Genomic DNA, 144,179 nt, shown 5'->3' with positions numbered 1-144,179 from the left:
AGGAGACCTAGGGTTTCTTCTATTCCATTCTGTAATGTTTTCAGAGTGTCTGCTTTGACTTCGAGGTCTTTGATCCATTTGGAGTTGATTCTGGTGCAAGGTGATATATAAGTATCTAGCTTTAGTTTTCTACAATAGTAACCAATTTTTCCAGCACCTTTTACTGAAGAGTCTGTCTTTCTTCCATTCTATTTTTTTAGCTCCCTTATCGACGATTAGATGGCTATAGTTCTGTAGGTTCATTTCTGGGTTTTCATTTCTATTCCATTGGTCCTGTGGTCTGTTCTTGTACCAGTACCAAGCTGTTTTGATTACTATGGCTTTGTAGTAGAGTTTGAAATTTGGTATCAATAATCCTCCAGCACTGTTCTTTCTGTTAAGGGTCGTTTTTGCTATTTGGGGTCTTTTATTGTTCTATATGAATTTTTGGATTGCCTCTTCTATTTCCTTGAAGAATGAGGTTGGAATATTGATAGGTATTGCATTGAATTTGTAGATAGCCTTAGGAAGTATTGTCATTTTCACGATGTTGATCCTTTCAATCCAGGAGCATGGGTGTTTTTCTTGCTGTTGTTTTTAATGTATTTATAATGTACCATATTATTTTTTATTTCTTTTGAATGTTCTTCCTCCATGATATAACCCATTTTCACTGTATTTGATTCCAGTGCCCTGAATCTTATATCTATATTTTTTCTAATTTGGGGAGGGGAAGAGAAATAACAAAATGCTAAAATAAGGATACAGGTTGACCCATTGTAACAATGAGATGTACAAGACACTATGTTGAAAACTAACTTTACAACTTGGGGGGGTAGTGAGGAGTTGGGGAGGTGAGGAGGGAAGGGATGGTAGGGGAAAACAAAGAGGACGTAACAATGCTCGATAGGAAATGTACTTATTACCTTACTTATGTAACTGTAACCCTCTCTACAGTATCTTTACAATAAAAATGTATACAAAAATAATAATTTTTAAATGGAGCTATTCATCACATTTTAGACTGACATCTTACATAGTTATTTGTATAGTGTATACATTTTCTCTACTTGCATTAAATGCAGTTGAAATTTTTTCAACTGAACTATTAAAAATAACCATTTCATAGCTGGGCGCTGGTGGCTCACGCCTGTAATCCTAGCTACTCAGGAGGCTGAGATCTGAGGATCGCGGTTCAAAGCCAGCCCGGGCAGGAGAGACCGTGAGACTCCTATCTCCAATAAACCACCAGAAAACCGGAAGTGGCGCTGTAGCTCAAGTGGTAGAGCGCTCGCCTTGAGCTGAAGAGCTGAGGGACAGCTCCCAGGCCCAGAGTTCAAGCCCCACGACCGACAAAAAAAAAAAAAAATAAAAAATAAAAAAAAAAATAACCATTTCTTATATTTTTGCTATTTTACATTATATTTTATTAACTCTTCTGGCATAGAACTATTTATCCACCACTCACAATATTTCCTTTGCATAGATTTCTATGAACAGAATTAAGAAAACAAATACCAGGAATATCCTTACAAGATTTTCATAAAATTTTACCCTGGAAACCTGTACCAAGGTTGATGGGTTGATTTTTACTACTACTTTTTCAAGTATTTAAAGTATTTCAAGTTATGTTGTTCTCCCTATCAATCATAAACTAAAAAGAAACTATTCATATTAAGAATAATTTAAAAGAATTACTTCATTGTTTGCTTGAGGTTCTCAACATTTTCCTGCTGTTTCTTCAATAAAATTAGCCTATTTTTCTACTTGGTCCTAGTGTTTTCACACTCATTTGGGAAATCACCATTCAGTTAACCTTTTGTTGTTGTTTTTGTCAATTGTAGGGCTTGAGCTTCAGGCCTGGGCACTATCCCTGAGGTCTTTTGCTCAAGGCTAGAGCTCTACCACTTTGAGCCACAGTGCCACTTCCAGTTTTCATCTGGTTAATTGGAGATAAGAGTCTCATAGACTTTCCTACCAGGGCTGGCATTGAATCACAATCCATAAATCTCAGCCTCCTGAGTAGCTAGGATTATAGGCATGAGCCACCAGCGCCTGGCTCAGTTAACCTTCCATTTTATATGTGCAGTGTCATCTTTTAGGACCTTATTTCCTGTGTAGAAAATCTGATAGGTTGGGATACAACCCCTTCAGTTTCATACGCTTAATTTTAAGTCGGTATTAGTTGTTTTAGTTTCTATTCTGTTTTGACTGAAGAAATTATTTTATTTCATAGTATAAACAACTTTGTTTTTTAAATTTTGAAATAGTTGTGCAAAGGGGTTTCAATTCCACAAATCAGTTAGTAAGTACAATGTGTTTCGAATAATGCCACCCCTTTCATTGTTCACCCCCATCTTACGCAACCTCACCCACCCCCTCAAGTGACATGGCTCCATGTTGCTATTTTCCATTTTAAAGACTGTTGGCTGAAATATATTCCAATATACGTCATAAAACCTAGATTTGGGTTTGTACTTAAAAAATTAGTTAACCAAGTTACCAGCCCAGGTAGTTTTATATCATGAAACTCAAGGTATTTTTGTATCTATAATTTTAATTTATTTCTTCTATCTACCCTGCTCTCAACTTCCATCCCTCCCTCTCTCCCTTCTTCCCAGTGTGTGTGTGTGTGTGTGTGTGTGTGTGTGTGTGTCTGTCTGTCTGTCTGTCTGTCTGTCTGTCTGTATATGAATCAGGGCATTGTGCATGGCAGACAAAGTCTCTACTTCTGAGCCATACTTCCAGACGTTAAAACTCAGTTGGAATAATTAAGACTACAAAGTTCTAGAACACATATATAAAAAGGAAAAGAGAATTTCATTTCTTCTGCTTTTACATCACTCATGTTTAAGTACAATATGGCTGTTGATCTTATATGCTTTATGTTTTTATATGCTTCTATAATTAAATAAGCACCACACAGATTTTATTTTTCCTCAGTATTGGCAAACTTTCCTTTTTTCCTACTGTTAACTTCTTCTTGGCCAGTGTTGCCAATTATAATATGGATTACTTATGGCTGGATGTGTCTAGAAGGGTATTTATATCTATGCACAGCTAATTCTAGTCAGAGATCTAATGTCAACATAAAGTATCAGCATATATCCTATCCCTTGCCTCTCTTCACCAGTTCAGGTCCTGTTTCTGGGAGTGAAAATACAGCTCCTTTTTGTTCTGCAGTGACAATTCAAGTGAGATAACAGAGTGTTCAATTAGCTGAGCTAATGGAGCAGCTCCCGCCAGTTAAGCAGCAAGAATGGTTGTGAGGCTTTCATGCTTCCTGCTCAATTTCAGTTTTTCTGATAACATTTTTAACTGCCTGGAGAATTCTCTTTATTCAAAGGCGTTTTTTCCCATATCTTATTAGTGGGGTGATATTCCAGTTAACTCCCAAAGATGTCAACTTTGTTGGCATACAGAGGAACAGTTAAGTCTTCTACACAGTGCATTTTTCAGTCCATCTTACCTCTTCTATCTTTGCATTTACCCAGTTACGAGATGGCTGGCTGCCAATAGTTCTTCCCATAGTTTTCTTAAAATCTGCTGTCTTCCTGGAACGGAAGCTTTCAAAAGTGTGGGAGAGAGAAGTTGAATTGTCACTTTCCTGAAATATGCAGTGTTGACAGCAAGTGTGGTAATTAGAAGAAAATAAGGAATGTGGATGTAGCAGTGGTGCTAGTGCTTAGAATCCAGTCTTTTAACTCTGCTAATGCTGAAGAGAGCTGCAGTATAGAAGATGGAGCAACACTGAATTTGTTCTTGAAAGATTTGGTCTCTGATTTGGGCTCCGTCACTGAACTAGCAAGGTTCAGACTTTCTTCAATATTAGGATTTAGTTTCCTTGCCCTTATTTTGTATGACTAGTATGAGTAAATGGAGATATTTCACATCTAAATATGTGAAAGTGTTTTGTAAGCCCAAAGTGCTGTACGAAATGTGAGAATGTGTTATTATTGTTATTTTGATGTGTGAACAATAAAGAAGGGAGAGAATTTTAGTTGTGGACCTCTGGGGAGGCTTGTGGATTGCCTGGAAGGAGGTTGAGAAAGACAAAACAGATGGCTGGTCACCCTAGAGAATGAGGCCTAGTCTGCCCTTCAGAGCCTATTGAAATAGGTACCAGGAAATGTGATTTTCTATCTGTGTGGCAAAGTCTTTAGGAATTTGAATTTTTAATATTAGGTTCATACATCTATGTGTTTATCAATCTATGTTATTAATATACATTTTGTGCTATATACATTACATACATAATATACTATGGTAAGATACACAGTTGTACTGATGGAAAAGATAAAGTTTCTACTTTGAAGAGTACAAAACGTAACATTATGTATATGTGTTTGTATATCTGTAAAACTTATATATGTTGTTAAAAATGTAAATACAATCTTGCATGAACCCTAGATAACCAACAAAGAACATGTTCTATAAAACAGCTGTGGAAACTGCAGTACAAAGGTTTGTATTTTTATTTTTTGATTAGTAAAAATAATCTAAAAGCAACTGATAACTAACTGGACACTGTAATTCCAGTTTCTCAGGAGGCTGAGATCTGATGATCATGGTTCAAAGACAGCCCAGGAAGGTCTGAAAACTAGAAAACCAGAAGTGGTTCTATGGCTCAAAGTGATAGAGTGCCAGCCTTGAGCAAATGAGCTCAGAAAGAGTGTCCATGCTCTGAGTTCAAGGTCCACAACAGACAAAAAAAAAAAAAGAAAGGAAAAAAAAAGGGAGGAACTGATACCTTAAGGATGGAAGAGTTTTATACTTTAATTCATTAGGAAAATTCTCTAATTCCATACATTATCAGAACGAATTACCAGTAGGAACTCAGTAAATACATATCAACATTTATATCCATGAAATTGATAATGACAATAGTAACACATTTGCTGTTTTCAAAACACTTCCTCACATGACCGCTTAAAGGACCCTCAAATTTAAAGGTGGTTCTTTTCCATTTTGAGAAATTCCTCACCTTTCTCTTTTTTCAGGCTCTTTAATTTTACTCTAAGATGGCCCCTAAGGGGAGAACAACAAGGGAAGGGGTAACAATGCTCGACAAGTTATGTACTCATGGTCTTATTTATGTAACTGTAACCCCTCTTTACAGCAGTTTTACAATAAGATAAAATTTATAAAATACAAATCATGCAAATAAAAATGCAACTTTATCTAAAATACACATAGGACTATCTATCTGTATTATATTATCATATTGAACATGTTTATGTACAAAACAATTTATTTGAAAAGAAAATTTTAAAAATAAGATGGTCATTAAGAACTTGTCTGAGAAGTCATTGACCTAGTTAAACTTTTATTAGGTCAGAATCAATCCGCCAACAATTGTATGTTTTTATTTGAGAAGGCAATAATGTATACTATGTTCAAAAGTACAGAGGTTTCTGTGAAATTCCCACAGAATAGCACAAAAAGGAAAATGGGAAAAATATTTTTTCATCATTCAAAACTAGCTGAGTCAGTCATAAACATCATATCAGGATGAATGGAGTGCCAATGCACACATGGCTTCATTGTACCTTTTTCTTAATTTAAATTTTATTGTAAAGGTGATATACACAGGGGTTACAGTTATGTAAGTCAGGTAATGAGTACAGTTCTTTTGAACAGTGTTACCTCCTCCCTCATTTTCTCCCACTTTTCCCTCTCCTGACCCCTTCCCCACCAAGATGTAAAGTTCATTTACAACATAATGTCTAGTGACTATCACTGCTGCATTGGTTCACCTTTTGTCCCACAATTTCTGCTATTCCCCTTTCTTTCCCCAAACCAGATAAACTAATATACAAGATAAGGGTACAGAAATAAAAAAAAGTGACAACAGGGAAAAAACCAAAGGAGAAAACAGAAAGAAAAAAGAAATAACTGTAAACAGTATACTATATGAACTTCTTTTTTATATTTCTTGGAGTTCATTTCAGGAAGCATCATTTAATATGGTCATATGCACATAGCTATTGAGCCATTGTGAATCTCTCCTAAGAATATCCTCCTTTGTTCTCAGTGTGTGAATGCTTAGAGTGCTGTTTAATTGATCAAGTCCAAGTTTACTTGTAGATTTATAAACATATTCTAGTCATTACAAATGAGGGAAACTATGAAACCTATGTTTCTTTGGGTCTGGCTTACTTTATTAATATAATTTTTCCAAGTCTTACCATTGTTTTATAAATGGTACAATTATCATTCTTTCTGATGCAAGCATAGAATTCCATTGTGTTTATGTACCTCACATCCACTGAGGAACATCTTAATTGATTCCATATCTTACCTATGATAAATAATGTTGTAGTGAACATGGTTGTTCTGGTAACATTAGTGAGGGCTGGTTTGTGATCACAGGAGTGAACCTCCATACTTCTGCTTTCCAGAGTGGTTGAACTCATTTATACTCCCACCAACAGCATAGCAGTGTTCTCTTATGGCCACATCCCTGCCAGCATCTGTTATTATTTGTTTTCTTGATAATTACTATTCTAACTAGGGGTGAGTTGGAATCTCAATGTTGTTTGATTTACATTTCTTTTTTTTTTTGTTCAAAAAATGTTGAACATTTATTCATGTGTCTATTAGCTATTCTTATTTCTTCTTTGGAGAAGTCTCTGTTTAAGCCTTTAGCCTACTTATTGATGGGGTTGTTTCTTTAAGGATTTTTTTTGGGGGGGCTTAGTTATTTTATCCCTAAGTATATTTAGATATGAGGCCCTTGTCTGATGCATAGCTAGCAAAGATCTTTTCCCATTCTGTAGGCTTTCTATTTATCTTGCTAACTATGTCCTTTGCCATGCAGAAACTTTTCAGTTTGATGCAATCTCATTTAGACAGTCTTTCTCTGACATGTGTTTATCAACCTGTGCTGAGGAGCCCTAGTGTTTCCCCTGTCCCTTCCTGTAATATTATCAAGGTATCTTTTCTTACACTCAGATCTTTTATCCATTTTGAATTTATTCTGGTGTGGGATAATATATAAGGATCTGCCTTTGGTTTTCTGCACATGTATAGTCAATTCTGTCAGCCTCATCTTTCTTCCATCCTGTTTTTGGCTCCTTATCAAAGATTAAATGGCTATAGATCTGTGGGTTCATTTCTAGGTCTTCAATTCTATTCCAGTGGTCCTCAGGCCTGTTCTTATGCCAATACCAAACTCTTTTGATTATTATGACTTTGTAATAGAGTTTGAAGTTTGGTATTGATATTCTTCCAGGTAAGGATTGGTTTTGCTATTTGGAGCCTATTATTATTCCATAGGAATTTTGGATTGATTCTTCTACTTTGTAGAAGAAAGTTGTTGGGATTTTGTTGGGCACTGCATTGATTTGTAGATAGCTTTGGGCAGTATTGCCATTTTTGTGATGTTAAACCTCTCAGTCCTGGAGCATGGGAGTTATTTCTACTTTTTAAAATCTGCTTTAATTTCCTTTTTCAGGTTTTTAAAGTTTTTATTACAGAGGTCATTCACATCTTTGATTTAGTTAATTCCTAGGTATTTTATTATTTTTTGAGGCTATCACAAAAGGAGTTGCTTTCCTGATTTCTGACTTGCTCTTTTCATTGTTGGCATACAGAAAGGCTATTGATTATAAAAATCAATTTAATACCCTGCTACTTTGCCAAAGTTACTGATCAGCTCAAATAACTTGGGAGAGGAGTCTATGGGTTTTTAAAATACAGGATCATCACATCTGCAAAGAAGGAGGGTTTTACTTCTTTCTCTATTTGGATCCCCTTTGTGTTTGTCTCTTGGCATATCATTCTAGCTTGGAATTCCAATACTATATTTAAAAGGAGTACAGAGAGAGGACATCCTTATCTTGTTCCCAATTTTAGAGGAAATGTTGTTAACCATTAAGTATAATGCTGGCTGTAGGTTTGTCATATTATATTTATTATATTGAGGAATGTTTCACGGATTTCTAGCTTTTCTAGAGCTTTTATCATAAAGGGGTGTTGGATCTTGTGAAATTGTTTTTCTGCATCTATTGAGATGATCAGGTGCTCCTGTTGATGTGTTGCATTACATTAATTGACTTGCATTTTTTGAACCAGCTTTGCATCCTTTGAGTGAATCTCATTTGGTTATAGTGTATGATTTTTTTTTTTTGATTAGTTGTTGAAGTTGCTTGGCCAGGAGTTTGTACCTTTGTTTCTATTCCTAAATAAAATGAAGAGAAATGTCAACCAGCATCTATTATAACATAAGTAAATAACCTTGACAGACATTTATGAGAAATATATACAACTGTCAGATAAATATGAAAAATGTTGACGATCATGAAACATCAAACATATGCACTTAAGACGACACTGAGATGCTACACCAGCTAAACTCTAAAATCACTGATTATGCTAAGTATTGAGAGGACAGTGGAGGCAAAGGAAATAAAATGGGTGAAACAAATTTAGATGTGCCGGTTTCTTAAATACCGACACATTCATCTAATCTAAAATAATATTACAAGAGAAGCAGAACACATATTCTCGCACAAACTGTATGATTTTGACAAAAGGTTTATTTGTTAAAACTCTAACCTGAAACCACTCAAATACCTTTATGCAGATAAATGGATTCCACTGTCTTTCTTCATACTTTAGCAAGGACAGTCCCCATTGCTAGCAGTAAATATTAGTGATAAGTGAAGACTATTCTGATGTGAGATAATAGCAACACCCTCTGAATGGAAAAAAGCCACATCTCCAATGTCTATATTAAATATTTTTATACTAATTATGATCTATGTCTGGCTCCAAGTATCACCCATGGCCTATGAAATTATGGGCACCAGATCATATGATCTTCATAGAGATTTTGCTGGTTCTTTTAGATCCTGGTTAGACCGCCCCCCCTCCTCATACAAAATATAGAGCCAATGGGCTACAAAGTAGAATCCAAAACCTGCAGACTCCTACTAGAAGGTTTGAAAACTGATACACATGAAGTAAAAGTGGACTATTTTTATATGATATGGTTTCTATTGGTGCACTCCAAGGTGGGGACCCAGTAAAAAATATTCATCCTTTCATACAAGCAAAGCACAATTCTGGATTCACTTTATCCAAAGCAGTAACTTGAATATCACTAAGTACTAAGCCTTAATTAATACACAAATCATAGTGATGTGAGGCATATAGTTGTCAGTTGGTGACAGAGTGGCAAGAAACATTAACTACAACTATCTCTCTGGTCCAAACGAGGTCAAACCTATACTTAGTGACAAACAGGAATGAATTCTCCCCTAAAGGCTTAGAGTGTTCATGATTTTCTGTAAAGAACACAGACCTAACTCTCTTGTCTTAGTACATTTGGGTGACCAATGCCCATTGTACATACAAGGGGCAGAGGAAAAATAGCTTCCACTAGAGAAACTGACATTGATAAAATTCAAAGCTCTTACACAGATTAGAATGTGCAGAGCAGCTCTTGTAAGCCATACCTATCTATGCCTAAACTCAGGGAAAATAACACCTATCCATATGTTTGCAAATGTAAAAATCAACTTTACAAGATGGCACTGTAATAAAGGCCCTCTTGTGTCAATACATCAAAAAGACTTGCATTTCTCAATATCCAAGTGAAGGCTTTCTGGTGATGGGTGGCATTAGACCTTGGAATGAAGAATTTCTCATATGTGTAGACTTGTGGGTAGGATGGATCTTCAGAGTATGACATTTTAAGCACTGAAAGATGCTACTACCCTGGCTAAGATTTGTTACACTTGGTGCAACACAGAGCTCTCTGCAGCATATACCTGTTATTTTGGGAAGACATAGACTTTCCACTAAAGGACTTCTCACATTGGCAATTCTCAGGCGTTTCTACAGTATGAGTTACACAGAGATGAATAAATTTGGAGTGTTGACTAAAAGGCTTTCCATCCTACAAGCCTTTCTTCCTGCCAGTGCTGGTATATAATGAGAGTACACTTGATCTCCAAGGATTCTTTGCACTATTTGATCCTGTGCTTTTCTTTGATGGAAGCTCTTTATTAGTGATTCAATTTCCTTCCTTGTTATTGGAAATTGAAGATGACACAAATAAGTGGAGCAGTATTCGGTTTTAGTGGAATGTAAGAATGAATACTGTTAGAATATCCATACTACCCAACTTCAATGCAATCATATGAGGTGACTGTACAGCTTAATGCTTGAGTATGGTTTATGACATCATATTCTTTTGTGTGTGTATAAAACCTGTTTATCCCCATGTTAAATATTGTTAAATTTTCATTTTAATATGTAAATAATAGTTGCACCCACATTGTAGGATTATTTTGGGGATTAAATGAAACAATCTATATGCAGCATGGCATTGTTGTGTAGTCAGTAAATGATAACTGGTGTTGTCATTGTGATTTCTTCTTCCATAATGTAATTTCATTTTGTTATGACTATAGTGGAATTTTTTACAGTAAGAATGCCACTAAGATCAAGTCCTAAAAGTAACTCAATCTATTTTGGTCCTTAAAATGTTTACTTCATCTTCTTGAACCTACATTTTCTTTCTAAAAACTGGGGATTGTCCCAGAGAGTGACACTACACAGCTGTGGGGCTCTTTTTGACATTTGCCTTGTCTTCTCACCAGGTTTTAGTATCCTACAATACTTGAAAATTGAAGACCATTCACAACACAGAACTTTGTAGAACTCAATGTCATACCTGTGTTTCCAAGAAATTAATCAGCCACATATGACAGTACAAAGGATTTGATTGTGTATTAGGAACATTTTAAGTCCAGAAAGTATTAGTCTTTAAGCTGACAACAAGTTCAGTTGATGTTAAAAAAGAAGTCTGGAGAGTTAGTGGAACGTTATTATAGAGCTCTTCTTTCTGATCAGAACCCGTGTGGAGTCTGGGTCTAGTTTGGGGTAAAAACTAATCATCCAAGGACAGTGAAGCTACTATCATCTGGCTGGAGGAGGAGTGTGGGACACTAGGATGGTAAAGGTCTGAGAATATTATTGTTTGGAGAACTGAAGGAAGTTAGAGTAGGTCAGTCTGGGAAAATGAGTCACTCAAGGGTCTAGAGGAAGAAAGACTAGGAGTATTCTTCAACACTGAAGTATTTGTTTTCAGCCAAGACCTTAGATATAGCCAATATGGTACAATGAAAGAGAACCATGGCCAAAGGTGAATGAACTAGGATAAAAGCAAATTCCCTCAATTCAACAATGTAATTCTTTTAAAAAAACCCACACAACTAAAGCTCTTTAAATGGCCTTTATTTTTTGGAAGAGTACTAAGTAATTTGTGATTATAGGTGCCTAGAGGTTAAAATTAAATTTGTATTTTAAAAACATATCCTAAGCAAAAATAGCCTGGGTTTACTGATAGAAATATAAATTTCCAGACTTGCCCCCAGAGTTCTGATTCAATAGGTCAGGGAAAAGTCATAGATACATGTAATTTTTATCCAGCACAACATGAAATTTTTATGAGTAAAAAAGTAGTATGGCCTTCACTCTTCATTGGCTAGGGAATGTAGTAAGACAATTTTAAACTTAGAGAAGTCTTATTTCTATCATGTTAAAATTAATTTTAATTTTTTGGTAGTTTCCTTATATAGTGAGTGATTAGCTTTCAAGATGATCATTGTGGCAGCAACATTTTTTAAATTTCATTTTATTGTAAAGATGCTGTACAGAGGGGTTACAGTTACATAAGTAAGGCAATGAGTACATTTCTTCTCTGCCTCCCTCACTCCTCCCCCTCACCCCCGCCGGAAGTTGTAAAGTTCATTTGCAATATACTGTCTTGTGGGTATCACTGTTGCAATGGGTCATCCTGTGTCCTTATTTCAGCATTTTTTTATTCCCCTTCTCTTCCCTAAATTAGACAAATGTTTATACAAGATGCAGGATAACAAAATCAAGTACAGGACAATAATATTTTAAGGAAGACATTAATGCATAACATATAATCCAGTAGTATAGGAGTGTTTCATTTTGAGATGTAAAAATATTTTTAGGAAGCTTAGAAAATATTTAACTACCGGCATTCAAGTTTTAAAAGATAAGGATATTAAAAAAAATCTTATTGGTGGTACTGTAGTTTAAATGCAGTGCTTCTTATTACTTTGGTAGGTGCTCTGCCAATTGAGCTATGCCCCCAATCATTTTATGCTTTAGTTATATTTTGGGTACTGTCATGCGTTTTTGCTGAGGGCTAGCCTATGATTATGATTCTCCTATCTGTGCCTCTGTGCAGCTGAGATTACAGGCGTGTACCACCACACCTATCCCAGATATTGATATTTTCATTTTTAAACAAAATATACCTAAATATCATTGTATAGAGATAAACATATAGTTTATTAGTTAATATGAAGAAAAATTTATGGCTGTTTCTCAACATTGGAAAAATATACTTGTTTGCAGAATATAACCTGTTAAAGTTTGAGTGAATTATGAATCCTAGCTTCTGTATTTTTTAATATGATCTAGAATGATTTATATTATTTTAGGTATTTCAGGCTGTGGAAATAAAGGATGTTAGCAGAAATCTCCACTTTTAAGTGAATATTAGGGACCTATGCACTTCTGAAGTTGTGTCCATTTATTTCTGTAGTAATTGAACAGATGTGGGGTTATGTGAGAAAATTTTATTTTGCAAAATGTTGAATTAAACTAAGAAATCATCCAGTAATTTCTCTTGCTTATCACTAGCAAAAGTAATTTATTGGCATACATAAACTTTCACTTTCATTTTGCTTCCTGAGGGAAGAAAATGAAAATTTAGAAATATGAAATCTCACCTGCATTTATTCTGGAGGAAAGTGAGAGCGAGGAGATTCCCATAATGGCCTTTAAGAGGAGTACTGGGGTTTTTGAGGTAGCAGCCTTGAAGCAGCTTAGAATGATTGCTACAAGAGGACAAGATGAGGCTTTTATGCGAGGTAATTGATTATATAGCTGGTGGCAACTAACAGTTGCTGGCCTCCTTCTTTGTTTATCCCTAAGTTAGGAATGGAATTCTATGCTTCCATCAGAAAGAATGACATTGCCCCAATTGTTAGGAAATGGAAAGACTTGGAAAAACTTATATTAAGTGAAGTGAGCCAGGCCCAAGGAAACATAGGTCCCATGATTTCCCTTATTTGCAATAACTAGTATATGTCTCAGACAAGCAGAAATGGTCATGGGTTTTAAACTCAGGGCCTAGGTACTTTCCCTGAGTCTCTCTATGCTCAAGATTAGAGCTCTACTACTTGAGCCACAGTGCCACCTCTGGCTTTTTCTGTTTATGTGGTACTGAGGAATCGAACCCAAGGCTTTATGTATGCTAGGCAAGCACTCTACCACTGAGCCATATTCCAAGCCCCAGGAATCTTTTAATCTTAACTTTTCTGCCTAACTTAATGATTATATCTTTAAAAATAAATGCTTGGGGTTTAATATATGGTTTTTTATATATATATGAAGAGACTTATGACAAATTTATGTTCCTTCTAGCTATGTTTTATTTCTGCTACAAAAATTAACTGGGTGACATGTGTGGGAGGAGAATGAATCTATATTGTAACTACTTGTGTAACTGTACAATCTATTTGTATCTTCTTTTCTCATATAGTGAAATATATGTATGGGATTAGAAAAAAGGTCTTTATTATTTAAGATACTTCAGTTGTTAACAGTCAAGCCATCATTCTAGCTGATTTCAATTTACCCTATCTGTACAGACCATAAACTTTATATGACATTCATGAAGAAATCGTTAGAAAGAACCTTGTGATATTCTAGGACAACTAGGCTATTGCAAACTATTTTAAATAATATTTAGAATGTTTTAATGTTCAAATAAAGAAAGCGTAGATTGGTCAAACAATTTAATATGAAGGGTATCCAGAGGATTCAGATGTTTGAAATAATATGAACATCACTGAAACAGCATTGAGAGACTATTGTCAAAATCATCATTATTATCTTGACAATATGATATCTGTTAGAAGATATACCCAGCAGTTGAAGCAGATATCATGATGGTATATAACTTTCTCAGTTTTGGGGATCCATCCTAGTAAATTTTTTCTGAATGTATACATTTCTTGCTCTTACCTCCAAATTCTAAATAATGAACACATTCATCTCCAAGAAGAACTTTAGAAAGGATCATTTTGAAGAACCATTATTACATTTACCCTAGCTTACCAGTGTTAATAAAAGCACATCAAAGTTTTTTTTATAAAATGAAAAAAATTGACAACCTGAAGATTTTTCAATATTCTGAAATCTTTAATCTTTATGTGTAGATTCATATGCTATGAAGGAGGATGATTTTTATTGAATTTATATTAGGTTCAAGCTAAAAATGTATTGGGTTTATTGGGCTGTTTCATACTGCTATTTTAGGTATTTGCATGTATAATAGACAATATTAATTGACCCTGAAATGGTGTTTTCATTTCTGCTGCATTGCTTTCTCCATTTTATGAATTTAAACATAGTGACAGAAAAGTTAGTTATCTTTTTTTATATTTTCAAGCTAGAATGAAGAGAATCGTTACTGAGAATTCCTATTTTTTTCTTTATATCAAAATATCTGAGTCCACTTTTTTCTCTACAAAAACTGTATTTAAAACTAAATCAAGCTATATTTCTTGAGATTATAGCGGTTTTTGTCTTTGTTATCTTTTTATTTCAGTACTTTTTTTTTTTTTTACTAACTCCTTTGGCTTCTTTTCTAGTATATTTTATTGTAGTTACTTCCTCAGACTGGAAGTTGGAAAAAAATCCATTTTCTCAAAATGTAGTTTTGATGGGTCTGTTTCTCAGGGATAGAAATTGGAGGGACTGAGGATCTCCATTACTGTGTTTATGGCTACTTTATGTTATTAGAGAATGACTATGCTTTGTAAAGTAGAGTTTCTATTCTCCTTTGAAATGTGTGCTACAGAAAGCACTATTATTATTGCTATTATTATTGTCCAATACTAATATGGAGGAAATTAGATGGAGGAAAAAATAAGCAGAAAAGGCTCTGTTTCTTTGTAATGTTAGAAGATCTCTGTTTCCAGTTGCCGGGTTTTAATTTACTAAGGTCTGCTCATTTGCCTTTGGCTTGAGGAGAAAAAAAATCTCAGGAAGATTTTACAAACAGTTTTGATGCTATAAAAGTGGCACCTTAGCTGAGGTGGTTAGTTAAAGGGAAAATAGGAATATGCCATTAGGAGCATCTATAATGAAGCATTTTGATGAGGTTTTTATATATGACAGTTGATGATTGAACCGGTGAGTAAAAAAATAGAAAACTTGAGATAACTTTACATTCTAATATGTCAACCTTTGGGGGAATGATAGCTCTCAGTCAAATTCTAGTCAAATGTTGCTTCAGTAACTTGGAAACATCTTAAATTTCAGCAAAGGGGTGAATATCTCTGAAGATGACCTATTTAAAACATATTCAGTGTATACAATCTAAATGGGATAGAGTAAGGGGGACCAAGTTACTTCTCAGAATGAAACAAAAAGAGGGCTGTCTAAACCCCACAGAGAACTAGCTGTAAAGCAGTCTTTTTCCTAATACATTTTATTGGCCATGTCCATGAATCATACTTAGTGACTAGGAATACTCTGAAAGCAAGGAAAACATATAAATTTCCAGTCAAAGCACTGTAACCCCTCTGTACAGCATCTTTACAATAAAACAAAATTTTAAAACAAACAAACAAACAAAAGACAGTATACCCTAATGCATAATATGCAAAAAAAATTTTTTTTCCAGTCAAAGCATCTGGTCAGGATTCTCATCACAAAATTACATACTCATGGTAAAATGACCCCCGGGTCGTTCATTGCAGTGACTCAAAGTTCATTTGCTTCCTTTGGTCTGTTGGCTATGCTGGGACTGTCTTATTATTGATCTTTTAAAAATATCTATTCAGTCAGGAAGCAGGATCTTTCCTGATTAAAAATAGAATAAATTCATATTGCACTTTACCCTTTTAGAAGAAAGACACTTGCCAAATAAAGCTACAAAACAAACTTCCAATGAGGCTTGTGCAGCTAGAAAGGAAGCATCCTGTTAAAGGTGAAGCTTCTGTTTTAAAGTATATGTTGATTATGCTTCCTTTTCCATACTCACTAAATATGCCTTCTATCTATGTTGAAAATACAATAAGGGCAAGGACAAGACATTTAAAAATACATTATCTTTTCTTTTTCTAAGTATTTTATATACAGCTGTTATAAACATATTAAGCCTGTTATAGATACTTAAATATATATTTCAAAATATATGTACTAGTGTATATTATAGATTGAAAATACACATTACAAAGATAGCATTAATTGATTTCATGTGGTATTTCCAAAGTTGACCTTATGGGTCTTTCTCTACTTGAAAAAATCTTGTCTGTCTCAGTGATCTCTGGTCTGTAAGTAGCTCTACTTTCCTCAGACTATCTGCGTTTCTGGTATGGTATATTTTTTGGCATCAGACATCTTAAATTAAACATCTCATAACCATTTCAAGCTAAAGTTTCCAAATTTAAGTGTTTTTTTTTCAACAGATTGGTAAAATACATTATTTATAGCACTTCACTCACAGTTTTTGACCAATAAATATTCATTGACCCAGATTATTATCTTTGGAGCAAGTGAGTTGATGTACTGTACCTTCAAGAATTAAAGATATAGCTGGGTGCTGGTGGCTCATGTCTAATCCCAGCTACTCAAGAGGCTGAAATCTGAGGATCATGGTTCAAAGCCAGCCCGGGCAGAAAAGTCTGTAACTCTTATCTCTAAAAAACCACCAGAAAACTGGAAGTGGTGCTATGGGCTCAAGTGGTAGAGCACTAGCCTTGAGTTGAAATGCTAAGGGAGAGTACCCAAGCTCAGGGTTCAAGACCCACAACTGAGAAAAAGAAAGAAAGAAAGAATTAAAGATACAGTGGCTTAGATGTGACGTTATTCCTAGCATCATTCTGGTAGGTGGCATAGTGACCCACTCTATTCTGTTTCTACATGAATCATCTTAGATGGAAGGACTTTGATGACTCTGTCTCTTTCCCATGCATTGCTGGCCCAGCAACTTTTCAAGAGTTAAATGAACAAAAAACGCAAGTCAGGTCATTAGGTAGCTACCAGAGTCTGAGTCTAGAAGAAATGGACATGCTATATGTTAATTGGATAAAACAGCAGCCATGTAACATTTTTGATTTTGAAAAATGTGCAAATCAAGGGATATTATAAAAGCATGAAAAATAAGCTACTCTGAGGAATTCCTCTGAGAAAAGCACTACTTAAAACCATAGGGAACTGTAATGTGTTGGAGTAATAGAAGTTAAAACTATGGTTTTACGAAGTATTCTTAGGATAGGCACTTAACTTTTCCTTGTTTCCTTATTTCCTTGTTTCCTTATTTCATTTAGAATATTCATTCAATCAAATGTTTCAGGGGAAATTTATAGAATGATTGATAGCTATTGGCAACAATAGAATATATAACAGATAAGGAAGACTAGAACACATTTTTTCTTTTTCTATTAAAAACATATCTTATTGAAGGAATTGATCTATAAAATATTTGTTGTTGTTTTGAAATAATATGTCCTAATTAATATAAAATTCAAGGAAAAAAGACAATAGGAAAGAAACTTCACTAAACAGTGCATGCTCCTGCCATGTGTTTTAGCACTTGTGATTTTTGGTGTTTATCGAAACAAACTGAAAATTTGTAGCCACGCAAAAACTTATACTGGATATGGTATGGCTTTGGCAGCTTTGTTCAGAATTACGAAAACTTAAGTAACAACTTAAGTAACAACTAAAATATATTTCAGTTAGCTGAAGTAAATGAATTCTTGTATATCCAGACAAGTGAGGGTTAATTGGTCATAAGAAGAAATGACCTATCAGACTATGAGAAGATGTAGGAAAACCTCAAATACCCATTACAAAATGAGATCAGCTAATCTGAGATAGCCACTTACTCTAAGATTTCAACAATGTAACATATGGGACAAACAAAACTACAGAGAAAAAATACAAGTAGTTACCAGGAAGACAGGTGTAAGGGAGGGTTTAATAGTTCAATCAGAGGATTTGTAGGGTATTGAACTATTATTAAGGATAATTAATAAAATTAATATGAAGTCCTCAGTTTTAGAGAATGAATACACTGAACATATTTCTAAATATTCCTGAATATAATATTCTACTTGGAAAGAGACTGTGGTGTTTGAGCTTGAAAAAGAACATAGTGTTAAAAGGAATGAAGATTGGATCAATACTTGATGAATTCAACTGGATGTCTATAATATGTTAGGCATTGATTTAGATATTGCAAAAACAGTAGAGAATTAAGACAAAAATCTCTACACTTATGGGTTTTTAAATTTTATATTAATAGAGAATAATTGGCATATAATATAGATTACATATACAAAAATTTAAAACCAAAAAGATGGATAAGATTAAAATTTTAAAATTCAGATAAAAGGAAAATCTTGGAGATATTTATTGATGTAGAAAAGATTTTTAAAAAACATCTTTAAGTAGTTGTACAAAAGGTTTCATTTCAACATGTCAGTTTATGAATAAAAGGCATCTCAATCAGTGTCACCAAAAAGAGAGTTTTAAATTATAATCATGTCATTTTAGCCAACTATGTGTATATGAACTACAGCTGAGGATGGGAGATTCTAAGAGAGTAAAGAAAAGAGGCAGGAAAATCCAAGATTACACCAGATGTGAATTACAAGAGATTTAGGGACAGAGTATGCCTTGGGCAGTAATAAGATGGCAGGATTGCCCTACCTGGAGGCTAAGAAGAAGGAGTTGATATGCTGATTTAGACAAACATAGCCTGTGGCAAAATGGAGTATAGCTGGGTTTTCTAAAACAAATATAAATCAGGAAATAAAAACTCTAACATGCCAAATGTGAAGTTAAGAAATAGCCTGGGTGTCAGGAAATCCTGTGAGGAAATTCTTGCCTGATTCTCTTACTGGTTTTGCTTATCCTGTTAGGGTTGGGAGAGTTGACTAGGGTCACCTGTGGGCAAAATGGAATAAACAACCAAAATGGCTGTTGACAAGTTGAATTCCTACAGAGTAAACATTAGCAACTTATTACTAAACTGTGTCAACATTTTCAAAATCAAAAATGGAGAGGATGGATAATTATAAAGCATCAGATAATTCTAAATGGCGGCATGAAGGGAAACATGATGAGTGAGTTTAAAATCTATCTACCAGCAGTAGGCATTAAAATCACCACGATTATATAGCTCTGAAGTTTAAACATATTGAATAAATGTATGAAAAACTATAAAGTGATTCACCTTGGGTTCACTTTTAGATTTTTTTAAAGGATGTCATCATAATTCAATTAAATCATTTTATTGCACTTAGGCCTAATTTATGGTGAACCACTAAATACATAATAAGTGAGACTGAAAGTTTTATTGAATGTTTTTGGCTGTGGTGGTTTGCAATAAAATTTGCCAAAAAGCAAGAATGGAGCATTTGACATTTTGAGTATGGAAAATCAACAGTATACTTAAATGACAATCACACTGTTTTGAACACCTTCATTAAAAGAGGGAAATTCTGATGTTACAAATATCTGCTTCAGGGGCTGGGAAGGTGGCTCAGTGGTAGAGCGCTTGCCTTGCATGCCTGAGGCCCTGGGTTTGATTCCTCAGCACCACATAAGCAAAAAAAAAAAGCTGGAAGTGGTGTTGTGGCTCAAGTGGTAGAGCGCTAGCCTTGAGCTGAAGAGCTGAGGGACAGTGCCCAGGCCCAGAGTTCAGGCCCCATGACTGGACCCCCCCCCCCAAAAAAAAAAATCTGCTTCAAAAACTAGTCTTACATGAGTGATTTCAATATAAATTTAAGACTTTCAGAAGTAATGTTTTGCAGTATATTTAGAAATAGAGGATATTTTACTTACTATTTATTACATATGCATAGAAAATACTCATTTTAATATTTTATTTAGTAGGCATTACCATGACCCATTAAAGTTTAAAAATACAAAGTAACCTTTCATTGTATATAATTTCATAGCTAGTATGAATGAAAATGCTATTATTTGGACTCTAGAATATCTAGCTTCAAAGATCATATTCCTCAAAACAATGCTGAGCAACTATTTTCATGTATTATAAATTAAAAATGATAAAATATATAGAATGTTCATTTAAAAATAGATGTTCAGTTGGGTGCTGGTGGCTCACGCATCAACCTAGCTACACAGGAGGCTGAGATCTGAGGATTACAGTTGAAAGCCAGCCCAGGCAGATAAGTCCATGAGACTCTTATCTCCAATAAACCACCAGAAAACCAGAAGTGGTGCTGTGGCTCAAGTGGTAGAGCACTAGCCTTGAGCTGAAGAGCTGAGGAGCAGTGCCCAGGCCATACGTTCAAGCCCACAACTGACATACAAAAAAAATTTTAAACAGAAGACCTAAAATATATAATTATCAGAAGGTTTGACTGAAGAGTAGAAGAAATAACATAGGATGTCAGAGAGTATAATTGGTTGTTAATTTAGGGTTTCTGAAAGACATAGAAAGTATTATTATCTATTTAGAAGGAAACATTTCTGAGTGTCTCTTATGCAATTATGTTTAATATATTTGGTTAATTTATTAAATTTTGAATTATAAGCCCGCTATTTGTAAAAGCGGTATAAATGATGCTAATGAGAAAGATCTGTATCACTGTTGGTACTTCATACTTGTACAGAAATAAAATTATCAGTGCCTTGATGACAAAACAAACATAAACAATATCTTAACATATTGGTGTATGAAAATTGAATGGTAAACAGCATTAAACTGTGATCATAGGAAAGGCATCTAGTAGAATATTTGAGGTTTAAATGAATACAGAATTTAGGATAAATTTTATTTAGCCTGGAAATAATAGCTTAGAAGGGTTCATTGCTATAAAAGCCAAAAATATTCATCTGACATATTGCATCTGGGGCTTGTTGCTATTTTGTATAGGCAGTTAAACAGAAATGTTTCCAAGTTTGAGAGAAGATTGATGGAAATGGGTAAATGAGTTAAGTTGTAGATTAAATATAATATATTCAGGGAAGGATCTTAGGAATACTTTTATTGCTCAAGAAAAGATTTATAGAGGGCTGGGAACAGACGAGGGCAGATCCATCAAAGCACATTATCAGCAGAGGATTCTCAACATGGCAGGTAAGATTAGGAAAGGACACACCGAAAGTTAAAGAAGAGATTTGGAAGAATAACAGAGGAGTAGATTTATATGGTAACTTCCATAGAAGTAATGACTTTGAAGTACCTTTAAAAAAGGAAGATAGCACATCAACTGTTTTCCATATACTTTATTTTAAATTATATTTTTATTATCTTTAAGGAGTTAGAAAGCAGTTGCCATTCAACAAATCGGTTGGTATGATACATTTAAAGTAGCCAGAAGCCTGGGGATAGAAAACGGTGAAGGAGAAAGTAACCTCTTTTCCATGCAAAGGGAGGTATGTCAGATTTATAGACAATGTGGTATAAATATTCTAGGTTAAACCATGGAAATAACTTACAAATGAACTGGAAATGGAGGGTTTATAAAATTGTTATTGTAAAGGTGATGTATAGTGGGGTTACAGTTCCGTAAGTCAGGTAATGAGTACATTTCTTTTTGAACAATGTCACCTCTTGTCTCCCATTTCCCCAGTTTTTTCTCTCCCAACTTCCTGCCCACCCCCCACCAAGTTGTATAGTTCATTGTCAACATAGTGTCTAGTAAGTATCATTGCTGCGTTTGTTCACCTTTTGTCCCATTTCTGTGCTCCCCTTCTTTTCCCTTCCCCATAGACTTACAACAAGAAAAAAAAGTACACAAAACAAAAACAGTGACAAAGGAGAAATAAAACAAAAACCCCCAAACTCTCTTGTTTCTGTTTCTTGGAATTAATGTCAGTAAACATGATTTTATTTGTTCATATGCACATAGTTACTGAGCCTTTGTTATTCTCTCTTAGGAATGTTGAAAACAAATTTGACCACTTAGGCAGGGGCTGGGTGGGAAGGAGGTGGGGGAGGGAAGGGATGGTAGGAGAAAAACAAAGGAGGAGATAACAATGCTTAAGAGGAAATGTACTCATTACCTTACTCATGGAACTATAACCCCTCTGTACAGTACTTTTACAATAAAAACATATCTATCCATATAGATATGTTTTCTACATTCTCCTACATACTTTCCATTCTCCCCAGCTCACTGCTTCATTCTAGATCTTTCTCCTTGGCCCAACCTTATCCTCTTTTGATTTATATTTTTTTAAGTTTATTTAATTTTTTACTTTGTTTAAGTAATTAAACAAAGGGATTTCAACACAACATGTCAGCTTGTGAATACAATGCATCTTTTTTAAACACATATATTTTATTTTATTGCAACAGTGATGTACAGAGGTGTTCTAGTTTCACAAGTCAGGTAATGAGTACATTTCTTTTTGAATAGTGTCATCCCTTCCTTGCTCTCTCCCACTTTTTTTCCTCCTGTTCCCACCCACAAGTTGTATAGTTCATCTTCAACATAATATCTAGTGATCTAGTTATCACTCTTTGTCTCAGCATTTCTGTATCTCTTCTAAACCTCCTAAAGGTGGATAAACTAACAAGACAGCAACAAAGAAAGAAAAATAACTCTTGTGACTAAATAAGTATCTATCAAGGACTGATATAATATTTTTGAGTGTAGTTAAAAACATTGTGTAGCAGGTTATTAATTAATTTATTAATTAACTGATCAATTAATTCACCAAAATCCCTGTGCCAGTCCTCTTTCCTTCCTTCTGCCCTTGGAGACACTGTTCTACTTTGTGACCCTAGGGTTTTTTGTTTATTTGTTTGTTTTCTGGGTCCAGTTGTGGGCCTGAACTCGGGGCCTGGGTGCTATCCCTCAGCGCTTCACCTCAAGGCTAGCACTCTAGCACTTGAGCCACAGCACCACTTCTGGCATTTTTTTCTTTTTGCTTACATGGTGCTGAGGAATCCAACCCAGAGCCTCATGCATGCAAGGCAAGTGTTCTACCACTGAGCCACCTTCCCAGCCCAGACCCTAGGGTTTTACTATTTTAGATATCCCATTTGTCTTTCCGTGATTGGCTCATTTCACTTAACATACTGTCTTCAAAGTTCATCTTTATCTCACAAATGGAAGTAAAACCTTCCTTGTGAGGCTTAATAATATCCAATTATATGTAAATGCCATATTTTATTTATCAGTTCTGTCAAGAGGTGTTCAGATTCTTTTTCAGTAATCTTGGCTATTATGTGCCATATTCCAACAGACATGGAAGTATTCAATAAATACTCAGAAATGGGATTGCAGGAAGTGTTCTTTCTAGAAGTGAAATAAATCTATTTTGAGCATCTTTTCTTGAAACTTTTGCCAACTACTGTGCAATTTGCAACTTCAGAACAGCCTTAAGCATCAAGATTGCTCTGCTGTCTCTCCCAGATCTGTACACGCTACCATCCTGTGAGCGCAGACAATAAACAGTTCAGGAAGTTTGGAATTTATGGGCAGAGATTCAGTACCCTGAAGCTGACTCTAAAGGACCAAGGCATTGCATCAGTACAGTAATCATTTAACTAAGGGTTATCTTTCCTCCTGTCATTTGTTTTGTTTTATTTTTGCAGTATCAGAGTTAGAACTCCGGGATTTGCACTTGCAAGAGAGGTGCTCTAAGGCTTGAATTCTGCCTCCAGCCCTCTTTACTCTGGTCTACCACAGTCCTCCTGATTTCTACCTGCAAGGTAGCTAAGATTGTGGATGTGAACCAAGGAGCCTCAGTTCATCATTTAAAAAAAAATACATATCGTTTGTCTATTGTCCATGTTCCAATCTCTGAAATATTGTCTGGTGTTTCTTTGCTAGTGATACTGGCATGTGAAGAATTCTATGAGGAGTTCATATAAGATTGTTGGCTTATGCCAAGGATGACATAAGAGTACATAATTGGGCCAATGAAAAAGTTGTGTCATGTTAAGACCCTCAAGGATTTCTTTTTACTGTGAAAATACTGTACAGAGGGGTTACAAGTACATGGGCAAGATAATGAGTACATTTCTTATCAAATATTGTAGCCTCCTCCTTTGTTTCCCCTTCACATCCCTTCCCATCCTCCACCCCACCACCCCACCCAATCCCCCCCCCCCCACCAAAGTTGTAAAGGACGTAACTACTTGTACATCTCATTGTTGCAATGAGTACACCTGTATCCCTATTTAAACGATTTGTTTTTTTCCCTTCCCCTCCACAAATTATACTGACATCACATACAGTGAAAACAGAGGTTATACCATGGGGGAGGGACATACAAAGCAACAAAGAGATAATCTTATAAATGTGTTAGAAACAATCCCATGAAAGAAAAAAAACATTTGAATACATATCGTAGGGTTCATTTCCCTGACATCAATTTTCTGACCTTTTCTGCTTGACCCAGACATATACTAGTTATTGCAAATAAGGGAAACCATGGGACCTATGTTTCTTTGGGGCTGGCTTACTTCACTTAATATAATATATTCCAAGTCTTTCCATTTCCTAACAAATGGGGCAATGTCATCCTTTCTGATGGAGGCATGGAATTCCATTGTGCATATATACCACATTTTCTTGATCCATTCATCTACTGAGGGACATCTGGGTTGGTTCCATATCTTAGCTATGGTAAATAAGGCTGCAATAAACATAGTTGTGCTGGTAGCTTTAGTGTGGTCTTGTTTGTGATCATTTGGGTAAATGCCCCAAAGTGGGATTGCTGGATCATAGGAGAGCTCTATGTGGAGTCTTTTGAGGAACCTCCATACTGCTTTCCAAAGTGGTTGAACAAGTTTACACTCCCACCAACAATGCAGTGAGGTTCCCTTCTGTCCACATCCCCTCCAGCATCTGTTGTTATTAGTGTTCTTGATTATAGCCATTCTAACTGGGGTAAGGTGGTATCTCAATGTTGTTTTGATTTGCATTTCTGTTATGGCTTGAGAGGTTGAGCAATTCTTCATGTGTCTATTGGCCATCTTTCGTTCCTCTTCAGAAGTTTCTCTTTAAGTCTTTAGCCCACTTATTTATTGGGCAGTTGTTTCTTTGAAGATTTGTTATGGGGGGATTTAAGTTTTTGAGTTCCACTTATATTTTAGATATGAAACCCTTGTCCATTGTATGGCTAGTGAAGATCTCCGAATCCATGGGCTTTCTATTGATTTTGCTAGCTATGTCCTTTGCCATGCAGAAGCTCTGCAATTTCATGCAATCCCATTTGTCCAACCTTTCTTTGATTTGTTGTGTTTCTGGGTCTCTATTAAGAAAATTTTGGCCTGTGCCAAGGAGACCTAGGGTTTCTCCTATTCCATCCTGTAATGTTTTCAGAGTGTCTGCTTTGACTCTGAGGTCTTTGATCCATTTGGAGTTGATTCTGGTGCAGTGTGATATATAAGGATCTAGCTTTAGTTTTCTACAAGTGATTAACCAATTTTGCCAGCACCATTTATGAAGAGGCTGTCTTTCTTCCATTTTATTTTTTTAGTTCCCTTATCGATGGCTATAGGTCTGTAGGTTCACTTTTGGGTTTTCAATTCTATTCCATTGGTCCTGGGGTCTGTTCTTGTCGCAGTTCCAATCTGTCTTGATTACTATGGCTTTGTAATAGAGTTTGAAATTTGGTATTGATATTCCTCCAGCACTGTTCTTTCCTCTGAGGAGCGTTTTTGCTATTCGGGGTCTTTTATTGTTCCATATGAATTTTTGGATTGCCTCTTCTATTTCCTTGAAGAATGAGCTTGGAATATTGATAGGTATCACATTGAATTTGTAGATAGCCTTGGGAAGTATTGCCATTTTCACGATGTTGATCTTTCCAATCCAGGAGCATGGGAGTTTTTGCCACTTTCTAAGTTCTATTTTGATTTCCTTTTTAAGTTTTTAAAGTTTTTGTCATAGAGGTCTTTCACTTCTTTGGTTAAGTTAATTCCTAGGTATTTTATTTTTTTGTGGGGCTATTAGGAATGGAATTGCTTTCCTAATTTCAACCCCACTTTTCTCATTGTTGGCATATAGAAAAGCCATTAATTTTTGAGGGTTAATTTTATACCCTGCTAGTTTTCCAAAGTTTTGAATCAGCTTGAGTAATTTGGGATTGGAGTCTGTGGGATTCTTTAAATACAAGATCATGTCAACTGCAAAGAGGGAGAGTTTTACTTCTTCTTTCCCTATCTGAATCCCCTTTATGTTTGCATCTTGTCTTATTGCTGTAGCTAGGCATTCTAATACTAGATTGAAGAGAAGTGGCCAGAGCAGACATCCTTGTCTCATTCCTGAGTTAAGAGGAAATGGCTTTAGTTTTTCACCATTAAGTATAATGCTGGCTGTAGGTTTGTCATATACAGCCTTTATTGTATTGAGGAATGTTCCATGGATTCCTAATTTTTCCAGACCTTCATCATAAAGGGGTGTTGGATCTTGTCAAACGCTTTTTCTTCATCGATTGAGATAACCATGTGGTTCTTATCCTTGCTCCTGTTGATGTGATGAATATATTAATTGATTTGCATATATTGAACGAGCTTTGCATCCCTAAAATGAATCCTGTTTGATCGTGGTGTATGATTTTTTGGATGAATTGTTGAAGTCGATTGGCCAAAATTTTGTTGAGAAGTTTTGCATCAATGTTCATCAAAGAAATGGGTCTATAGTTCTCTTTCTTTGATGAGTCCCTGCCTGGTTTTGGGATGAGGGTTATGATGGCTTCATAGAATGAGTTTGGTAGTGAACTTTCTCTTTCAATTTCATTGAAGAGTTGGAAGAATATTGGTGTGAGCTCTGCTTTGAAGGCCTTTTACAATTCTGCTGTAAAACCATCTGGTCCTGGGCTTTTCTTAGATGGGAGGTCTCTTATTGGTGTTTCCTATTTCAATGCTTGATATGGGCCTGTTAAGATGGTTTTACTTATCTTGATTTAGTTTCGGCAATATTTGCTAGGAAAAGGTCCATTTCTGCCAAGTTCTCAAACATATTAACATAAAATTTTGAGAAGTATTCCCTTATAATGTTCTGAATCTTGGTTGTTTCTGTGGTTATGTTTCCATTCTCATCTCTGAATTTATTTATTTGGGTGTATTCTCTTCTTTTTCTGATAAGATTTGCTAAGGGTCTGTCAATTTTGTTAATGTTTTCGAAGAACCAACTCTTTGTTTTGTTGATTCTTTCTATGGTTTTTTTTTTTGGATTCTAATTCATTTAATTCTGATTCTGCTGAGAAAAATGTGTATTCTGATGCTGCTGGGTGAAATATTTGGTAGATGTCTGTTAAATCTTGTTGATCTATGCAGTTGTTTAGATCTGCGGTTTCTCTGTTGAGTTTTTGCCGAGTTGATCTATCTAGTGGGGAAAGTGGTATGTTAAAATCCCCAACGATTAATGTCTTTGGATCTATGTGGGATTTGAGGGAAAGTAGTGTTTCTTTGATAAATTTGGGTGCTCCATTGTTTGGCGAATAGATATTTAGAATTGTAATATCCTCCTGAAGGAGAGATCCCTTAATTCGTATGTAGTGACCTTCTTTATCTCTTCTCACTAATTTTAATTTGAAGTCCATTTTATCTGATATTAGGATTGCAACTCCTGCCTGTTTATGGGGGCCGTTTGCTTGGTAGATTTTGTTCCAGCCTTTCACATTGAAAATCTGTTTGTTTTTATGGGAAAGATGTGACTCCTGAAGGCAGCAGATAGAAGGATCTTGCTTTTTAATCCAACTAGACAGTCTATGTCACTTAATTGGAGAGTTAAGTCTGTTAATGTTGAGAGATAAAGACTCTCAAGGTTTTCTAGCCAAAGATTTTCAGATTAAACATCCAGTCCTCTTTCTGTGGACTCAATTGTAACATTGCTAGCCACTGCTTTTAGAATAAGTACAAGTTGACAATTTGACAGATAAACTGCTAGATGACTGTTTTCTATATATGCTAACTTCACAAGATTCCACTATAATCTAGTTGTAAACTTTGAGCTGGTGCTTGACCTGGAAATAATTTATTTTGAATTTATTCTTGTTCAAAGCTGTATGTAGAGTGGTAAATTAGTAGGATTATATTCCTCTTTTGGCTTCTTATCTCTATCTGACTATCTTCTATGTAACTGACATATTTTAGTAAAAATTTTAACTTGGAAAGAGACCATTAGTAATAATAGCTATATGCCACAGGGAAAGAGGATATCAAGAGAAGTCATGAGAAGAGAAAAGTTTGGCACTCTGAAGTCCTTCAAGCCTCTTTCTTATCTTTTCAACCAGATTATTCCAAATTTAAGCTTGGAGCCATGATATCTCTTTGTTTCACCCTCTATAACTTCTAGCAGAATCTGGATTCACAGTTAGTGCTTAGTAAATGGTTTTCAATCATCTTGACCAATTGTACTAGAATGAGATCAGTGTAAGCCAGGATTGTGATACGCAAGTATTTTGTGAACCTGTGCTCTGTCTGTCAACATGTTCCAGAAATTTCCAGACTTGGTGTTGGCAATTATAATTATGAGGAGCTTTGTAAAAACCAGCCTTCTTTATTAGCACATCAATAAACCTCACTTCATAATAGCTACTGATGTCAATAAAGTTTAAATGTTTTACCACCATCATTATGTCATTGGGGTGCTAATTGACATTAAGACAAAGCCCAATTTACTACTAATTTTTTATTGCTGTTTTATGAACTCTTGTTCTTCATGAAGGCAAGGAAAATACTGTGACTAATTTTCCCATTTCTTCTCTCAACATCGAAAAATAGTTAAGTCTATTGGTCAATTTAGAGTTTCAAACTTGCCACATTTCTATCTATTACATATTAAATTATGTCATAAATGCATCTGTGCATGCAGGTGTGTGGTTGTATGTGTATGTGTGTGTGTGTAAAACTTTGCTGTGTGTCAGTGGCACATGCCTGTAATCCTAGCTGCTCAGGAGGCTGAGATCTGAGGATTGAGGTTCAAAGCCAGCCTTGCCAGGAAAATTTGTGAGATTTTTAACTTCCAGAACGTTGGAAATGGAACTGTGGTTCAAGTGGTAGAGCATTGTCCTTGAGCACAAAATTGCTCAGTGACAGCACCCAGGCCCTCAGTTCAAGATCCAGGGCACACACACATCCTGAAATAAACAGCTGTTGCTGATGCATTGAGATAGACTGAGGGCTCCCAAACTTATCCATTTCTGTTGAAATCCCATGAAATACTATCATAAATTCAGGAATTCCAACTAATAAAAAATGTACTTTCCCACAAATGCACAAAAATATCTATTAAACCTTAGTGTCTGTTCTGAATTATGTTTCAACACCACATTTTTATGTTTATTTCTTTTTGGAGAGAGAGAGAGAGAGAGAGAGAGAGAGAGAGAGAGAGAGAGAGAGAGAGAGAGAGAGAGAGAGAGAGAGAGAGAGAGAGAGAGTGAAAACAGGATTAAGCAAATTCTCTGCCAGTTGAGTACTTTCCCAGGTCATTGGCTTTCAGTTTGCTTTGCAGGTAAGTGCTTATGTTAACATTTTCCTGGTTAGCTATTGACTATGATCTTCCTACCATTGCCTTCTGAGTAGCTGGGGTTACAGCCTATTCTACTATGCCTGGCCTTTATGCTTGATGAATACTTTTCAAATGTATACCTTTTCATTCTTGAAACTGGATTTTAGACTCTAGACCCAAGCTCTAGGAGTTGCACATATCAAGTTTGGCTTCTTGCCCCTGATCATCAAATAAAGAGACCTAGCAAGGAATAGAGAAAGGGGATTTCTTCCATGACAGCCACAGGAAAACAGCATGTTCAGGGTACAGGTATTTGTCTTAGTTTTAAATAGACAGGAAACTGAGAACAAAGGTGAGAATGGTAAATGCATATTTAAAACAATCCTAAGGTATTAAGGTAGTTTGGTTGACCATTACATACATCAATGTTTGATTCTGGAAGATTCCAAAAAAATGGTTAGGATTATACCACTTGAGAGGAACAGGAACAAGTCAGTTATTGTTGGCCAAAGGTATATCCTGAAGGTTTGGCTGTTTCTCTTTGGGGCAGTTTTACCTTTGGCCTCAAGCTAATAAGAAAATGGAAGGAACTGTCTGAGGAGTGGTTTGCTTTTTGTCACAAGAAGCCGATCATTGGTGGATCCTGTCCTTCTAAGAGCCCGTGGTGATTGCACTGTGAAGGCTGGCAGGAAGGGATAGTTCAAATCAGAGGACACAGTGCCATGTGGGGGGAGAGGGCCTCAGATGCCTAGACTTTCTCCTGCTTTTAGTTGATTCATGGGCCCAGCAAAAACAGCTGTTGCTACCCCTTTATACCCTTATGCATATGGGAAGCAATCAGTTTGTGCTATTGGGTAGATTAAATCCTACTAACCATGAAATCCAAGGCAACTAATGCTAAAAAAGATCCTTGACAATTGAAAACAATGGAATTCTGGTCATAAATGTTGTAAGCAACATCCATACCTAATGAAGAACATGCAGTAGCTTCTTCAGCAAATATTCACTAAGAGAACTTACGTTGGACACTGCCTTGGTGGCAATGATCCCTGGTGAGGAGAAATCCCTACTGCTTAGGCTTATATTGGAGTGAGAATGAAATCTTTTACAAAGCTGCCAAAGGCAATTTGTTGGACTATGCTTGATTATGAAGTTATGAAATAAACCTTGGAGAAAGCGAAGATCCTAATGACCATCTCAAAAGTAGATGTAGAAATTAGAACACAGTGAGGATTGGTGTGCACTGCTTTTATATTATTTTTCTCTGCAACATCTGTTTTACTTTTCAGTGATTTCTGTTTCTCGATGGGAGGATGCTTTGCAAGGCAAGACACTTCTCATTTTCAGTCTTTTCATTCTTCTGGTGACTGAGATTATTTTGTGGGTGGCTTATTTTATGTCTCTTATGTTCCACCTAAGTGCAGTTGTACTGGGTGCTCTGTGCTGTTTATTGATTAGATGTACTATGAAATGGACAGAAAATGTTACATATTGATGACCCGTGCAGGGATTTACTCCTGCTCAATTGTAGTCTCTTGCATGATCAAGTAAAGTTTCTGTTGGAAATTTTATGCCTAGAATATATTCCTTTCAAAGAAAATAAAGCCATAATGTGTTGGCAATTTGTTGCTCTTTCTTAAAGGCACTATTACATTTTGCTCTCTTTTATTTGTAGAAGGAGCATTATTTTAGAATAAAATGTCAACACTGTATTGTTTATATAGATGCTGGAGTATTTGACGTTTTTAGAAATGGTTACAAAGGTACTATAGGAAAATATAAGGGTAAGGGTATGGTATATTAGAAGATTACCTTGGTAGTCTATCTAAAAGTATAGGAATTTTGCAGAAAATTTGACCATAGTGATTCATATTGCATAGCTACTTATCATGTTATCATTGAATTATTCTTGCATGTTACCTGTAAAGTAAATATTAGATACAGTAGTGGCATTTACTATAAAAATTTTTACTTTTAGCACATCCCTCCGGGAGCCACTTGAACAATAAAGAAAATGACTAACTATACACTATAAATCCCTTGTACTTGTTTTGAGATTGGATCAGGTTGCAAATGGACCTGAGTAGCTCTCAGACTTTCCAATGAATGTTAAATGTGTATGTAGTTAATCATCTTCCTATGAGAAAACTTGCCCATTTAATAATTTCAACATTTTACAGCATACTGTGAATGTACAAATGAAATGTACTATGATTTAATTTAAAAATTGAAATATATGAAAGAAAAAGGAATCATCATCATTGGCCTAGTGGAGAGTCTATGGAATATGTAGAGGAACATGTACTTGTCATGTTGCTTAAACAACTAGGGTCAAGAGACTCTCTACCTAGACTTCTTCTCCAGGAGAAGTAAATGATAGCATATAGGAAGGAATTCTGTGTGCTGTTGACTGAGTATCTCCTGTGACATCACAATCTTTAATAAACTTAAAAGTTAAAGGTGCTTAGCCTAGAGTATTTTTTTAGAGGTAACAGATACAAAATGTCAAAAGCAGGGATAAAGAAATAGTGGTACCATAAGGGTGTATGAATAGAAATTAAAGCACTCATGTTGCTTCAGGTTGTGATAGTAGGATTTGGGTTATGTTCCATATGAGCAAAACGGACTCCGTTTAGCAGAACTTTAATGATATTGAGCAGCAAGTATCTTTGGTCTTCCTACCTATATGGCTTTCATTTTGCCTCTGTGAGGTGAGCTATCTTTTATTCTTAGTATCTTGTCAGTTTCCTTGGTTTGGCATACATAATTGAAGCTTCCAGCAGATATGCAGATAGTTAAAATTCCTTATTGCTATTCTAGGATAATTCTGTGCTAATTTCCTCATGCATTTTAAGGAAACTTGGCCCCTATCTTCTGTCTTTGCATACTGTAGTGCATTTAATGATGAGTAAAATGATCAATCTCTTCACATTTTACAGTTAGCCTACCCTCATTTAGGGATAAGTAAGGTATTCTGTCTCTTTACCACAGCTCATGTACTAAAAATGCACACATTAACAAGAGCATCAGCCTGAGATAACTCAATCCAACACTCATCTTCTCTAGGTGAGTCCTCTCTGATGATGTTCCTGGTGAACATTTGGAAAAGGGGCAGGAAAAGAAAAGCCAAATGATGTAATTAGATTCAATTTTGTATGTCTTTTATCTATACTCCAACTGATTTTAAAATTATCATTAAGCGAGGTAATGTTAAGTAAATTGTTTTGTACAATGAGTTGATGTTCAAGGGATTTGGATTCAGAGGAAGTGGCATAATCAGAAAATTTTGCAGCAGTCTTACAAGGTCAAATTCAGTCTCAAAGTATACACATGTAGCTTGACAGGTTTAGTCAACAGTTTTAGCCAGCTGTAAGTAGGCACAAAATAGACACATGAAGCTGGGAGCCTGTTGCTCACACCTATAATCTTAGCTACTCAGGAGACTGAGATTTGAGTATTACAGTTCAAAGCCAGCCCAGACAGGAAAGTCCATAAAACACTAATCTCCAACAAGAACTACTCATAAAAGGAAAAAGTGGTGCTGTGTCTCAAGTTGTAAAGCACTAGCCTTGAGCACAGAGAGGCTCAGGGACAGCACCCAGACCCTGAGTTTAAGCCTCAGGACTGGCAAAAAAGTAAACAACAACAAAAAATCCAATAAAAACCAAACAACAACAACAAAATAAAATAAAAATGAAGCAGATATATGGGAAAGGACCAACTCTGCTGTCTGTTGCTATATATATTAACAGTCTCCCAAAATCCCTCCTCTTTTCTCTTCCCTTTCACTCCTTTCCTTTATCTCTTTTTTCTTCATTTCCTTTTCTTATTTAAAAATTGTTGGCATAAATTATTTGTACAATAAATGGGTTTCATTGTGCTGCATTGGATTTAGATAAAATTCACCCACCTATATTAATCTTTCAAGTCATCCACTTCCATTTTCCCTCCTTTAACAATATGTTAAATATTGTTGTATATAGATAGATATAAAATATATTTCTTTTTATATATGTTTTTTATTGTAAAGATACTGTACAGAGGGGTTACAGTTACATGAGTAAGGAAATGAGTACATTTCCTATTGAGTATTGTTACCCCTCCTTTGTTCTTCCCCTACCATCACTTTCTTCCTCACCTCCCCAACTCCTCCTATCCCCCCTCTCCCCAAAGTTGTAAAGTTTGTTTTCAACATGCTGTCTTGTACATCTCATTGTTACAATAGGTCAACCTGTATCCTTGTCTTACCATTTTGTTATTTCCCTTCCCCTTGCCAAATTAGAAAAATGTATATACAAGATGAAGAGTACTGGAATCAAATACAGTGAAAACAGGGATTATACCATGGAGGAAGAATCTACAAAAGAAACAAAAATATCACATAGTACATTATAACTACATTAAAAACAACAGAAACAAAAATAAAACCTCTTGAGACTCAACTCCAAATGGATCAAAGATCTCGAAGTCAAAGCAGACACCATGAAAACATTACAAGAAGGAACAGGAGAAACTCAAGGGCTTCATGACACAGGCTGAAATTTCTTAATAAAGACCTGAAACACAACAAATCAAAAAAGGTTGGACAAATCGGATTGCATGAAACTGCAGAGCTTCTGCATGGCAAAGGACATAGCTAGCAAGATCAATAGAAAGCCCATGGATTAGGAGAAGATCTTCACTAGCCATATAACAGACAAGGGTCTCATCTAAGATATACTTAGAACTCAAAAAATTAAATCCTCCCAACAACAAATCCTCAAAGAAAAAACCACCCAATTAATAAACTTCTCTGAAGAGGATAAAAGAATGGCCAATAGACACATGATGAAATGATCAATTTCTCTAGCCATAAAATAAATGCAAATCAAAACAACATTGATATAACACTTCAACCCAGATAGAATGGCTATAATCAAGAAATCTAATAACGGGTTAATCACATGTAGAAAACTAAAGTTAGATCCTTATATATCACACTGCACCAGAATCAACTCCAAATGGATCAAAGACCTCAGAGTCAAAGCAGACACTCTGAAAACATTACAGGATGGAATAGGAGAAACCCTAGGTCTCCATGGCACAGGCCAAAATTTTCTTAATAGAGACCCAGAAACACAACAAATCAAAGAAAGGTTGGACAAATGGGATTGCATGAAGCTGCAGAACTTCTGCATGGCAAAGGACATAGCTAGCAAAATCAATAGAAAACCCATGGATTGGTAGAAGATCTTCACTAGCAATAAAACAGACAAGGGTCTCATATCTAAAATATACCTGGAACTCAAAAAATTAAATCCACCAACAACAAATCCTCAAAAAAAAAACCCTGCCCAATAAATAAGTGGGCTAAAGACTTAAAGAGAAACTTCTGAAGAGGAAAGAAGGATGGCCAATAGACACATGAAGAAATGCTCAACCTCTCAAGCCATAAAAGAAATGCAAATCAAAACAACATTGAGATACTACCTCACCCCAGTAAGAATGGCTGTAATCAAGAACTCTGATAACAACAGATGCTGGAAGGGATGTGGACAGAAGAGAAACTTACTGCATTGTTGGTGGGAGTGTAAACTTTTTGAAACCACTTTTGAAAGCAGTATGGAGGTTCCTCAAAAGTCTCCTTATAGAGCTCCCCTATGACCCAGCAATCCCACTTTGGGGCATTTACCAAAATGATCACAAACAAGACCACACTAAAGCTACCAGCACAACTATGTTTATTGCAGCCTTATTTACCATAGCTAAGATATGGAACAAACCCAGATGCCCCTCAGTAGATGAATGGATCAAGAAAATATAGTATATATACACAATGGAATTCCATGCCTCCATCAGAAAGAATGACATTGTCCCATTTGTTAGGAAATGGAAAGACTTGGACAAAATTATAGTAAGTGAAATAAACCAGGCCCAAAGAAACATAGGTCCCATGGTTTCTCTTATTTGCAATAACTAGTATATGTCTGAGACAAGCAAAAATGTTCAGATAAGTTGATATTGAGTGAAATGAACCACAAGATAAGTACTCAAATGTTTTTTCTTTCTTGCTATTGCTTCTAACATATTTATAAGATATTTCTTTTTTGCTTTGTATGTCCCTCCTACATGGTATAACCCCTGTTTTTCACTGTATTTGATGTCAGTATAATTTGTGGAGGGGAAGGGGAAAAACAAATTGTTTAAATAGGGATACAGGTTGACCCATTGCAACAATGAGATGAACAAGATATTATGTCGAAAAATGAACTTTACAACTTTGGCGTTGGCGGGGGGAGGGGGGAGATGGGAAGGGTTAGGAAGGGGAAACAAAAGAGGAGGCAAAACTTCTTGATAAGAAATGTACTCATTACCTTGCTCATCTAATTGTAACCCCTCTGTATGGTATTTTTGCAATAAATAAAAAAAAGAGAAAGAAATCTAATAACAACAGATTCTGGAGGGAATGTGGCCAAAAGGGAGCCCCACTGCATTGTTGGTGGGAGTGTAAACTTTTTGAAACCACTTTTGAAATCAGTATGGAGGTTCCTCAAAAGTCTCCTTATAGAGCTCCCCTATGACCCAGCAATCCCACTTTTGGGCATTTATACAAATGATCACAAACAAGACCATACTAAAACTACTGGTGCAACTATGTTTATTGCAGCATTATTCACCATAGCTAAGATATGGAACCAACCCAGATGCCCCTCAGTAGATGAATGGATCAAGAGAATGTGGTATATATACACAATGGAATTCTATGCCTCCATCAGAAAGAATGACATTGCCCCATTTGTTAGGAAATGGAAAGACTTGGAAAAAATTATAGTAAGTGAAGTAAGCCAGGTCCAAAGAAACATAGGTCCCATGGTTTCCCTTATTTGCAATAACTAGTATAAGTGTAGGATAATCTTACCAGACAAGTAGAAAAGGTCAAAAGCTATGTACATATGACCATATAAGATGATGCTAAGCGAAATAAAATATATTTCTACGATATTCATACTCTACCCATTTTCTCCCATCTACACATGAAAAGAAGATTCAGTAAACCCTCCTTTAATGAAGATTGAGGTCATGGTGCCTATTGGTTTACTACAGAATTAGTGTGGCTTGGAACAGTGTGTGTGGTTGTTTGGGCTGAGGTAGCACTGAAGTGGAGGTGCCTCACATGACATGGAATGGCTTAGAGAAATAATTTGGAGAGAGAATCAGGAACAAGTGCTAAAGCTCTCTTTCAAATATGATAATTTAGAAGTTGTCTTGAGGACACTGGAGACCTGTTGAAGGAGTTTAATCAAGAAGTAACATGATTAGATTTGGGTTTTCAAAAGACCACACTTGCTGCCATGTAAAGAAAAGGATCAGGATGAAATGAGAATAATCTATTATTCATTAAGGTTCAGAAATTGATTGGAGAGTATTTTAACTGCCAAGACATCTCTCCAGAAAGTTTAAAAAAAAGATTCACATTTTTGTTTTGTGACTCTGTTACACTGAAAACAAAAACAGGACAAATAGCAGCCATTTCTGTATGCTTTGGTAGTACTTTCTAGTGTTTGAAAATTGTGTATGCGTTTTTTTAATAACAGTTACTTTTTCAAATAAGTCTTCAGACATATACACCTAATGCTAATACAACAGTATCATTCCATCTGGATTCATTAACACAACAGCACAGCGAACAGGCAGCATTATCTTTCCCTTAATATTACAGAAAAATAAAAATGGATCCTCATAAAGGCTTGCTATATAGTAGAAATTTGCCAAGGCTTGACCAATATGTCTCCCTTTAGGTTAATCCGTAGTTGATGAATATGAAACTTATTCCAGGATGTTTGACACTGAACTTGGAGTCAAAGTTTAAACTTAGAGGTTCTCCTCTCTCCAGTGATAAAAGTTACCATTGACTGCATTTGGATTATAAGATCTGGTTTCCATCAGAGTGGAATTATTTGCTTGGAGGTCATTGTGAATAATAGTTCAGGAACGATATCAAGGCACTAACATTATGAGTTTGCAGATTGGAGCTTTTTCTTCCTAAGACCAGTCACAGAGTCAGTATTTGGCTCTGATTCTTTGAGAGAATTGTTCATAGCACAGAATTATCATACAATTTAACACAGCTGGCACGCTGATCTCGAGAGAGAACAGAAAAATATTGGGGAGGATAAATGCCAGGTAGGTTGAACATAGGCTTAGAAAGAGGCCTGGAGAATAGAGAATCTCATTATAAGTTTAGGGATACTTTAAATCTCTGAAGTTTTCTTTTCACACTCAGCCAAATCCTGTTAAATTGCAAAGTAGTGTTTGATTATTAGTCTTCCCACGATCACATTTGAGTTTCTAAAAGCATTCCTAATTTATTACTCCCCCCCCTTTTTTTGGTCAGTCATGCTGCTTGAACTCTGGGCCTGGGCACTGTCCCAGCTCAAGGCAAATGCTCTACTACTTGAGCCACAGTGCCACTTCCACCCATTTTAATCTTCACATGTTCTCATGAGATTTCTAGTATAGATTACTACTGGCAGCTGAGGAAACTGTTGTACAAAAAATCAAGGAGCTTATTCAAGTTCATGTGATTAAGTAATAACAGAGCAAGAAAAAGCCTCATGTTCAACTTCCAAATTCAAATTCTTCACACTCGGTGGTGGTCAAAATAAATTTAGTTATAGACTGTATGTCCTGCAAAGAATTTTAAAAAAAAGAACTACTAGGTTTTTAAAAAAAGAAATACTAGGTTTCTAATCCCTGTGGTTTGATTCTTTGAATATTATACTTTACTGTTTTTGAGCATTGAGCATATAGTAGCAAAAAAATACAGTAAGAAAATGCTTTCTTTTTTAAGGAAGTTCTTATTAGCATTCTATTTTGAAGGATATTTGGTTTGTCTCCCACTCACTATCTAAACATGTTTCTTATTGATTTTATTTTTTAAATTTATTTTTGTTTTTTGGTGCTACAGGGGTTTGAACTTAGAGCCTTCCACCTGAGCTGTTCTACCAGTCCTTTTTGTACATTGGTTATTTGTGGACATGGGGTTTTCCTTTATGCCCCAGCTAACCTGGATAACAATCTTCTGATTTGTACTTCCCTGAAGAGCTGAAATGACAAATTCATACTACCTCACTCAGCCATTGATTGAGATGGAGTCTCAAAAACTTGTCTAGTGATAGGAAGCTCATTCATTACCCTACTCATGTAATAACCCCTCTGTATAGTATTTTTACAATTAAAAATAATTATGGAAAAAAAACTTGTCTGGGCTGGCCTCAAACCATGATCCTCTTAATCTCTGCATTCCAAGTAGCTAGAATTACATGTGTGAGCTATGCCCCTATTTTTGTCTAATTATTTAAGAAGTGAAGAAAAATGTTGAAAAGAATGGACATGAGAATCTCTAAAGCCCATTCGTTTATATTAAATGTGTGAGTATTCAAATCAACTCACAACATTGCAAAAGGCTAAGGAGATAGCAAGCAAATTAAAAAGAGTGCTGGCATTAATGGAGATCAAGTTTTCAGCACAACCATGTTCACAGCAGCATTCTTCACCATAGCCAAGATATGGAACCAATCCAGGTGACCCTCAGCAGATGAACAGATTACGAAAATATGGTGTATATACAGAATGGAATTCTGTGCTTTTGTTAGAAAGAATGATATTGTACCATTTGTAAAGAAATGGAAATATTTGGAAAAACATTATATTAAGTAAATGACTTCACCAGACCCAAAGAAACACAGGTTGCATCATTGCCCTCATTAGTTGAAACTAGAATGTGCCTACAAATCTACAAGTAAACACACTGGATGTAAAAAAAAAAAAGTATACTTGGAAATGATAAATTATACAGGATTCTAAGCAGTTACACATTGAGCCCAAAGGAGGATATTCTTTCATATATATATATATATATATATATATATATATATATGTATATATATATATATGCATGTGTGTGTGTTTTATTTTAAAAATACTGTACAGAGGGGTTACAGTTACATGAGTAAGGTAATGAATATGTTTCCTGTGGAGCATTGCTCCCTCCTCCTTTGTTTCTCCCCTACCATCCCTTTCCTCCCCACCTCCCCAACTTCCTCACCATTCCCTGAAGTTGTAAAGTTCTTTTTTCAACATAGTGTCTTTCACATCTCATTGTTACAATGGGTCAACCTGTATCCTTATTTCAGCATTTTGTTATTTTCCTTCCCCTCCTCAAATTGGAAAAAAATGTATATACAAGATGCAGGACACCAGAATCAAATACAACAAAAAAGGGGTTATATCATGGGGGAAAAAACATATCAAAGAAACAAAAAAACCACACAATACATTATAAATACGTTAAAAAAATAGCAGAGGGGGGACCAAGATGGTGACGAGGCAGTAGGGATGCCACAGCTCTCCCCAACCAAAAAGAGAGTTTGAGTTCCAACGCTTAATCTCCCCAAGAGACCGACAACAACAAAAAGACGAACACTCAGAGAAAAACAGGAGGTGGAAAATAACAAAAAAGAAAGAGAGGAAAAGAAGAATTTCAGAACAGAGAAGAGCGAGGACCCCTCCCCCAACCTTTACGGGCCACGCGGCAGTGCGCCAAGCCGCGGCCAGCCGGCCCTGCGGGAGTTGCCAGAGCCCCAGAGACACAGGGAGGGCTGCCTGCAGATCACCCACGCAGAAGCCACCTGAGGTACTGGTGTCAGACCCGCCAACTGCGATAAACAGAGAAACCCCTGAGCCCGGAACTCGGCCCCACAACGGAAGCTCCCAGAGCTACACGGGACGCCCACAGAACAGCAAAGCAAAAGACCTACAGGGAACTGGTGCTGATCCGGAGAGTGCAAACCCCAGTGCTCAGAACCTGTATGGAGGCCCAGCCCCCACCCCTCGCCCATGGCGGGGACACTGTGGATCCGACAGCTTCGACAGAGGCAGAGACAGAAGAGAATCACACAGAGCCACCACCCCCCAGCCCAGCCCGCAACCACCCCAACTGAACTCGGATTGCAACAGCAACTGACAGCCTACACCACACAGAATCAACTAGCTCCAGGGTGAGTACCCCACAGGGGACAGTGTATCCCTCAAAGGAGACCAGAACTGGAGGGAATCCCCAGACCCTGACCCAGACTCCCTACCCCAACACCCGGACCACAGGACCCACTAAAACTGGGAACTGTTCGAGAACTCTACCAGCCTGTGGAGCACACTCCGCTGGCCAGGCTAGAGCAAGAGTGCCCCTGGAAGGGAGCTTAAACACCCAAGCCAGGAACAGCGCCCCTGGGTCAAGACAACCAACAGTAGAAGAAATTTGAACTGTGTACCCCAGGCTGCATAACCTAGGTGGTATACACAGCAGCACAGGCCCAACCGGCATGCCCCAGGCGGGGAGCTGGGACCAGGCCTGGGGATCCGGCGCCTGAATAACACAACCAACTCCTCCCAATTGAAGTAAAAAGCTGAGCATATGCCTCAGCAGAGGGGAGAAAAACAGGGAACTGCACCCCCTGGGAAGTACACCTGGGACAACAAAAGACGTGGAGGCTCAGGACAAGAGAAGCCCAAACCCCACCAAAACCTGACCCATATACTCTAGGCTGGGAATTGGGCAACACAGGCCGCCAGCACCTGATAGTAGGCAGGGGCTCAGGCTTGTAAGGTGGCTCAGCAGTAGAGTGATAGTCTTGGGTGCATGAGGCCCTGGATCTGATTTCTCAGCATCACATAAGCAGAAAGGGTCAGAAGTGGTGCTGTGTCTCAAATGGTAGGGTGTCAGCCTTGAGCTGAAGAGCTGAGGGAAGCACCCAAACCTGGAGTTCAAGGCCACAACCGGCCAAAAAACAAAACAAAACAAAACAAAAACATCAGGAGCACATAGCAGACTCCAGCATCTGGGAGAGTGCATCCAGAGCATTTGATCTTGCCAAGAGCACCCGTAGGAGCAAACACGAGCAGTCTAGGCTGTTCAACCCTTCCAAAGGCGGGAATTGCCAGCAATCTACAGCAGAGAGCAGAGAATCCTATGTAGGTGAGACCAGCAGCTAGAGGTAGGCCTCCAACAGAACCCAGAGCAGGCACAGACTCTCTCTACCAATACAGAATCAGCAACCAAGCAAAGAGAGACACACCAAAACAAAATTGCAGATTAGTCTCCAATAATCCCGAACCCCCATGCAAAAATCACAGAGAAAAATTACAAGGTATATCACCACCCAGGATAGCAAGCTATCCTGAATAGCCAGCAGCCACGCAGGGGAGAGCCCCAGTGGGAGCAAAGCAGGAATGGAAGACAAAAGCTACATCCAAAGGATGCTGGAGGCAATGACTCAAGAAATAAAGTGAGAAATAGACCAGAAATTGAAAGAGCACAAGGATGAACTATCAAAAGAGATACAGGATATCAAACAGGAGATGCATGCAAAACTAGAGGCAGCAGAAACCTCAGTAAGAAATGAGATAAATGCCAAATTAGAGGCAGTACATACCTCATTAAGAAGTGAGATCAGTACTTTGAGAACCAACATTGAATCCATAAAGGAGTCCATGTCCTCCATGCAAATCACAATAGAAGCCACGGTCAACAGAGTGAACGAAATGGAATGTAGAGTGTCAGATACAGAAGACAGAATACACCAACTGGACCAAAAAGTAACAGATATGGAAAAATCACTCAAATTAAGCCAAAGGGAAATTCAAGAGCAAACAGATAATGCCAAGAAATTTAACCTTCGTATAATTGGAGTGGACGAAAGTGAGGAATTTCAGAGCAAGGGAATGCAACACCTATTCAACAAGACAATCCGTGAAAATTTTCCCCACCTCAAAAAAGAACATCTTACCTACATAACAGAAGCATATAGAACACCCAACAAGCAAGATCCCAGGAGAAACACTTCTAGACACATTATAGTAAAAATGATAGATCTAAATAATAAGGAAACAATCTTGCATGTAGCAAAAATGAAGAAGGAGCTATACTACTATGGGAAAAAAATTAGAATCACTGCAGATCTCTCCACACAAACACTGAATGCAAGAAAGGCCTGGAAAAGTACCATACGAGCCCTGAGAGCCAATAACTGCCAACCCAGACTGATATACCCGGCAAAGCTAGCATTTACACTCGATGGAGAACTAAAAATTTTTAATAGCAAAGAAAAACTAAATGAATACATAAACATTTAGGCAGCATTACAAAGAATACTAAGAAGGGGGACACAACCTGAAGAAAGCAACCAGGAACTGGGACCTGCACCCAGACAGGCATTAATCAAAATCTAACTGAGCAAGCACAGGAGGAAAGGAAAGAAGAAAAACTTAGGAAAACAGAATGACAGAGACAACAATGCTTCTCTCTATACTTTCTCTTAATATTAATAAGCTTAATTCGCCAATCAAAAGGAAAAGAACTGCAGACTAGATGAGAAAACATGACCCATCCATCTGTTGCCTTCAGGAGACCCACCTCTCAGCCAAACATACAAACAAATTCAGAGTAAAGAGTTGGAAAAGGATCTACCAATCAAATGCCCCCAGTAAGAAAGCAGGGGTAGCTATCCTGATATCTGACAAAAACTTTTCATTAAAATCAGTACAGAAAGAAAAGGACGGACACTACATATTAATAAAGGGAACAATCCAAGAGGAGGATATAACCATCATCAACTTATATGCCCCAAATATTGGTGCACCCAGATATGTTAAACAAATACTCTCAAACTTACAGAATAAAATAGATCCCAATACGATAATTAGGAGACTGTAACACACCACTCTCACCAAAGGACAGGTCTACCAACCAGAGGATTGGAAAAGAAGCTAATGAATTGGGCCATATTTCAAATGGAATTAACTGACCTCTACCAAGTATTTCACCCTAAAACAACACAGTACACATTCTTCTCAGCAGCTCATGGAACTTTCTCCAAAATAGACCATATCATAGTTCATGCAAGAAACTTAAGCAAATACAAAGGGATCGACATAATCCCCTGTATCCTATCTGACCACAGTGGAATCAAGCTAGTTCTCAATAACAAAACATACCGCAGAAATTTCTCTAATACATGGAAATTGAACAGCACACTCCTTAGCAATGCCTGGGTAATGGAAGAGATCAGAGAAGAAATAAAACATTTCCTACAACTCAATGAAAATGAAAACACCTCGCAAAGAAACTTGTGGGACACAGCAAAAGCAGTCCTGAGGGGCAAATTTATTGCCCTCAGTGACCACATCAAAAGAATGGAGACAGACCAAGTAAATAATCTCATGTTGCAATTAAAACAGCTAGAAAAACAAGAAAAAATGGAACCTAAAGTTACTAGACGGAGCCAGATAACCAAATTAAGAGCAGAGATTAACCAATTAGAAAATCAGAAAATTATAGCCAAAATTACCCCCCCAAAAAAGCTGGTTCTTTGAAAAAATAAACAAAATTGACCATTGGCATGATTAATTAAAAAAAGAAGAGAGGAAACCCATATTAACAGGATTAGGGATGCCATGGGAAAAATCACAACATGTACCCAAGATATCCAAACAATCCTAATGGACTACTTTCAAAAGCTATACTCTCTAAAGGAAGAAAACCTGGCAGAAATGGATGCATTTTTAGAGAAATACAAGTTGCCCAAACTGAGCAAAGAAGAAGTTAAACAATTAAACAAGCCAATATCCTACAACGAGATACAGGAAGCTATCAAAAGTCTTCCAACAAAAAAAAGCCCAGGAACAGATGGATTCACAGCAGAATTCTATAAGACCTTTAAAGAAGAACTAATACCCATACTCCTCAAGCTCTTCAGAGAAACAGAGAAGGAGGGAGCTATCCCAAACTCATTCTACGAAGCCAATATCACACTCATCCCCAAACCAGGCAAAGACCCAACCAAAAAGGAGAATTACAGGCCAATTTCCTTGATTTACACAGATGCAAAGATCCTGAACAAGATTCTAGCTAACAGAATCCAGAAACACATAAAAAAAATCATACACTATGACCAGGTAGGCTTCATCCCAGAGATGCAGGGATGGTTTAACATACATAAGTCAATAAATGTAATCCAACACATCAACAGAGCCAAGGTCAAGAATCACATGATTATCGCCACAGATGCAGAAAAAGCCTTTGATAAAATTCAACATTCATTCATGTAAAAGCTCTGGAGAAAATAGGAATAGAAGGAACATTTCTTAAAACAATAAAAGCCATTTATGACAGACCAATAGCCAATATTATACTTAATGGGGAAAAGCTACAACAAACTCTCCTAAAATTAGGAACAAGGCAAGGATGCCCACTGTCTCCACTCCTCTTCAATATAGTCCTAGAACCCTTAGCCAGGGCAATAAGGCAAGAAAAAGAAATTAAAGGGATCTGCATAGGGAAAGAAGAAGTTAAACTATCCCTTTTTGCAGACGACATGATACTATACCTTCATGATCGCAAAAACTCCATCCCCAAACTCTTAGAATTCGTAAATCACTTTGGCAAAGTAGCAGGATACAAAATAAACCCACAAAAATCAGTTGCTTTCCTGTACACTGACAATGTACAAGAAGAGAGGGAAATAAAGGGAGCAACCCCATTTACAATAACTTCCCCAAAAATAAAATATTTAGGAATTAACCTAACCAAAGATGTAAAAGAACTATTTAATGAAAACTATAAAAAGTTAAAGAAAGAAATTGCAGAAGACGCTAGGAAATGGAAAGACCTCCCATGCTCTTGGATAGGCTGACTTAATATAATGAAGATGGTAATACTGCCAAAATTAATATACAAATTCAATGCAATTCTTATTAAAATCCCAATGACGTACATCACTGAAATACAGAAAACAGTCCAAAAATTCATATGGAACAACAAAAGACCTAGAAAAGCCAAAACAATTCTAGGGAATAAAGACAACATGGGAGGGCTATCCATGCCAAACTTCAAACTCTACTACAGAGCTATAATAACAAAGACAGCATGGTACTGGCACAAAAACAGATCCAAAGACCAATGGAACAGAATAGAAGATCCAGAAATAAATCCACAGGCCTACAGCTAGCTGATATTCAACAAAGGAGCCAAAGACATACAATGGAAGAAACACAGCCTCTTCAACCACTGGTGCTTGGAAAACTGGGCAACCACATGCAGAAAACTAAAAGTGGACCCCAGCCTATCACCATGCACCAACATCAACTCAAAATGGATTAAAGACCTTAACATTAAACCTGAATCTCTGAAACTACTGCAGGACAGAGTAGGAGAGACACTTGAACTAATAGGCACAGGAAGGAACTTCCTGAACAGAGTCCCAGGGTCACAACAAATTGGAGAGAGACTCGACAAATGGGACTGCATTAAAATAAAAAGCTTCTGCACAGCTAAATCTATCGCAACCAAGCTAGAAAGACAACCAACTAATTGGGAAAAAATATTTACCAGCAATATATCAGACAAGGGGTTAACATCCTGTATATACAGGCAACTCAAGAAACTAATCCCTCCCAAACCTAACAAGCCAATTACTAAATGGGCAAGGGAACTAAAGAGGGACTTTCAGATGAAGAAATAAAAATGGCAAAGAAACACATGAGGAAATGTTCATCATCCCTGGTGGTGAAGGAAATGCAAATAAAGACAACCCTGAGATACTACCTTACCCCAGTCAGAATGTCCCACATCTACAAATCAGCCAACGACAAATACTGGAGGGGATGTTGAGAAAGATGAACCCTATTACACTGCTGGTGGGAATGTACACTTATATAACCACTTTGGAAAGCAGTATGGAGGTTCCTTAGATAGCTAAAGATTGACTTCCCTTACCACTTCTAGGCATCTACCCTGAACAACAGGAACCAATATACAAGGACACATGCACCTCCATGTTTATTGTAGCACTGTTCACAATAGCTAGGATATCGAAACAACCCAGATGCCCCACCACAGATGAATAGATCCAAAAATTGTGGTATCTATACACAATGGAATATTATGCAGCCATTAGAAATGACAAAATAATGGCATTTGCAGGGAAATAGATGGAGCTAGAAGGAATCATGTTGAGTGAGGTAAGCCAAGAGCAAAGAGACAAATGGTGCATGGTCTCCCTGATAAGTGGATGCTAAATCCAAAATGTTAGGTGATACGACAAAATTAACAGGACTTAAGAAAGAAAGAACTCCCATTCATCTGGTCGAACCACTACTAAATATCCCCATGCTGCTGATCACATGTATGGTGTATATGTGTACACTGTTATATGTTATTGACTGTGATAGACAATTTGCTCCAGGAAAGTTAGAATGAACTTGTGACTTTAAATGAGCATCATTATTCCACAATACTGTGAAATTTGGGAAATTATGTAATCACTTAATCACAATTTAAAAAAAAAGAACCTCGGGAAGGTAGGGAGGGAAGGAATGGTAGGGGGAAAGAATGGAGGGGTAACAATGCTCAATAGGAAGTGTACTCATTACCTTGGTCATGTAATTTTAACCCTCTGTATAGTATCTTTATAATAAAAAAAAAATAGCAAGGGGTGGAAGGTGGCTCAGTGGTAGAGTGCTTGCCTTGCATGCATGAGGCCCTGGGTTTAATTCCTCAGCAGCACATAAGCAGAAAAAGCTGGAAGTGTCATTGTGGCTCAATTGGTAGAGTGCTAGCCTTGAGCTGAAGAGCTGAGGGATAGTGCCCAGGCCCAGAATTCAGGCAGGCCCACGACCGACAAAAAAAAAAGAAAATTATAAAAAAATAAAACAATAGCAAGAAAGAAAAAACCACTTGTGTTCCTATCTTGGGGTTCATTTTGCTTAACATATCTTATATGGACTTATGTACATAGCTTTTCACCTTTTCTGCTTGTCCTAGACATATACTAGTTATTGCAAATAAGGGAAACCATGGAGCATATGTTTCTTTGGGCCTGGCTTACTTCACTTAATATATTTTTTCCAAGTCTTTCCATTTCCTAAGAAATGGGGTGATGTCATTCTTTCTGATGGAGGCATAGAATTCTATTTCATACACACACACACACACACACACACACACACACACACACCTACAAGTGTGTGTGTGTGTGTATCACATTTTCTTGATCCATTCATCTGCTGAGGGGCATCTGAGTTGGTCCCATATCTTAGCTATGATAAACAATGCTGCAATAAACATAGATGTGCTGGTAGCTTTAATATGGTCTTGTTTGTGATCATTTTGGTAAATATCCAAGAGTGGGATTGGTGGGTCATAGGGGAGCTCTATATGGAGTCTTTTGAGGAACATCCATACTGCTTTCCAAAGTGGTTGAGTAAGTTTACACATCCACTAACAATGCAGTAGGGTTCCCTTTTGGCTACATCCTCTTCAGCATCTGTTGGTATTAGATTTCTTGATTATAGCTATTCTAACTGGGGTGAGGTGGTATCTCAATGTTGTTTTGATTTGCATTTCTTTTATGGCTAGAATAGTTGAGCATTTCTTCATGTGTCTATTGCCCATTCTTATTTCCTCTTCAGAGAAGTTTATCTTTAAGTCTTTAGCCCACTTATTTCTTGGGCAGTTGTTTCTTTGCAGATTTGTTGTTGGGGGGATTTAATTTTTTATTTCTAAGTATATTTTAGGTATGAGACCCTTATCCATTGTGTGGCTAGTAAAGATGTTCTCCCAATCTGTGGGCTTTCTATTGATCTTGCTAGCTATGTCCTTTGCCATGCAGAAGCTCTGCAATTTCATACAATCCCATTTGTCCAACCTTTCTTTGATTTGTTGTGTTTCTGGGTCTTTATTAAGAAAATCCAAAGAAGGATATTCTTAAGAGAGGATCAGAAAGGCTTGCTAGCTATGCGTATATGACCATATACAATGATGTTTATTTAAATGAATTCTAAGAAAATGGAAACAGATGTTTTTGTTATTTTGATTTTTTTCCCTCTCCATTCTCCCTGATTTTGACACCTGTATCTTTTGTTGTATATGTAAATTTATCTGTTTGGGGGTGAGTAAGGGAGAACACAAAAATGTTGGGACAAAGGGTGAACAAATGAAGTAGTGAAACTCCCTAGACACTATGTTTTAAATGCACTATACAACTTGTGGCAGAGGGGGAGACAGGAGGGAAAAACTGGGATAAAAAGAGGTGACATTGTTCCATAAGAAATGATGTATGTAACTGTAACCCCTCTTTCTCTACATCACCTTTACAACAATGAAAAATATTTTTAAAAACTTTTCTCAGTACATACTGCAAAGGCTTTACTAGGAAGATTTAAGGAAAAAATGAAATTATGAGAGAAATTTTTGTATTTGAATATATATATTTTAAAATCTCTCTAGGGAACAAACTATGAACACTTCACATATTTAAGGAAAAGAATAAAGTAACATGTGACAGCTTAAAAAATGGATGTGTTTTGGTTGTTTCTTTTTGCTAAGTATATCAGAAAAATCACTTCCAAGTATAAAACAGAAAGGAACCTAGGAACACACTAGGATACCCTGTCTTAGTGCAAGATGAATTGCTAAACATCATAAAAGACCAGAGAACTGTTAGAAAAATGGTTATAAACTGCCTTCAAATCTTACTTCTATACTTTTCTGAATATCTAATTTATCTTTTCTATCTTCTCTAGATTAAGATTGTGTCCATGGCTAAAAATGGCTTCCTTCATTATTCTCAACTTTATAATCTCTTTCATTTAAATTAGATGAGTGTATCGATGGTCTCTGACCTCCTTGCTGGTAATTAGAGCAGGGATCCTGAGTAGATTATTGTGAGACAAGTCACTTCTACCTTATTCAGTTATCTGTGGGTAGATGGGGGAATCATGTCCACAATGTAAATTCCACAAAACAAAAAAGTCTCATATTAACAGAATAGATGAAACAATATGCATCAGAGAAACAAACACAAGAAACTCAGAATGAAGAGGGTAAAGACTAAGATAAGTTACTAGAAGTTCTTTGGAAATGGGTACAGCATAAAAGATCAGTATCATTTGGATAGAAGAAAAATGAAGGCAAATCAAGAAGAATAACAGACCAGTGGACATTTGCTGAGTATGTTGGAATAGCAGGGCAGGAGTATGTTCTTTGAGAAGGAATGGTCATGTTGTAGGGCTTATTTTATTTTATTTTTTGGTCAGTCAAGGGGCTTGAACTCTGGGCCTGGGCACCGTCCCTCAGCTCTTCAACTCAAGGACAGCACTCTACCACTTGATCCACAGCACCACTTCAGATTTTCTGAGTGGATCATTGGAGATAAGAGTGTCATGGCCTTTCCTTCCCAGGATGGCTTTGAACCACTATCCTCAGATCTGAGCTTCCTGAGTAGCTAGGATTACAGGCATGAGCCACCAGCACCTGGCTTGTTGTAGGGTTTTGAGAAAACAAATTTGAATACTATTTGTATGAAGAATGTATTAAGGGTATATTTCTAGTTTCTGTTTATAGGTTACAGATGTATATTTATAGATGTCCAATAGATTATACATTATAGATGTGTCTTTGGCAGTTGTCAGCATCTTAGAGAGCTAAATTCTCTTAACTCTTAAGGACAGAAAAGTATATTCAGGGATATATATTCTTTAAATGAGTACTGACAGGGATCAATAATGAGACCTTAATGATCAAAAAACAGAATAAAAGGGAAAAAACTCTAAGGAGAGGTCTGAGAATGAAGAGCTACAGAGATGAAAAGAAATGGTATCATAGAGAGCAAAGGAAAAGAAAATTTCAAACAGGGAGTAGTCAGCAGGTCAGCTCAGAAATTCAAATAATATGTAAAGCTTGAAAGATATTTGTTAAATTTTTGATAATGAGGAACTAAATGGAGTCCTCAAAAATATATAGATTAAAGTAATTCTGTGGAAAAGATAAGATGTGGGTCTATGTGCAAACAAAGGACATAGACAATGAAAACAGACTACAACCCCATGAGATTGTTGATAATTTGGAAATGAGTGAAGAATTATATTTGGAGAATGAAAAAGTTTGAAAGAGGAAGGAAGACTTGACTGTATTTGTAAATTAAGGGAAAAAACAGCATTTCAAAAAACTAATAAATATGTAAAGAAATGCTCAATCTTTCTAGTTGTAAGGGAAATGAAAATCAAAACAAAATTAAGATTTCATCTAATTTCAATCAAAATGGCCATTATTAAGAATATGAAGCTGGGTGCTGGTGGCTCATGCCTATAATCCTAGCTACACAGGAAACTGAGATCTAAGGATCACAGTTCAAAGCCAGCCAGGAAGAAAAGTCTATGAGACTCTTATCTCCAGTTAACTACCAGAAAACCAGAAGTGGTGCTGTGGCTCAAAGTGGTAGAGTGCTAACCTTGAGAAAAAAGAGCTAGGGACAGGCTGCAACTTGCCCAGGCTGCAAGTTCAAGCTCCACAATTGACCATAAACACAAAAGGAGAAAAGAATATTAATAATAACAAATGCTGGATAGGATGCGGAGAAAAAGGAACTCTACTACCTTGTTAGTGAGACTTTAAATCAGCACAACCACTATGGAAGCCAATATGTAGGTTTCTCAAAAGACTGAAGAAAGAACTACCCTATGATTCAGCAACAACAGTTTTAGGGATTTATCCAAAGGGTAGCAAGTCAGGGTACAATAATATTATCTGCATACCCATGTTCATTGTAGCCTATTCAAAATAGCAAATGTATGGAAACAGCCTAGATGCCCTACAACTGGTAAATGGATCAAGAGAATGTCAATTATATATACAATGGAATTTTATTTATCCATCAGAAAGAATAATATGTCATTTGCAGGAAAATGGATTGAGCTGGGAAAATCTTGAGGGAATTAAATCAGCCTCATAGAGGCAAAAAACACATTTTCTCTCGTATGTGGAAATTAAAACTAAAATGTAAACATATATGTAAACACATAGAGGACTATATGCATATGCATATATATGCATGATTAATCTGACTGAATTACAGTATATGCAGGAATGGATTTCCATGTGTACCCTCTTTGAAGAATCAGCATACAGCTTAATTAAATGAATATGAGGAAGCTGAAACAGGTATTGTCTGAAGTAGAAAATGGAGAGAGAGCAATGAGAAACAAATGCAGATTTATACTTGATGTGCATATATGAAAATGGAACTAGAACGCTATAGGAAATTGGGGACGAGATAGGTGTGGAATATGGAAGGGGTAACATTGATCAAAATGTACTTCACACATAAATGAACAGGTTAAATTGAAACTCCTTTGTACAACTATTTGAAGATAATAGAAACAAATTAAGATCTCTCTCTCTCTCTCTCTCACACACACACACACACACCAAAAAATGATCACAAACTTCTAGAAAAGATAGCACAGATGGAAGAATAGCTTTGGAAAAGAAAAGCTGAAGTTCTTTCTGGTGAGCAATAGAGTGAGAGGGATGGTTGAAATGGGGGCATTTTGACACAAATCTTTTAACTTCCCCATCTTGAAGTTTCCTCATCTGACAATAAACAATATAGCTGCACTGCATGGTTGTGAGAATACCATTAAAAACTTGAAGGAATGGCTGAGAACACCATAAAGATTCAAATTACAGTAGCTGTAATTGCCATTATGAATATGCTAATAGGTCATTTCCCATACTTCTTATGCCCCTTGCAGGTAACTGGGTCCACACAAATCATTCTGGTTCCTTGGCTATGAACAGAAAGGATGTAAATTCCATTTGATATAAAAACTCAAAGCATCTGTGTGTGACTCCATAGCTGTCTTTTTTGTTGTCTGGCAAGTGCAAGATTCTAGGTTCCCAAAGATGCTATCTGTCTGGATAAAATAGAGTTCACCTTTTCAGTTTATCCCCAGTTGTATTAGCTATGTATCAAGGAATGAAAAAATATTATTTTTATGTATTTTGCTACTGACTTCAGAGTTGACTTGTTGTACTTTCCTAATTTAGCCTACCCTAACTAATGCTATGATCATAGGATGAATGACAACTTCATATCTCCTACATATTCTTTCAAGAATCCGTGTTAAATTAGAGCCTAGTTAGCATAAAATATTTCTCTTGATGATGAGTAATCTCTGTGTAATGTTTGATTTCATTAAAATCTCAGGCAATTCATTCAACCTATTTTTTTGGTTATTGGTCACTTATACTTTGCTGAAAAGACAACTTTGACATTAATAACCTTTATTATTATCACTAATAACATTTATGAATAGTAAACATTTATTGAACTGTCATTACTACATATCTAATTTAACCACATAACTACATTCTGGATTAAGTTCTACAATTAATTTCGTTTGAGGCTCAGAGAGATTTAAAAAGTGGTAAATCCAATTAAAAAAAAAAAAGAAAAAAGAAAAAAAAGTGGTAAATCCAGATTCCTAAACTAGTTGCTAGAATTCATACAAGGAAGTACACCATCTCTAGACAGAATTGTGGGTTAGACACATGACAACTGGTGGAGTACGTGGTACACAGCTGTTATTCTTGAGGCCCTCCCAGATCCACTAAAGCGAGAGCTGTCTGCACTGCAAGCTTCCATAACAGACGCTGATGCTGACAAAGGCTGACATGTATTCCTATATACCAGCCAGAATTCACTTGGACCCAGAAGTTTCTAAACAGCTGATTATTTGCAAGAATCAACAGTCTCAGTGGTAGGCCAGGTATTCACTATGCTTCAGTACCTGTGTTCAATCCCTAGCATCACACACATAAAAATGATTTTTTTCATTTCAATCATTTACCTAAGCAGAAACATTGTCAAATTGTTTTGTTTAGCATGACTTAAAATTTACACAACTCACAAATCACATAAAATGTGACTGTGATGTATCTTAAAATGTCTAAGCTATCTATCCCTTGTTCCCTTTACTACTTTTAGTATCAGTAATATAAACCTACATTCCAGTAATAATGATGCCCCTGAAATGTGAAGAATGAAAACCCAATCTAAGGGGGACCTTAGACAAAGATCAAGTTATTTCAATAGATAATAATATATGACCATTGTATTTTCTACTAACTCCCTTCCAAGGAAAATTACCAAGTTACACACACACACACACACACACACACACACACACACACACACACACACACACACAGACTTATCTGACATTGAGCTATATGTATTTGGTCCTAAAAGAAAGCACAGACTAGCAAGAGACATCTTTTTAACTATTACCCATTTCCTGAGAGACTGACCAAAGAAATACTAGTAACTATTAAATCTAAAAGTTCAAGCAGAGGAGCCATGATAGGTAATAGCTGTTATATTTTGATGAGCTTTCATTCCTCTTTTGGTTAAGGAGTATTTTCAAGACCTATAAACACTACAAACCTATTGACACTCCAGGCTATACTTAAGATAGTTAAATGGAGAATAAAAATTATTTCAGGCATCTGGGTAATACTTTGAAATACACACAGGAGTTTTTCCCTGCTTGCTTTGCATAATTTCTGCACTAAGAAATATCATCAAAGAAAAAATATGAGCTCTTTTCTCTCAACTGATATATACCTGCTTTGTTAAATAAGATCCTCCAAACTCATTAGGCGAAGAAGACTCTGACCTCTGGTGGAGTCTAAGGGGAGAAACTTTTACAACAATAAGAACCATATAGCCTAGGTGTGTGTGTGTGTGTGTGTGTGTGTGTGTGTGTGTGTGTGTGTGTGTGTGTGTGTGTGTGTGTGTGTGTGTGTGTGTACATACTTCTATGATCACTAAAGCTTTAATGTGGTTTCTCTTCCTTCTAATGTTTAATTTGATGTGTAGATTTTTGTCAGAGAATTTCTAAATACTTTTCATATCTATGACATCTTATTTATTCACTTTGTTTATTTAACATACCCTGTATGGTAGCCATTTATATGTCACTAGGATTACAGAACAAAACAAGGAACATTTTTTTTTCCCTTAAGGAAGACACAGCTTACTAAGAAATTATGTGAAATCAAATACTTTATTACAGCATAATGTAAAAATAGCATTAGCAGAGATATACACATAGAGTTTGGAAATCTTGCAATGTATTTATATATTAGCTCCATAATGGATAAAATGGAAACATTCACCCACTTAATGTTTTTTTTTTCTGTAACAAAATTCCTGGGGATAGACACTTTATTTTAAAAAGAAGTTCATTTAAGTCAAAGTGTTGGAGGCAGAGAATGCAGGATGAGGCCACTCGGTTTGATCTGGAGAGCCTCGGCTGTCTGCCTGACAACATAGTGGAAGATACCTCATAGGACCTGTACGAGAGGTGCAGATCATAGGGCAAGATTTGGGCTGTTTTCTGGTTTTATAACAGTGTGGTCCCTTGAGAACTACTTTAATCCTTTCAGCAATCACAGTTCTTTCATCTCCCACTGGGCTGCACCCGTTAAAAGTTTCACCACTTTTCAACACCACTATACTGGAGATGGAGTTTTAGGGGTTTACATTCAGATGATATCCAAACTATAAGAAGTTGTCTTCAGTGTTGATAGACTGGTTTTATTTGTGATTTTGTTTTTTCAGTAGTTTCTCACACAAGGAACATGTTCCTCAAATGCCCTAAAATATTATTTTTATCAAAGTGTATAAAGTAGAACAGATGTGCTACATAATAAATTTATCTCTGCAGATACATATTTCATACAGGTGTCATTTTCCTTCTTCCCTAAAGAATTCCTTTAGTATTTCCTGTAATGTTGTCTGCTGTCATACATTCTTACCAGACAGAGAAATCCTAGAAGCCATAGATACCAGTTGGTTTTAAAGAGTGATTGAGTCAGAATAGATCTAAAAGATGGAAAATATTTTACAACTACCTTTGGCAGAATTTAACAATTTATTAGATAGTAGAAATGATGAGTATTGTGCGAAATAGCTTTTTATTAGATAATGAATACAATAAGAATAAAGAATATGAATCAAGAAGATACAAAAGAGGTAATTCCAGAAGTAGTATTAGTTGCAGATCATAATATTATACATTTGGAAAAGGCAGAAAATGCCAAAATAACTGTACTTAATAAGTTAATGTATGTGTATAAAATAATGGCTTTTCTATGCACAAGAAATGACCTGCTAGGAAATATAATGATCTATAGCAGCAGCTGTAGTTGCAGTAGCAACAATAGCGAAAATATTGTATTTGATCAAAATTCACAAGCATTAATAATATCTGAAGAAAGAAGCAGCATAATAAGAAATGTAATGATTGCATGAAAAAACTATAAAGAACTTGAAGAAAAATTTAATTAGATATACCTTGAAAAGTAAGACCTAATATATTATATTTGTTCATGCTTCAAATGAACTTATAGATTTAATGAATTCATAAAGCAAAGAAAATTGGATTAATTTATTGAATGAAAAGTTAATTTTGAATGAATGAGAATGTAATATAAATGATACATTTATAAAATGCTAGGAGATTCATTCAATCATATACCCCCATATCGTAATAATATGAGCATAAGAATAGGTATACAATAGTGACATAGTATTAGTGTCATAGATTAACGATATAAAAGAAAAGTCATGACTTTATTTAAGTGCATATCAGGATTCATTTTATGATGAATATGAACTAAATTGGTTTGAAAATAACAAATAACAGTAATGAATGAGTTGCTATTTTATCTAAATAAAATTAGATCTTTACAACACACATGAAAATGAATTCCAGACTAACTGAAGACTTGAATGTGAAAACAAAATTTAAAAAAATTACAAGAACAAAAATACATGAAAATATCTGCAGCTTCTTGAGTTTGTTTAAAAAAAAATAGGAAACAAAAATTCCTAAAAATATGTCTTGTGCAGTATTTAAAGCCGAATACCATTTGACAACAAAATTTCATTTATCAATAAAAACTCATAAAATGTAATGGATGCAGTGTAAACATCAATTTTTCAATAGATATGGGAATGTAAATATATATTAGTAAATAAATAGTCAAAGATATTACTGGGTTATATATTTGTAATCTCTGCAACCAGGAGTGTTATTGATACAAAGGCAAATGGCAATACTTTTAGGCTCACTAGTAAGAAAGGGAGTTACTATAGATAAAGATTAAACCACTTGAAAGAGCAATTAGGATAGAGCCAAAATGAAACTCCAAATAAGAGTAAAGAGTGTCAAAGATGTGTGAAAAGTTATAGTCCTTGTATTATAAACACTTCACTCTCTTGGGTGAAATATACCTGTACTTGCTTGCCACAGTGCATTTAGTTTGGCCAAACAATTTTCTTTGGCTGGAGAAATACCAGTTCTACACAGGTATTTTAGGAACTGCTTTATTCTTTGCCAGCTTTTCGTTTTTGTTGGTGGTTGTCCTGGGGCTTGAACTCAGTGAGTAGGCGATGTTCCTGAGCTCTTTTGTTCAAGTCTAGCATTCTACCCTTTGAGCCTTAGCTCCACTTCTGGTTTTTGGGTGATTAATTGGAGATAAGAGACTCAAGGACTTCCCAGCCCAGGCTGGCTTCAAACTGCAATCCTGCGATCTCAGCCTCCTGAGTAGCTAGGATTACAGGCATGAGCCACCAGCGCCTGGCTTTAGGCTTTTTGTGTTTTCTACTTGGACGGAGAATATAGTAACAGAGACTTCTTAGTTCACCTGGACCTAGAATGAAAAGTTCATGTAGCAGTCTGTCAGCCTGAAATGGAATTATAGTAGAAAGGAGAAATACACTTAATTAATGTTGTTATAAACCACCGAAATGATGCATGGTTTGTTACACTGACATAATTTCCTATGACTTCACTGATGTATCTGGCCTATTTTAAGGGGTGGAAAATTTGCTGAACCAAAGGAATGGGATTCTAAACCGAAACATAAACTATCCAAAGAATAGTTTATGAAAGAAAGAGAATCATGTTCACCTCAGCATTTCCATAGCTAAGATATGGAATCAACTCAGATGCCCCTCAATAGATGAATGGATCAAGACATTGTGGTATATACACAATTGAATTCCATCAGAAAAATGGCATTGCCCATTCACAAGGAAAAGATTTGAAAAAATTATATTAAGTGAAATAAGATAGACCAAAAGAAACAGGCTACATGGTTTCCCTCATTTGTAATAATTAGAATGTACCTATAAACTGACTAGTAAATCCAATGGATAGTAAAAGACAAATAATTACACTTGGACATGATTAACTGAATCAATTAAACAGCACTTTGAACATTCACACAGTGAGAACAAAGGAGGATACTTTTAGGAGAGGATCACAAGGGCTCAATAGCTATGTGCAGGTGATCATATAAAATGATGCTTTTTGAAATGAACTCCAAGAAATGGAAACAAGTAGTTTCTTATTATATTGTTTGCAGTTATTTCTTTTTTTCTCTGGTTTATTCTCTTTTGCCACTGTTTTTGATTTCTGTACCCTTTGTCTTATATATGTTTATCTGATTTGGAGGGCAGAAGGGGAAACACAGAAATGGTAGGACAAAGGGTGGACCAATTCAGCAGTGATACTCACTAGACACTATGTTGGAAATGAGCCATACAACTTAGGGGGTAGGGAGGGTTGGGAGGGGAAAAAAGGGAGAAAACGAGGGATGGGGTAACACTGCTCAAAAAGAATTGTACTCACTACCTGACTTATAAAACTGTAACCTCACTGTACATTATCTTTACAATAAAGTTTGAATAAAAATTAATTAAAAAATAAAGTTGGGCGCCCACGGCTCATGCCTGTGATCCTTGCTACTCAGGAGGCTGAGATGTAAAGATCATGGATAAAAGCCAGCATGAGCAGAAAAATCTGTGAGACTCTTATTTACAATAAACTACTCAAAAAACCCAGAAATTGCTCTGTGGCTCAAGTGGACTTGAGCAAAAGATCAGGAACAATGCCCAGGCCCAAAGTTCAAGCCCCAGGACTGGCTTAATAAATAAATAATATAAAAAAGAGAGACATTGTGGTGGAAGAGCATGTTAACATATTGGCTTGTGATGAATGAAAATACTTTGGTAAGATGTGATAAGGAATAAATTTAGTGGACATAATGTTTGACACTTGAATTAATAGTTTACATTCAGTTGATGACTTAACTTTAATGACACATCATTGCAATATGGAGACAACTTTGGTCTAATTTTACTTCAGTTTCTTAATTTTTGGCATATCACAAATTAAGCTATTGCCTGTTCTATCCATGCCTTAAATTTGCTAATGATTTATATTGATTCCAAATTAATAGCAAAAAGAAGAGTAAACATATCAGGGTTTATCTGGTTTAGAGTTCTTATTTGGATTATTTTAATTTACTCTTTTTGATCTGACAGCTAAGTCTTGCAAAAATTTGCTTTTGTTTGTGTATTTATTCATTTCCCCATTTACATCTGGTATACATAAAGTTAATAATAGTTGAGCAGCAGTTATAAGTAAATAGAAGAGACTTCTATTTGTATATAAGGTTATACCAAAAGCAAAATGTCTTGGTGCCTTGACATACCTGTAAATCCATTCAAGAAAACAGGTTTGGCAAGATCTGTGTTATGTAGTAGTGGATCCAGAATAAGTATGCAGCCCATTTTGTAGAAAGCTTCTTCTGGTTAAATTATGGCAAATAAGATTAAGTGCAATGAGAAGAAATTCATATTGTTGTACTTATCAAAACAGATCTCTGAGAGGTTCTGGGGATAAGCTTGGGCAGTTATATCTTTTATTTCATGAATGAACATGTACTGGACTCCTGATTCAGGATATTATATTAGATTTACATACACTATGTAAATGCTTGCCCAAACATCCAAGATTTACTGTTGGATGTCTTCTTTATCTTAGCATGTTCTAGTTTTTATATTTCCTAATACAAATAGCCCTGGAGCCAAATATCATTTCACTTTCTTGAAATTAAATAATTTCTATGGTCATCTTATATATTTCTATAGGTCTTTCTCCTCCATTAATAGGTTATTTGACTCAATTGTATTCCATTTATTATTTAACATACATTCTTCTTTTGACTAAGGGCGTGAACTCAGGTCAAGCAGATGTGTACATGACTAAAATCCCAGCACTCAGGAGGATAAAGCAAAGGATTGCAAGTTCAAGCCTAGTCTAGGCTAAATAGCAAGACTCTATCTCAAAAACAGCAACAACTATTTTATGTATCTGTGTGTTTCAAACATATACACATATGTAACTATAATACTATTTATGTATGTATCATAAATATTTTAAGGTAAATTGATACTTTGCACCTCAAACATTGAGATGATTTCACATTTAAGTATACATTTTCTATTTTTGTTGATGTTTATGAGTATGTAAAGTATAGGAATAGATTGGGCAAAGGCATGCCAAATATCAGTAGTTAAAATTAGGTAAATTATAGAATAATAATCATGGGCCTGGCTTGCCAAATATTAGTAGTTAAAATGATTTATATAGTATCTCCAATTGAATTACATTAGTCCTAAAACTAACCCCTAAGAAAAGATCCTCAAGGTAAGAATTTGGACAAGAGAATCCTAATTACATGCCTGGACAAACTGACTGTCCACTTTTTTATGGTGTCTGAAAATGGAGACGTATCCAAAGAGAACTCAGGTAACAGAACTTATGTGTTCATATAAAGGGTTTTGTATCATCAATAGAGTGGAATGCAGGTGTCCACAGTTGTAGCTTACTGTTGGACCTAATAAAGAACATTGGCTCAGCAGTTGCAAAGCTTGGAGTTGCTATTTTTGTGCAGAGATTTCAGACTCATAGTGTGAGACTGTGTCATAAACCTTTTACCTTCATAGATGACAAAGGCACAGGCTTCACATTGTGTTCAGTGAGGGGATGGGGAGGGTATGTCAGGTGCAATCACCCACAGTTGCATAGCAAGCTGAGATATGCCTTGTATGAGGACTGACTGCATCTATGGATTTTCTTCACACTAATCAAGCTTACTTTTTCTTCTGTGACCTCTGTAATACCACTAGAGTCTCTGTTTCAGTCTTCAGTCTTTGTTCCTACTTGATGTGTATTATCTTTCTGGTGGTTCTCCCTGGAGTCCTGTATCAGTTATAAACACTTCTCTAGATAAAAGTTTTCTGTGGAGATCCAAGATTAATCTTTAATCCAAAGACATAACAAGTTTAACTTGTCATAAATGAGTTCATGCTTATACATCAAATGCACTGAGTGGTACCATCATTCATGAAAGCACTAAAAACTTCATAGCCAATGCATTATTTCCTTACTTGTCTTACATGTTACTTCCTGTACTTATTGGCCTTTAATTGCTATTGATCATATTTCTTAAATACTTCTTGTATTTGGCTTGTTCTCTCCATTCCCATCTGAACCTGTCCTTACCTCTTGCACAAAATAACCTTCTGAAAATTTCCTTCCTGTCTACAATTTGTATTCCATGATGTCTTCACACATGAACAGCTAGGAGTCTACAATGCAAAGCTCCCATTAATCCACTTCTTAAATCCTACCAGTGTTTCTCAGTTGCCTGATCCCAGCATATCTGTGTGTGCACAGGTACCTTGGAACCTGACATCTCTGCTTCTCCAGCTGCACCTACCAGTGTATCAGTTGGTTTTTCTAGAATTAAGAATTATGCATATTATGCTGCTTCATACCTCTTTCCTGAACACCTGCTTCTTACTGTGTAATAGTGCTCCTCTGATTATCCAATGGCCAGATCTCCACTCTCTATTCAAGAATCAACCCAAAGATGGACCAGGTAAACCTGATATGATGTGTACTTGTGTATCCAGGCTGTCATGGTATCTCCCTTCAAGTTTCGGTCTAGCCATTATCATAGACTATTTTCAGTTGATTTATTCATTAGTTTTTATAATTAACTATCTGCTCCTTCAGGAAAAGAATAGATGTCTTCATATAGCCAGGACCCTCTCCATTCCTGGGACATAGTAGATGATCAGTAAACAAACATTAAATAGATGAATGAATAAAAAATCTGTAGAGCCCCTGTTTTTGCTGTGTTGAGGAATAATTTAAGAACGTCTTCATGATTAGTCAATGTAGTTTGCCCATGAGATTAATAAGGTTATTATATTTTGTAGCTGTTATAACAGCCAAAGCACTGGTCTTACAGCTCTATATTTCTGCTTTATTTATGTTACTATGGATCAGTTAGTGTCTTGTGTGTTGTGATGCAAAGGTTATTTTAAGAATCTTTACATCCTCTAGGACAAATATTTGTGTTTTTTCAAGTTAAACATTAAGACAAACTCTGTGCTTTTGAAGTAATTTGTAGAATATTTGTACTTTTGGTAAAATAACCAATCCAGGTTTGTCAGAGAATGATAAAATGATAAGCAGTTATAATCTTATAGGTCACACAATGCTAAATTTCCTCACCTTCTGGGATTTAACACTACATGTTTTAAACACTTGGAAAAGGAAATTTTTTTAATCTAAGAAAGTATAATGTTATACCAAGAAAAAAATGATGGCGTTTGCCAAGGCATGTATGAATTTGGTTAGATCTGGTTCAAATTAAAATGAAATAAGCTGATTTGGATTCCAAAGCTTCAGACTTTTCCTACTTGTGTGAGAAGGATTCATGTTGCTATAGCCATAGCAACAAGTTCCTAGGAAGTTAAGTTTTCATTCCCTGAACCCACATTATGAGCAGGTGTGAAAGGACAGTTGTCAGCAAGTTGACCTTCAGGCATCACCAGCTGAAGCACTTCCTGCCACCAAATCTTTACTCTGTATAATTAATGGTGATGATTCTGAAGGCAACCTCTTGTTACAGGTTTACAAACTGAAATGGTGTCCAATAAAAACCTGCAAGATTTCAATTTGATTTTTCTGTTCTTACAAAAGCTTGTCCTTATTTTATGTCCTTTCCACAGGGTTCTCTGTATTTGGGAGGGATTACTTCTGGTTGTACTACACTATCCCTCTATCCCTGCCTTGTTTTGTTACTCTATGAACAGCCTCCTCCAATAGACAGTCAAGCATCTAAAGAGAGAATTAGTAGTTTGCTACAAGTTATATCTTATTAACAAAACTCATTTGGTCAGGAATTACTTGCTGAGTGCATCCTATGTGTCCATACTGTATTGTGTATACTTGGAATATTTGTGAGCAAGATAAAGACCCTGCTCTTTAGAGACCCTATAATTTAGCAGAGGACAAAAAGTCTAATGAGAAATCAATAAAAATGATTATTGTAAATAATAGTTCATGTTCTGACAGGGAGAAAATCCCCCAGTGATAGAGTGTATCTTAATGAATCTGTTTATGAAGATAAGGTCATTTGGAAATAGTTGGTGGGAAAGTCATCCTGCCATGGGTGAAAGCTGTAGATCATTCGGACAGAAGTTTTGAATTAAAAAAAGAAAACAATACTTAACGTGTTTCAGAAATTGAGAGGAGATTGGTATGAATGAAGCAAAGTGTAAAAAGGCAGAAGATCAGACATAAGAGCAGGAGTCACCTAAGATAATGCAGATCTGCTGGAGCAATGAGATTTTATTCTAAATGCAAATGATAAATTCTAGAAGGCATGAAGCAGGGTTAATGGCTGGTCTGATTTATGCCTTTAAATATTTTTTTTTCTTTCTGAGACTGAGCTGGGCTTCATGACTCAAGTCTATAATCCTAACCATTTAGGAGACTGAGATCCAAAAACTGGTTTGGAGCCAGCCCAGGCAAACAAAACAAAAGAGACTCTTATCTCCAATTAGCTGGCAATAGCTAGAAGTGTAGGTGTGACTGAAGTTGGAAGAGAACTAATCCCTCCCCAACACAAGTTGGTAGAGTACCAACTTGGAAAGAAAGGTGAGTGTGAGTCTCTGAATGCCAACCCAAGTACTGACAAGACATACACAAAAATAATTACTGTGGCTGTAGAACAGAGAATAGATTATAAGAAAAAGAACAAGAAGAGGAAAAGAGAGGTCTGTAAAGAAATTATTACTGTCAGGGCTGGGAAGTTGGCTCAGTGGTAGAGTGCTTGTCTCACATGCATGAGGCCCTGGGTTCGATTCCTCAGCACCACATAAGCAGAAAAAGCCCGAAGTGGTGCTGTGGCTCAAGTGGTAGAGTGCTAGCCTTGAGCTGAAGAACTGAGGGACAGTACCCAGGTCCAGAGTTCAAGCCCCACAACTGACAAAAAAAAAAGAAAGAAATTATTAATGTAGTCTGAATTAGAAATGAGGCCCTTGGATTGAGCTGAAGACAGTAAATAGATAGACAGATTAGGGATTTTTAATAACTTTTTTTATTGAAAATACAGTACAGAGGGGTTATAATTACTCATGAGCAAGGTCATAAGTACATCTCTTATCAAACATTAGGGAATAATTTTTATGGCAGTGTAGTCAACTTTGCTGATAGACTATGAAATCTAAGAGATAGAGAGAGTCAAGAAAACTAGAAGCAAAACTTCAGACTGAATCCAGTTTTTTTTTTTTTTCAGTTTGGTACCTAACAATTCATGCCTGTGTCTAATGAGGTAGTATTTACAAAGAATTTTTAATTTATTCAACTGATATGTGGAAAAGTCACCGTACTCACCATGTGTCTCAAAAATTTAGCTGAAACTTCTTCGGGCAACAAAATGGAGAAGCCCCCTTTTGAGAGGTCAAATCTTGGAGTCTTTATTAAAAGGTTGGTGACAAACGGAGGACCCCTGTCTCAAAGACCAGCAGCCAGCAAATGCACTTAACACTATTAAGAACCTGAGCCATGAAGGCCAGAGAGGAAAGAAAGAATACAACCAATACTAACAAACCAATTCAGCTCCAATGGGGAAGAGCCAGGAAGCAGGACACAGGACAGGAATGCGGAGACATGTGGCAAGGCATAATGGCACCTGAGCTGGTCTGGGCCTAAATAGGGTCAGGTCAGGGGGCAGGGTAGCAGGAAACTCCCAGTCCCAGGCACTGGAGTGACAGGTTTAGTAACCTATCAGCCAACTGCCCATCCCCACCTCCAAGGATTCAAGCAAGCCCTTCACCTAGAAGGGAGGGGCTTCACCTTCCCCCACCATGAAGACAAGATGCCAGACCCCACTATCCATCCTATGGCCAAGATGGCACTGCCAGACCCGTTCTCCCCAAGAAGGCAAAGCTTTCCTAAGGCCATGCCATCTGCATTTCTCTGAAGCAGAGCCCTCCTTGGCATCTGCATTCAACGAATGGCCTCTTTAGCACTGGGTGGAGAGCTCCTTCCACCCAGCAAGAGGCAACTAGGATGGCTGTAAGAAGTTACTTAGACTCAGCCTCCTTACTTCAAAACTATCCCTGGAAAAAAGCGTATTGATTCTAGAATCCTGTGGCTTAGTTTTTACAAAAAGGTCAACTCTACTCCATTAATCACTAAATAAGCATAATCACTTGTCCTGTAACTTGTAAAATTGCCTCCTCATAATTCACTAGTCTTTTGCAAAACCCCTATTAACCCACTGCAAGAAATACTTACTTCCTAAGTGAATACAATATTTGTATATCAGCCAGAGCTACAAAGGCCCATTGTCACATTATGATAATTAGCTTTCTTTTCCCTTGAGGTAAATTGCAGATTCTTGCAAATAATATAAAATGTGACCTATGTTCCATATGATAAGGAAAGTATCTCCAATCATCCAGATTGTTCAACAAGACAGACTTATTTTTTCACCCATACTTTAATTGCTGCAATGTCAGCCTCAGAGCTCATTAAAAATTTTAAGGCACCATATCTTGGGTGTAAAATATTTTTATTGAGAAAATGAATTTTTTCCTGCCTTGAGAATAGCTCTCTAATTAGAAAGCACATACCATTAGTGCAAGTATATCACATTAAACATACACTCTGATGAATTGATAATTCATCTTGATCTCAAATTATAATCATTTTATTACCTTTCGGCAGGAAAAAAAGCTCCAGTGAGGGGGAAAAGAAGCACAGTGATATTTTGAGAAATTGGACTTTTCTTGGCTCACTGAGGTCTTCTAGGACAGTCATGGATTTCTAGATGGTTTATAACAATTCAGGTTTTTCTTTTCCTGCTTTAGCAGCCAGCCAGTTGGCTTTTGAACCTGCTGCCTCTAACCTACCACCCTAACAAGGCTTTTATAAAACGGATTAAGTATTAGTTGGCAATAATCCCCTTTAGAGAAGATAAAAAATGTGTGAAAAGTTACATTTTTCATCATTAAATTCACCTCCATTTATTCTAGACATTATGGTAATTATAGGAAAACCTAGTCTAAATCTTGCTGCAGACACTGAGTAACGTCAGAGAATGATTGTCCGCTGTTTGTCACACAATCAGCAGTTTTAGGCAGCATATAATACATTAGCTTTCAAATTTTCTTCATTAGAAACTCTCCAAGTTTAATTTACTCAACTATATGGAGGTTAAAGATCTGCTGGTAAAGCACTCATCATTAACGGTGATTATTCATGGTCACTCTCAAGTAGGCAAATCCCACTTTTGGAGATTTTTCTCTGCTAAGGAGAATTAATGGAAGCTGAAAATATCAGAGCAGGAAGCTCCGGGCCACGTCTTCTATTTGAGAATTAACAATGGATAGGAGAGGAACTAGTGTGATTCCATCTGGTAGGAGAGTTAGGTCCTTGTTAGAACAGAGGAAGAGGAAAAGGAAAAAGATAAAAGGGCCAAGCCAGTCAATGTTCTCCTGGGCTGCTTGACTGATTTCACCTTCACCTTCACCTTCTTTTTTTTTAAGGTAAATTATTGAATATATATACATATATATTATTGTAAAGATATTATACAGAGGGGTTACAGTTACATGAGCAAGGTAAGGAGTCTATTTACTATCCAGCATTGTTACCCCTCCTTTGTTTTATTCCTACCATCCCTTTCCTCCCCACTTCCCCAACTCCGCCCTACCCCCCAAAATTGTCAAATTCATTTCAACATACTGTCTTGTACATCTTGTTGTTTCAATGAGTCATCCTGTATACTTATTTCAGCATTTTGTTATTTTCCTTCCCCTCCCCAAGTTGGAAAAATGTATATGCAAGATGCAGGCCACTAGAACCAACTACAGTGAAAACAGGGGTTATACCATGGGGAAGAACATACAAAAGAAACAAAAGAATCACATAGTACATTATAAGTACATTTAAAACAACAGCAACAAAGATAAAACCTCTTGTGTCCCTATCTTGAGGTTCCTTTTGCTTAACATCAACTTATCTGGTCATATGTACATAGCTTTTGACCTTTTCTGCTTGTCCTAGACATACACTAGTTTATTGCAGACAAGGGAAACCATGGGACCTGTGTTTCTGGCTTACTTCACTTAATATAATTTTTCCAAGTCTTTCCATTTCCTAACAAATGTGGCAGTGCCATTCTTTCTGACAAAAGCATAGAATTCCATTATATGTATATATACATATATATGCATATATGTGTGTGTGCATATATATTATATATATTTTTCTTGATCCATTCATCTACTGAGAGGCATCTAGGTTGGTTCCATATCTCAGCTATGGTAAATAAGGCTGCAATAAACATAGTTGTGCTGGTAGCTTTAGTATGGTCTTGTTTGTGATCATTCAGGTAAATGCCCAAAAGTGGGATTGCTGGGTCATAGGAGAGCTCTATGTGGAGTTTTTTGAGGAACCTCCATACTGCTTTCCAAAGTGGTTGAACGAGTTTACACTCCCACCAACAATTCAGTAAGGTTTCCTTTTGGCCACATCCCCTCCAGTATCTGTTGTTATTAGATTTCTTGATTATAGCCATTCTAACTGGGGTAAGGTAGAATCACAATGTTGTTTCTTTTATGACTAGAGAAGTTGAGCATTTCTTCATGTGTCTATTGGCCATTCTTATTTCCTCTTCAGAGAAGTTTCTCTGTAAGTCTTTAGCTGACTTATTAATCGGGCAGTTGTTTCTTTGAGAATTTGTTGTTGGGAGGGGGATTTAATTTTTTGAGTTCTAAGTATATTTTAGGTATGAGACCCTATTCCGTTGTGTGGCTAGTGAAGATCTTCTCCCAGTTGGTGGACTTTCTATTGATCTTGCTAGCTATGTCCTTTGCCATGCAGAAGCTCTGCAGTTTCATGCAATCCCATTTGTCTAGCCTTTCTTTGATTTGTCGTGTCACTGGGTCTTTATTAAGAAAATTTCATCCTGTGCCAAGGAGCCCTAGAGTTTCTCCTATTCCTTCCTACAATGTTTTGAGGGTGTCTGCTTTGATTCCGAGGTCTTTGATCCATTTGGAGTTGATTCTGGTGCAGGGTGATATATAAGGATCTAGCTTTGGTTTTCTGCAGCTTCACCTTCTTTTTAATCAGAATATTTCCCTTAGAAGACTTGCTATTATAAGTTCTACCATCTGGTAAAGTTTCTTCAACCCAGGAATGCCTTTTCAAGCAACTGGGAACCATCCCTTTACATGTGAATCATCACAATGGGTGGGTTCTGTATCTCCCCAGGTCTTAGGTATGTAGAGGCTTCACTTTGCCAACTGTCAATCACAAGCACACATGGCATAAGTACATTAACAAACCTTCTCCCAGCTTTTGGAGATTTTTATTTGGAAGATCTGGAAGGTAGACTTTGGATATTTTGCTTTCTTCAAGACTTTAGCATTTTGGTTTCAAAATTGATAGGCATCAATGAGGCCTGGATTGCTCTTTCAGTCTGAGCTGTACCAGCCAATGACATCAGAATCATAGGTCACTGATAAAGTACAGGTTTCTAGACTGTTCCAAAAAGCTTTAAAATTAAACTAAGTATAAGGCCTTGCATTTATCTCTTCTACACATTGACATTTTCACAAGATTGCTCTGTAATAAGCAATTAAATATTCAGAAATAATAAAGTAAGAGGAAATGTCATGGAAAATACAAAATTTAGACGATGGAAAAGGGAATTTTGAATACATTTTTTAAATGGAAAAAACACAGAAGTGGAGATTTTCAAAATATATCATACTGAGCTAGAAGAGAAATGTTAAATTATTGTACTTCTCTTCCAGGTTTATATTCAGTTTTTTTTCCCATATAAGAACTCATCAACTGAAAATGTATTGATTGCTTCCTTACCATTTTCTATTGAAGACAATTTCAGGAATAATCTCACTTATTATGATTACATTTGTTAATCATAATACACAATGGAATTCTACGCTTCCATTAAAAAGCATGATATTGTACCATATGGAAGGGAATGGAAAGACTTGGAAAAAATTATATGAAGTGAAATAAGCCAGACCCAAAGAAACATAGGTTACATCATTTCCCTCATTTGTTGTAACTAAAATTTGCCCGTAAGTCTATAACTAAACACAGTGGATGGTAAAAGTCAATGGACATGATGAATTATATGGGACTCTAGACAGTCACACAGTGAGACCTAAGGAGGATATTCTTAGGAAAGGGCAACAAAGGCTCAATTAGCTATGTGCATATGGTCATATAAAATAATGTCTATTTAAATGAACTGCAAGAAATGGAAACAAGGTTTTTAGTTATTTTGTGGTTGCGTCTATTCTTTGTCTCTGTTTTTGTTTTCTGTACCTTCTGTTTTGTATGTAAGTTTATCTGTTTTGGGGAGGGTAAGGGAGAACACAGAAATGGTGGGACAAAGTATGAACAAATGCAGCAGTGATAATCACTAGACACTGTGTCGTAAATGGACTATACAATTTGTGGGGGGGTCAGGAGGGAAAAACTAGGAGAAAATGAGGGAAGAGGTAGCACTATTACCTGACTTATGTAACTGTAGCCCCTCTGTACATCACCTTTACAAAAACAATAAAAAATTTCCCAATTAACAGTTGTTAGACCAAGCATTCTCTACTACTTGACACTGAGACCTTTCTTTGTAGTGTACTCATTACCTAACTTAGATAACTGTAACCCCTCTATACATCACCTTTACAAAAGCAATAAAAATTTTCCCCAAAGATAGCCAATTAGCACTTATCAGAGCCAGACATTTTCTTCCCCTTGACATTGGGACCTTGCTTTGTATTCTAGGGTGGACTGATGTGGAGCATGGGAAATATTTTGGGTTCCATTAATAAATTCCTTGAAAGTTCTAAGATCCCCTTAGTCCTTAATGAAGATTGAAATACCCCTCACCATCTTTTCATCTTCAGTTTTTATTATCATTCCCATTTCTTCTCTAAAACCTTTCTTGGCCTGTTCAGCCAAAAGTGATTTCTTCTCCACCAATGTCTAGTGTTGCGTTCTGTGATCCCTTTATTCTCCTCCCCTCTTCCCCCCAAGTTAGTTTCCCATATTCTGTCCTGTGGGTATCCTTGTTGCAATGGGTCCATGTTACCCTTATTTGCAATAATTAGTATACATATAGGATAATCTTATCAGATGAGCTGAAAAGCTCAAAAGCCATATACATATGACCATATAAGATGATGCTAGTGAAATGACCCCCAAGACATGGATATAAGAGGTCTGTCTTTGTTTTAAATGTACCATGTGTTTTTATTTTGTTGTTGTGGTTGTTACCTTTGTATGTTCTTTCCCCTATGGCATATCCCCTGTTGTCACTGTACTTGATTTTGGTACCCTGCATCTTGTATATACATTTGTCTACTCTGGGGAGGGGAAGAGGAATAACAAAACGCTAAAACAAGGATGAACCATTGCATTATTTTCAAATTTCTGTCATTCTATCTTCTCAGATCCATGTGTTGTTTAGAAATATTTATCCTACTGATTTCCACATATTTTTGTTTATCTTTATTGATTTCTGGCTTTATTTCCATCATTAGAGACTGTGGTCTCTGTGTTTTGTTACTGCTTGTTTTTATTTTCAGGTGCCCATTCTACTTTCCTGTAAGCATAATAACTTTTAATTAATTAGTAAGTGCACTCATTTTTAGTTTTGTGATAAATCTAATTCCTAAGTTCTTACTGTTTGATTTCTGACAGTGTGGTTTTTGTTGGTTTTGTTCAAGAACTATCATTTCCTTGCAGTCTTTGTGACTATTGATTCTGCTTATGTTCTCAGAAAATTTATCACTGGATACCCCGGCCACTTCAGGTAAAAGTTGTTGTGGCTTTTTGACTACTTTGGTAAACATTTTAGGGTACTACTTCAGATCAGTTTTAACTAAGTAGTGGGATTGTAGGCTTGGCTTTCTACCACTATGAGGGCCCACTATGATTATATGTTTTTAGGAGAGATTTTAATTTTTAACCCACTGCTGAGATTTTAGACAGACTTTTTCCTTCCTTCCCCAGGTGGGATCATAGGTGTATTTCTGCTAATCCTTCATGTACCCTGAGTTGTTATAAGGTACAGATGACAGAGGTCATCTGTCAAACTCTTTAAGAAATGTCTAGGAAGTGGCGCTGTAGCTCAAGTGGTAGAGCGCTCGCCTTAAACTGAAGAACTGAGGGACAGCGCCCAGGCCCAGAGTTCAAGCCCCACGACCGACCAAAAACAAAAAACAAAACAAAACAAAAAAAAGAAATGTCTAGACTATGTTTCTTTCCACTACTGGCTCTTTAACCTGCCCCTTGAACAGAAAATCTCAAATTCAGCAGAAATTGGTGATATTAATGAGGAACAACTAGCTATCATCCCCGCCCACCTCTCAGACGCTGAGTTCATTAAGATTTTTGCCTCAGATGACTGTTTTTAATTCCTGTTAACCAGATAATGCGCTTAATGATTTAAAGATACTTTAAATTCTGTAGGAACAATGTCAGGGGGACTTTTCTAGTCCTGCCTTTATCCATAAAGTTTTTGGTTTAGTAGAGTTAGTGTTGTCAGCGTTCTCATGTTTATTTATGCATCAGCATATAATGTAAATGTTACTCATCAAAAGGAAGTCAACAGCTACCACTGTCCCCTTTTCCTGTTCTACTTAATATCAGGATGTCAAACATACTAGATATATGTGAGAGAAGGCAACACTATACCAAGTAAAGCAGTTAGCTTATTTTGAAAGTGAGGAAGACATTTTATTAAAACAAACAAGATAACCTATTGCTGAGTACTTACATAATAACAAGTACAGAATTAAGCTGAATTTATTATTCTATATGTATAATAAGTATTCTTCTCCAAGATAAAAGTCTTTGGCGTTTACCTTTTAAAAAAAGATAAAACCATCTGAGACAAAGGAAAGTTGAACCTTAGTTCATGTTCTTATCACGCAAGTAGCACAGCACCTGCAGGGGTAGTGTGGTTTGGGAGGCGGGGAAGGACAGAACAGTTGGAGCTGTTTACTACATGGATGAGCCAACATCCCACATTCCCCTACTGGAAAATTAAAGTCATTCTGTTTGGTCACTTGATCCTGTGGGATTCTGCAAGAAAGCATTCAAAATGCAAGGCTGCCATTATTGTTGACATGGTAAAGGCCCAGCTGAGCTAGCAGGATAAAAAAAGAAAAAAGAACTGTACCTCTTTAGAATTACAAATTAAATATGCATGAAATATCCCCCACCCTACCTTTACCTTCTCTTCAAATCTGGCTCAGGGGATATTTGGAAAATATAGATTTGACAAGTGAAACATAAATAACCTATTTAGTTTCTTGGTAGCTGAATATATTTTTGCTGTTAACCTAGAGAGATGGCAAAAGAGAAAATCAACTATTTAAGTACCCTGTGGGTAGTCTGCTCAGGAAAACGACAAAATAAAATAAATGGCCGTTTTCATATTGCTCCCTAGTGCAGCTAGAAAGGAATGGTGTTATTTCTTGAGTCTGACATAAATACTGGATTTCAAGAATGTTAGAGTATATATGTGCATTTCAGGACATTATGTTTACTCAATGTTCTTAGAGAAATTAACAAAGGAAAATGACTTCAGCATGTACAAAATCTATGCTTCAAACAATAGACTTAGGTTACAAACATATCCAATATATTTGGGTAATTAAAATTGTAATAATCATTGCTGTTTTTTTAAATAAAATCACATGAAACATTTAAATGTACGTTAATCTTTCTTCTTAATACTGCAAATGTCTGGATCAATTATACTATTCAAGCTAATAACATGAAGTTTCATTGTGCTACAATTCCCTGTAAAACAGAATGTGCTTGCTGACAGCAATCAGTGAAAAGAGAATAGTTAATATTATAAGGTGATTTCACCTCCAAAGAAATGTAATGGTGGGTCTGACATTGTTGGAAGATTTAGACTTTCCTTGGAGGATTTTGAATTTAGCTTTCACTAAGATATTAAAGGTTTCATTAATTATAAGAAGTATTGGACTCGGAAAAACACTATATGTATTATTTTCAAAAGGTTTTATTGCTAGTTTCTTTGATTTTCTTATACAAACATTAGAAAAGTCTAATGAGTACATAGTGTTCGTAATTCATATACAAAGACACCTTGAATCCAAACTGTAAAGGAGTAAAAGAGCACCAAAGGCACAGTCTAGAAACCTAAGTTTAAGTTGTAGCTCTGAAAGTAACTAGAAGTTTCAGAATTTCTCTGGAACTGACTTCTCTCCCTACCCCAACACCTCTTTTTCCCCCCTGGTACTGGAGTTTGAACTCAGGGACTCAGTTGGCTCAGCTTGCTCATTTAGCTGGCTCTCTGAACATTACAGTAGTTGTAATTTTTTGACTCTACAAAAGTGAATTTTGGAATAATCTCCAACTCTGTAATTATTTATAGTTTTTTCCCTATTTACTACATAATGGTATAGTGTTAGATGATATGATTATCCCAGGGAATTTATGATTAATTAGAAGAGTTGCCCCTGTGGCTGTTGCTACGGTCATCAAACCATCATCACCTCTTTCCCAAATTACTACTGTGCCTCACCTCTTCCAATATGAACCTTATATATCCACAGCATCTAGAAGGGAACCCCATAAATTTAGGACAGGATTTTTGTCTTAATCCTTAGTCTAGACCAATGCCTGGCATATTGATGTTGCTAAGTAAATATTGATGAGTGGAATAAATGTCCCTTATCATTTCACAACACTTTATTGGTTTATCTTCACTTATTATGATAGTCCTCTACCTTGACTCACAAGTCCCTCTGTGTCTTATTTCCTACAGTGTGTTCCCACCTTATTTATAACTACCTTTCCTTCTCTAACATGCTAAACTCAGCCCTGCCTCCAGAATGCTAATATCTGAGTGAATTTCTTAAAGTATTGTTTGTGACTGTAGCCATTGGGGACAGACACTCTGTGAGGAAAGTGGAAGAATGAATTAAGAAAAATGAGGAGTGGATGGGTCTGGGAAAGTGGCTCAGTGGTAGAGCACTTGCCTTGCATGCCTGAGGCCCTGGGTTCGATTCCTCAGCACCACATAAGCAAAAGGAAAAAAGCCGGAAGTGGCGCTCTGGCTCAAGTGGTAGAACACTCCCCTCCCCCCCCAAAAAAAAAGAAAAGTGAGGGGTGGGTAAAAATATTGGAAGGGGTGACATTGATCACAATATATTATATTCTTTTGTATAACTACTTAAAGACAAAAATAACAAAAGAAACTAGAAGAATCTCCCACAGAATATTGCTATGATTATTTCTCTCAGGACAAATAATAATACTTACCTATTTATAATTAGGTATATTATAGAAAACATTAAATAGCTGGACCTGACAAGAATAATGCCATAGTATTAAGATTTTCCAAATGTATTCTTACCAAACAACATTGAGAAGATAAGAATAGTCAGTCTTCAAAAAAAAAAAAAAAAGAATAGTCAGTCTTCTATAGCACTCAATTTTCTGATAAAGCTAAAGGAGAAAATGGGCCAAGGAGTTATGATAGTGTACTGCAACTTTGGAGGAAGTACTTCTGCTAGAAACTAATCCTGCTTCTGTTATTTGCGAACCAAATTTTCCTGGCTCTCCTGGGATAGGAAAAAGGGATTTACCCAATGGAGTCATCCTCTGAGTGAGTTGTGAATACTGCATCCAACTTGGCCAAGACTATAAGTATGCCAAATAATGGAAGGAAATAGAGAGGTATTTTAGGCTTGTTTGGTTTTTGGTGCTTTCAAGATTGAATAAATGAGTTTTCTGTATTTATTTTGTAAGTGACTGCTGAAAAAAATGACTGAAACTGAACATCAGTGTCTGGTTGAAGAAGTTTGGATAAACCAGCACAGAAACCTTTCTGTGGCACTTTCTCCATGACTATAAATATTAAAATAGATTTTTAATTAGACATATTTTTAAAATCCCATCTACCTATCACTCTGCCATATTTTCCTTCTTGACTTTTCCCTTATGTCTGCATAATGGTAACAAAGTACCTAGAAAGGAAGTATATAGTCAACACATTGGTAGTTTATGTGTATTAGTGGGAAACTTATGTAGTTACTCCCTTTGTTTCATAGTCTACAACATGACTAGGGCACATAAAACAAGTACCAAAAATAGCTCTGTAGGGTATAAATGTGAGTGATCTCATTAAAAAGGAAAACATGTAAAAAAATTCTATGTAACAGGCAGTACTAAAATAACATCTTAGGACTCATTATTTGAGTCTTTTAATGTATCTATGATTTGCTCACATACATAGAGGAATATCAAATTCAACCAGAAAATATGGTCTGTGAAGAAATAACCAATCCATCTAATGTGGTCAGTTTTCAAGGACTGTGAAGATTCACTACTCAAAACTGACAAAATTATCCCAATTTCTGCTATACCCAAGGCAGCCTGCTTCTGCCTCTGTTATGTTTTACTTTATGCCTCTATGAAATGGACATTTCTGTAAAGATTTTGTAAAGATTGATGAAGTAATTTGCAGTAGGTATTTTCAAATCCTCAGAGATTCTTGCAATCCACTCATTGTAGGTAGTTTTCCATGCTTTATTTTACCATAAATATTTGTTGTAGTTTAGTACTTGAGAGGTGGAATAGTGTTTCTTGCATGCTATTTTATTGATAGAACACTTTGGTTGAACTCTGTTGGGAATAGAGTCTACGCACGAAGTGATTGCATTGACGGAATTACGCTTTGGGGATCCACATCACTTTGGAGGATTTCTTAGATGTTGCCAGATAACACAGCTAACTCCCTACTTTAAGAAAACAACAACAACAACAAAAATCTGGACCTGAGCAATGCCCATAGAATTTTCTAATCACCTTTGTCTTTCTCAGGCTTAAAGTCTCTGGTATTCTCTTCTGAATTCTTAATAAACTTAATATTGGCAATGCTGTCCCAAACCATTTCTGCAGATATGTCTATTTAACTCTTTCCTATGTTGAAATGAGTCTTCCTGAACTAGAATTCAATCAGAGAAACTCAGTGAGGAATGGAGAATAGATGATGGAGATTCTGCTTTCCTGGCTGGCTATAGACCACCATGCCATGCACTGTTACTTGCAGGATGGGTTTCTTCCTGGCTTTGTTTTTCTTAACATTTCAGTTACTGAGCCTGTGAATATGGATCAGAGCCTGAAAACAGTCCATGATTTGCTCTGAAAAAGACTGCATGAAGTGCATCAGTGCTTTCCAGGCTGAAAACATCTGTTAGGAGGCACAGATTTAGCTTCTCATTTTTGGCTTCCTGAGTACCAGACAGAGTTTATTATTTAACTAATGACTGGGAGAAATGGGCTTTGGCAACAATCTGGCCACAAAATAAAGAACGTTTTTAGATTTACTCTGGAGAGAACCTTGAATTGAATGGATGGTAGAATGAAATATTGACCTTAGTTTTTGCTGGCTAAGAAATTAACTCCAAGAGAATGTACGTGTGTGTGTGTGTGTGTGTGTGTGTGTGTGTGTGTGTGTGTGTGTGTGTGTGTGTGTGTGTGTGTGTGTGTGTGTGTGTGTGGTTTTTTTGTGTGTGTGTCTAGGTTTTTTTGTTTTTGTGTTTTGTGTGTGTGTATGCAGTGTTAATTCTATACTGAGAAGCAATTTGTTTTACCTATAGACAAGAGGGTTTTTCTCTGAAATTATACTTTACTTAAATATTTTAGGTGATATGAATTTAATAAAGATTGTATTAGGAATTTTGTGAGAGAGGGAAGAAATGGAGAAGGGAAACTAGATATATTGAGATAAAATTAAACCAAATCACTGTTATGTAAAAAAGTATTCCAGAATGCCACAATGAATGGACACTTCTTCACATATGCTACTGTACCCATCATTATGGAACATCACAACAGGGAATTTGATGTCTAACTTAAGTGTTTGAAGAACTTATAATAGAGAGTACTTATTGCTGATAAGATTTCAAATGTTAAATATTATTATTTTTGTCAGTAGTGGGGCCTGAGCTCTGGGCCTGAGCACTGTCCCTCAGCTCAAAGCTAGCACTCTACCACTTGAGCCACAGATCCACTTCTGGCTTTTTCTGCTTATATTGTGCTGAATGCATGGGAGGCAAGCACTCTACCACTGAGCCACCTTCCCAGATCATTTCATATTATTTTTATCATTACTATGAAATGTGTTTCCAGCCACATGGCCTATGATCCACCCTGTCTACTCTCTACTGTTCAAGTGGCTTTCACACATTATTGCCAGGCATGGGGCCCAAGTTAGACCAAAATATTCTGAAATTCTCAGATTATGATGGAGATCTGTTCTGGTTTGCCCTGTTCTGATTTTATTCACAGAATCATACATGAATAGACAAATGTACTCAAAGAGCTATTAATGGACATACACAATCAAAGTCAAAGAAATCACTTCTACATTTTTAAAAAATTGTTATTCTAGCCAAGTACTTATCATCAATTTTCTCTAATTCTTATTGCAATTTTCTCAGATAGTGTCCTTTTACAGATGAGGAAATCAATGGCCAGTGAGGTCAGGAACACTTTTCTAGCAAGTAGAAAATGTATCCTTAGGGAATGATAAAGCCAGAACTCAAGTCTAGGTGAAAATGGAATTGAAATCCACATTTTCTACTGTTTCTAGTACATGACATTCCTGATTCAATCTCATTTTTAATAACAAATGTTTTATATTTAAATAATTTTTAAGTTTAACAATCACAACATTAAATACATATCCTATAAAATTAAGAAAACTGAAGGGTTAGGAGGGAGCTAGGAAAATGATGACAAGGGTAACATAGATCAAGATGCTTTGTATTCATAAACAGATTTGTTGAATGGAGACTCCTTTGTACAACTACTTATAGATCATAAAAATATAATTTGATATAAAAGTAGAATTAAAAATTCAACAATGTTGACACAGAAAAGATTTAAATAATTAACTTCTTGTATAATTTAATTGATTTCAATAGAATACAGCATGTTCTTGGGTACAGTAGACTCCTAAATATAACATAACTGCAAGTTCAAATAAATAAAGTTCTAAGAATAAGTACTGTATTTATTTATTTACTTAGTGATTGCACAGTCAACGTGGAACACACTAGTTGTTTTGGAATAGCCAGCAGGTATACTCCTCATGACCCTTAAGCCTACCGACTGCCACAGAATGACTGCAGGTGTACATATAGTTGTAAAGGCAATTTGTTTATTATGAACAATACTTTAGCTAATGATAGTTTTTCCAAAGATGAAATGTTTGATACATTTCTATGAATAAATTGGTAAATACTTTTCTTGTGATTTACAATGTTTTCCAAATCCTAAGAAAATTCACTGGGGTTTAAACTTTGTAAAAGATGTTTAGTATGCATGTGAGGAATTAAACTAGGCTTCTGAGGAATGATTCTGAGATTCCCATTTGGGTGGCTGTTTGAGGCATTAAAAAGCCGTACCTACTGCTGCTTCTTTGTCGTCTTCGTCGTCGTCGTCTTCTCCTTCTTCTTCTCCTTCCTCTTCTCCCTCCTCCTTCCTCTTCTCCCTCCTCCTCCTCCGCCTCCGCCTCCGCCTCTGCCTCCGCCTCTATATTGAAGTTCAGAAAAATAAGATTTCTTGCTCTTTCCAACTAATTGCCAATGGGATCCCACCCTCTTCCCCTACCAACTTTGGGATCACCAAAACCTACCCTAAGGAATTCACCAGATGGACTACAGGGGGCAGTAGAATTATTGTTGAGATAGTTGCAGTGTACTGATTGTCCAACCTATCACACTAATCATATACATATGGGAGTTGTGTGGACTCATCTTATGGGCATATAATATAATGGCTTATTAGAAATTCAAGCATGATAGTCTGTACTTGGGCCAGAAGAATCTTCTCTGAAGCTTTCAGTTTTTAAGGTGAAATAATGCCAGAAATGAGATGCTAATCTCATTACCTTACTTTCAAGATGAAGGCAGCAACACATAAAGATTCTCTGCAAGAAAAAAACAAAAAACAAAAAAAAAACAAGAAAACTTCTTTTTTATCTAAGATGGCCCTGTGATACTTCAAAAATTCCCCAGGTGAAACCACACTGGCTCACAATAAAGCTAAAAATATTTACTTCAGGCATTTTTTTCCTTCAAAACAATGCAGTAAGTGATGAACAGGTGTTTCTCTTTGATTACAAAGATTTTAGCTCTGCTTTTTCCCTCAACACTGGCCACCAGACATATGCAATTTGAATAAATATTATGAAAATGGAACGAGGTAGATGTTCAATATCTTTTTTATTATAATACATCATTCACTTTGTGTTATGATTGTATTTCCTTTTTTTTGTGTGCTGGTACTGGGGCTTGAACTCAGCCTGAATGTTGTCCCTTGGCTTTTTTTGCTCAGAGCTTGTGTTCTACTGCTTGAGCCACAGCTCTCACTTCTGGGTTTTTTTGGTGATTAATTGATAAGGATATTTTGGATTTCTCTGCCAGGCCTGCTTTGAACCATGATCCTCATATTTCAGCATCCTGAGTAGTTAGGATTATAGATGTGATCCACTGGCATCTGACATGATTATATTTACTTAATGTTAAAATATTTCATTCATTTGTCCAGTCTCAAAATTTCTGGCAAACTTGGGAGTCAGTGTGTATTAAATGTTCTCTTACATTGTATATGATTATTTTTTAGCCTTTTATTTTGTTGTTGTTGGTTGTGGAACTTGAACGCAGGGCCTGGACACTGTCCCTGAGCTCTTTTTTGTGCAAGGCTAGCACTGTACCACTTTGAGCTACAGCTCCACTTCCAGTTTTTAAGTGGTTAATTGGAGATAATGAGTCTCATGGGTGACTTTTCTGAACCACGATTCTCAGTTCTCAGCCTCCTAAATAGCTAGGATTACATGCATCAGCCACTAGAGTCCAGCATGTTCTTTAACCTTCATTTGAAAATTTCAGCTGTCCATGTGTGGTAAGAAAAGGGAATATCAACACTGTTGGTTTACTGAAGGTAGTTGATTTCAACAATTAGGAAAAGTCTGCATATCTGCAAACCAAATGACATGTACAAACTGGAGATGATGTCCTAGCTTCCCTGAGCCCTGGGTGTGGACTAAGCGTTTAAAGAATAAGATAGGAGAAAAATTTTTCCCCCTGGGGAAAATGTTGAAATAAATGTTTTCTGTTTGAACATTGAATCCCTTCATGCCAATGACAGGTAATTTTCACAGGTGGAAAATTGCCATTTTCCTCTTTTTTTCCAATCTAATCTCTCTTTGAAAAATAGTTTTTGGTTTGGAAAAGGGATATTTTTCTCAAGTAAGAATGATACTTTTCAGTTGATACAAGCAATTTGCCTTGAGCTAGAACGAATTTGGGAAAAGTTTTCTTTTCTAGCGGTTAATAAAGAGATCTTTCCTTTTAAAATTAGATTAGTAATTTCTCAGTTACCATTGAGAAATGTTTAAAATTGTAGTAAAAAGATAATAAGATCTGAATACTCCCAGAAGTTTCAGTTAAACGGTAGACTAGATACTGCTGTGTCCAATGCATGCTTCTTTAATCTCAGAATTCCTTAAGTAGTTATAAAAAGGGCATACCATTCAACAAGTCAGTCTGTAAATACAACACATGTTGATTGGTGTACCACCTTTCATCATTCTTCCTATTCCCTCCCAGGCCAAACCTTCCCCTCAATTGCTTTAATACGCATTGAATATTATAACTACATTCTCCCTGTTTTCTCTCTTTATTCATTTACCTCCCCGCCTTGACCTCTGCATCACACCTTTCAAGTGCCAGTTCCTGGTATTCATTTTGTTGGACTCTAAGTTTGGCGTGTGTGTGTGTGTGTGTGTGTGTGTGTGTGTGTGTGTGTGTGTGTGTGTGTGTGTGTGTGTGTGTGTTCACGCGCCAGTCCTGGGGCTTGAATTCAGGACCTGAGTGCTGTCCCTGAGCTTCTTTTACTCAAGACTAATGTTCTACCACTTGAGCCACAACACTACTTCTGACTTTTTAGGGGGGTAATTTATTTGACATAACAGTCTCATGGACTTTAGATTGTGATCCTTAGATTTCAGCCTCCTGAGTAGCTATGATTACTGACATGAACCTCTGAAGCCCATCCTGTGAGTTAGTTTTTCTAAGGAATTTGAAAACTCTTTTGCAAATACCATACTTTGGTTAATACTTCTGTGTATACTTGCATACAGTCTTTTATGTGTTTACTTGTATACCTATAAATTAAATCTCGCTTCAGCAAATGGGAAAAAAACATGCATCCTTTGTCTCTCTTGCTTGACTTACTTCACTAATCATAATTTTTTTTATCAGGTCCATGCATTTCTTTGCAAATGTTATAATGCCATCCTTCCTAATGAATGAATAAAAGGCCATTGTGTATATATACTATATTATTTTGATCCATTTGTCCATTGAGGGGCATACTTTGGCTTTAATAAATAGTGAAACAATGATCCTGGTTGTACAGGGATCACTGCATCCTAATGTAAATATTTTTGGATAAATGCCGAAGAATGGTATGGCTGGATCATACAGTAGATTTGTTTGTTTGTTTATTTATTTATTTTTGAGGACTTTCCAAACTGCTTTCTAGAGTTGAGTGTGTTTGCACCTACATGCAAGTACAAATGTGCGCGCGTGTGTACACACGCGCGTGCGTGCACACAAACACACACACACACACACACACACACACACACACACACACACACACACACACACACATTTACCTGAATGGTGGAAGAGGGGAGAAAAGAAGCTATAAAACCCATGGAGGCTTCTGAGTGACTGCTTCAAAGTAAATTTGACTCTTTAGCTCACATTTCATTGACTAGAGCTGGTGTTAAACCTTTTATACATTAGGCACAAAGCATAATTATCCCAGAAGGAGGGGCAAAGAATATTTGGAGTAGCTATATATTCCTTCACATAAATTTTTTACTGTGAGATTTGTAAACATGGCAGAGAACCTTAATTAAAACTGAATATTTCATTTTTAAATTTACTCTGGACCTGGAGAACTAGTATGTGAATTGCTGATTTATATAACATTTGGTCTTTTCTTGCCACTCCCATATAGAAACTCATTTGTTAAGCAGAAGCCTTTCAATCTTTGTAGCCAAGATATATTAAAATTTTCATATATATCTATGTTTTTGTATTTATATATGAGTTTTCAGAATAATCCCTTATAGTTATTGGGAACAGCAAAGAAATTGAGCTAGACATTTTAATTACATGTAACTCAATTATCCAATAACTAGAAAAATACAAATGGAGATCATCATTATGTGTATTTCCCTATCCCCAGAATCTAACATAATATCTGACACAAAGCGGGACTCAGTTATTGACTAAATAAGATTTGCTTACTTACTGAAGGTCATGTTACCAACAGTTGTTGCAACAAAGCCTGGGTGCAGACCTCCTGGGCCTAAGAGTCAGGTCTTCTCTCTAGATCATTGCTGGATGAGAATTACCTATGTCTGGGCAGAGCAACTAGATAATCAGGGAAGAATAAAATAATTATGCTTTTATTTTCTCTGAAACTGATGATGCTTTTCACTTTCAGTGTGCTAGAGGAAGCTGGTAAAACATGGGTCAGTAGGAAGAGCACAGCTGAGATGTCCCTGCCCATAAAATGCCGTCTCTGCGCCCATCTGTTCTATCTTAAGGAGCACATTTTTCAAAATTAACATATTTAGGTCTACTTACGTGAAGAGCATATGTTCAGAAAGGTCTTAGAAAGTTTTGCTGAAGGCAAAGGAATGCTGAGGTTTAAGAGAAATTGTTAATCATCATGTCTTCACTCTAGGAAAATCTATTTATGCTAGTAAGCAGTCCATGAAGGTAAAAGGACCTCAGTGTTGTCTAAAATTATAAAGTAGGCCTGCACATTGTACCTGCCTGGGTTCTGAACAAAACCGTCACTTAATAGTTCCTCTCTCCTCCCTCCTCTTTCCTCCCTACTTCTTCCACCTCCCCTTCCTCCTCCTCCCTCATTCTCTTTCTCTTCCTCCTCCTCTTCCTCCTTCTCCCCCTCTTCCCTCCTCCTCTCCTTTCTCTTCCCTCTGCCTCTCTTCTCCCCCTCTTCCTTCATTTCTTGTTCTTGTTTCCCTCCTCCTCCTTCTTGTGTAATCTTGAATAACTAGATAATAAAATTGGAATGCATTTTTTCCAAGTTGGTCTGATGTCCTACTTTCAAAAGAGCATTATCACCCTTCAAAAGGAAATATTAATAATAATATATTGTATGTTTCAAAATTGCTATGAGTAGGTTTTTTAATGTTCTTACCATGAAAAAATAAGTTGGTGAAATGATGGATATGTTAATTATTCTTCTTACAGTATATATTTAGATGAAAGCATCCCATTGTATCCATAAATATTTACAATTGTTACTTAAGTTGAAATTATTTTTTGAGAAGTTTAAAAGAACCTAGTTATTATTTGTTAGAGAAAACATATATTCTCCATGATCCCTATGACAGACATGTTTCAAAATTCCTGGCTTTAACTAGCCAATCATCATCAGTCAGTCAAAAACCATTTTTCGAATCTGATTATGATGACCTAGGAACTAGATAGAAACTAATAATAGATTCTGACTTTATCAACTAGGAAAGCAATCTAGATAAAATGTAAGATAATATACAAACAGGCTTCATATTAATGAGACAAATAGCAATCTTGTTTTTCTTTTTTTCCATTCTTAACTCCTCCTTTGTTTTTCCCCTACCATCCCTTACCTCCCCACCTCCCCAACTCCTCCCTTTCCCCACCCCAAAATTGTGACGTTCGTTTTCAACACAGTGTCTTGTACATCTCATTGTTACAATGGGTCAACCTGTATGCTTATTTAAGCATTTTGTTATATCCCTTCCCCTCCCCAAATTATAAAAATGTATATACAAGATTCAGGACACCAGAATCAGATACAGTGAAAACAGGGGTTATACCATAGAGGAAGAACATACAAAGAAACAAAGGGCAATCTTTAAATTAACATCTATTTTCAAATATAACTGTGGAAGGAAAAATAATTGAATTTGTAGTCTTTGCTGGAAAATAATAGCTACATAAAACATGAAATGGAAGCCATGTGACAAGATGAAATCCAATATAAAACTAAATAGAATGCAGAGTGTTGTAAAACACATTGTGAAATACAAAACCTTATATTTTTATTTTAAAATATTTACCATGTATTAAGGACATTGCATACAGTATTATAATATTGTAACAAATAGGAAAACTTACTATTTAACAGCTAAAGTGTATTTTATATTCTAATGCATAGTTTAAGTATTTAAAATATGTATCATTTAAATGCAATAGAGGCAGACTGGGTTTCAATAAATGGAGAGAATTCTATGAAGGACAAAAGAACTTTTGATGTTTCCTGAATGAAAATTAGTGTCTGACAATTACTTAAGTGCAGATGTGAATATTATAGGATATATGAATATTAAGGGAATACCAAGTTAAAAAAAATGAGTTAGAGCTGGGCCTGGTGGCTCATGCCTGTAATCCTAGCTACTTAGGAGGCTGAGATCTGAGGATCATGGTTCAAAGCAAGCCTGGGCAAGAAAGGCTGTGAGACTTATTGCCAATAAACTACTAGAAAACCAGAAGTGGCACTGTGGCTCAAATGGTAGAGCGCTAGCCTTGAGCTGAAGAGCTGAGGGACAGTGCCCAGGCCCAGAGTTGAAGCCCCACGACTGACCAAAAAAAAAAAAAAAGAATTAGTTTATATAGGATTAATCAAGAGTATTTCCTCCAAAACAGTTGAAATTTTGATTCTATCTTGCAGAAAGGAAGAAAAATTTCCCCCTTATTATTATTGTTTTGTATATATTTTTATTGTAAAAATACTGTAGAGAGGGGTTACAGTTACATGAGTAAGGTAATGAATGCATTTCCTATCAAGCATTGTTACTTCCTCCTTTGTTTTCTCCTACCATCCCTTTCCTCCCCACCTTCCCAACTCCTCCCTCCTCTCCCCCACTCCCGAAGTTTTAAAGTTCGTTTTCAGCATAGTGTCTTATAGATCTCATTGTTACAATGGGTCAACTATATCCTTATTTCATCGTTTTGTTATTTCCTTTCCTTTCCCCAAATCAGAAAAATATATATACAAGATGCAGGGCACCAGAATCAAATACAGTGAAAACAAGGGACATTTCCTAGTTTTTTTTCAAGCAGTAGTCCTCTAACAATTAGATAAAGTATTGGACAAGTTCAGAAAATATTGAATGTGTTGTTAAAATGTGTCACTATTCTATTTGCTTCTGCTTAAACTTAATGGTTGTGTCTTTAAAAGGTTCCTGGAAACATAGACACTGTGACACAGCAGTACCAATGCTGTAGATGAACTCTACATGCCTCTTGTGATTCCGGCGAAGGTCTTGTTTTTCAGTTTCAGAGAAAGATTACATAAGCTCCCACATTTCCTATTAGTCCTTTCTTCCTTTATACCTCGGTTCCTCATTGTCAGTCTTATACTTGGTTGCTTGTTTTTTCAAGAGCATATTCATCATGCAATAATGTATTTGAAACAGGACATCAGTTCATCTTTCTGCTAAATACTGTTCAGTTCAATTTGTCAATATTTGGCAGGGTGATATCAGATGACTCATCTTCTTATGACTGTATATTTAGGAGCCTTATTGGAATAGAGAAACTTTTTTCTCTCATACATCTCTTCTCGAGTAGTCTTATTCATGGTCTGAAAACTCTCAAGGTCACTTGAACAGAAAGGTCACAAAAGTATCTTAACCTATTTCTCACAGAAAATGAAAAAAATAGCATCTCATTGCATGGAAGAATTCTGATATAGAGCCAATGACCTGGGCACAGCTTTAATTAATCAAGATGTAGCAATTGAGGAGTTGAGAAGGAGCTGATTACAGCTATTGATCCATTCCATTCACAGCTACAGAGAAGAATAAATGAAGGATTTTGTCCCGTGGAAGTCCAAGTTTAACAGATTATAAGCACATACATGGAAAAACATAGTGTAAAAAGGCAAGCGTGGTAATAAAGGCACGTAAAACATTCAGAACAGATCTGGGATCTCAGTCAGTTATATAATTATGATAGATGCAACATTCAATATGTAATTATAGATTATCCACTAGATGCACAGCATTTTGTTCTTGGGTATAATTAACTGATTTTTATAATTAGAAAATTGTCAACTAAGAGCACTTGAATAAATTTTCTCACCTAGTTACTACATGAATAAGATACATTTAGACCAGAATACTCTGCTGCTGGGATGATCCTTTCTATATCCCACTAGCTCTTTTCATTGTTACCTTGGCCTAATAGAGGCCACAGACACATGCAGTTGGCTCTCTCTGCAGGTTTAACATCTGCAGAGACAATCAATACAAAAAAGTACTGAACAAGTAGACTTTTAATTATTATTATCACATAAGCAATATAGTACAGCAAATATTTACATAGAATTTATGTAGTATTAGGTATTATAGATAATCTAGAAATAAGATAAAGTAGGCAGGAAGATTATGTGTGAATTGCATACCATTTTATATGAGACGTGAGCATTTCTTATATGGATTGATATATAAAGGCTAGACTTTTGGCATAGTGGAGAATTCTGGAGCAAACACCCAGAAGAATCTGTTACTTTATATATTTATAATATATATATACACACACATGCATATATTTATATATAGAGAGATTTTTAAGAAAGTCTCTCTAAAAATACAAAGGTTGTAATAAAAAATAATATCAGCAAGGAGAAAAGAACTGTAATAATTTTCAGTGTAGTTACTCTTAGAATTTCTTAAAGAAGGATGTGGTCAGTGTCAGTCTCTGAACCACTTGTAGTCAGATGTCTAGACACAGTATTAGGGTTCAGTGACTACTAGGGAAGTCTTCGGAGGGCAAAGGAAATGATGATGAGCAGTATTGCTTCTTCTGGATATTGTGAATATATTCTAACCTGCAGAGTGGCATGCAGACCTTTAGTGATTAGTTCAGCAGCAGATGTACTACTCCATTATAGGGAAGGATGACTTTAAAAACTTTTAAAATATAAATCACAAAAAATAAATCATAGATGATTTTTTCAAAATTATTTTAGAGAAAAAATTTATTTAGAGATAAAGCCTCATGACCCAGATATAAATTACTGCTAAAATAGTAGGATATATTCTCTCATTCTGTTAACATTCTGCTGTGTGTCTTTAATAATATCTGATTAATTTCTGTGCAGGTTAGGTAGAATGAACATAATGACAATTCTTTCCTGGTGACAAATCTTGCTCATCAGAAAAAAAAAAATCACATGGGCTTGTGTCTTTGGACAAAGCAATAAAAAGAGACTCTCATTCTTGAGTTACGTGAATGAGTTATAAAAATGTTAGTAAACTATCTCAATCTAAAGTATTAATGGCTAATTGTTTTAGGAATCAATACGCAAGCATAATTATAGATTATATACTACATATAAAGCATTTTCCCCCTGGGCCTAATCATGAAGGTAAATGTGAAGATACAATATATAAAGTACCTATCTTTAGGATACTTTAAAATAAATCAATTAAAAATAATGAAAACTAAATGCTGAGCACAATGTAGGGCTTAATGGGACATTGGTATAAGGATGAAGAGAATGATTCTGTTAGGGAGATTATGTTCTCTTAGGAGAATCAAAGAAGTTACCCACATAAATTCATAAGCCAAGTGATTTCAGGTATAAGACATTCTGTAGAGAAAATAAAAAAGATCAGAGGTGGTCTTTTTTTTTTTTTTTGTCAGATGTGGGACTTGAACTCTGGGCCTGGGCACTATCCCTCAGCTCTTCAGCTCAAGGCTAGCACTCTACCACTTGAACCACAGCACCACTTCTGGTTTTCTGGTGGTTTATTGGAGATAACAGTCTCACCGACTTTTCTGCTGGGGCTGAACCATGATCCTCAGATCTCAGCCTCCTGAGTAGCTAGGATTACAGGCCTGAGCCACTGGTGTCCGGCTAAGTGGTGGTCCTTTAATGGAAGTGTTATTTGTGCTAGCCAAGTAAACTATCTAGAGGTAGTATGTTCTTGTAAGGACAATTCAGTTGGAAGCAAGACTGAATATGGAGAGTTCAAGAACTATTCAAGTTGGCCAGTGTACTTTTGTTCAGCCGGCTGTGTATGGGGGGGTTGGCATAGGAAAGGCTTATAGATTCTGGTAGAGAAATTGGATTTTTGGGAATGTGTGATGTGATATACACAAAACTTGCAACATATACACACTATGATGCTGTCCATCCAAAATACAGCCTAAGAGCTATGATTATTGAAAGTGGCACCCTACATTTTTCTCCAAATGGATTATGGATAATTTCATTTGGAAAATTGTCATTGAATTGAGTTTGACACATGCATAAACCTTCCTGTGTTGAGGGAATGGTGTGAACAAAGCTCTCAGGCAAGAAGTAATAAGATGTTGACAACTGCTTCCCTGACACACGCACTTCCTAAGAATGGTAAGTATTTTGGCTGGAAGAAATGACTGGTAAATGTGAAGTTGTGGGCACAGGCACCAGGCTGAATCGTTTGAGCGAACTGATGGTGAGTGAGACACGAGTGTGAGACTTTACCCTCCAGCTCCATCAATAGCAGCTATTTACTCTGACACCCTGGAAACTGACCCTTTTGCTGGGCCTTGACATCCTGAGGGACAACACTGATGCCGTAAATGTCAGGATAAAGGTGTTGTGTTTCAGTACTCCACCGAGGTCACAGAGAAAGGTTGATACATCCTCAAAGCAGAAGACATTCTCACTAGTGAATATGGATGGGCTGACCTCAGCTGCCCTTGTGTTTCTGTGCCAGTGATTATGCAACAATGCAGTCTGCATGTAGAAAGGCCAGCCAGTGTTCAAGAAAAAGAACTGAAAGGCCAATTTTTGGCTTTGGGTCAAGCTAATTATTTAGAAATAATTGAAGCCCTGTTTAGTAGCTCTTTCTGGAAAGAAATGGTGTACTCTGTGCCACTAATGCAGGCCAACCTGAAAGACTGAACAGAGGTCTTCATTTGGATATGATTGTTCCTATTGCGCTGTTGAGCTGGCTTGAAAGACTTTGTCCGACATGCAAGTCTGCCAAGCAGTGCTTATTACTGGTTGAGTACATCCAAATTTGAGAGGGATAAAACTTCCATAAAGGGCCAGGTAGACAGGAAATGTTTTAGGACATTATATAGGTACTTTCATAACACAAGAGAAAAAGGCCTTCAATATTTTATTTTTGAGGTAAACATTATAATCAAGCAGTTAAAATACATGTCTACAGGTAAGAAGAGTAGAACTTATTTTTTGGAGCACAAGTTTTTACTAAAGTGAAAGTTAATACCCACCCCCCCCCCAATTAAATCCCTTGTAAATGTTAATCTATAGAAAGCATTCTTAGTTTACAGGCTATACTATAACAGTCAATAAACTGAATTGGTTAATGAGATACAATCTACTAATCTTTGCTGGAATGTATACTTTAACTGGTGACCTGAACATATTTCTATATCAACATCCATAATATTAATAAATTATCTTTGTATAACACTCCATCCTTTACATAGAGCAAACAAAAAGTTAAAAACACAGTTTTGAATTAGACCAATCCAAGTATAATGCTGGACATCATGCCCTTCAGAGTATATGATTTTGGGAAACTTACATAACAAACCTTAATCTCCATTTTCCCACCTGTGATGTAATGATAATACTAGTTCCCTTCACAGTCATTTTGAAGATTTACTGAGATAACAATAAGATATCTGAAACATAATGGAGAATAAATAGCAACTATAGATATATTTATGTACTGCTCCAATTAAATAATTGGAGGTTATAAGACACAGATTGTTATTTACCTGATTAATATTATTTCTCATTGAGGAAACTTAGGCAGAAATAAAGGAAATTACTCAATATAAGTGACAGTACTACCATTATAAGCCAGTCTTCTTGTCTCATCACTTTATTTAGAAATTATTTTAAGTATGTATGAACCTATGTATGTATGTATGTATTATGTATGTATGTATGTATGTATGTATGTATGTATGTATGTATGTGGTAGACAGAATTCCAAGAATCTGAGAGATCTGTCCATTGAAGACATACTCTATAATGCCTTCTCCTTGAGTGTGGACTGGGGGTTTTGTGCAGAGGGGACCTTTGAATACTAGAGGTGGTTAAGTAAGTTGATTTGATTTTGTTATGTGGCAAAGAAGTTGGGATAGCAATTCCTATGACAATGTTACATTACTCCATGATAACAGTTTGGCTCTCCTGCTAGCTTTGGTGAAGAGGAAATGCGGGTTTTGAGGTCACACTCTGGTTGCTGAGAGGAGTCCCAAGTCTCACATTTGTAAAGAACTGAATTCTGCTAACAAACAGAATGACCTTGAAATAGGACCCCAAATTCTAAATGGTAATGCAATCTATTTAAAGCCTTGTGTTCAGGCTTGGGAGACCTCTAGTAGAAAACCCATCTATTCTGGGTCTGGACTACTTATGCTGTATCTACAGAAATTCTGGATTAATAAATCTATGTTCTATGAAATGGCTACATATGTGATAATCTGCATGCAGAAATAAATAGAATGCACTGTATCAATTGATTAAGAAAACAGATTTAGTTCTTATTCTGTTGCATTTGTAATTTAGAGAACAAAGGGACATTTTAATAATATAAGTGGGAAGAATGTTGTCGTTGGGGAAGAATGAAGGTCCTATGTTTAGGGTGGGTGGGAAGAGTTTTCTGAGGATAGACGACTAAGGAGAAATTGAACACATTGAGCCATGAGTGGAGGACTACTGTGTGGGGAGGTAGAGCAAGTACTGGGGTGGGGAATGTTGCCAGTACAGATGTCTGTCTGAGATGGATGAGCACTCAGCATATTCTAGAAATGCTGGATCACTCACACTAGTTGCAGAGAGACTATATAGGGGGAAAAGAAAACAAGCAAGGAGAAGTTTATGAAGGACTTTGAATGCCATGTCATAGAGTTTGATATGAAATTTGCCATAAGCTTGTTTCTGTGGAGGAAAATAGTGAGCCAATGAATGCTTCAAAGTAGAGAGTAGCAGTTTTAGACATGCCCTGTTTGCATTTTGTGTTTAACTACAGGGTTAAATAAGAGAGGCTTATTTAGGGACCAGACCACAGACCAGATGACAGAACATGGCAGCTGGAACTACAGTCATGACAATGGTAGAATACAAGTGTTCAGAGTCTCTTACATTTGTGCAATATGGGGAATATGTTATCTTGGCTTCTTCCATGGCAGATGTAATGGTTTATATAGGCATAGACAAAACTGTAAAAAGTCACATTCCTACTGAACCTTTTACAGAATGGATCATATGACCAAAATGCCTAGACTATGAGAACAAAAGATGTAATCAAGTATCTTTCTTATCATCTGCAATGGAGGGAAATTTCTATGCCTATCTATTGGCTTACAACAAATGCTGTTGTTGTTCTTTTTTTTTTTAAATAAGAAAGTGCTGTTAGAAGAGTGGTCATTCACAACTATTCACTGATCTTTCTAGAGACTGAGAAATGATAAAAATGCTCTGACCTTTTTAGCCTTATTGCATTCCTCTGCCATTTGTTGGAAAATCCATTAGCCACTTCACTTTCTCCAGTAATAGCAGTTCCAAATTCAGATCAAGCTTCCTAATTAGTAGATCATAAGGCAGGATAGAAAAGCAAAGGGTCACAGTGGACACCAGCTGAGAAAGGTTACTCAGAGAGAGCTTGCAATTAATTGTGGCCTACAAAATGACATGGACGCTATAAAGAATCTATGGTTAATAATTCTTTCAGTACTGACATGATAATATTATAAGGTAATGATCAGTTGATTCACTAAGAAAAAGTGTAACCTAGGTTTGTTTTGAGGGAGATGTGGTGTGAACACTACCTGTTACAGTTCCGTTAAAAGTACAAAACAGATACTTATTCTTATCCTCTAACCAGGATTTAGAGTGATTCTCTATAGTCCTGAATAGGACAATTGTTGCAGCCTTGAGCTTCTTGTACAGCTATTTCGGTAAATGACAGAGGCAAAGCCTCCAATAATTGAATCTAAAATAAGAGGTGGTCTGACAGCCAGAGAAGGCTTTGATCATGTGATAAATGAGTCAATGAGATGAAATCTCTAAGGTTAGAGAGCTATAGTTCTATCAATTAGGTTGGTCTATAAATCAGGAGAATTGGGGAAAAAGTGAAAGGTTTCCTTTCAGCTTCTTGTCAGATGGATTGCTAGGAGAAAAGCTCAGCTGCATTCCACCACCCGTGTGTGTTGCAATGAACTCTCAGTAGTATGTTCATGTGTATAGGAATGGTACAGAAGACTTGACTGACATGTTTCCTCATCCGCCATATAAAGCCATCTGTAACAGAGACAAGTGTTACTTATGATGTTATTTTTTGATGTAGAATAAACAAATGAGATAAAGTTATTCAACTATAAGCCCTCTCCTTTCAAGATTTTTTTTAGTGATGGGGATTGAATCAACTGTCAAGCTCTCTACTGCTGAGCTGCCTCCCACATCCTAAAGACAATTTAAAGCCTACTACTCAACTTTCATCCCTGCCTTACCAAACACTCCTCACATGGGTATCACCCCCTGATAAATGTTGACTATGAGAAACCTGAAATTCCAGAAGTGTATGGATATCCCTCTCAGGGGACCAGCATCTACTTCCACTGATGAGCAGAGTTCATCATTAAATGGTAAAGTTTAACCAGCTGATAAAGTTTAAAGTTGATAAAGTGGGCTTTTAGCCAGCTTAGGAAAAGTGGGAGAAGACAGGTCTCTTTCCCTTACTTTTCCTGGATGAGAGGACTCATCAAGTCTAAGAATCAAAAGTCTAGGAAATCTCTCAAGGACAGCACATTTTTATGAGATTTCCAACACCCTGATCAACCTGAATAAACTCTGGAAGCATTTTCTATATGGGATACGAAGCCACTACAAATAAGACCCTGGCTTTCAGAGAGGGAGTATATTTCCCTGTGATGCTTTATTGTCACCATCTATACACAGATCATTGAAGAAACTGGGAAGGAATCTGTTCTAAAATTTATAACAGAAAACATTCGCTTCCTGAACTTTTGTGATCTGTGTAAATAGAACTCTTCACTTTATCTCCAGTCTCTCCGAATAGATGTTTGGTTATTAGATCTAACTAGATACTATATAAAATAAGTGGACAGCTGGTAGTATTCATATAAACAAGGGACCCACCTTACAAAATGCTCTTACCACTACTCTGAATGAAATATCACCTGACCTCTAGTCCGAGTGAGTGTACATTGAGATGTGATCTTAGATCATTGTGCTCCTAGAGACTTCCATGATTGCATGACCTTTGACAAGAGGCTAGTTGCATAAGCTAGGAAAAGACTAAAGTTGTGAGGCTTTAGTCCAATTAAGTAATCACTTAATCACGATCAAAAAAAAAAAATAAAAAAAAAAAAAAAAAAAAAAAAGAATGCATTTGTTTGGAAACTAGAGAAAATCCAAACATCATGGTTATGGAAATATAATTTTTTTCTTCTTTTCCTTCCATTATTTGCTGCCCAGATACAGGCAGTGGATAGCATTGGGTTAGTCAACATTAGCATCATTGTGGTTTTCTCTTACCTTTTTCTCAGGAGACAACTATTTGCATTGGATTGTTACATCTGTGCTAACAAAATACCATACTGTTGATTTAAACATCAGAAACTTATTTTTTCACAGTCATGGTGGTTAGACATGTAAGATAAAGTTCTAAGCAAGATTGTTTTCTTCATCTCTATTTGACTTATAGATAGCCATCACCCAGTTAGTGTCTTCACACAATTTTCTCTTTTTGTATCTGTGTTCTGATCCCCTTCATTGGACCTTTATTGGCATATCTGTGAAGGATAATGTTGATTTTTATCTTCCTTTGCCTCCTTAAAGAAATATCTCCAATATAGTCAGATCCTGAGGTTAGGACTTTAGCATAAGAATTTTGAAGGACCCCAGTTTAGCTCATCACACTGACAAAGGTTGAATGAACAGGATAGTCTATAAGGATAGGATGCAGGACTATGATAACTGGGCACCACTCATTAGAAATTCCTCCCTGGCACCATTCCATACACACCAATAGGCTCATTGTCCAGAAAGGAACATATGATCCTCTCTAGATGCCAGCAAACCTCTGAAGGTGGCCAATTAAACTTTGTTATGATTTGTTTAGCTCATTCACCATCCATTGCCTGAGAATGGGCACTTCAGTTTACTTGAACAAAATCCAGTTTTGTTAGCAAGTTTGAAGGTGGAACATTTATGCTATTAGAAAATTCATTTATGCAAATTAGAAAATTTATTTTCTGGATTAAAAATGACATAAGAAGAGGAAAGAAAGGTTTCACTTTTTTATCGTAAAGGTGATGCACAGAGAGGCTACAATTACATAGAAAGGTAATAAGTACATTTCTTTTCAAACAATATTACCTCCTCCTTTTTCTCCTGCTTCCCTACAACTTGTTTAATTTCAGCCTTACCTGGCTCAGGGGAGCAGGTAAGGAAATACTGCTCATAGTTACACTGAATCAATGGTGCTTCTGCTGCTTGTGTTGTTACCCCTCCATGTGCATTACTAAGTGTTTCGTGCCAGCAAATTTGTTCAAAGCTTGCTATCAGTGGAGACCACCTTTGGTATCTAGTGTGAATAATCTTTAGTCATTGGAATTCCTGTCTGCTGGAGATTTTCATTCAAAGCTTCATAGTCTACTAAAAGGCTTTGCTTATAATTCAGGAGATTCAGGTACTAGTGTACAAATATGGAAGGGTTAGAACCAAAATAGCTATTTCAGTGCCCTAGAAATTGAACCAGTTTAGGGACTAACTTTATAGGTGGCGACTTATAAAGTAATATACAAAACTATCAGTGCATAGAGTCTAGGGGGCCAATCAGAGAATGTTAAGTCATAATAGTATTAGTTTTCTATTACTAAATAAAATTTGCCATGTATATAGCAGCTTGAAGTCATTCCCAACAGTGGAGAATCATGCTTTGGCTTCCCTGGGTTTTCTGCTTAGGATGGTACAAGTTAGAAATCAGGTTGCACTCTTTGGTGAAGGCTCTTACAGTACTCATTTCCTTGGTTACAGAACTGAGGTTCCTACTTCTTTGCTGGCTGTTGTCCAGGAGTTGCTCAGAGATTTGAGAGATCATGCTAGTGTCCTTTCCAGATGGTCCATCTTTGAGCCAGCTGTGAATCTGCCTTGTGCTTTAAGTCTGGCCTTTTGTTATCAGCAGATAAAATGCTTCTTGTAAAGAGCTCCTGTATTTAGATTAGTCCAGGTAATCTCCTTAATTTAAGACCACTAATTACCTAAATTATATTAGAAAAAATATATTTTATGTAATAACATAGGAGGAGTAACACCTGGGGCAGAAGTCGTGGGGGACTTGGTAGAGTTTTGTTTACTACTGTCAATATGACTGAGGGAATGCTCATGAAGAACTGGTTACCTTATTTATTTATTTATTTATTTTTAATGTTGGGAAACCAAAGGCAGAGGGACTAAGAGAATACCATATTCAAACTTTAAACTCAGTGAATTTTCTCAGCCATGAACCTTTTTAGACAGTCACATAACATGGAAGATGAAGGAGAATAGGGAACTTTAACCTCTATGAAAACTGGAATGGAACCACGTTTCTTTTATTTGCTCTTATGTTCCCTGTGTGTAATTTCATAGAAACGTTTATTGAGCACTCAGTATGATGATATTTTGTATTAGTCAACTTTGGTTTTGTGGATAAACACTCCCAATTTTACTCATTGTAACACACATTTTAGTTCTAATTACTATGATCTCATTAGTTTCTTCTGATGGAATTCAGTAAAAGAGGCCAATTCAGTGTATAAAACTATGCTACAGTTCCTTACAGGTGGGCAGTCACATGCTCTCATAGAAAGGCTTGGCTTGCTTGCTGAGAGACAGTGCATCCTCATGAAAAAGGATAAAGATGTATAATTCTTATATAGTGAGAGGGGGTAATAGCTGGGAACAACATTTCTTTCTAACATGAACTATGAACTATCTACTACTTACTGCCTCAGAATTGTCTCTGCTGCTCCTATTTTGACAAACTTTCTAAAATCAGACACTAGAGGGGAGAGGATTGAGATTTTTCTATTCTATTATTTTGTGTTCCCTCTTCCTGATTTCTCTTCCTCTCATTTGTGGCAAGGCATGGTAGACATCAGAGAGCATCCAGGGGTATCTGAACAGATCCTTCAGTCTGCTATTGACACTCATAGAAGTTCTCCACCCTAGAGTTTTGTGGAGCTCACTCAGCCATAATAAGAATGAAGTTATTTTATTTGCAGGAAAATGAAAGGGAACTGGAAGTCTTTATGTTAAGTGAAATAAGCCAGTCTCATGAAACAAATATTGTATGTTTCCTCTCCTATATGGTATTGGGGTGGGGACGGCAAAGAGAACATGACAATCATGGGAAATATTAGAGGTATGTGAGAGAACAGAGGAAGGAGGCATAAAAACTAATACAAGCGGGGTGGGGGTTGAATGAACATATGTTTGTGGGGGAAAAGTGATCAAGAAACCCATGTACAATTAATATATGCTCATAAAAGCATTTGTTTTCCTTATCTTCAAGGATTCCTGGATATTATGGTCCTCATGCACATATTTCATTTGGAAGGTTTGATTTCTCATTAGGTAAATTTACTTCAAATCTGACCTGTTTGGAATAATGACATTAATTTTTACCACAATGATTAGAAGGATATGGAAACAACCTAGATGCCCCACCACAGATGAATGGATCCAAAAATTGTGGTATCTATACACAATGGAATATTATGCAGCCATTAGAAATGACAAAATAATGGCATTTGCAGGGAAATGGATGGAGCTAGAAGGAATCATGTTGAGCGAGGTAAGCCAAGAACGAAGAGACAAACAGTACATGGTCTCCCTGATAAGTGGATGATGAATCCAAAATGTTAGGTGATATGACAAAACTAACAGGACTTAAGAAACAAAGAACTCCCACTCATCTGGTTGAACCACTACTAAATATCCCCATGCTGCTGATCACATATATGGTATATAACATATGAGCACCGTTATATATTACAGACTGTGATAGACAATTTGCTCCAGGAAAGTTAGAATGAACTTGTGACTTTAAATGAGCATCATTATTCCACAATACTGTGAATTTCCGGAAATTAAGTAATCACTTAATCACGATCAAAAAAAAAAAAAAAAAGAAGTATTGTTTTGTAAAGGAAATGCACGCATAACCCAATTTATCTTTTTTTAAAGAAAGATATATCTTTCTTTTTCCTGTATTCAGGCGACATTAGTCTTAAATTATAGCAACGTCTAGTGAAAAAAAATACTGTTCTCTGACTTTTAATGCATGCTCATCCCTCACAGTTGGAAGAAAAGTTGTGGAAATAACATTTTAGTCAATAGAATACTAACATATTGTATTATGTGCCTTGTACCTTGGGTAATGTGATGTATGGAAAATAACATAGCTATTAGTCTTCAGTGGGAGCCAAATGAATAATGAGAATTGGTAATTTGTCTTATTTTCAAGGATTTTCAGCAGTATCAGTGTCCTTGGGGCCACTTTCACAAACGTTACACTTTACTGTTTCCTGATCTGAAGTGACAGGAGGCTTTTATTTATTTATTTTTTTAAGTCTTCGAATTTAAAAGAGGATTGAGGTTTTTCTGAGTTATGCATCCATAAAGACAAGCAGACAGAAGCAACTATTTCTTTGAGTTGCTTTTTAAAGGTGACAGCCAGAACAATGTCTGTCTTTTGCTTCCACATGGAGTTTCCAAGGCATCTTAGGCAGTTAAAGTCATTCTGCTATCAAATAAAAAAACAAGAGCCAGCCTCACATCTCATCTTTCGTCCTGGTCCTGAGTCTTCATGAGCATCTTGCTGCTGTAATAGGACAAGTAAACATTCTCACTAGTCACAATAGATTTTGCTGTTAGCTGCTGAGAACAAAAGTCTTTTCTAATCTTTAGTAAGTAAACAAAAACTAAATAGAGTAATCGGAGAACCCCCTCCTGTGGATGGTTATCATCCAGAAGACTGAATTCCCCTGTCATGGCTATCATGCCTATTCTGAACATGTCACAGTCACCTCTGGGATTAAAGAAAGTGAACAATAATTGCTCCTTTCCTGGGATTCCTAAGTTCTTGTCTTTTGGGTTCCTTATAGTTAATGTAACTATTCTTGTTCTTACAGAGATGGAAGTGAAAGGTCGGGGGGAACTGAACTCTCTAGGGAGTAGGTAGGTAAGAATAGGCTAGCAATGGGCCAGCTGTTTACTAAACTGTACTTTGTTTTCTTGCTAAGCATATGAATCACATTTTTCAGATTTTCTTACAATTAGGTGTGGTTCTTGAGTTCCCCGAAGGGACGTAGGAGCACAAAGTTAATACACCACTCTCCAGGAATGACCCCACTAATGATCATTGAACAGCTGGATGACTATCAGGAAGCTGATCTTGAAATTGATGTGAACTTTACCCAGAAACCAATTCTGACGTGTCTTAACTTGAAGAGCTAAACCACCAGAGCTGTAGCAGGAGCACAGGGGACTATGTCAGCTGTTGTACAGGAATAATCAACTCTCCCTGGCCAGCCAGGTCTGGCTTCTCACCTCTGCTGAAGGCAATTCAGATCATTCCAGGTTTCTGTTAGAAAAACAGTTCTTAAGAGATTATTCCTCCTCCTCCCTTCTCCTCCTTCTCTTCCTCCTCCTCTGCTTCTTCTCCTTCCCTTCTCCTCCTCCTCCTTCTCTACCTCCTCCTCCTTCTCCTTTACCATCTCTTCTCTCTCTCTCTCTTTCTCTCTCTCTCTGCTCTTTCCATCCCTCCAGATTTATTAAAGTATGGTTGATGAAAGTTAAACACAGCCAAGGTGTAGAATGTAATGGTTTCAAACACACAGACACTGTGAAATGAGGATCACAGTCAACCTGACACATTCATGCCTTCATATGGTTGCCATTTGTGTGTGTATGTTAAGAATATCTATGAAGAACAGGTCAAAAGCTATGTAGATATGACCAGATAAGATGATGTTAAGCAAAATGAACCCCAAGATAGGGACACAAGTGGTTTTTTTCTTTCTTGCTGTTGTTGCTAACATATTTATAATGCATCATGTCATTTTTTTTTGTTTCTTTGTATGTTCCTACCCCATGGTGTAACCCCTGTTTTCACTGTATTTAAGGTCGGTACCCTGCATCTTGTATATACACTGTTGTGGGGGGCTGAACTCTGGGCCGGGGCACTGTCCCTCAGCTCTTCAGCTCAAGGCAAGTACTCTACCACTTGAGCCACAGCACCACTTCCAGCTTTTTTCTGTTTATGTGGTACTGAGGAATTGAACCCAGGACCTCATGCATGCAAGGCAAACACTGTACCACTGAGCCAACTTCCCAGCCTACACTTCTCTACTTTAGGGAGGGGAAGGGAAAAAACAAAATGTTTAAATAGGGATACAGGTTGACCCGTTGTAAAAATGAGATATTCAAGACACTATGTTGAAAAACAAACTTTACAGTTTAGGTGGGGTAGAGAGTGTAGTTGTGAAGGTTTGAGGGAAGGGATGGTAGGGGAAAAACAAAGGAGGAGGTAACAATGCTTGATAGGAAATGTACTCATTACCTTGCTCAGGTAACTGTAACTCCTCTGTACAGTATTTTTACAATAAAAATGTATTTTAAATAAAGAATATCTATGATCTACTGAGAAAATTTCAAATATACATATATAACTATAGTTGCTATATTGTATGTTAGATCTGCCAAATTTATTATTGTATAGCTAAAAGTTTCTGTACTTCACTTATATCTACCCATCCCCGCAACCCACAGCTTCTGGTAACCACTGTTCTGCTCTTTTTAAGAGTTTGGAATTTGTAGATTATGCACATGGAATATCATGCAGTATTTGTCTTTCTGTGTCTAGTTTGTTTTATTTATCATAATGTCCTCTTTTCATTTTGTACTGAGGTTTGTAAGTTCCATTGGGGACAGCCATTGATATGATTTCACTTACTTTCTGTTATCTATAAAGTTTCCAGAGCTCTCTCACAGGTGGCTTGCTATTTGCTTTTTTTCTAGACTTATTTTGTACATCTACCATTTTGATGAAATTGGAAAGAGATAAAAGGAAAGCAATGCGGGCTCATGTGGCTTTCCATTTACACTATAGAGTTCAAATATTCCTTGCATTTATCCAAATGTAAGTTTTTGACCTTCAAAATCCTTGCATTCCTTCCTCTGACAATTATATCTAAGAGAAAACTCCTATGTTAGTATATTTTTATCTTTGAGAAGTGTTTTGTTGATTTAATTCTTTGATAAATACTGTCTGATCTGTGCTTATGTTTACTATTAATATATTGTTAGAGGTGGTTGATAGATAATAGTTTCAATTTTGTTGATATATTTATCCCAGAGAAAGAGAACTCATAGCATAGGAAGATAGCGGTTCAGCCCATCCTGTCTTCTTGTTCTATCTTTGTCATTACAGACCTTGCCTTGAGTCAATCAATAAAAAGTGGATGGTTTTCTGGTTGGTGAGTCTCCTTTCTGATTCCTGTAAGCTTGTGATGCCAAATATTTAATTTTTTCAGAAGTGGGGTTTGAATTCTGAGCCTCATGCTTGCTAGATAGTTACTCTACCACTTGAGCTATACTTGTAGCCTCTTTTTGCTTTAGCTCTTTTTCAGATAGGGTCTCCTGCTTTTGCCCATGCTGACTCCTTTTACCTGTACCCCTGCGTAACTGGAATTTCATTTGTGAACCACTACATTCAAATTGTTTGTTACTATGGGTGTTACTTTTCCCTTTCTCTAAATCAGACTTACTTTCAACCATGACCCTCCTGGTCTCTTCTTTTTAAGTGGCTGGGATTATAAGAGTGAATAATCATCCCAGCCTTTGAGAAATAGAATGATTTACTCAAATTTAGCATAGCGAGTAATTAATTACCAGGTAGAAAATTCAAATCTATAGCTTTTCTTCCCTAGCATATGCTAACTCTTCCATTCTTTTCTGTCAAATTGATTCCTTTGGGTAGCTACTAGTAATACTCATGAGAATGTTTTAGTTTAGATTTTCCTAGGATTTGGGGAGAATTAAATCCTCCATTTTCAGAAGTGTATGTCTAATGTGAACTGACAATAAATGTTGGAATATCCTTCTAAGAATTTACTTTAAAATAGGTTTAGAAATGATCAGTAGCTTGAAACTAATCTTTAGCACTTCTATAATAAAATAAGCCATTGTAGAAGTAGAGAGAGAAGCAATTATTTGCCAGGTACATTGAACACTTGCAGTCAAGAATAGCTACAACTAGGGGTTTATTTATTTATTTTTTTGCATTTTGGTTGAAATTAGATTTCTCTGTGAACAAGTATTTTGTGTTCATGGGTACCATGGTTTAAATGTCAGGCATAGGATAGTTGAATTATAATACTTGAGTATTATGAGCTTGTGTTGCTTTGAATTTCCCTAGCTTGTATTACTGTTTCTGCTTCCTATAATTATTGAATAGTAAAATGTTTATTGCAGTATGCCATAGTAAAAACTTATTTACAATCTTAACATATAAGTCTGTTTCACATTGAAACAGGAGAAAAGGGATACATAAGGGTGCATTATTTATCTGCCTTAGGTAATAAAAAAGCAAATCAATGAAGAGGTGAAAAAAATCTCATGAAACCCATGTAGACAGTGTGATGTTATTTCTTAAGTAAAAATAATAAACACCCATTTGATGAATATAATTGAAATAGATATCTGGTAATTAAAGTTTGCATGACTAACTTCTTTAGTAAGCATATCCACTCCCACTGCTAACAAAAAGAGATGAGTATAGATAAGTAAATGAATTCTCTCTATTCAGACATGTTATCTTCTCCCTACTTCATATGTTGTCATAGTAACCATTGACTTTATATGGCCTGACTCAGCTACTTGGCAACCAAAGAGAAAAGAAATGTTCTGTTTGCTATAATTTGCTGAGAGAAGCTATACCTTTTGATTGTGCTGTAATAAGAACTGATGTGTAAACCTACTGTATTTTCTTTTGTGATGGCAGCAAAATCAATAATTACCTACTAGATCCAGGGAAATTATCATTTGGGAAATTTGGTGGTAATTTCTATAGGTGAAGACAGAAATGTTTTAAAAATGTGTCCAAGGTTGCTTGAAGAAAATAGAAGTGGATATCTTTTCAATACTTGTTTGTCTATTTTATGTGTAACTTAGAAGAAAGTACAGATATACAGGTCATGAGATTTTTGAACAGAGAAATACTATAATAACTCATCAGTTCAATCTTTTATCTTACCCTCCTATTTTAGAAGAACCCCACAGACTGTTGTATACAAAGATAGTTCTTTTCTATGTGAAATACACTTACAGAAATGGTTACTAAAATCAGAAGGGGATGAAGAGTACTTACTACCAACTGAGTGTAGCATATCTGATATTGGTGCATTTCAAAATAATGTTGTGATGAAATAGTAGAAAGAAATGCTAGTCAACAGTTTGCATAGTTTTCTCTCTCCAAATTGTGTTGGAGAAATACATATTTTGTGCTGAATAAAGTCACAAATAGGGCTTTATTTCTGTGGCACTGGATTGATCACAAAGCAACAAAAACATATAAGTCTTTAACTTAGAATGTTACTTATTACTAATTTCAATTATTCACTTTCCAGTTTCTGAGGAAAATGGTGTTTGAAGTCTATTTTCTCAAGTATTTTCTACTCACTAGGCTCCATAGCTACTATAAACAGAGATATCCTGTGCATATATATATATATATATATATATATATATACATACAGACAACCATATATATATATATATATTTATTTCTTGCTTGGTTGAGATAGCATAGTGTTTATTAATGAGGAGGTTGACTGAGTTCAGAATGCAATTGGGAATAGGACGAGAAATCAATTATGAATAGATATATCTAAAATTAATATATGAATGATATCTGCTCATGGCTGTCTTGTAGATAAATACTGGCTGTCTTACACCTGAGTCCTGGCTTAATCAAACATATAAGAGAGTGGTCCAATCAGCTACTTATAGGATTTTTCTACTATACTATCTTATTTTATTTTCCTTTCATTTAAGAAAAATGGATAGGGCCAGGCACTGGTGGTTAACTACTCAAGAGGCTGAGATTGAGGATCATGGTTTGAAACCAGCCCAGGCAGGAAAGTCTGTGAGACTCTAATCTCCAATAAACTACTCAGAAAAAGCTGGAAATGGTGCTGTGGCTCAAGTGGTAGAGTGCCAGCCTTGAGCACAAAGCGGTTTAAGAATAGTGACCAAATCTTTGGGTTCAAGTCCCAGGACCAGCAAATGAACGGAAGAAAGGAAGGAAGGAAGGAAGGAAGGAAGGAAGGAAGGAAGGAAGGAAGGAAGGAAGGAAGGGGAAGGAAGGAAAAGAAGAAAAACAGCTATGAAGGCAAATTAATCCCTTAAAAAGATCTGATATGTGATCAAGCCCAAACCCTACCCTCTACATCATCATTTTTTCATTATATTTTTACTCTTGTGGCTATTTCACTCATTCATGATTGGGCTTATCATTTAGAGACATTCTTAAAGACAGAGATTCAGCCACTTCATTGTTATCTATCTCTGTCATCCTTGAGTCCTGTGTCTCAAAATACAGAATAGGCTAGTATGTCAAATGCTTGAAGTTTCCTAGGAAAATGACCTTATAGTAATACAAAGCAGGGCTGTTTATTTATTTGAAAATGACTCATTCCCTGGGAGTCTTAGTTTCTTCTCTACAGATTTGAAATGCTGGAAGTCATGGTATTGATCTTGGCTTAAAGACTGGGCTTCAATTTATCAAACTGGGTTTGAGGTTTGAATCAAATTAGAACAGCTGAAATCAGGGCCAATATAAAGTAAAAATAAAATTCTTTTAACTTCTCTGCATTGTTCAAGGGAATGGGTTCTCATTATTTTTCCTGTGGTTCTGAACTTTGTTCTTTCTACCAGTAATGAAATTCACACATATAATTGTAGCATTCTTCCTATCACCTTCGAAAGACAAATCATCCTCAAGCTTGCTTTCTTTTCATTTTATTTGGCCTCACACTTCATTACATTCAGATTATTAGTACACAGTAGCTTTTATCTGTAAGAGTAAACAATTATAGGCCTCAGACAAGATTCTGGACCTCTCTGTCTTTCCCCCACAATCTCAACATTTGCCATATAGAAAAATCTCCTGTCTTTTACAGTAGTTTCCCATTTACTCTTTTTTTAATGCAAGTAACTGCTTGAAGCATCAATGACTATATTTTAAGGGACAAAGAATGGCTCAGAGGAAGCTGGGAGCAGATGTAGTTTTGAGTGGGACTTTACTACAGCTATACCTTCTTTATGGTAACGGGAAACAAATAGGACTTGATGATCTTGTGTAGGCATTTTATAGGGAGGGCATGTTTCCCAGTGTCTCATAATAAGAGAAAGGGAAGACACTTCCTAGTAAAGGCAAAAAATTATTTTCAAATACCACCAAAATTTTAGTCTTCTGAAATGGGTCAACTAACAAATCCTGGTTCCTTCACACTCTGATCCATTGCCACTAACCTAAAATGAATACAATGTAGGTCTCTGTTAACTAGTGATTTATGCCTTATACCCAATGATGGTATATATATATATATATATATATATATATATATATATATATATATATATATAATATATATATATATGCACACATATTATATATATGTATAGGAACATATGAACTCATGTGTTTATATACAAATGTGTGTGCCTTGAGCTAGAAAGAAATATAAGAGAATCATAAGATTTAGAATAAACCATTTGGTTTATTGTGTTTCTGGGTCTCTATTAAGAAAATTTCAGCCTGTGCCAAGGAGACCTAGGGTTTCTCCTATTCCATCCTGTAATGTTTTCAGAGTGTCTGCTTTGACTCCGAGGTCTTTGATCCATTTGGAATTGATTCTGGTGCAGGGTGATATATAAGGATCTAGTTTTAGTTTTCTACAAGTGATAAACCAATTTTCCAGCACCATTTACTGAAGAGGCTGTCTTTCTTCCATTCTATTTTTTTAGCTCCCTTATTGTAGATTAGATGGCTATAGGTCTTTAGGTTCATTTCTGGCTTTTCAATTCTATTCTATTTGTCCTGGGGTCTGTTCTTGTGCCAATTCCAAGCTGTTTTGATTACGATGGCTTTGTAGTAGAGTTTGAAATTTGGTATTGATATTCCTCCAGCACTGTTCTTTCTGTTAAGGATCATTTTTACTATTCGGGGTCTTTTATTGTTCCATATGAATTTTTGGATTGCCTTTTCTATTTCCTTGAAGAATCAGGTTGGAATATTGATAGGTATTGCATTGAATTTGTAGATGGCCTTGGGAAATAGAAAGGTTGGACAAATGGGATTGCATGAAATTGCAGAGCTTCTGCATGGACATAGCTAGCAAGATTAATAGAAAGCCCATCAATTGGGAGAAGATCTTCACTAGCCATACAATAGACAAGGGTCTCATATCTAAAATATACCTGGAACTCAAAAAATTAAATCCCCCAATAACAAATCTTCAAAGAAACAACTGCCCAATAAATAAGTGGGCTAAAGACTTAAAGAGAAGCTTCTCTGAAGAAGAAAGAAGGATGGCCAATAGACACATGAAGAAATTCTCAACCTCCCTAGCCATAAAAGAAATGCAAATCAAAACAACATTGAGATACCGCCTCACCTCAGTTAGAATGGCTAAAATCAAAAACTCTAATAACAACAGATGCTGGAGGGGATGTGTATAGAAGGGAATCTTACTGCATTGTTGGTGGGAATGTAAACTTGTTCAACCACTTTGGAAAGCAATATGGAGATTCCTCAAAAGACTCCACATAGAGCTCCCTTATGACCCAGCAATCCCCATTTGGGCATTTACCCAAATGATCACACACAAGACCACTCTAAAGCTACCAGCACGACTATGTTTATTGCAGCCTTATTTACCATAGCTAAGACATGGAACCAACCCAGATGCCCCTCAGTAGATGAATGGGTCAAGAAAATGTGATATATATGCACAATGGAATTCTATGCTTCCATCAGAAAGAATGGCATTGCCCCATTTGTTAAGAAATGGAAAAATCTGGAAAAAATTATACTAAGTGAAGTAAGCCAGGCCCAAAGAAACATAGGTCTTATGGATTCCCTTATTTGCAATAACTAGTATATATCTGAATGAAGCAGAAAAGGTCAGATAAGTTGATGTTAGGGTAATGAATCCAAAGATAAGTATTCAATTTTTCTTGTTTTTTTTCCTTTCATGCAATTGTTTCTAACATATTTATAAGATGGTTTCTATGTTGCTTTGTATGTCCCTCCCCCCATGGTATAACCCAGGCTTTCACTGTATTTGATGTTGGTATAATTTGTGGAGGGGAAGGGGAAAAACAAGTTGTTTAACTAGGGATACAGGTAGACCCATTGCAACAATGAAATGTACAAGTTATTATGTCGAAAAACAACCTCTACAACTTTGGTGGGGTGTTGGGGGAGAATTGGGTGGGGGTAGAGTATGGGAAGGCATGGGAAGGGGAAACAAAGAGGAGGCAACAATGCTTGATAAGAAATGTACTCGTTATCTTGCCCATGTAATTGTAACTCCTCTGTACAGTATTCTCACACTAAAAAAAAAAAGAATAAACCATTTGGGGGTTCTAATAAAAAAATTAGTAATATACTGCCTTCATTTCTACAATAGGTAGAGAGTTCGATTTTATGTGATTATTATGGTATTAAACATACCAGCATGCATTAAAAAGCCAGAACAGGGCATAGCATAATAAATACTGTATACATGCGTTTTTCTGGTTGTCCTCTTGCCTCCAATGTGGAAAATGGTTCTATGTGGTAACTGAATCTATAGTTAATGTATTAGTTACCATTATATGGTATTCCAAACTCTTTAAATAATTAATAACACATTAAAAAGGTTACATACCATTATCAAGTTGATTTTATTCTAGAGATGCAAGGATGGTTCAGTACAAAAAAATCAGTAAATATAATACATCATTTAAGTAGAATCAAGGAAAAAAATATCACATGATCTTCTCATGACACAAAAACAGCCTTTAGAAAAAAATCAGCATCCTTTCATGAGTAAAGGAAGAAACTAGAAACAGGAGCCTATTTCAAAATAATAAAGGACATATATACATACCTATAGCCAACATTGTACTGAATGAAGAAAATGGAAGTAATCCGCTCTAAAGCCAAAAGTAAGACAAGGATGTCTACATTTCCCACTCCTCTTCGATAGAGTATGGGAATTACTAGCTCCAGAAATAAAGCCAAAGAAATGAATAAAAGATACTAAGATATGGATGGAAAAGTCAAATTATTCCTATTTGTGGCTGATAATGATCCTATATTTAAAAGATTAAAGATTCCTGGGGCTGGGAAGGTGGTTCACTGGAGAGTGCTTGCTTTACATGGGGCCCTGGGTTTGACTCCTCAGCACCACATAAGCAGAAAAGGCCAGAAGTGATGCTGTGGCTCAAGTGGTAGAGTACTAGCCTTGAGCTAAAGAGCTGAGGGACAGCACCCAGGCCCAGAGTTCAGGTCCCACAAGTGACAAAAAAAATATTAAAGATTCTAGGCTGGGTACCAGTGGCTCATGCCTATAGTCCTAGCTACTCAGGAGGCTGAGATCTGAGGAGAGCAGTTCAAAGCCAGCCCGTGCAGGAAAGTCCGTGAGAGTCTTATCTCCAATTAACCACCAGAAAACTAGAATGGTGCTGTGGCTCAAGTGGTAGAGTGCTGGCCTTAAGATGAAGAGTGCAGAGACAGAGACCAAGCCCAGAGTTCAAGCCCCATGACCCATTTTAAAAAAAAGGGAGATTAAGGATTCTACCAAATTTTTTATATGAGATACTTTTAGCAAAGTACAAGAGCATGAAATTAATATACAAAAATTATAATATTTTTATATGCCAACAATGAACAGGCTGAAAAAGAAATTGGGAAAACATTCCATTCATAGTTGCCTATAATGAATAGTATGAATAACCTTAGCTATAGTATAAGAACTCTACAGTGAAAGCTATAAACCCTTAAAGAAATAAGTTGAAGAAGACCCCAGAAGAAGGAAAGATCTATCATGTGTATGAATAGGTAGAATCAATATTATGAAAATGGCCAAAAGCAATCTACAGACTTAAGGCAATCTCTGTCAAAATAATAATGTCATTGTTAACAGAAGTAAAAAAAAATCAATCTTAAAATTAATATGGAAACATAAAAGACCTTGAATAGCCAAAAGCAATCTTGAGCAGAAATAGCAATGCTTTATAGTAGAAAGAACAATACTTTATCTTAGAGTCAAAATAACAAAAACACCATGATACTGGCAGAAAACAGACATGAACACACCAGTGGACCAAAAGAGACCTCCAAAATAAACCCACATGGTTACAGCCATTAGACTTTTGACAAAGGAGCATACATTGGAGCAAAGACTGCCTCCTAAAGCAAAGGTGCTTGGGAAACCATGTACCAACCTGCAAACGGGAAAATTGGAACCCATCTCTCACTTTGTTCAAGAACAAATGAAAAATAAATCAAAGCTTTTAATGAAAGATCTGGAACTTTGAAACTGATACAGGGAAAAATCGGGAAAAATCTTAAAGATAAAGACAAACAATTATTTTCAAAATAGATATCCAGTTGCTCAGGAATTATGAGCAATAATGGACAAATAAGATCGCATCAAATGAAAAAGGTCTTGTACAACAAAGTAAACAATTACCAGAATGAACAGAAAATTCACAGGATTAAATTAAGTACTTTTCATCTCTTCACTGGATAAAGTATTGATACTCATAATATACTAAAAGCTCAAGAATTAAACAGTGAAAGAACAAATAATTCCTTTACTAAGTGAGCGATGAATTGAACAGATAGATCTTAGAAAAAAAGTACAGTGGCTAATAAACATATGAAGAAATGTTTAACATTTTTAGCCATCAAAGAAATACACTTCAAGCTACCTGGAAGTTTCATCTTACCCTAGTCAGAATGACTATTATCTAGAAAGCAAAAGTAAATTCTTGTTAGGATGTTGGCAGTGAAGTAGGGGTGCAGTGGGAAAGGAAGGAACTTTCTCAAATACTTTTTTTTTTTTTTTGCCAGTCCTGGGATTTGAACTCAGGGTCTGGGCACGACTCCCAAGCTTCTTTTGCTCAAGTCTAGATGCTACTTCTTGAGTCATAGCTCCACCTCTAACTTTTTAGGTAGTTAATTGGAGATAAAAGTCTCATGAACTTTCCTGCCCAGGATGGCTTTAAATCAGGATCCTCAGATCTCAGCCTCCCGTGTAGCATTACAGGCATGAGCCAACAGTGCCTGGCTTCTTATATACACTTGGGAACAATGCAAACTAGTAATCACTATAGCAATTCATATGGAGGTTTTTCAAAAAACTAGAAATAGAACTGTTTTATAGCCCTGATATACAAGTTTGAGCATATATGCAAAGGAAGTAAATCAATATACAAAAGAGATAACATACTCATATTTATCACACTATTCACAATATTCACAATTGACAAACTGTCAAGCTACATCTAAGTGCCCAACAACCAATAAATAGGTATATAATATATATAATAATAATAATTATTATTATATTGACTTGCATTTCTTTGGAAATATGCCCAAATATGGCATAGCATGATCATATGTTTTTAAGTTTCTTGAGGAATCTCCATATTGATTTCTTTGTGGTTGCATTAATCTACATTTCCACCAAGAGATATGAGTTCATTTTAATCAGACAAGATTTGAAGAGAGAAACAGACCCCCTGTGATGCATCAAAAGGTATAGAAGAGATTTACTTTAGGAGTTAAACTTTGCGTAATTGTGGGTTCTATTAAAGTGGTCTTCCCCTCCCTCCCTGCTCCCAGCCTCTGTCTTTCTCTCTCTCCTGTGTTGTCTCTGAAGTAATTCAAGAAGAAAAAGAGACCATGAAAAGACACCTAGAACACAGGATGACAAAGTATGGCTTATGTCTGTCTGTCACTACCTCTAACTTTGGTTTGGTGGGTCAGCCACCTGAAAGGGAAACTTGTGTCCTTCACTATAATCTTCTTAACCTCTGAACCTTAGAAACTAAAAGAAAGAATCAGATAGAAGAGTTTAGTATACTTACTACCTTGGTCCATTGTAAATTGGTACAGTTTTTGATTCTCTGAATCAGATTTCAGTGTATAAAATGTATGGGTAACATTTATTAATTTTTTTCAGTTGCATAAAAATCTCTTGGGCTGAAACCAATCCGGCGGTATATAGAAAGGAGAAATTTTTTATTTTTAACTCTGCTGCTTTGTAAAAGTATCTTTTTTGTTTCATATCTCTTTGTTTAGTAATGGTTATGGAAGTCTTTTTTTTTTTTTTTTTTTTTGCCATACTGGCATTTAAACTTAGAGCCTTGCAGTCTTTTTACTTGCTCGCTCTGCTAGTCTTCTACCAGTTGAGCTATACCTCTAACCTAGATTTTTTTTCTAGCTATTGTGTAGATAGAGTCTTGAGGACTTGCTTGATTCAGACCTCTGCTTGATTCAGACCTCTGTCTGCTAGATCTTAGCCTCCCGATTAGCTAGGATTATACATGTGAAGCACAGATCCACACTCTTTTTTTTTAAGAGTTCTCACATTTCACTTCCTCCCTAAAAGAATTTAGGCTGCTTAGTTACTTAGAATGGCAGAATTTAGGCTGGTTAGTTACTTAGAATGGCCATTGAATATATGGCCTCTGAATGTTTAGCTTTTTTTATTTTTATTTTTCGGTCCTGGGGCTTGAACTCTGGGCTTGGGCGCTGTTCCTGTGCTCTTCAGCTCAAGGCGAGCACTCTACCGCTTGAGCCACAGCGCCATTTCGGTTTTCTATTGGTTTATTGGAGATGAGAGTCTCTTGGACTTTCCTGCCTGAGCTGGCTTTGAACCGTGATCCTCAGATCTCAACCTCCTCTGTAGCTAGGATTACAGGCGTGAGCCACCTGCATCTGACTCAATATTTAGCATTTTATTTGCTTCACTTTTCTAATAATGCTCAACAAGATGTCCTTCTGGTTTCTAGATTTCTTTCAAACTAGAATTTGGGACATATTTTGTCAAACCTAATTGTAAAATATGTTTCACAAGTGCAAAGATCAGGGCTGAAAATTTAATTTTTAAAATAATGATTTCAATTCCTAACCAAGGGGACATATAAACACCCAAGTTAATTAGGAATTGTTATCGCTGAAAAGAAGAAATTACTGCAATGGCTGAATAATTCAGATCTTTAATTAGTGACAAATTATAGTGATGCACTCTGATTTCAGTGTAAATTTCCAAAATTTAATATTAGAATTAATCTCAATGGGAAAATTGTAGACTTTCTCATCTCAAAGCAATTTATGGTTCAATGACAACTGCACTGTTTTCTTTTTAGAATATTTTACTACAGTAATATCCATAACTAGACAATTTAAATAAAAGATCATGTCTATCTATTTAGGAGTCATCTCTATGTTTATTTTAATGAAACTTTTCCCAGGAGCTTTGTTTAAAATTGAGATAAGAAAAATTAACTTGAATTTTTACAGGAAAATCAAAGTCCTTATGCTATAAATAACAGTGAACAAAGAGCTGAAATGGAATTGTTAATGAAAGTGGAAGTTATAAAGAGATAAATTCAAAATGCCTCACTTCTAAATATATATCCTTACGTACTATATAGATTATATTATATATACAAGTATATGTACTGTACTTACAAATGTTCTTTGTTATATTCCCTAAACAATGCAGTAGAGAAACTATTTACATAACACATATTATATTATGTATTATAAGTAATCTACAGATGGCTTACAGTATATAGAAAGAAGTATGTACACTGTATGCAGCACTGCATCATTTTATATGTTGAGCATCCAGGACTTTTCATATTTGTAGGGGATTCCTCCACAATATTGAAGAACACCTGTCATATACAAACCCATAAATATTAAATAAAAGACTTCATGGAAACAAGGAGAAATTTATAATGAACTAGAATATTGAGGGAATATATCTAGGGGGAGGAGATGGGATTTTAATTGGCCATGGAAGAAATAATAGAATCCTAAAATATAGTGGCTTAAAATAACTAGTATAGTCTTCATGATTCTAATGATTACTTCTCTGGACACAGCTTCTTAAGAATTGCTTGTCTCTGCCTCCCATGGTAATAATACCGCTATAATGTCAATGGAGCTAACAGATCCAAACAGCTTCTTTACATATCTGATGCCTGAGAAGAGTTGGTTTAGGGCAGACTGGAATGGCTAGACCTCTTCCTTCATGGGTTGCCAAATTATGGGCTCATTCATGTTTGGATCTTATATATCTTCCTCATGGTGACTACCTCCCATCTTTTAACTTATTTTTTTTTTTTTAGGGTCTTTATCTACAGCTAGATAGTCGAAACCTCTTTATATGCCAGCTGGTAATCCTGAGGGCAAAAACAAAAGCTTCAAGGGTCTTCCACATCAAAGAATGACAAGTCCTAGAATGTGATTTGTTTCCCATGCTTTTGATTAAAACATATCAAGGATGTAGCCAGATTCAAGGAGAGCAAATGTAGATGAGAGTTGTGACAGAGATAATTTGCTGAGAAAGCATCCAAGATGCAAGAAATAGTTGCAATAAATTTACAAATAATCCACCATCAACCTTCTGCCTGTTAACTTCCTGTTGTGTTAATGTAATTATTATAGAACACTTTTATTTTCAAAAGTATGCCTATAAGTATGGTCACTCTAATATTCAGATATCTTACCATAAATGTGTTTTCTTTTTGATGTACAAATAAATCAGTAGGCAGTATAGAATATTGAAAATGATTCTATTAGAACTTGCTATCTCGTGTGATTTGAATAAGATTAGAAATCTCCATCTATTTTTCATCCATGGAAGTGCATAAACAGGAAAGCAAATACACAGAGTCATTGTAAGCATTGATAAAAAGTATATAAATTTATTGTCTTCAAGCTTGGCATATAGTTTGGTCAGGTTGCTTATAGCCTGTAAATCATGGAACAATAATAAAGCTTAGGAATAATACTGATATAATACAAATGAAAACAAATGTCATTTTATGAGCTCTCAGAAACAAGCATTTGGGTTATCTTTGTCTAAGTTAAGGCTTGAAGAATAGCTGAATTACAAGTAAATGTGGTATGCCTTATATATAGCCAAAAAAAAATCTGTGTTTGTAGATACAAGATTTTGCTATTGCCAGATTTTTATAGTTTTATTTGAGAATTATATTAGACAACACCATTTCTGTGTTATTGTAAGAACTGAAAGGGAGCATCTGGCTCAGTATGTATTAGGACTGCTAGAGAAAGCAAAATAAGGAGAATACAGGAATATGTTTTAGAAAGAGTAAAATCTCTTAAATTAGGAAGCCACTCTGCCACTTGCTGTGTGTCCTAGTCAAGTTGTTTGAACTCTCTGTATCTCTATTCATGCATAACAAAGGGTAAAATACCTTTCAGAGGGTTTCATTCATAAATATTATATGGGTTATTTGAGATAATAATATAAAATACTTACCCCAAACTGTGTCTTACAAACATTAGATACCCATGTCAGGTCTTTTTTGTTTATATTCTCCTCAATAGGGAGGACTTAGGACATGTGGTAGCTTCATTGAAGGTTAGTAAGTGTGAGTTTTCACAAATACACCAAGTAGGTAACAGAAAGTATGCAGCCAGACTAAGGTCACATGTGGAAGGACAAAAATAAAGGTAAGAAATGTAGGGAGTTGCTTATTAGGTTGTTGTTGACTTTACGTAGGAAAGACAGGACATCAATTTGTTATCACTGAAAAGTGAAACCAGTGCAAGACTATAAGCAAAGTTTTCTTGATAGGGAGACGCTAAGCATTAAGTTAGTATAAAATCTTCATTGATTCCCCTCTCAAGTAATATCTCAACATGGGGTGTGAAAACTAAAAATATATGTGAAGTATCTTTAAAACAACAGATTCATAGAACCCAACAAGATCTGCCCCTAAGCCCCTGTTTACTTTTGCTGCCTTTAAACTCAATATAATTTCACACCAGTCTAGCAATGCAGGTATATGTATTATGCTGCCATATTTGAATTAAACTAACTCACCCAGAATAAGTTGCTGTAAGAAAAGCTATATCGAAGACAGAAGAACCACACACATACAAACACACTTGCGTTGTTTGATGTGATTGTTTTGTAAACAACCACAAATTTAACATCTTGTGTGTTGCACATGTTCATCTTGTGAATATAAAAGGCATGTTTGCTAAATTTAATTTGGAAATTTCCTCTTTAATAGACTAAATTAGTATAATCAAAAGCTTATTGGTATGGACGCAGAAAAGTAGACGATTATCTCAATTTTGTTTGCCCCTACTCAGTGATAAATCAGTAAGCAACTAGCAAAGGGTAACAGAATGATAAGAGATGAGGGAACTCTAATTTTAGAAAGTTTTAGCGGAACGTTTTTCTTCATAGAAATAAAGGATTTTGATAATTTCCAGATATCTTCAAAAATGAGATGGACTATCAAGCAGTAAAGAATCTGGCTTTGTTGTTCCAATAGAGGAAGTCTATTTTGCATAAGTTTTAGGAAGACAGACTCTAGCATGTATAAGGCAAAATCCAAAGTTCCTCACAATTAGCATACAGATATACATTTTCACAATAAGGCAAATTGCTACCTCATGAAAATGGCAAAACTGCTCATGAAAATTTATCATTTCAGTGGAAAGGGTGACATAATGTATTTATGGTTTACTCTTACATTCAGATGACTAGAGCAAATTGCTGGGTGGCTTATTTCCCACAGAAATTTATTATTCATGGTTTTGTAGGCTGGGAACTTCAAGACTAATGTACTAGAAGATTTGGTTAATAGGTGAGACTCTTTTCTGGTTCACAGACATTGCCTGTTTACCATGTCTTTTCATAGTGGAAAAGAATAGTAAGCTCTCTGGGGCCTCTCTCTCTCTCTCTCTCTCTTTCTCTCTCTCTCTGTCTGTCTGTCTGTCTCTCTCTCTGTCTGTATCTCTCTCTGTCTCTCTCTCTGTCTCTCTTTCTTTCTCTCTCTCTTTCCTTCTGAATGTTATTCAGAAAGGAAATTTATTTAAGTGTTTGGACAAATTTAAACTATTGATGGACAATGGAAGCCATTAAAAGTTCTTTTTTTATATTTGTTTGCCTTTGGGCTAGTGGAATATCTGTTTTATAAAGTTATTCTGGCTCAGCCATAGAGATAATAGGGGAGATGAGACTGACATAAATAGGAAGGCTCACTAGGAGGCTGCTGCAGTTGTTCAGGCTTTAGTTTCATTGTTCTTGAACCAGTACTGCTCAGAATGCCTAAAAATCACTTGGGAAACTTGCTAAAAATATAGATTTCTAGTCCCCCAAACACACACATATCTGGGTGTGTTCAATCCAGGGTTTTTAGAAAGCTTTGCAGATTTGGAAACCACTGGTCCAGGCAAAGCAGAATGAGGTCTAACCTTAAGAATTTATGGATACCAGGAAATATAGGTCATAGATAGGCTCTGGGTTCACTGCCTCCTCCTATTACCTGTCTCTGGATATGACAGTCTATACTCCTGACTCCTTTTCCTTCAAATACCATACCACCACTATTACCACCATCACTATCCTAAATTTAGTCATATCCTAATAGGTTTTTTCTTTTAAAAATTACTTTATTGTTATTGTACAGGTGATGTACAGAGGGATTACAATTACATGAGTCAGGAAATGAGTACATTACTTTTTGTCCAGTGTCTTCTGTTCCCTCTGGGGCCTCTTTTATAAAGGCACTAATCCTATCCATAGGGGCAGAGCCCTCATGAACTAATCACTTCCCAAAGGCCAGTAAGTCAATGATTATTGGTTATGTTTCAAAGCATTTAATTTAATTTAATTTATTTCAAATTTTACATATTAACTCATTTAATCTTCATAACAATTTCATGGCATAGGGTTTTTTTTTTTAACTAATCCAATTTCTGTTTTTGTGAAAATACTGATTCCATTTTCTTTTTTTTTCAAAGCATTTAACTTTAGATAGGACTGGTAAACTCTGGGGAGATTCTATTTAATCACTTCTAAAGTTTTCTTCTAACCTTAAAATCCATTTTCCTGACTTTAGAGAAAGCAAATTTCTTTGCAAGAACATATTGCTGGAGTGGGCACATGACATTCTAAGGTACAATATCATCTCAAATTTTAGTTGTTTCATTTTCACTTTTCTGTGAGACCTCATGTTAAACAAATAAAAATTGGGGTGTAATGGGATGGGGGACACCCATCACCTGAACAGTAGGGCAAAGGTAAATAGGAGGATTGTAGGCTGGGCTGGCCTGCAGGGAGAAACAGGATCTTTTTGTAAAGTGATAGAAACAAAAAAGGCAGAGCATGAGGGGCAGGGGAGGTGGGGGGGTCCCACTGAGCAAGCATAGGGCCCTGAGTTCAAACCCCAGTTCTGCCCCCAAAAGTAAGAACAAAGAAAATTATTTTCATGATATGAGTATCTAATGACTTCTCATTCCTAGACTCTCTTTGAACAAGATCTTGTTTTATAGCTTGGCTGGCTTCATACTTAATATTACATAGACTGGTTTTAAAGTTAAGATCCTTTAGCCCCTGACTACCTAGTGCTAAGATTATACCTGACTACCTAGTGCTAAGATTATAGACCTATAGCTTTCCCAGACCCCTTCAGATATATATATATGGATAGATAGATAGATATAGATATATATATATGTGTGTATGTGTGTGTGTGTGTGTGTGTGTGTGTGTGTGTGTAAATTATGTATGTATATTTTTATATTTATTGTGTTAGTACTAGGACTTCCACTCATGGCCTTTTGCTCTCATTCAGTTTTGTTTTTGGTTTTTGTTTTTTTGTTTTTGCTCATGGCTGGCATCCTGCCACTAAGGCCATGCCTCTAGTCTACCATATTTGCTGATTAGTGGGAGATCAGAGTCTCCAGGATTTTTCTGCCTGGGTTGGCTTCAAACCTTGATCCTTAGCACAGCCTTGTGAGTGGCTAGGATTATAGCTGCGAGCTGCCAGAGTCCAGCTTTTTGTTTTCTCTCTACACCCTGACTGTGAGGCAGCCTTCATTGTTCCCTTTGTCTTTTTTTGTGTGTGTGTCAGTCATGGGGCCTGAACTCTGGGCCTAGGCACTGTCCCTCTTCAGCGCTTCAGCTCAAGGCTAGTGCTCTACCATTTCTGGCATTTTCTGTTTATGTGGTGCTGAGGAATCGAACCCAGGGCTTTGTGCATGCAAGGCAGGCACTCTACCACTGAGCCACCTTCCCCGCCCTCTTTGACTTTTGATTATGATGATTGCTGCTTTACAGTATCTGCCTCAAATTCAACTCATCTAGAGAGATATGACTGACAAAGTTAGTTGACATTTATTCCTTCTACCAGAGTTTTCTCACTAGAACACCTTATAGAGAAATGGGCAGCTCTGTTACCTTTTAAATCAAAAGCCAGCCTAGGAGCCATCAGCCATGATTAAGGCAGTATGTCCTCTAGTATTGTCATAGCAAGTAACTGAGAATTACCTTTTAGAGAGGAGCTCTAGAAATTGGAAGTATTTGAAAGCAGAGGCTGTCGAAAGTATTCTGAATCCCATATGGCTTTTATGTCATCTTTTTGCTGGATTTTATTCTCAGATAAGAAAGGTAAGAGGGTTAATTTGTGATTTTCTACACTTGATATCTAACAAGTTACGTTTCATGTGTATCTTGTACATGCATTAACTAGATTTAGAATACATATAAGGCTACTTAAATGATAAATCCTACATGGTTTGATCAAATCAAGTACATATAATTTTGTAGGCCCACTTTGAATATGGCACTAAATAGATTTGATTTTCTGAATTCTTACTATATTTCCACATTTGAATTTGGATTCAATTTTTGTTAGTGGAGTATTAACTAGAATGTTGAGTATATTTTTTAGTTCATACTTACTTTCTATTCTGGGAAGGGTTTAAGATATATTACAGAACTTCATAAAATGTAACCAGATAGCATGAATTTAAAATGAGGCTACAGAAGAAAATACGGATTGGTGCAATGTGAAAAATGATGGAGAAGGAAAGTAGGAGGAAGATGTAAAATGTTTGATCGTAATGATGTTTCTAAAAATTCTGGGAAAGTTTTACCAGTCAGTTTATTCCATGGCATATTGAATAAGGAGTCCAGGTATGGCGAGGGGCACATTGGCCACATGGTAGATGGTAGGTTTGGCATTTTGTCTTCATGGTGGGGCGGGGTGGGGGGGAGGTGGGTGGGGGTGAAATGCATCATCACCTGCCTCCCAGGTGATTCCTGTGCCGGATCTGGATCTCTGGAGGCAGGGGATAGGTTACTGAACCTGTCAGTGCCTGGGACTGGGAATTTCCTGTGGCCCTGCCCTCTATTCGGACCCTATTTAGGCCCAGCCCAGCCCAGCCAGCATTATTCCCTGCCCAGGTCATCATGTCCTCCCAATTCAGCTCTCTATTGGAGCTGAATTGGTTTGCTGGTATTGTTTTTGTTCTTTCTTTCTCTCTAGGCTGTTTCATAACTGCGTTAAGTATATTTGGGGGCTGCAGGCCTTTGTAACAATAGGCGGCCTGCAGCCTGCTAACTGTATAATAAAGACTTCAATATTCCAACCTTCCAAAATATGACTTCTGGGATGATTCACCTTACAATAATAAGCAAAACAATTATTAGTATACAGTAAAACTGTTTTCATAACATAGTGGAATTTCCAAAACAGGATCACATAATGATTCAATAATGAGTTTCACATCTTTTATTCTAGGTTTATATATATATATATATATATATATATGCACACAAATGCATATATATATGCACACACACACACATATATATACATACTTTTTTCTCTTTACAATAGTAATTTGAATATAATTTATCAAATATTTGTACAGCATGTATAAAGAAGTCTATGCTTCTATTCTAAAGTCTGAGTTTATGGACTATTCTATAAACAGCTAATTAAATAAGACAGAGAAGATGTTGCCCAAAAGGCATTAATTTGGAGTGAAATAAAACAATCAGTAAATATGTAAACCAATATGTGAATGTGACCCTTTCAGGTTATACTAAGATCTATGAAGGAAAATAATGCAGTAATTATTAGGTAGTTCCTAGATTGAGAGGACCACAGTTAGTTGTACATTCTCTAAGAAGGAAACATTTAGAGTACAAAGGACCTGAGACCATGACAAAATTCCAGGAACTAATGGATTGATATAGTTTAGGCACAGTATATGCTTAAGTCAGAGAAGTTAAACTGAGTAAGGAGATTGAATTTTATTTATTTGAGCATTTAATTGTAGAACAGGATTTCTTTGTGATGGTTCCGTACTTTGATATATCATACTTTGAGCAAATTCACCCTTTTATTACACTTTCTTATCTCCCCTTATTAATGTAGTAGAAAACTTATTGGATAACTTACACAGGGAAAGAAATTAAGTAATAGTTAAAAAAATCTTTATAGTAATTACTATCTGGAAAGAGAGATCTCGGGCTATGAAGGAATTAGAACAAATATACATGAGAGTGACTAGTTAAGAAGGGACTTCACATAATATGTAGTGGGATAGGCTAGAAAACTAGAGATGATAAAATAATCAAATCTGTGCTATATAAAGAAATACAATGAACATGTTTCTGTATTCCTCAGTTTTATGCAAGAAAACTAATTTTCATAATCAGTGTTTTTTTTTTCTTTTGCCAGTTATTGGGACTTGAACTCAGATTCCTAGGTGCTGTCCCTTTGCTTTTTCATTCAAGGCTGGTACCACTTTAGCCACAGCTCCACTTTTGGTTTTTGCTTGTTAATTGGAGGTAAGAATCTCATGGACTTTCCTGCCTGGGCTGGCTTCCAATTACCATCCTCAGATCTCATCTTCCTGAGTAACTAGAAGTACAGGCATGAGCCACCAGCTTCTGGTTAATCAGTTATTTTTGAGATGAAAACTCAGAAGCACAGGAAATGAAAGCTAAAACAGACAAATGGGATTATATCCAGATAAAACACTTCTGCACAGCAAAGAAAACTTTTCATCTGTGGAAAGTTTAGTTTCTGCAGTATATAACAAACTTACAACTCATAAAAAATCAAAAACTTAAAATAGTTAAAGGATTTGAACATACATTTCACAAAAAAGACATGAATAGCCAATACATATCTCAAAATGCTTAATACGATTAGCCATTAAGGAAATAAAAATTCAACCCCCCCCAAAAATCCAAAAATATCCAAACCACAATGAGATACCTTCCCATACTAATTAGAATGGCCATTATAAAATAAGACAAAACATCCCACAAGCATTGGTGAGGAAATGAATAAACAACTGTCCTACACTGTTGATGGGAATGTAATGCCTTATGAAGAACAAAATAGAAGTCTCCCAGGAAAGTAAAATAAATTTGTCTTATGATTTAGCTATTCCATTACTGATATATCTAAGGGAAACGAAATCAATATATCAAAAAGATGCAGTACTCAATACCTTACTCATGTAACTGTAACCCCTCTATACAGCATCTTTACAATACAATAAAATTAAAAGACGCTAGCATGCCATTTTTATTGGAACACTAATCTCAATAACCAGACAATGGAACCATCCTAGGTGGCGCTCAATGGATGAATGGATAAAGAAGTTGCATGAGTTTATATTGGAATATTATTGAGCCATAAAGAAAAAATGAAATAATGTTATTTACAAGAACAGATAAAAGTGTTGAAAATTATACACAAGAAGACAAATATGGCATTTTCTTTCTTAGATGTGGCAGCTAATAAGAAGCCATCTGGATATACCAAAGTGACAACTAGAGATTAGAAAAGAGGGGCAGAGGGTGAATAAAGGATACCATACACACAAGGAATAAGTTCACAGTGGAACAATTATGGCTGACCATAATCTATTACATGTTTTATAAAGAGCAAGAAGAAAGGGGTTGGAGGCATGGCTCAGCTGGTAGAGCAGTAGTCAGTGAGGGAAAGCATCTGGTACTGAGTTTAAATCCTGGTTTTTGGACCTAAAAAAAAAACAAAAGCTCAAAATGTAAGTGATATGGAGAAAACAATGTTGATTGCCCTGTTTTGATAAGTATACATTGCATATACAAATAAAAAGAAAACTTATATCCAAAGAAACTATTTTAAAAATAGCTTAAACATCATAAATTAAGAGTTTAATCATCAGCATGATGGCTAAAAGAAGGTATGAATCACCACAAGGAAATCAGGCATTGAAATAGCCACATATATCTCATAAATAGACTATTTTATGTTTTTATGCATTAATTACAACTGAAATGACAATATTAAAAGCTGGCAATAAGAGAGAAGATAAAGTAATATGGAAGAAATAGAGTTGAAAGTCTAAATAACCACAATAAAAGAAGATGGAAATGTTGACAATGGAATGAAATAAAAGGTGATATACAAGATTAGGTTAGCACCTTGTGAACGTGCATTGAAGACAGTAATAAAAATTGCTTATCATTGAAGTATTTAATAGTCAAGTTCAGGCAGAATTTGTATTTGATAATTATTTAAAACAATGTCCAGGAATATTCTGCCATATATCCTCCCAAAGATGAAAGACTAAACTTTGCAACAAGGTAATAAAATGAGAAAATCATTCATTGTTTCATAAGTGAAGAAATCCAGTACTTTTCCTTCATAATGCTAAGTTGCTAAAAGCTTTATATTGGACATTTTCCTTGCCAAGGAATATGAACATTGTCTTGTACATCTTTGTGCTCCAGTTTCCTGATCTGTAAAAAAATAAATCCTGGGGCTGGGAAGGTGGCTCAGTGGTAGAGGGCTTGCCTTGCATGCATGAGTTCCTGCCCTGGGTTCGATTCCTCAGCACCATATAAGCAAAAAGAAAAAAGCTGGAAGTGGCGCTGTGGCTCAAGTGGTAGAGCGCTAGCCTTGAACTGAAGAGCTGAGCGACAGTGCCCAGGCCCAGAGTTCAGGCATTATGACTGGACCCCCCCCCCAAAAAAAATCCTTACTCTCAGACATTATGTATTTTTAATTTAAAGTTTCAGTATATAGATGTCTTAATGGTCTAATAATATCAACACAAATGATATATAATAAGAAATTAGAGCCATTGCTAATGTCAACTATGGAATAAAACTTGAGAAATGTTTCTTTCTAACCTTTCCTAGGTTTTCACATACTACATAATATATTTTTAAAAAATAAAGTTTACATGCCAAAGGACAATTTGAAATATTTTCTGTTCAATCACTGTGATGTTCTCTAACTCAAAGATTTTATTGGTCATTTTTTACTCTGTTGTTTTCCACTTTTCTAGATTATCTTTGAATTACTGTGTTAGTTGTGTTCAGTTATATTTGTGTTATGATATCATTTCAACATGTTTACATATAGTTCCATCTTGGCTTCATGTGATTGATTTATTTGGTCTTCAGTGTTGGCTATATTTTTATGCTTCTTACATATCTGGTAATTTTTGTATGATACTCGTGTTTTAATATTTATAGTTTCAAGTGTTGGATGATTTTGTATTCCTGAAATATTCAATGGCTTTGTTCCAAAATTTCATTATTATCATTGGAATCAGTTTGATAATTTCAGATCATACTTTGAAAAAATTTAGTCTACAGCTAATTATTTCTCATTACTGACACAAGCCCTATCTAAGTGCAAATAAATTATGGAATTTTTCAGTGTGGCTTCACAGGTGTAGGTCAGCTCCCAGGACTTTCCCCTCTACTGTTCACACCAATTTCCTACAGAGATACCTCTGTACTGTGAAGAGGGGCTTCTGCAAATATCCAGTGTTCTCTGTATGCCAGGGGTTGACACATTATTTCTAAAGGGCCAGAGTCTTTGCAGGACAAATAGAGACAATTATATATTTTTCCCTGCTTTGTTTCTTTACCTTCTTTTAAAATGTAAAGACAATCCTTGGTGCAAGATTATACAAAAACAAGATGTGGGATGGATTTGATACTAGTCTGCAACTTTCCAATCTTGGATCACACTGCTTTCTTCAGTTTCATGCTGCACTGTCAACTCTAGCCACCTGGGTTCCATGGACTTTGGACTTCTCCCCATTCAGAGAAGTCCGCCAAGCATTTCTGGGCCCAGCATCTCGGCTTTGTCCTGGAAACACTCTAAGTCGGTCAGGCCAATGGCTGGATTCTTCGATTCTTCTCACTTAGGTTCTGTTATCTCTGAACTTCTGTTCTCAGTTCCTTGATTTTCACTGTTTTAAAAACTACTGTTGTACAAAGGAGGAGGCTGCAATGCTTGATAAGAAATGTACTCATTATCTTGCCCATGTAATTGTAACCCCTCTGTACAGTATGTTCACAAAAAATAAAAAAAAAACTACTGTTGTATCCTTTTATTCTACTTGTTATTTGTTTCAAGATGTCTGATAAGTCTAACTACTGTTACTCTATCAGTGTCAGAATTAATGTACTAGCATAATTTTTAAAATTGTGCTCAGAATTGTGTCAGAAATTCTTCTATAAATGGGAGGGTCAACAATCAAATACATAAATACATGTTTATTAAGTAAGCATTTTCATCAAACTACCAGTTTAGATCAATTTCTACTTTCTTCTTTTTGTTTTGTTTTCTAAACTAAATTCATCTTCCACAGGAAGATGATATTAGATATTAGATAAATGAGATGCCAAATGTTAAGCTAAAGAACTAATGAAAATAAATGAAATAAAATAAATGAAAATAAATGAAGTAAAATAAAGAATGAAAATAAAGAGAAGAAAAAGAAAAGGGAAGAGAAGAGAGAAGGGAAAGAAAAAAATACAAAATTTTCCATGCTTGAATAATACTGCTTTTGGCTTCTTGAAATTTTTGTGGTAGCTGAGAAGTCAGATTATACATAATCTGCTTGCAATTAATGATAACAGGTTTTAATTCAAGTTTTTCAAATGAAAGCTGAGGAGCATAGGGTTTTATTTAACATTTCAGAGACTGAGGTACATTTTATGTGTCATGTACAAGGAGGATTGCTGTCACTTTAGTAGATAAAAGTGTGAGAATGAGGTACATAGAGAGGAGGTGGAGACAGCTAGCTTTTTAAACATTGGAGATGCCATAGATTCTCTACTAACTCACTTCAATGTGGTCTCTTTATTACTGGATACCATTAAATATGAGAGATACTCATTTCCCATTTTAAATACCCAAAATCAACCAAAGAAGAGAAGCCTTTTATCCAAAGTCCATAATATGACTATGAAACCATTCCTTGATCTTTCCCTTTCTCATTATCAGCTTTAAATCAACGTGTCCTAAGAGTTGCAACCACTTCTGTGGCTCATAATTCATCTTGCTTTTCTAGATGACTGAGTCAGTTTCATTGTATGCATTTACTACATTGTTAAATAGCAATTCATTTGCACAACTACTTAATGGTAAAAATTAAAATTAAAAATATAAAAATAAAATGGGGGCTGGGAAGGTGGCTCAGTAGTACAGTGCTTGCCTTGCATGCATGAGGCCCTGGGTTCAATTCTTCAGTACCACACAAGCAGAACAAGCTGGAAGTGGCGCTGTGGTTCAAGTGGTAGAGTGCTAGGCTTGAGCTGAATAGCTGATAGACAACACTCAGGCCCAGAGTTCAGGCCCCATGACTGACAATAATAAATAAATAAATAAATGAATAAATGAATAAAATGGCAATAGTGGTCAATTCCAATGTGATTCTATATTTGCATCTATTGAATCTACTGGATTTTCTATTTTATAATTCCTGTGTTACATGGACTGTGATTACCAAGGCATAGTTTGACAGCTATCATAAATAATCTGTTCAGCATATCTAGGTATTTCTACTTTTTTGTTGTAGGAATTTTTCAACATTTTCAAAAAAGCTAGACAGAATGGTTTTATTTCCAAATACCTATCAATCAGTTTGAACTAATCTTAACATCTAACAATCTCCTTTCTACTTCTGTTTTGATTTTTAAGGTTTCTTTCTTCTCTCTTTTTAAAAATATTTTCAATATGAAGTAGTTGCTATTTTAAGTGCTAATTACTGATTTTATTATTAAATAGTATATACATATATTATCACATAATCTAGGAATATATAAGATTCTTATGTGTCAATTAAAAAGAAAAAAAATAAGATTAAAAAATCATTATTGAAAATCCCCTCCAAAGGACATTGAAAAGCTACACAATATCCCTATATTGTTTAGCATTCAAGACACCATCAGTCTGGTTCATTATTCCTATTATTGCTACCTTATTCTCAGCCAATCATAGCAACTATCTTTTTTATTACATTCTATTAGATTTTTCTTTTCTAAAATGTTATTGTAAAGGTGATGTACAGAGGGGTTACAGTTACCTCAGTAAGGAAATGATTATATTTCCTGTTGAACAATGATATTCCCTCCCTCATTTTCTCTTGCTTTCCCTTCCCCCAAATCTACTCCTCCCAAGTTGTAAGGTTCATTTCCAACATAGTGTCTTGTGAGTATTGCTGTTACATTCGTTCACCCTTTGTCCATTGTCTCACCATTTCTATGATTTCCCCATCCCTCCCCCAAAGCAGATAAACTTATATACAAGGCTAAGGGTATCAAAATTAAAAAACAAAACAAAACCGTGACAACAGGATTAAACCATAGGGGGAAAATGAAAGAAAGAAGTAACTGCAAACAGTACACTAAAGAAATTCTCTTGCTTCCATAACTTGGCATTCATTTTGATTAGCATCATTTTGTATGGTCATATGTACATAGTTATTGAGCTATTGTGATCCTGTGCTAGAACTATCCTAGACCACAGTTAGAATGGCCACTATCAAGAAACTAATAATAACATGCTGGTAGAGATGCGGCCAAAAGGGAACACTAATACACTGTTGGTGGGAATGTAAACTTGTTCAACCACTTTGGAAAGCTGTATGAAAGTTCCTCAAAAGACTCCACATAGAGCTCCCCAACAAGGGTATACTAAAACTACCAGCACAACTATGTTTATTGCAGCATTATTTACCATAGCTAAGATATGGAACCAACCCAGATGCCCCTCAGTAGATGAATGGATCAAGAAAATGTGGTATATATACACAATGGAATTCTATGCCTTCATCAGAAAGAATGACATTGCCCCATTTGTTAGGAAATGGAAAGACTTGGAGAAAATTATATTAAGTGAAGTAAGCCAGGTCCAAAGAAACATAGGTCCCATGGTTTCCCTTATTCACAATAACTAGTATATGTCTAGGACAAGCAGAAAAGGTAAAAAAAACTATGTATATATGACCATATAAGATGATGTTAAACGAAATGAACCCCAAGATAGTGACACATGGGTTTTTTTCTTTCTTTCTATTGTTTTTAATGTACTTATAGTTTACAATATGATTTTTTTGTTTCTTTTGTATGTTCCTCCCCCATGGTATAACCTGTTTTCATTGTATTTGATTAAAGTGCCCTGCATCTTATATATACACTTTTCTAATTTGAGGAGGAGAAGGGAAAAAACAAAATGCTGAAACAAGGATAAAGGATGACCCATTGTAACAATGAGATATACAAGACATTATGTTGAAAACAAACTTTACAATGTTGGCGGGGGAGGGAGGGAGGAGTTGGGTAGGTCCGGAGGGAAGGGATGGTAGGGGAAAAACAAGGGAGGAGGCAACAATGCTGGATAGGAAATGTACTCATTACCTTACTCAGGTAACCCTTCTGTACACTATTTAAAAAAAGAAAAAAAAAACGTATAAAATGTTTAGAGAGGAGCATGTTCTACTGTAGGTTCCTGGTTAAACCTCCTCTAATCTTTCTCTAATTCACTCACTTGTTTGATGACTCAGTTTATATATAGTTTCATATGGAATGAACAATAAGCACACTGTTACCAACATAATTAGCATGAAGAAATATTTTTTATTTTTTAAATTTTATTGTCAAGGTGATAGACAGAGGGGTTACAGTTACATAAGCAAGGTAGTGATTACATTTCTTGTCTAACTTGTTACACCTTTCCTCATTTTTCTCTCTGTTTTCCTCTTCCTGCCATGAAAGAAGTATTTTTAAATGGCCTACCTGTTCAATTAATATGTATATGATTCTAGAGACTAGAGTAACATGATTTTAAAATGTCTAGGTTTCTATCCGAAATAAATTTTAAGGTAGCATAATTGCATTTAGCTATGCTCTAGCCAGTGAGGAGATCTAGAGGATTGACACCTTGAAGAGCTGATATCAAGCAGCTATTGATGTTGTATGGTAATTCAGTAATGAGAACCAGAGAAGTCACATTCTGAGAAGTTGAATCTGGAGTCTTTATTAGAAAGCCAGCAATTGCAGGTGGATGCTTGGTCTCAAAGACCTATAGCCCGGAATGAAAGGGAAAAACCACATAACCAGCATGAGAAATTAAAACTAACGAAAGTGTTATACATAGGCTGAGCAAACTAGATGAAGACACTTAAATCCAACAGAAGTGTTATAGGTAGGCAAAGCAAATTACACAGGGGAACAATCAGGGGGCAATCAGAACCCCAAGTATTGAGGGGAAGCAAGACTTACGTGGAGCTTAGCAACTCAGGACACAGCTGCATTCCAAAGAATGTCCTCTGTCTCCTCTAGAGTTATCAGAAAGTACCCATCTTCTATTAAGATGCCAACATGGCATTACTTAGATCCAGTATCTATATTTCATTGGAATCCTATCTTATTGTAGATGAAAATTGAAAGAAGAAATAAAGACAAATTTTACTACTTTTCTTATAGTTTACATAGAACCATAGCCTGTTTGTGTGACTTCTTAACTAGATTCCTTTCTTCACACTTTACTGGAAAATCTTACAATTTGATACAGGTATAAATACTAAGAAAATACTAATATTAGTTGAAAAAAATCAAGGAGGATTGTTACAATTTTATTCTTATGCCACTTCTAAAATGTTCTTATCTTGATGTTCCATGTGCAAGTTTTGTTTGCAAATAGGACTTGACTCAACTCCTTAATTCCTAAAAAGTATATTCCTTTGATGAAATAATGTCATTCTGTTCTGAAATAGTGATATTCTGTTCTGGTTATGGTACTGGAATCATAATAATCGGCCTAATTTTTTTTAAAGTAGTTATAAGCACAAAGAGTATATAGGTATGGTTAAAGGACAAGATATAATTGTAAACATTTCCTACCTTGGCAGGATTAACAATGATGGAGCTACAGTCCACGTGGCCCTGAGAGAGGATTAACAAAACATAGGGAGATATTATTCCTCCTCTTAGTGGTTAGCCTTAAAGAACCTGGGGGAAACATTCCTGTTTAGAGTCCTTCTCATGATAGATTCCTAACTAATTTCTTTGTCTATGGAGAAGAACTTTTGACCACAGACCACTCAGAGCTCCAGACTTCACAAAAAGCTAATTCTCCTTGGAAATCACTATGTGAATATCAATTTGGGAAGAACTCTGATAATATTGTCAACTTTTGTATCTTTTATCTATTGTTTCACACAGACCTAATGCTTTCAGTCCTCTACTCCCACCTCAATCCCTGTACCAAACCCGTACTCTGCATATACCAACTGTCATCTCACCTGGCTGTCATCTGTATAGAGATTCCTTAATCATATCATAGACAGACAATAATACTAGTCCTAAGAATTTCTTCCCCAACTTGTATTAAGACCTTCTCCTTGGCTCTTATGGCTACCTTGCCTTATACAGATTGCTTTAAAGGATGCTGCTTTGGCCCAGGCTTTTCTAGTAGCATCACATGCACAAGTGTACATGCACAAATGTGCCATACATGCACACATATACACAGAATTATACTGTGGCTCTTGTCTATATACTGGGCTCTTACATTACCCACCATACTTATAGAGAGCAAGAACTGTAAGTGTTTATTGTAACACTCCTGAAATTATATATCTGTAATAACATTATTAATAAGTATAAAGTATAACAATTCTGCTTTGCTAGGCTGCTTTATTGGATGCTTTATATCCAACCTCTCATTTAGTCCTCACTTATGGTAGACTCATGGGTTATCTGTTAGTATTCCTCATAGGCTGGCTAGTTGACTCTTCAACTAAAATTCAGCATGACTTCAATGACATTAACTCATAAAATCATTAATGTGAACCTGTGGATAGCCCATTAGGAATTTTATGCATACGGATTTATTTCATGATCATGCTAACTTTGAAAGGAATATTCCTCACCATTTTGTGTTTGAGGAAACTTGAAAAGTAGACAGATTAAGAAGAGGATACAGAGCTAAGACCCAAACCCAGGTGGATCTGACTCCAAGTTAGCATTTTTTTCTTCACATGAAATTTCTTTATAAGTTTTTTATTGTAAAAATACTGTATAGAGGGGTTACAGTTACATGAGCAAGGTAATGAGTACATTTCCTATCAAGCATTGTTGCCTCCTCCTTTGTTTTTCCCCTACCCCTTCCCTTCCACCTCCACAACTATACTCCCCCCTCCTGCCTAAATTGTAAAGTTCCTTTTTCAACACAGTGTCTTGTACATCTCATTGTTACAATGGGCCACGCTGTATCTCTATTTAAACACTTTGTTTTTTCCCTTCCCCTCCCCAAATTAGACCAATATCAAATACAGTGAAACACAGGGGTTATACCATGGGGGAGGAACATACAAAGCAACAACAAAAGCACATGGTACATTATAAACACATTAGAAACAATATCAAGAAAGAAAAAAAACACTGTGTTCCTACCTTGGGGTTCATTTCACTTAACATCATTTTATCTCGGCAAATGTACACAGCATTTGACTTTTGAGTCCAAAGGCACTTCTTTCTTGTCCAAACCTGAAGTGTCTAATCACTTTATCTAACTTTAGCATACTTCCTATTCACATTTAAATGAGAAGTAATTAGCTTGAGCTCTGCTGTGCTTTTGCTTAAGCTACCAGCCCTAAGAGGATGCCCTTTTTTCCCCCTATCCATTGTGACTTTAATGCCTTTGACCCAGTTCAGGATCTGAAGCCTGTCCTGATTAATCCCACATGCACTGATTTCCTTCCTTCCTTCCTTCCTGCAGTACTGGATATTACTGTCCATATTTTGCTGTCTTTCACCTCCATTTTAGGTGCCTAATCACATATCTCACTGTGGTTATATATGAATATATCCTATCTGTGCAGATAACATGTGTTCCTGGATAGTGAACTTTGTGTTTTTATACTTTTGGGAGGAAAATACCTCAGTAAGACAATTAATGAGTCTTTCCTGAAAAAACTTTGAATTCAAAAGTTTAAACAAATATATGAATGATTGGAGTTGTTTCCATTGCTAGAATAGACTGAGAGTGGACAAGGAAAGAGACTTTGTTACTGGCGCTACTGCTGTTGTGAAGAGCCCGGATAAGTTGAATCTGACCAAGTGTTGTGAATTTGTTTGAGGAATTCTAGGAAAACATAAGGAACTAAATGTTTAAAACAAAGGGGAGTGGTCTGGGGCAGTGGCTCATACCAGTAATCCCAGGTGAAGCCAGCTTGGGTAGAGAAGTTTATAAAACTTGTATCTTCAATTAACCATCAAAAAGCTAGAACTGTGGCTCAAGTGATAGAGCACTAGCCTTGCAAAAATGCTCAAAGACAGCACCCAGGCCCTGAGTTTAAGCCCTAGGACTGGCACATACACAAACATACATCACAAAATGAAAACAACAGCAAAACAAATGAAGGGGACTTAATGCAGGGAGCTAGGTTCACAGACAGTCAAGCATGAGCCAAGCATGAAGGAGCTGTGAGGCAATTCAAAGTAGCAGTAGGAGAAAAAGGGTTAACAGAATCCAGATGTTGCTAAGAAGGAGGTGTGGAGGAGTTTAGGGCCAGAGCTGTAGTACAAACAGAGGGAGATGGAAAGGATGAGGAAAGGAAGAAGCAGAGGAGGGAAGAAAGAGCAAATGAGTAGAGGAAGCATTTCTCTTCTGTTGTCCCATGAGGGCGCTCTATTGGGAGGACTATAGCAGCTGGAGGCAGGAAATACAGTCTGGAGGAGTTTGTACCTATTCTACATGGGGGAGAGCAGAGGGAAACATGCTAGAAGGATATCAGACAGAACACGTAGATCACAGAACAGCCTATGAGATAAAGGTGTACTTGGGTGTCAGATGGCTTGGGTGACAATCAAACAGTTCATTAAGAACTTAGGACATGACAATGAAGGTTAACTTTTGTATTTTAGAGTGTGGACTAGAACTTAGTCTTAGAATTAATAATAACTCAGATGCTCCACAATAAATGGATCTGAAAAAATGAGGTACCTATATACAATGGAATTTTACACAGCCATTAGAAAGAACAAAATAATGTCATTTGAAGGGAAATTGATGGAACTAGAACAAATCATGTTAAGTGAAGAAAGCCAAGATCAGAGAAACAAATGGCATTGGTCTCCCTAATATGCACAAATTTGATTTAAAACACACTAGAATATGACAAATTACACAGGATTCTAGATACTCACCTACAGTGAGACCAAACGAGGATAATCTTAAGAGAGAATCACGAAGGTGCAATACCCAAGCACCGCTTCATATGTATATAAAATAATATACATGCTGAAATGAACTCCAAAGATATGGAAACAAAGGACCTTTTTCTTGATTTTTCTTATGACTCTGTATTTTTTTTTTGTGAAAATACAATACAAAGGAGTTACAATTACATGGGCAAGGTAATGAGTACATTTCCTATCAAGCATTGTTACCTCCTCCTTTGTTTTCCCTTATCAACCTTTCCCATCTCCTGCCCCCTCCACTCCCTCTTCCCTATCCCCCCACTTCACTTCCCCCTCCCCCAGCCAAAGTTGTAAAGTTTGTTTTTCGACATAATGTCTTGTACATCTCATTGTTGCAATGGGTCCACCTGTATCCTTATTTAAACAATTTGTTTTTTCCCTTCCCCTCCACAAATTATACCAACATCAAATACAGTGAAAACAGGGGTTATACCATGGGGGAGGGATATACAAAGCAACAAATGAATCATCTTATAAATATGTTAGAAACAATCGCAAGAAAGAAAAAAAAACATTTGAACCCTTATCTTGGAATTCATTTCACCTAACATCAACTTATCTGACCATTTCTACTTGTCTCAGATATATACTAGCAATTGCAAATAAGGGAAACCATGGGATCTATGTTTCTTTGGACCTGGCTTAATATAATTTTTGACTCTGTATTCTTTACCTTATATATGGTGTATTCACATGCACATCTGTGGGTGAGGAGGGCACAGAACCAGAGGAAAAAGGGTTAAAAAAGTACAGTAATGGAGTACACTGGACATTGATGAAAGTGAGCTATGCAACTCATGGGTGGAGATAGGAGGGAGGGAATGGGAAAGAATGAGGGAGCAGATGACACTATACAAAAGGAAATGTACTTATTACCTGGTGTATATAAATGTAACCTGTTGTATACCACCTCTATAACAACAATAAAATTAATTGCAAAAAGAAAAGAAAAACAAGAATAAAGTTAGTCTTTCTAAAAACAAATAATTACATTCATGGTATTGTAGAGTACAAGGTATCCACGTGATTTGATGATAGAAAATAGTAATAGTTCGTGACATTATTTCTTGATAAAACAATGATGTTTTATTTTTCTACTCTAGTTATTTCTGTGAAATCTCTTTCCTGAGGAGTGTTTGGAAAACTCTCCTTTGGCATATATGGGCATCATACTTCTATAGAAAATAAGGATTTTGTCTTTGCCATATGAATGGGAATAGATGCTGGACATGGCCCAAGCTGAATATGGGAAATACCATGGCTGCCATTTCTTCCAGAGCTTGAGGATCTTGGGAGAAGGTGCATGAAATGATTTGTCCAAGGTAAATAGAAGACCTTACAAGACCTTAGTGGGTTTTGGCATGGACTCATTCTTCAACTTAGGCTCTGTTATCTTCTTTTACACCTTAGAAAAATGCTGTAACCTTTTGAATTTCAGTTTCTTTTTCTGAATAGCAGTAATAAGGTACTTATCTCACAGAGCTCTTTGAAGAACTTGTTTAGGAAACCTTACTGCATCATGGGTCAGCAAGCTTTTCCTGTAGAGGGCAAGGTAGTATTTTAGTCTTTGTTACCTAAAATAAAAGCAACTACTGCAGTTACATCATTGTAGAAACATAGCCACAATTCAAATGATTCAAGCCCAGGAGAATTTTATAAATTCGATGAACATTAATTAACACCATTGTTGCAATTATTATTTGACTGTAGGAATAATTCCTACATTGAGCTTTTAAAATCTATACTTTTTACTGATTCTCTTGTAGCTATAATCTGAGATTTTTTTTTATTAGCACCCTCAGGGGACTTCTTTCCATACTTGTGCTGTCCCTGTCTTGAATGCTGTGAATTATTGTAGGGGAGGTGGATAGGCTTTCTTCTGAAGATGAAATCCCTGCAACAATTTTGGAGGATCTGCAAATGCCTAAGAATAGATCCTAACACTTAGCTTCTGCTCAAGATCAGAGGTGCTGAGTGTGTAAAGTGAATCTGCTGTTTGTACCTTTCATACGAACAAGACCATCAGGATGTAGAGTTAGTACAGGAAAGTGCCAACCCAGATCTGTCAGTGAGCAACCAGAGCAGCAATGTGGAAGTGTGTGGGCATGTTGATGTAAAGATCTCACTCCCTTGAGACTCATATATAGGGCACAGTGAAAAAAGTATAGACGATGGCAAAAAAAAAAGTGTTAGCACAATGTCTGGATTGTAATGTAGGACAAAAAGAATTTGGTATAAGCATCTATTTCATGACATAGCTTTTTTCTGATGTACAATTATTACAATAAAAATGAATAGGCTCTGGAAGACAGGGATGAAAATCTGTCTCTCACAGAAACTGAAAAGTTAGGCTAACAGGGCAAGAAACATATTCTCAGGAGCAATGAGAATCTCTTTTTCGTTCAATTGTTGGATTTGTTTTTCTGAAATCTTAGTGAAATTATGTTTACTGATAGGACTTCAAAAATAACAGCCAGTGGTTTAGTAATGTCCACAGAATGTGAGCCTTGTTGACAGAATCAACCAGTGATACCCTTATGCTTTACCCAAAGGACATCTAAAAAAGTTTCAGGAAACTAGTTCTCTGGAATTTACTATTTCAAAACTGTGTGAGGTAATTAGTGGGTATCAAATTATTAAATAACATATTTTTAGAAGACAATAATTTATATATATTATTATTGTAAAGGTGATGTACAGAGAGCTATAGTTACATAAGTAAGATAATGAATAGTGTCACCTCTTCTCTCCATCTCTCCCAGTTTTTCCTTTCCGTCCTCACCCACAAGTTATATTGTTCATTGTAAACATAGTTTCTGGTATCACTGCTGCATTTGTTCACCCTTTTCCCACCCTTTCTGTGCTCACACTTAACTCCCCCCAACTTACAAACTAGACAAAAGGTAAAGAAAACAAAAACAGCAACAAATAGAAAAAAGCCACCTTGTTTCCATTTTTGGAGTTCATTTCCATATTTTTTTTTAGATCATATGCAATAGCTGTTGAGCTTTTGTGATCCTCTCCTAAGAATATCCTCCTTTGGTCTCATGGTGTGAATAGAAGACAATTATTTTTCCTGGTACTAGGGCTTGAACTCAGGGCCTTGATGCTTTCCCTGAGCTTTATTTGATCAAAGCTATCACTCTACTACTTGAGCCACAGCTCCACGTCCAAATTTTTCTGAGCAGTTTTTTGGAGATAAGTCTTATGGACTCTTCTGCCTGGACTGACTTTGAACCATGATCCTCAGATCTCAGCCTTCTTTATAGCTAGGATTCCAGGTATGAGACACCAGCTCCTGGCCGGAAGACAATAATTTTTTAAAATGCATTTTAAATTGTTAATGTAAAGGTGATGTACATTACATCACCATTACATGTCAGATAAAGGGTTACATTTCTTTTTGAACAATTTCATCCTCTCTCACTCTCTCCCAGTTTTTCCCTCCCATCTCTGCCCACAAGTTGTATAGTTCATTTTCAATATAATGGAAGACAATATTTTAAAAGTTTCTAATAAATGCCTGGGGCAAAGAAGAAAGGTTGTGCGTGTTGTGTAGTGTCAAGAATGTAGGGATTATTTGTAACCAATGGCTCTTCTACTATATAGCCTAAACCCAAGACTGAATGTTTACATTATAGTTTTGTATTATGTCTAATTTTGAGATATTGATTAAAGTTTCTAATACATTCAAATAATATGGACTTATATTTTAATGTAGTGATACTTTCTATTTTAGTTCTTTGCATTCAGAAATGAGATTCTAGAAATAAAGCTCAATTTATAACTTGGCTCTTCGAATAGTGGGGAAAATTTTTTTTGTAAAATCCTAAAGAGCAAATGTTTTAGGCTGTGCAAGTTATGTAGTGTGTCACAATTACTCCATTTTACCATCAGGGGAAAAAGAAAATGTCAACATTATGTAAATGGATGGACATACGCTGTGTTCCATTAAAACTTTATTTAAAAAAGTAGGCTTTGCCTAGCCAATGCTCCAAAGACAAAAAGTAGGCTTTGAAAATTAAAAGAACATTGCCGAAGGTGCAGCTGGGAACTAACTGAGTTCCCTCTGAGAAACCAGAGCTTTAGGGTTCCAGCGAATTGTCGGTGTCTAGAGGGTCACACCAAGTGAGTTATAATTGTATAGAGATTTTAGCCAGACAGGAAAAATACAGGTAGACTCCTTAAGACAGATTTAAGCGCACATTGGCAGAGGTGGCAATAGCTGTGGCTGCAGCCAGATAGAGCCAAGACAAAGGCACCAGAGACAGAGTGCACATGGGTTTCCATTCACCTCCAGCAGGAGGGAAAGATACATCCAACTGGCCATAGAGGGATAAAGTCCATAAAGTCCATGGACAGTCCGAACCACCAAGGGAAAGTGTGAGTACCCCACGAAAGCCATCCTCATGCCTTGCCAGAGAACAGCTTCTGGAAGGAAGCCCTCCTGCACCTTAGAAGTATGCTATCTTTGAGACTGGCCAGAGCAGCAAGCAAAGAGCCTAGGCAGCGGAAGCAGGTACTGTAGCCCCGTTTTTCAACGGGGCAAAGGAGTCTGGACAGTGAGACAGAGCTCCAGCCAGGGGGAGGAAGCTCTTGAGAGGCGATCCTGCTGCTCTGCAAACACAGACAAGGTAAACAAAGTCTCCAAGCTTGTAAAGCAGTACTTTTGAGTCACGCTCAAACATATTTGAGAATCCAACTAAGCTGCAAAGAAAACTAACCACTGCAAGGAAATCAAAGACTCGATCAAGAGAATGGATAACAGAGAGGGGAGTGTGACACAATGTCGCCCAAACAAATTGAAGATTTTTTTTCTTTCATTGCTGTTCTATTTAGTCCTAGATATGCAGCCTAGGCTGATTATTAGACTTCCTTCTTAATTGTGTGCATATTAATCCAGGCTACATTTTCCATTATTCAATTTTGTCACAAGTAATTAATTAATCTTAGTATTTTAAATTTTAGTATTATTTTATACATATTTTTTGAATTAAAAATTTTTAGTCTTTTTTCAGAATTTAGGTCCTAGTTTTATTCCTTCTATTCCTTTCCTTTTCTATATCTCTCTATTCTTATTTGCCCTCTCTGTATTTTTCATTATATCTTTTAATCTTTTTTTTTGTTAGATTCACCTTAACCTGTTTCTCTTTGTTTCTGTACTTCACACCTCCTTCATTTTCTTTATTCTGCTGATCTCTAGTTGTGTGTCTGTGAGCTAGCTTATTGTATCCATTTTGACTCTAAGTGGCTCATTTTGGTATTCTTTCAGTTCAGATTGCTTTATTGCTCACAGAAGATTTGTTCATTGGCCACAACTATATATAACCCACACTCCTGAACCACAATATTCTTCTCAAAGTAAAATAAAAAGAAAGGTAGATATGGGAAAACCTATGATTTTGAACCTCTGAAATCTGTGCAATTACAAGGCTCAGGGTTGGTTTTTGTCTTAAAATTGTGTTCTGTTGTAGTTTTGGATTTGTTTTGTATCCAAAAAGGATATGTAGAGGGAAAATATCTATCTAGATTTTAAACCTCTAAAGTCTGTGCAACTACAAGGATATGAGTTGGTTCTTGTCTTAAAATTGTGTTCTGCTGTGATATTGGGTTTCCAATGAGCAGAACAAACCATAGAAATGCAAGAAAAATGGCAAGTCAAGGAAGCTCAACTTCCACTCAAAATAAACAGGCAACAGAGCAGTCAATGAAAAACCATGAGGATACTTTCCAAAATGCTCTACAAACACTACTGATGAATATCCTGAGTGAATAGTTTGAAAGCCTATGCATGCTATGGTGAGTGTGATAGGCCTAACCAAAGATTAATAGAGAAATTCATGTAATCCACAAACAGAAAGCTGAATGAATTCCAACAGAAGGAAAGGGAGTCCAATGAGATACAACCACTGAGCAAAAGGATTTGAGAGAGAACACTAACAATCAAATCAATGATTAAAGAAGTCCATACATGATCTAAAACAAATCTTCAAGAGAAATTGAAGCCAATAAAAAAAGGACCTATTAGAAAGCAGGAAAAAAAATTAAAAGTAGAAAGTCTGGACATTAGATTGGATAATGCAGAAGATAGAATCTCTGAAATTGAAGATACTCTAGACATTATAGAGAAATCCAAGATTCAAACAAGATTCAAAACAAATCCAAGAAACAAGATAAATTCCTTCATGAGCTTCAAAACAGAATCAGAAGGCCTAATTCAAAACTAACAGGTATTAGGAGTATAGAGAAGGAAGCTAAAGGGACAGGAAATATATTTACAGAATCCTAGCAGAGAACTTGGGAAAGGATAGACCTATTCAGATACAAGAAGCTTTAAGAACCCCAAACAGACCAGACCAGAACAGGACATCCCACTGCCACATTGTAATCCACACAGGATCAATAGAGACTAACTAAAGGATCCTTAAAGTTGTCAGGGAGAAAAGATCAGTTACCTATGAAGGAAAACTAGTCAGAATAACTACAGATTTCTCAGCAGAGACCATGAAACCAAGGCATGCCTGGAATGAGATATGCCATACCATAATGACCAAAACTACCAACCAAGAATAGTGTACCCAGCTAAGCTTTCCTTCAAAACTGAGGGTAAGGTTAAAACCTTCCATAGAGTAGAAAAATTGAAACAATATATCTCCACCAAACCAACATTACAGAAAATATTCAAAAGCATTCTGCACATAGAAAACCAACCTCAATATTGGCAGAGAAACAGCCCCTAATCAGAGAACCAGATAATTATAATAAGAATTGATGAGGCATGGCTTCTAAGAAGGTGGATAACATGGCAGGAACTACCAAACACCTATCAATCCTAATTCTCCATATTAATGGACTTAACACTCCAATTAAATGACATAGATTGACTAGTGGGATCAACAAACAAGGACCTCTATCTGCTGTCTTTAGGAGACACATCATACCCACAAAAACAAACATATTCTGAAAGTGAAAGGCTGGAACAAAATCTATCAAGCAAACAGCAGCAGGCAGGAGTTGTAATTCTAGTATCAGATAAAATAGACTTCAAGTTCAAATTAGAGAGAAGAGACAAAGAAGGATATTATATACTAATAAAGGGATCTCTACTACAGGAGGGTATAACAATTCTAAATATCTATACACCAAATGATAGAGCACCCAAATTCATCAAACAAGCACTACATCCCCTAAAAACACACATAGATCCAAACACATTGGTTGATGGTGACTTTAACACACCACTGTCATCTCTGGATAGATCAAGGCAGAAAAATTCAACAGAGAAACTTCAGAGCTAAACAATTTCATCACTCAACTAGACTTAATAGACATTTACATAATATTTCACCCAGCAGCATCAGAAATTTATGTTTTCAGCAGCACATGGAACATTCTCCAAAATAGACCATATTTTAGGTCACAAAGCAAATTTGTAAAAATAAGAAATATTGAAATTATTTAATGCACTCGACCACAATGGAATAAAATTAGAGCTCAACACAAACAGCCACCATAAAATATTCTATATATCAAGAAGAGTGAACAACATATTGTTGAATTACCAGTAGGTCATTGAAGAGATCAGAAAGGAAATTTAAACTTTTATGATATTTAATACAAAGCAGCACACAATACTAGTTCCTCTGGGACATAGGCAGTACTTAAGGAAAACTTATAGCTCTGAGTGCCTACATCAAAAAATTGAACAAATCTCAAATCAACAATTTAATCACACACCTTAAGATTCTTGAAAAAGAGCAACAAGTCAAACCCCAATCCAGTAGATGGAATAAAATTAAATCAGAATTAAATAAACTAGGGTCAAAAGAAACCAGAGCAAGGTTCAGCCAAACAAAAAGTTGGTTCCTTAAAAATCAACAAAGTTGAGAGACCCTTAGCAAATCTGACCTAAAAAAGAAGAGAACATACTCAGATAAATCAAATCAGAGGTTAGAATGAGAACAACATGACAGAAATAAACAACATTCAGAACATTATTTGGAATGCCTTGCAAACCTTTATGCTTCCAAATTTAAGAATCTGGAAGAAATGGAAGAATTTCTAGCAATTCTTGATATACCCAAACTAAATGATTAGCAACTTGATTTTTAGAGGGTTACCTCAGGCTAACTGATGGCAGTTCTATTTATTATATGGTAGACAAATGCAATTTTCAAAAATCTCCTAAAACTGCTGGGCAGCAGTGGCTCATGCCTGTAATCTTAGCTACTCAGAAGGCTGAGATCCGAGGATCACAGTTCAAAGCCAGCCCAGTCAGGAAAGTCTGTGAGACTCTTATCTCCAATAAACCAGTAAAAAACTAGAAGTGGTGCTGTGGCTCAAGCAGTAGAGTGCTGGCCTTGAGCTGAAGAGTGCAGGGACAGCACCCAAGCCCAGAGTTCAGGCCCCATGATGCCCCCCCAAAAAAAGAAAAAAAAAGAAAAAAAATCTCCTAAAATTGAAACAAGTTTAGTGCATTTGAAATAAACACTGAGAACTCATTTTGATATTTCTTTTCTTGTAGGGTAGTCACCATTCTTTCCCCTCTCTAGGTTTTGGTGTCCACAACATTTTCACTTCACACCCACTGGCCCTGATTTTTACCATGATACTCATCACAGATGTCAATTCAGATAGATAGGTACTTCCATTTCCCTTTGCTCAATCACTCATTCGTTCATTGCGTGCAGGCCGGAACCTGATGAGCTAGGTGCTGTGTGCTAGAATTGGAAGATTCAAAGACAAAAACTCAGGCTCTTCCAATAGGCAGTAAATGTTCGAATACACCATGTAATAGTATAATTATTTACTTATGGGTAGCTTATAATTCTGAGAGACTGGACAATTGACTATGGTGAAATTTTTCTAGCTGAATTCAAAGGGCAATTGTGGTTCAATAACCAAGTAACAGAGATGGAAAGGATTTTAAAGGAAACAGCATGTACAGCCCCCCAGAGGCTTAAGCTGTGTGACAAACACTAGTAGCTACCTGAAGAGAATTTCATTGAGAGGCAGCAGAAGAAGGAGGGTCAAATAACTCCAGCAAAGATTCTGTGGGCATACAACTTTATAAAGAGCTGAAAACCATCTTATGGGCAGGAAGAAATCACTGAGTTACCTTAAGAAAGGGCAAAGATCTGACCATATTTAGCTTTTCACTTTTGAAAATTTGGGAGGTTGGGCTAGATATGGTAGAGATAGGAGGCAGAAAGACCAATTTTTGTTAAAAAATTGCAGTAATTCAGAAGTACATTATTTATAGATGTTTAGCTAAGGCCACCGAAACAGAGGAAAGAGAAAAACATGAAAGTGATTGTAAGTTCACTGAATCAATTGACTGTGACAGAGAAGAAGCAATACATGTTGGCCAGGAGGAATTTTTCTTAAGGAATAATGGGCTGGAAGAAGGAAAACAGGGTTATTTTTGATTATGTTGAATTTGGCGAAGTATCCAAGTTACAATGTGCGTTCAACATTGAGAAGTGACTTTGACAGTGAAAGCAGCAGATGTCACATACACTGTCAGACAGTTTTCATTTGCTTTCTCTTTTTAGGCTCTTAGGTCAGGAGTATGATATCTGTTTTCATTCAAAATGATTGAGTTTCAGGGATCTACTTTCTCCATTGTTACAGAGGAAGTGACTGACCCAAGATTTTAATCCCTCATTCTGTGATGATATTGGATCTTTTTCATTCTGCTGTATAGACTCACCTTTTTTGTGTCAATAAATAGTTTCTGTGTTGGTATGTCGGCTGCCTCACCTGATTTGGGTATTTATTTTGTATCTCTGTGTTTTTGTACAAAAGCAATGGTTAAATGTGGTAGTGTACATGTTTTTTTTTCTGAATTTCATTGCATTTACTATGAAGTACACTAAGATCCTGTACAAGCTGTGCACTAGTGGCTCATGACTGTAGTTCTAAAAATACTCAGGAAGCTGAGATCTAAGGTTTGGGGGTTCAAATCCACCCCTGGTAGAAAAGTCTATGATACTCTTATCTTCAATTAACCAGAAAAAAGACCCCAAAGTGAAGTTATGGGTCACTGGTAACAGCCTTAGGAGGAAAAGCAGGTGAGAGCATTAGGCCCTGAGTTCAGTACTTCCATTAAGAAAAAAAAACAAAAAACAAGATCCTGTGCAGTAAAATAATTGAAGGTCAGAAGGTAGTAAGCTTGAAAGCTGGAAAGTGAAAAAGAAAACAGGGGGGAAATTCATGTCAAACTTTTCAACTTCTTTCCCCAGATAGCAAAGCAAATGAAATCATTTTCCCTCATCAACAGCTAGAAAATAAGAACAAACAGTGTGTACATTCTTATTCTGTCCAGGTTGAATTTCAATCATTATCTGAATCTTGTGGAATGTAATGGAGAAGGTATTTTGTGTTTGTTTCGCATTCTCTCCAGGCTTCACAGGACACATTTCAAAAACATACAGGTAGGACAGTTACCAACAAATTCTTCTCCAGGACCTCATCCTTTGGAGCCCATCTCCACAGGAGTCTATTTTGCTGCTATCCTTTCACTGCTTTCATTCATGTAAATAAAAGAAAAACAACTTTCTCTGCTTGCTAAAAAATTACAAAAAGAGAAAAACAATTCTTTCTTTGATTTTAGATTGTACTACTTCTAAGAAGCAATGATTATCTTGGTTTGGCTTGGTATGCTTGTGTATGTGGACAAATTTGGGACAATATTTGTTGGTAGCTTGGAGAAATGCTGAAATAAATCCATATTGATAAGTAGTCCTCAAAGAGGACTATATTGAATCCACTGAAATCTATACAGTTTCAACTGGTCAATCCTATGAATAGGATTGTAGAGTCTCTGTGGAAGGTGGAGGGTTCAGTTTCTAGACAACAGGATTACATAATGGCAACCTGGTTGGAAAAAGGAGCCTGGGAGATCTATTGTTTCATAATAATGAAATAAACTATTTTCATTGCAGCTGTGTATATTTGTTAGAGAAGCTGATGAGACTAGCCTAGCTCTTATTTGCATATATGTACTATATATATGTTTGTGTATATATATACATATATATGTATATATGTATATATGTATATATATATATATATATGATGCACACAGAGCCACCATTAGGTCATCATAAGGTCAGGCTAGCAAAACTAGGAACTGAGTACATCTTTCTGAAAATTCGTCATTTCTTTCGCCCCCCCCCCAACTCTAAGTAAAATTCTATGCATTATTTTCTTTTTAGTTCTTTAACTTACACATCTTGCTTTTAAAAGTTATTTGAATATGTCAGCAAAATCTGATATATCACGACATATTTGTATGGTAGTGGCATAGGTAGGAGTAAGGTATGACATTATAAAGAGAAATTATAAAATAGGGTGGCATATAATCTCTTTCAAGCCAGTATAGATGGTCTTCCTGAGAATGAGGGCTGCTTGCTTCTTTGGAGGGGCCCAGGCCTACAAAAGGCTTTGTCAGAAGAGACCATTTCATGGATAGCCACTGAGTTCGTGAGTTCCAGGCTGTGCCTGGCAGGGAAGGAAGCAGTTGTGCTCAAGTAGATGGCAATGGCAGCAAAGAGGGGTGGTTTGATGTTTCCTGACTTCCTCATCTTGCCCAATCTCCATACTTCCCCAGTATCACAAAGGGTAGACATTTCTGTAAGGATTACAAAGGAAAGGGGCTGAGGGGATGAATACACTGAAATAAGTATCCAGGATAAAAAAAATAATTAAATAAGAAGATATATTCACATAGAAACCCTCGTTTCACTGTGCATCATTACACAAGCTTTCATTTACTGAGAGAGAGAGAGGGAGAGAGAGAGAGACAGGCAGACAGATAGACAGACATGGACAGGAACATGGACACAGACACAGACTGGGGCAGAGACAGAGAATGGATTATAGCTTTCAAGAAACGTAATTAAGTGGAAGAGTTGGAAAATCATTGTGAAAACTCTTTATCTTCTTCCTCAACAGGTGCCTAAGTTGTGGGAGCTTCTGGCAGGGTGAGCTTTGCCATCTGTCGGCCTCATTGAATGTTATACCTTGAACTTGCCAGTCAGAAGGAAAGTAGTTGTAACTTTGCCTCTGGAAAAGACAAGTCCATTTAATATTCTTGGAGGCTGAAGCTGTCTCAGCAAGATAGCATTATTTTGTTTCCTCCAGTTGAGATTCCGGAAATGGCTATAAAACTATCATTTATATGAACATGCCACCATGATTTATATAGACAGAGGCCATTATAGTGATTCAGTGTTCCAATCATCTTGATAATGGATCCTAATTATTACACTCTTCTAGTACCTAGAAACAATTGTGAACCAGAATGAAAAACTATTTGAAGAACAAGAATATTATACTTCTATTTTTATCACAACTCTGATTTTTGAAGGAAAAAATAAATTAGAACTGTTAATTATGCAAATCCCAGATGACCTTGGGATGACGAGGTTGGCTGCTGAGGCAAGGCGGATGCTAGCAATTTAAGGTTTTATAGCTTCAGGAACTGTAGAAGAATCTATTGGGAGAACAAATCCTAGCTGCTAAAACCACAGACTAAGAAGGGATATTTCTTTCTTCTCTGAAAACCGAGGTCCAAATTCAGCCTTCCTACTGACTCTTAGGGGAGCATTCAGGTGTTGACTCTTGCTTACGTACTCTGTCACCTGTATTGGTGATCTTATTAGACACAAAGGCAACGTGTGTGGAACAGGTC

The sequence above is a fragment of the Dipodomys merriami genome, unplaced genomic scaffold (assembly GCF_024711535.1).
Source record: "Dipodomys merriami isolate MVZ:Mamm:240054 unplaced genomic scaffold, mDipMer1.0.p SCAF_17, whole genome shotgun sequence".
NCBI classification, from domain to species: domain Eukaryota; kingdom Metazoa; phylum Chordata; class Mammalia; order Rodentia; family Heteromyidae; genus Dipodomys; species Dipodomys merriami.
This window is presented reverse-complemented; position numbering follows the sequence as displayed.